The 144,179-nt window shown below is 44.8% G+C and overlaps 6 protein-coding genes and 3 pseudogenes across 13 annotated transcripts in view; 5 read left to right on the top strand and 4 right to left on the bottom strand.

Moving 5' to 3' along the window:
- LOC139546725 (armadillo repeat-containing protein 8) overlaps positions 1-4,535 on the bottom strand; it is a 17,402-nt gene extending 12,867 nt beyond the window's left edge. For both annotated transcript variants that reach the window (XM_071355443.1, XM_071355444.1), the window contains exons 1-2: positions 4,356-4,535; positions 2,551-2,627 (exon numbers count right to left, since the gene is read on the bottom strand). In XM_071355443.1, coding sequence (XP_071211544.1) covers positions 2,551-2,627; positions 4,356-4,400 — 122 coding nt within the window. In that variant the 5' untranslated portion in view covers positions 4,401-4,535. The remainder of the gene's footprint in view (positions 1-2,550; positions 2,628-4,355) is intronic.
- Positions 4,536-5,832: 1,297 nt separating this feature from the next.
- LOC139547112 (lariat debranching enzyme-like) lies at positions 5,833-7,910 on the top strand (annotated as a pseudogene).
- Positions 7,911-9,440: 1,530 nt separating this feature from the next.
- Positions 9,441-15,085, bottom strand: LOC139546726 (ras-related protein Rab-5B-like). 2 transcript variants are annotated; one of them, XM_071355445.1, is made up of 6 exons: positions 14,932-15,085; positions 13,408-13,666; positions 12,652-12,803; positions 12,326-12,448; positions 12,087-12,180; positions 9,441-11,899 (listed from the first exon to the last, which is right to left on the bottom strand). In XM_071355445.1, exons 2-6 carry the CDS (start codon positions 13,568-13,570, stop codon positions 11,775-11,777), a joined length of 657 nt encoding a protein of 218 aa, XP_071211546.1. In that variant the 5' UTR covers positions 13,571-13,666; positions 14,932-15,085; the 3' UTR covers positions 9,441-11,774. The 2 variants fall into 2 exon arrangements, with proteins under 2 accessions (XP_071211546.1, XP_071211548.1); XM_071355447.1 differs by lacking the exon at positions 14,932-15,085 and adding an exon at positions 14,691-14,824 and having other exon boundaries at positions 11,399-11,899.
- Positions 15,086-18,792: 3,707 nt separating this feature from the next.
- Positions 18,793-21,860, top strand: LOC139547111 (tRNA wybutosine-synthesizing protein 4-like; annotated as a pseudogene).
- Positions 21,861-22,198: 338 nt separating this feature from the next.
- On the bottom strand, positions 22,199-25,102 carry LOC139546716 (gamma-crystallin S-like). The gene is made up of 3 exons (XM_071355432.1): positions 24,829-25,102; positions 23,865-24,107; positions 22,199-22,680 (listed from the first exon to the last, which is right to left on the bottom strand). Exons 1-3 carry the CDS (start codon positions 24,844-24,846, stop codon positions 22,408-22,410), a joined length of 534 nt encoding a protein of 177 aa, XP_071211533.1. The 5' UTR covers positions 24,847-25,102; the 3' UTR covers positions 22,199-22,407.
- A 2,716-nt stretch (positions 25,103-27,818) lies between these two features.
- On the bottom strand, positions 27,819-38,057 carry LOC139547110 (TBCC domain-containing protein 1-like; annotated as a pseudogene).
- A 601-nt stretch (positions 38,058-38,658) lies between these two features.
- On the top strand, positions 38,659-44,359 carry LOC139546700 (dnaJ homolog subfamily B member 11-like). The gene is made up of 10 exons (XM_071355395.1): positions 38,659-38,847; positions 39,394-39,550; positions 40,334-40,431; positions 40,693-40,828; positions 40,951-41,093; positions 41,221-41,303; positions 41,386-41,443; positions 41,745-41,856; positions 42,472-42,631; positions 43,069-44,359. The coding sequence occupies exons 1-10, from the start codon at positions 38,774-38,776 to the stop codon at positions 43,131-43,133; spliced, it is 1,086 nt and encodes a 361-aa protein (XP_071211496.1). The 5' UTR covers positions 38,659-38,773; the 3' UTR covers positions 43,134-44,359.
- Positions 44,360-62,184: 17,825 nt separating this feature from the next.
- On the top strand, positions 62,185-127,222 carry LOC139546706 (DNA-binding protein SATB2-like). 6 transcript variants are annotated; one of them, XM_071355415.1, is made up of 14 exons: positions 62,185-62,301; positions 64,731-64,882; positions 78,140-78,364; positions 82,065-82,280; positions 97,143-97,269; positions 98,587-98,710; positions 100,586-100,688; positions 101,891-101,941; positions 102,249-102,823; positions 103,634-103,846; positions 104,736-104,873; positions 106,142-106,294; positions 108,428-108,622; positions 117,387-127,222. In XM_071355415.1, exons 3-14 carry the CDS (start codon positions 78,184-78,186, stop codon positions 118,059-118,061), a joined length of 2,751 nt encoding a protein of 916 aa, XP_071211516.1. In that variant the 5' UTR covers positions 62,185-62,301; positions 64,731-64,882; positions 78,140-78,183; the 3' UTR covers positions 118,062-127,222. The 6 variants fall into 6 exon arrangements, with proteins under 6 accessions (XP_071211516.1, XP_071211520.1, XP_071211518.1 ...); XM_071355419.1 differs by lacking the exon at positions 62,185-62,301 and having other exon boundaries at positions 64,160-64,882; positions 104,787-104,873; positions 117,408-127,222; XM_071355417.1 differs by lacking the exon at positions 62,185-62,301 and having other exon boundaries at positions 64,160-64,882; positions 104,787-104,873.
- Positions 127,223-135,576: 8,354 nt separating this feature from the next.
- On the top strand, positions 135,577-136,170 carry LOC139547109 (streptococcal hemagglutinin-like). The gene has a single exon (XM_071356153.1). The coding sequence runs from the start codon at positions 135,577-135,579 to the stop codon at positions 136,168-136,170; it is 594 nt and encodes a 197-aa protein (XP_071212254.1).
- The last annotated feature ends 8,009 nt before the right edge of the window (positions 136,171-144,179 follow it).

Genomic DNA, 144,179 nt, shown 5'->3' with positions numbered 1-144,179 from the left:
ATAGAATTCTGAACATCACACACCACTTATATAAGCCAATAACATACAGTACCAGTCAAACCTACGCATTCAAGGGTTTTTCTTCAATTTGTACTATTTTCTACATTGTAGAATAATAGTGTAGACATCAAAATATGAAATAACACATAATGGAATCATGTATTAACCAAAAATGGGTTAAACAAATCAAAATATATTTGAGATTTTTCAAAGTAGCCACCCTTTGTCTTGATGACAGCTTTGCACACACTTGGCATTCTCTCAACCAGCTTCATGAAGTAGTCACCTGGAATACATTTCAATTAACAGGTGTGCCTTGATAAAAGTTAGTGGAATATCTTTCCTTCTTAATGCGTTTGAGCAAATCAGTTGTGTTGTGACAAGGTAGGGGTGGTATACAGAAGAGAGCACTATTTGGTGAAAGACCAAGTCCACATTACGGCAAGAACAGCTCATATAAGCAAAGAGATACGACAGTCCATTACTTTAAGACATGAAGGTCAGTCAATACGGAACATTTTAAGAGCGTTTCCCGCAGTTCTCAAAAATGGCTTTTAGGAGGACCGCCACAGGAAAGGAAGATTCAGAGTTACCTGTGCTGCAGAGGATAAGTTTATTAGAGTAAACTGAACCTCATATTGCAGCCCAAATAAATGCTTCACCGAGTTCAAGTAACAGACATATCAACTGTTAAGAGGAGACTGCGTGAATCAGGCCTTCATGGTCGAATTGCTTTAACTAACTCAGAGAGGCTGCTTACTACACCGAGACCCAATCACTGGCCACTTTAATATTGTTTACATATATATGAGTAATGTAATATCTACATACTGTATTTTATAATATATATTGCATCTTGCCTATGCCGCTCGGCCATCGCTCATCCATATGTACATATTCTCATTCACCCCTTTTAGATGTGTGTGTATTAGGTAGTTGGGAAATTGTTAGATTACTTGTTAGATATTACTGCACTGTCGGAACTAGAAGCACAAGCATTTCGCTACACTCGCATTAACATCTGCTAAACATGTGCCCAATACAATTTGATTTGAAACCACTACTAAAGGACACCAATAATAAAGAAGAGACTTGCTTGGGCCAAGAAACACTAGCAATGGACATTAGACCGGTGGAAATCTGTCCTTTGACACTGCTGTGTCTTTGTGAGAAGCAGAGTAGGTGAATGGATGATCTCCGCATGTATGGTTCCCACCGTGAAGCATGAGGAGGTGGTGTGATGGTGCTTTGCTGGTGACACTGTCAGTGATGTATTTAGAATTCAAGGCACACTTAACCAGCATGGCTACCACAGCATTCTGCAGCAATATGCCATCTCATCTGGTCTGAGCTTAGTGGGACTATCATTTGTTTTTCAACAGGACAATGACCCAACACACCTCCAGACTGTGTAATGGCTATTTGACCAAGGAGTGGAGTGCTGCATCAGATTACCTGGCCTCCTCAATCACCCGACCTCAACCCAATTGAGATGGTTTGGGATCAGTTGGACCGCAGACTGAAGGAAAAGCAGCCAACAAGTGCTCAGCATATGTGGGAACTCCTTCAAGACTGTAGGAAAAGCATTCCAGGTTGAAGCTGGTTGAGAGAATGCGAAGAGTGTGCAAAGCTGTCATCAAGGCAAAGTGTGGCTACTTTTGAAGAATCTCAAATATATTTTGATTTGTTTAACACTTTTGGTTACTACATGATTCCATATGTGTTATTTCATAGTTTGGATGTCTTCACTTTTATTCTACAATGTAGGAAATAGTAAAAATAAAGAAAAACCCTTGAATGAGTAGGTGTGTCCAAACTTTTGACTGGTACTGTATATAAAAGTTATCCAGAGTGCAGAATTCTAACTCTGGTTTGCCAACTGCTGAGACCCTATAGAATGCAATGCATATGACATAAAGATACAAGTAGCTAGATGGAATTAAATAGCCATGAGAAGACGGAGGCCAGTGGAAAAGTACTGCTGCACCAGTCAGGTAAGAAGCGACTCAGCTAGCCATCCAAAACCGTAACCAGAGCTGGGTCTCGGAGTTAAAAATAAAGATGAAAAGATGTCCGACTCCAAGCTGTGCTGAGGCTCTCACTCACACTGCCCAGTGAAACACACTCTCTCAGTCACACACACACTAGCAGAGACCTGGCATACCACACAGCATGAATCACACTGACTGATCGGAGAGAAACACACACCACTGACAGCCAGGTTGTACAGCCACATGTAAACAAAGTGTTCCAAGCAGCTCACACTGAGCATGCTCACATCGCACCTCAAACAAATCAATCATTGACAGACAGCTCCCTCCAGAGCACCAAGAACTGCCTGCTCCACCCGCATACAGATACCAGACTCACACAAGGACAGACAGAGGCCCAAATGGCATCCTATTTCCCATAAGGCTCTGGTCAAAAGTAGTGCACCAAGTAGGGGATAGGGTGCCATTTGGGACGGAAACAAAGATGGACAGACAGGGCAAATATCTATTTTCCTATAGAAAAACCATAGGCTACTACAACACAAGGTAATGTACTTACATGACTCCCTGCAGCACTTTCTGCGGGTCAGGGTCAAAAAGCCTGTCAACATAATGGCGACTGGTGGCCGTGACCTCCTGCATGGTGACAAGAGACAGAACAACAATGAGTCAGCGCTGGCCTCCCTCATCATCCCACTGCTACCACCAACCACACACTCAGCAGAAAGACACCGGCCTGGGCCAGATAGATACTCCATCCCAGAAAAGCCCCTCCTAACGATATGACTGGTCGACAGGCAGTAGGCTACTCTCGTCAAGCTGTAAACTCATCCAGTGCACGAGATGGTCATATGTCACTTGATAACTTTGTTTATGTTTATCATTGAGGGACCGTCCAGAACTTTCCTCACGACTCACTATGTAATAGGTTACTGATGAGCAAAGAGGCACTGCTCTACTATAGCTCTCTTTTAAAAAAATGGGATTTGCAGTGACGTGTGTATTCCTTGTGAATTATACCATATCAGTCATGAGTCAGTAAGGGATCTGAAACAAAGTTCTTTAACAATTAAAGTAGATTACAATTACAGTAGTCCAGATGCAGTTATAGGTGCAGCATCACATTTCAGGTGGGTGAAATGTAAAATTTAAACAATATGATGACTCCTGAACAGCTAATCAAAGGGCTATACCCAGACCCCTCTTTTACGCTGCTGCTATTCTCTGTTAATTATCTATGCATAGTCACTTTAACTCAACCTATATGTACATTTTACCTCAATTACCTCAACTAACCAGTGGCCCAGCACATTGACTCTGTACCGGTACCCCCTGTATATAGCCTCGCTATTGTAATTTTACTGCTGATATTTAAATTATTTGATCATTGTATTTTCTATTTCTTATTTTTTTCTTAAAACATCTTAAAGCATTGTTGGTTAAGGGCTTGTAAGTAAGCATTTCACTGTAAGGTCTCCTGTTGTATTCAGCGCATGTGACAAATAACATTTTATTTTATTTGAATATGACATTTGGCAAATGTTGTTAAACCTAGCTCTGGCTTTGGCCATTTCCTTACAGGTCCTGAAAAACATATCTGTTGACAGACTAACAGGTGGCAAATGAACACATTTTGTTCAAGAGCTGTATAGCTTGCCGTGTATTCATGGCATCTTCATGTATTTCCTCCAAAACCCTGTGATCTGGTCAATGTCACTACCAACAGCATATGGGGGCGTTTCCAGTATGATAACTTTAAACTATCTTGCTAACGTTAGCTTAATAGCTAACTTTATAACATAAGTAAAAATGATAAACGTTAGTCTTAAAAACGTGAAATTCGATTCTCGATCACAAAACTGACAGCAGTTGACACTTGACATAGTTAGCTAGCCTTCTACCCAAAACTGACTCAGACAACTAGCTAGTTCTGTATAGCATGCTACCTAACTAACAGAGTAAGTACGGTTATAGACAGCTAGCCAACTAGGTAGCTAAATCGCGGTTGGTTCCAGCTAGCATAACCTTATTTAATTACACCGTCACTGTTCAATAAAGTTATTAAATGTTGCGGGTTCTCGTTATAATTGGATTCACGTAAATGTCACCGGTTACTAGTTAGCTAGCTAAGTCATTCCGGGTGAACGTCGGGAGACCGCCCTAACTACAGTAGCTAACGTTAGCTAGCTAAATGTTGCAACGCCTGAGTTAGCGTAGCTAGCTAGCAACTTCAGTGCATGCCCTCAACCCACATTGATAACTTGATGCGACACATAGAATGCGTTTCACTATGCAATGCAGTTAGGAAGAATGCAGTGCATAGTAAAAATAAAGTATTTATTAAATAGTATAAGAGCGACTCACAGATAGCACGCTGATGCGGAGAGGGGCCTCCAACAAGCACGCCATCTCTCTTCCCCCTGTCGAGCACCCCAATCGGAGCAGCACTTTCCAAACACTCTGCCCTCCAGACCAGCTGCTCAGATTAAAAAAGTAAATATAGCTAAATCACGCAACACTTTAGAAGCACTTAGTATTTCATGGGTTAGGTGGAGTTAGTCGGGTGTATTTTGTCTGTTTAAGCCACAGATAACGTTTCCTGTGATAATGAAACTATTGTTTATAGTTGCACACTGGCTACATTGCTCGAATGTCAATTTGTGAATCAAGTCAATTAGGTACATTTTGGTTCTAAACGCGCAGATCATTTGAAATTGAAGTTTGGGTGATTCGACAAACATATGATTATTATAAGCATTTATGTTCATATACAAATACGTTTTATTCATAAAGAAGTGGTGATAGTCCGAATTACAACGTTTCGGGATAATGTACGGATGTTTGTTTTGTAAATTATTTTGATTGTGGAAAGTGCAACCTATGAGTCCATCGCTCGATTTACTTTGGTGGATGTGGTGTGCGCATGCGCTCGGGGCAAACTAGGCTGAGGTGGGAAAATATGTTTGATTCATACGTTTTGGTTGAGATGAACGGAACAAACCAACATAATCATAATCACGCTACGTCGTAAATTAAAATAGCAAAAGGTGAGAAAAAAATGTATACGTTTGATATGACCATGTCTCTTAGACAGGACAAGTCTACAACCTGTCTACAACCCCAGAGAGAGTTATTGACAGCAGATCTCTAGAGCTAGCGACAACAACCAACACAAATGATTGAGCAAATATGCTAACTTTTATTATATTGTATTCTGTAGTTGTCTTCCTCATCATATCATTAATGTATTTCCCTCGACCTAGCTCGTTATGCAAACCAAACTATTACTGTAGCTACAGTATATCAGAAGGTACATAGAAGGGCAGCTGCTGTAATCTGTTGGCCTCTATGGATTTAGATGGTTCCTTTAGTTTAAGGGACAATCTGTTGTATTTCTGATGGTTGTATTTTGGTTGTTGCAGGTATTACTCTGGAGAGTAGACAGCTCTGGTCCTGACCATCTTCATCAGGGGGAATCACGAGCCTCCAACCACCTCCAGGACTGGTGGGTAAGACCTTACCTTTAGACTCTGGCTACAAAGTTAACACGCATATTACAAGTTCCACAGATTGATCTCAAGGCAACTTGCCCATCAGGCAATTCAGGAGCAGTTTTCACTTGCCTGAACATTTTATTGTGCATCTAATAATAACAACAGTGTATGTGGTGTTCCATCAGGTTATGCTGGCGTTGTGCGCTACAAAGTAGTAAGGATAGGTGGCTTGTCTGGAATCTTCAAAGGGCATGATTACAGGAAAGGGGAGGTCAAAAAGCTCTTGTAGATATATCCTCCTGTCCCTGCAAATGCGTTGCAGCCCAACCGTCTTTAACATTGAATCAATGTCCTTTTTTACAGGGCATTACGAGTTCCCTCCATATCCCAGAAACTCTACGCAGTGTTTACCACATCAGGAACATTGATGTCTTCAAACTCAAACAGGTGACTACCACTTACAAGGTTAATATATCATATTATGTCCCCCCCATTATATCATATTTGTCATCATGCCTCCCCTATTTTGCCACTAGATCCAGATGCGTGTGGATGTCTTCCTGACCCATGACTGGCCTCGTGGGATCTACCATTATGGCAGCACGGGGCAGCTACTGAGTAAGAAGAAGTTCCTGAGGCAGGAGGTGGAGTCCAACACACTTCGTAGTCCTGCGGCTGCAGTGCTCCTGGCCCATCTGCAGCCTAACTACTGGTTCTCTGCACACCTCCACGTCAAGTTTGCTGCCCTTATGCAGCACCCGGTGAGCTGAACTGACTACGGTTATGTAGCGAGACTGCTGTGGATGTTCAGAGATGTGATTCTTTCTGATTAATCAGAATTAAGATTCTGTGATTTTTGCATAATGCCAAAACAATATCTTCTTTATCCTGATTTTCATTGTTGTGTTGCTAGGTCACGGAACTGATAGTTCCTATGCAGCACTGGTTATATTGCTGCTCTGTTTTTCCCTTCAGGCCAATGGTGATGCTGCCCTCCGCACTACCAAATTCCTCTCACTGGATAAGTGCCTCCCCTACATTGACTTTCTACAGGTGAGAGAGGGTGATGACACGTGGCATGGATGGTGTGTGATTATGGTTCAGTTTCATAGATCCAGATTAAACCTACTCCTGAATTTATGGAGATTCTGTTCATCTTGGTCTGTGAAACAGCCTACTTGAAGATCTTGTTTTATGCTAGTAAGGGCTATAGGTGTCTTCTCTATGGTGCATGTCTGAGTTGATGCTGACTTGTAGGGTGTGTGTTTCAGTTCGTAGAGGTAGCAGACAGGCCAAGCTCATCCCAGGTTCTGGAGTATGATCCAGAGTGGCTGGCCATCCCGAAGGCTAAAAGACAGCCTACTGGCTGTCAGACCTAACTACTGGAACCCTCCACAGAACAACGGCCTGCACATAAGGTCAAATACTCACACTGTTTGTATTCCTCTCTCTCTCACACATACGACACACCCTGCTATCTCATTTAAACACCTCTTCTCTCACACACATATACATTTGTATACTTACAGACCACCCCTCACTTACACACCCACACTTAACTACTTCTGTATGTTGTCCAGGTGGGACATCAGTGTGTCTGAGGCAGCCATGATGGAGGCTGTGGGTGAACTGGGAGGTGAGCAGTCCATCCCAGACAACTTCAGCCTGACCGTGCCAGCCTACGATCCTGCCTGGCCCCCATCCCAGCTACAGCACCAACCCCCAGACCACCCAGCTCTGTGCCACCCAGGGCCTCACAGACATCTATGCCCAGGTCGCGGGACAGATGGGCACAGGAGCCCCAGAGCTGGAGGATGATGATGTCCAGAGTGGGGATGAACCCAGTGAGTACCCTATTGACACCTCAGGCCTGTCCAGCTCATACAACCCTGATGAGATTACCATAGAGGAAGAAGAGGGGGAGAAGGAGGGAGGAGAGAGAAAGGGTAAGGTGGAGGGCCCTGATGCAGTGGTGCCTGAGGGTGAGACGGGGGAAGCAGAAGAGAGACTGGACTCAGGGAGCCTCTGGAGAGCTACCCCCCCAGTCGCATGGTCCTGTACATGCTTGAGCCCAAATCAGACCCCGCTACTCCCTCTGGCCTGTCCCTCAACCTGCCTACCCCCTCTCACTCCTCACCCCTGGAAGGCCCCATGTCCGGATCCCCAAGCGCCCCAGTGGGAAGAAGGGGGACCCCAGCAGTACAGATAGCAACTCCAGGATCAAACGCAGGAACCAGGTCATCTACAAAGCAGTCGACGACAAGGAGAGTGAGGACTAGGGCTGGAACTGTTGTGAAATATACAAGATTCTCATGTTTTTATATTGATATTGTCCATCAATGAAAACCTATTGTCCTTCTTGATTGCAAACCAACAGAGAGCTGTTTTGTTAGGAAAGGGAGAGGGGAGAATCCCATGATGGAAATGTATGTTTTTAAGTCTAATTTCTGTTTTTGTAAATAATGACATTTTGGACAAATGTTGATTTCACACATTTTACTGAGTCGTTTTCTAGTGTGGGTCAACTGCAAAAGGGCTGTTGTAAACAAAACATAAAACAAGTATATCATGTGAAGAATGCAAGTTGATATTTATTGTCATGAATCTTGCCCTGGAGGCAGAACTGAGCGATTTCCGCTAGAAGTGCCAACTGCAAAGTCAAAATTAGCTATATTGTACAAATTCATGATAACTCAAACTAGTTTTTTGGTATTCATTTAAGGTTAGGTATTAGGGTTAGCAGTGTGGTTAGGTTTAAAATCAACTTTTGACTTTGTAGCTGTGCCAGCTAGTGACCACTCTGCAGAACTGCCTCCAGAACAAGATTCATGACGAAAAATGCTAACCTGTGTAAAGAACATGAATATGTTTGTACACTAATCAGTGTTTCCCAAACTCAGTCCTGAGGCCCTCCGTTGGGTGCACGTTATGGGTTTTGCCCTAGCACTACATAGCTGATTCAAATAATCAAAGCTTGATGACAAGTTGGTTATTTGAATCAGCTGAGTAGTGCTAGGGCAAAAAAACTAAACGTTCCCCCAGGACCGAGTTTGGGAAACCCTGCACTAAATAGTCAAATCAATTTTGAACATGAATCTTGTGTATGACATCTTTACTCCTGTACAAATTCTGAGATCAGGCCCATGTTCATGTTTATGCAGTGCTTTGTGACTGCCTAAACCAGTGGTTCGTAATTTATTTTGCAAGCCCCCTAAAGCATTCCAAATGTTCTTGCAACCCCCCCTAAATGAAAAACTATATCTCAAGCCTAACCCATGACAGAGACAAGTGGCACAACTGGACTAAACCATTTATGATACAAGCCCTCAGTTCATATTCACTGCACACAGGGCGCAATAGCACATCTTTATTGAACAACACTTTACAGAGGAGCTGAGGGGAGTTTGAGTCTTTCCCACGTTGTGTGGACTTCATCATTATTACACTAACCTGTGATCATAGAATAAGAGTTAATGAATGAGTGACTCATGGACTTATCAATTAATCATGATGACAGCCCATGAAACAATTAGCTTTTAAAATAAGTAGAGCTCATCACATAGATTGGTGTCCTTAGTGACTAATTCCAGCGTAATGATATAAGTACTCTAGTTAGTAAAATCAACAGTTTCAATAAAATTAGGTGACAAATTATACTGTATTTGACAAGAAGAGCTCCTTACAACTGTACAAAGAGCAGAATTACACTGTGCAGGAAGAGTTAATGATTACAAGCTAATGTTGAGGTCCAGGGAGATGCTTTACTTTTTAGCTGGGATGACTAACTCTGGAAATTCCTTTGGTCTCTACTGAGTTAAGTGAATCAGCTTTTAGTTTTCTTACACCTTATTTGTGGAACAATCTTCCATCGACCGTGTTTTTGCGGGTGATGTCATACCATATTTAAAAAATCACGACAGCTGTGATGGAAACAGGTAGTTTCGGTAAAAAAAAATTTAAATGGCGACAGAATTTGTTCGTTCGACATGGTGGGATCTTTTTTGTGTCTTAATTATGTGAGAAATGGTGGTGGAAACACCTTTATTCCCAAATATTGATATAATAACCATCATATGGAAGTAAACTTGAAGTCATGTGACGATATGGTGTGTCGTCCTCCCACTATGACTTGGGAAACCATGCAGTTTATTAGGCTACAGATGAAATAATATATGATGAACTTCACAGGGTGGTGAAAGCGCATAGTGATCTTGATGCTCCTTTCCAATAAATATCGAGTGTCTTATTCTGGTGACATGATCGACGCTTGACTGCCGTTTAACAAAAACAATTATTCTTGCTCCTATCCATAATAATCCCATGATATAATCTACCAGCCCAGCCTACCCACATATTCACATGAATCTGTCACCAATTGGATGGAAACCTAGCTAGTGTCTTTCTTTCTGTTTGCATTTTGATGTGTATATGTTCTGTCATTCTGGGCTCATCTGTAAAAGAGACCTTGGTCTGAGTATGACCCCCTGATAAAATAAAGGTGAAATAAAAAACGTACATTTCTGCCTATTGAACACGCCAAAGCAAACCCAAAACAAAGAACATAGGAAGAAAATGGGAGTAGGCACTTCTTGTTTTGTTTTTAAACCCCTCTTAAGCATCCTTATTCTTCTTAGCTAAGCCTTGGACACATCCCAAATGGATCCTTCCCTACACCAGACACTCCTGTAGATCTGAAACAATTGGAGAGGTGGAAGCAATATGGCAAAAATAATCCACCTATTTGGCCAAGTTAAGCAACTATTATAATGCATTAACCTTTCTGATCTGTTCAGATCTACATACATATGTCTAGGGGTAAGGGTCAATTCAGAATCCATCAACAGAGTGAGTAGCTCTGTCACCAAAGCTTGCCGTCTCGCTCCAGTGCTTTGAACAGCATCAGCTCATTAGTCACTTTAAAAGCTTTTGTTTACAATGTTTTCAATTACATCAACTCTTAAGCAGTAAGAAACAAGACAAATGAGGAACAGCAGAACATATCATGTAGATCATGGCCCTTGCATTCACAACATGACAGGCCAGATACCAGATGCATTGGTTTCCTACCGACTGCAAGTCTAGAGGGGTTTGAGTAGCCTGGTCCCAGATCTGCTTGTGCTGTCTTGCAAACTCCTATAGTCATTGTTGAGCAGAGAGAGACAGATCTGGGACCAGGCTAGGGTTTGAGATCAATACCAACTATAAGTTATCACTATGAGGGGCAAGAAATTTCTCCTGACCATGTAAACTGACCAGGTGAGACTATGGCCATGGATATCACCAATTGTGCACTAGACAGTGGATTGATTGCTAGAAACAGTGAAGGTTTCCAGTGAAAGCCAGACAGACATGGCCTAGAGCAGACTCACTCAGTCCCAACAGGAAATAAATACTGGACTCTGGGTTCTTCAGTGTACATCTACATCTGTGTGTGGGAGATAGATAAATGAGGAGGAGAGGCCTGGATGATACCAGACGGGCACTGGCAGCATGATGTTTCACAACACCGCTGCTCTGAGGAGTAATAATAATAATATAGCCTAGTAGTTCAAATAAATAAAGGGCACCAGAGGAAATAAGGGCGTCAGAAGAGGCAATAAACCGTGGTTATCCTGCCTCTGTCTTTTGGGATTGTGGGTAACCTGTGCCATCTAACATGGGTTACTCTATCTGTAGGGACTGGGGAGTATCTGGAATGGCCCAGGCCAAGGCTTCAGGGTTGGGTTAAGGTTGTCCAGGCTGCCTGAGGCTCATGCCAGAGGAGGGTGACGAGAGGGCATTTAATACAGCTCTGCCCCTCTGTGAGGTGCACAAATGGGAATACTATAGGGAGGGAGTATGACCTGCATCCCATTCACTCTTTCATTCCCTCATCCTTCAGACTCCCTTGCTCCATCTCTCCTTTCTTCCCTCTCTGCCACTCAAGAACTGACACTGCAGCGATTGCATAATCAAATGGAACCATGATTGAAATTAAACGAGACAGACAAAATGCAAAACATCCACAACTAGCGCTCAATACTATACAAAGTATTCACTCTCTCACGCTCTTTTTCCTCCTCATGTCTGTCAGTCTTTGTCCAAAATCTCTCTCTGGCGTCGGTTGGTGAGGCAAACACTCATAAAAGACAACCGTCCAACTCAAACTCCCTCTTTCTTTCTTCCCCTCTTTCTATTTCTCTCAATAGCGGTCTGTCCGTCTGTCGATGGGAGGGAGGGTGGAGGGGGTGTCCCCCTGCCCGACCCCAGAGGTTGGGAACAGGGATGGCAGGATGGCAGTGAAGCAGTCCTAGTTCCCTCCTCCTCCTCCACAGCAGGATCGGGTGTTGTGGGCTTCAGGATCCTGTAGGTTCACTCCCCGGTGTCGCGCTGCATGTGTAGGATTCTGGGTGTCCGTTTTGGGCATCTTTTTGGCTGCAGAGATAGTGGAACACACTTTGTTAGAGGCCAATAATAATGTTTGTTATTATTATTTTGAACTATGCCCTGGAGTTTTTCCTGGTCATGGAAAACTTTTTTATTAAGCCAATAGTTGATTTGAATATAAATGATTATCCCTAGAAGTCGCCCTATAAATTGTTGGGAAAAGATGGGAGCTCACCAATGGCCAGGAAAAGTTCGTTGACATTCATGGCAGTCTTGGCAGAGGTCTCCATGAAGAGAAGTCCAGTGTCTTCAGAATAGGTCTGGGCCTCCTGTCAGGCAACACATAATGAAAAGGCTTTCCATCAGGCAACCATCCATCAGTATTGGGAATCCCCAGTTAGAATTCAAATGTGGTATAGCATTAAGTCATTGTATAGCCTTAACATCTTAAAGAGTCAGTGTTGAGTACAGTACCTCATACTCCACTAGTCTCTTCTCAGCCAGGTCCGCCTTGTTGCCTGCCAGAGCGATGACAATGTTGGGGCTAGCCTGCCTCTGTAGCTCCTTCACCCAGGCTTTAGCCCGCTCAAACGTCTCCTACAGGAGGGCAAAATAAAGACCATAGGAGAGGGACAGAGGGGAGAGGTGAGAAAGAGGAGTCAGATACAGTGCCACATTTAAATAACATGGCTATGTTCACATGATAGAGAGGGCTAAAGCTTCTATACAGTACAATACATTAATTGTTTACTCTTAAAGTTAGCTCTGAGCATGCATCTTTGTGGTGTGCTGATGACTACCGGCTTGGTGATGTCAAAGACCACGATGGCAGCCTGTGCCCCGCGGTAGTACATGGGAGCCAGACTGTGGTAGCGCTCCTGTCCCGCTGTGTCCCAGATCTCAAACTTCACGGTAGTGTCGTCTAGACACACAGACTGGGCCAGGAACGCAGCTGAGAGAGGGAGAGAGAGAGGATGAATAACTCATGATGTAAAACTTTGTCCTTTCATCTCAGACAACCCTCCCAACTTGATCCAGGAAATCTCGCACAGTGTGCTTACGCTGCAGTACTCAAGGACAAAAAAGCTCCTCAACAGCTTCTACCCCCAAGCCAAAAGACTGCTGAACAAAAGCCACCGGACAATTTACATTGACCCCCCCCCCTTTTGTACACTGCTGCTTCTCATTGTTAATTATCTATGCATAGTCACTTCACCTCCATTTACATGTACAAATTACCTCAACTAACCCGCACACTGGCTCGGTACCGGTGCCGCCTGTATATAGCCTCGTTATTCTTATGGTGTTACTTTTTATTATGACTTTTTACTTTAGTCTACTTGGTAAATATTTTCTTAACTCTTCTTGAACTGCACTGTTTGTTAAGGGCTTGTAAGTAAGCATTTCACGGTAAGGTCTACACTTGTTGTATTAGGCGCATGTGACAAATAAAGTTAGATTTGATTTGAACAGAGTTGCCCAGACGTGATCTGGGGCCAATAGTGTGCCCGTCAACTTCTTCCCTCCCCTTATTCCCCCATCCCATCCCCCATCACCTCCGATGGTGGTCTCCTGGAACTCATCAAACTGTCCCTTGACGAAGCGCAGAACTAGGCTGGACTTTCCCACTGCCATGTCTCCCAGTAGGACCAGTTTAAACTGGCATATCTTGGTCTGGGGCAGCGTGCCATTGGGCCGGCCACTCCCTCTGGTAGCCATGGTGACGGTGGAGGGTGGGGCCTCCCAGTGATGGGAGCTTAGACTACAGGGATCTCTAGGATGTGAAGTCTTTCTCTACCTCTCCTCTCTTTCTGTCTGCAGATGAGAGAGAATGACAATAGAGGGAACTGTTATGTAAAGCATTGCTGGTAATGGAAAAAGGAAAGAGTGGCTCACATGACAGCAGGTGTCATTCAGTCTGGACAGGTGGGTAATTGTTTCATCTGTATGACTTGATTATTACATGATCTGCAATAAAGCCCATCCACACAAATCTAGAGTGACTGACATAAAACACAGGCTGAGGATGTGCGCTAGCCTGCATTATAGATCGCCATAGGAATCATAGAGCGGTCAAAACAAGTGGAGGTGTCGACCATTCCAGGTACAATTGATAGGACAAAATGGTCATGTCTGTCATTCGCACCAATGACGGGTGTGTGTTGATCTCCCACTCCCCACTGTCACAAGTATCCAAACGCTGTAATTTCAAAGTTTGTTTCATTATGGTTATAAATAATTTACGACTTGTCAACTGGATGAACTTTACAAGAATCGTGTGCTCAAAGGTCATACAGTTTTTTTTATATAGTCGCCACAGTTGCTTCTCACCGACTACACCATGCAGCATCACCTGCCTTGTGGAAGGCACTATTTGTCAACCAATCATTAGGGTGTTTTTGTTTCACCCACCCAAACGTGGCCGAATATGTGACTGAAACAGGAACCAACTTTGCGGATTCTAAAGCTACAAGGGATACAAATGAAAAGTGATATTTGAGACCCCTCTAACCAATGAATTGTACACACGTTATATTTCCAGTTTGTGAGTGCGTGATATGGGGGTATAGAAGTTTCTTTAGACAATTATACAGAAACACTTTTATAAACAATAGCAGCTATGTTGACTCTGCCATGTTGATCTGAGCCTTAATGTTGTAATACCACTACATTGTCCGACTTTCGGCTGTCATCTCCGCCGACTTCACCCGCCGACTTTCGTCTACTGTCGGCTTCATGGGGCTAAGCCCTCGAACACACCCATTGTCATATCAGGGGAATGACTGTGCTTTCACCACCAGAGATCAACCACGTATGTGGCTTTGCCATTGTTAATTACCTGCTACGCATTTAGCTTTATTTTTCTTTTACATTGGAGAATAGGAGGTATGCAGGTATTGTCCGTTTTATCTGTTAATTGGTGCATCTCCGTAGAGAATGGACTCCGTTGTAGCCAAGTCATTTTGATGCGGATGAACCAATTCGGCCCCAGCTCTGGTTCGACGCCCTTCTCTTTCAGCCTTGCGGATACATGTCCCATGTAGCCTACACACGGGGAGTATAAAAACATCAATACATACCAGTGACAGTATCGGCGCTGTCTCTAAAACGATCTAAGGTCCCAGTCTTGAGTCTTGACTGTTGACAATTGATCTACTGGTAAAAGGACTGTTAACGCTTCCTGCAAATTCGCGCAGTCGCAGTCGATGCCGCATTCTCGATTTTCTTAAACGGATAGATAACGGCATTCATCCACGTTTTAGTTCACGTCAGGTGCAAAGGTGCCCACTCTCCCAAAAATTCCCCAAAATATTTCATTGAGTAAAATATTTGTATTTGTAAACCGCATCTATGGAAGCGCATTCCCGCCACAAAAAAACCAAAACATTTGTAATGTCAAAAGGTCGTTATCAAATATACTCCTCAATAAGAGGAAGAGCGTTTGATTTGACTGCTTGGGGGCAAAGTTCCTTTATTGGCATGGGAAACATATGTTTACATTGCCAAAGCAAGTGAAATAGATAATAAACAAAAGTAAAATAAACAATACAAAAGGGAAAATAAATAAACATAAATACCACATCTTCACCAACAAACCGCCCACGAAGGTCAAAGTAAAGTCTGTCAACTAGACACACACACACACACCTGGACCAAACTAAAGTCCATCAGAAACACATCCCCTCTGACCCTCTGATACACCAAGCCCTGGGTAAAAGACTCCTCCTCTCCTCTTCTCCGCCTTCTTTCATTCCCTTCTCACATTATTTCTCTAAATGCACAATAGGTGATGAGATCGTGACCCTGTAGGTCACAGTTCAGTCTGTAGCAGCATTCCAAACCAGTTCATTACCTCTGATCCTGTGATGTCACTGGTATTCTTTCACAATGTACTGTATAGCGTATAATATCTTGTTTTATGTCAGAGTTGGTGTGTATTCTCCTCATACCGAGGGATCTGTCTGTGAATGGGTGGTGAATTGCATTGGGCAGGCTTTTGTTCCAGCCCAGCACTAGCACACCTGATTCAAAATATCAACCTCACATCAAGACATTGACAAGCTGTATAAGGTGTGTTAATGTTGATACAGTATGTAACTTACAAAGCTTGTGGTCTAAGGCACTGCATCTCAGTGCTTGAGGCATCACTACAGACACCCTGGTTCGAATCCAGGCTGTATCATAACTGGCTGTGATCGTGAGGCCCACAGGGCGGTGCACAATTGGCCCAGCGTCAATCAGGTTTGGCCGGTGTAGGTCATCATTGTAAATAAGAATTTGTTCTTAACTGACTTGCCTAGTTACATTTAAAAAAATAAATATATATAGCTCTCCAGGACCAGAGTTGGCCAGGGCTTGGGAAGTGTGTGGAAGGTCTGGGTTAAAACAAGTATGTCTCTCTTTTCAAGCTTTGTGACTGTTTGTATCAGTGGAGGTGAGGGGACGGCTTATAATAATGGCTGGAATGGAGCGAATGGAATGGCATCAAGCACATGGAAACCATGTGTTGGATGTCTTTGATACCGTTCCACCAATTCCGCTCCAGCCATTACCCCAAGCCTGTCCTCCCCAATTAAGGTGCCACCAACCTCCTGTGGTTTGTATGTATTATGCTCCTCTGACCCAGATGCTATTTTAGCACTCATTGCACTTTGACTAGATAAACTTAAGAGACACCAGACTGCAAGTCATAACGTCACCATAGGAAAAGGGAACAGCAATGGTAGTCTATTTGTCTCCCCTGTTCTCTTCCTCTCCTTCTCTTCCTCTTTCTCTGTCTCCCTCCCTCTCTCCGTTTAAGAGAGGATACTGATCCAAACACTATGAAACTGAAGTGTCTGCGTGAACTGAAAGACTGACATTTTTTTTGAAAGTTTGATGTGATTTGACTGAAGCAATAAAGTTGACTGAGACTTTGGGTGTCTTGAAAAGCGCTTAAAATAAAATGTATTATTTATTATTGTGTTTGTTGTTTGTTTCTGATGACACTGGTGAGGTCTGTGTGCATGAGGGCTAGTAATGTACCATGCTATGTAGGTCAGTGCATTTTCCTGCTCCCTGCTTCACCACAAATCTCAAAATGGACTATTCATAACTAATGCTTATAACTAGTGTTTATATATACAGTGTTAATATACAGTGGAGATCAGTGGTGTAGTGGAGGGTAAATGCAGTTTACATACCTTTTTTATTTTGTGAGAGGGTTTACCCACCTTTTGTGGAAAAATGTATTTTTAAGTATAGGGAGAGTTACTTTATTCACCACGGACAGCAATCGTAGTTTACCACTACATCAATGGTAGAGATCATGTTTTAAGATTGTGAGGGTTCTAGCTGAGGACATGTTCATACACAACACTCTGGTTTCTCTCTTTAGAGATGGTATCTTGGTAACTTTCTCTCTCTCCAGTGCCCTCATTTATCAACCGGGTGTACATTTCTTACTAAATTCTGCCATATGTGGAGATTCAAGGATTTGTGTGCACCAGAAATTATTAGGATTTAACAAACGGTCGCACGCAATATATAGGCATGCTTTATTGATAAATCAGAGCCATGTTATATTTGTGCGCTACAACCCAGCTTGGAAAAAGCCCTCCATTTACCTTTTATGGTAACAAAAACACTCTCATTTGCTGTATGATTTGGAAATGTTGGAACTTGGCCATGTCCGTTTCTTAAAGAAGCAGAATATCAGATTTTATCACGTTTCTGTAGAGTTGAGGGCAGAACGTTTTAATCTGTTGCAGTGACTGGGGCGGCAGGTAGCCTAGTGGTTAGAGCGTTGGGCCAGTAACCAGAAGGTTGCTGGATTGATTCCTCGAGCTGACAAGGTAAATATCTGTCGTCCTGCCCCTGAGCAAGGCAGTTAACCCACTGTTCCCCGGGTGCTGTGGATGTAGATTAAGGCAGCCCCCCACACCTCTCTGATTCAGAGGGGTTGGGTTAAATGCGGAAGACACATTTCAGTTGAGTACATACATTCAGTTGGACAACTGACTAGGTATCCCTCTTTCCCTTTCAAACAAAAAATGCATGCCCCCTATAGTGAGTACCAAACACTGATTGTTTATTGAAGAATTTGAAAGTAAATATCTGCCTACATCCCACACTTCCATGCAAAATATGAATTGTTGTTCAATACATGATAGCGTTTCTATCTCCTGCCTTGGTATAGACTCTGGGATGAAATAGGCTAGGTTTACTGCCATAGGTTATTTATTTTACCTTTATTTAACTAGGAAAGTAAGTTAAGAATTCTTATTTACAATGACGGCCTACCCCGGCCAAACCCTCCCCTAACCCGGACGATGCTGGGCCAATTGTGCGCCGCCCTATGGGACTCCCGTTCACAGCCTGTTGTGATACAGCCTGAACCAGGGTCTGTAGAGACACCTCTAGCACGGCGTTGCAGTGCCTTAGACCGCTGCGCCACTCGGGAGGTTACCGGTCTATTTCATTTTGAACATGGTTGGCTATTGAATGAGCGATTAATAAATGGTAGAGTGGGAATAAACCAGTCATGTCTGAAAAGGAGAGGCATGCTGTGCAATATGATTATGATTTAGGCCTATATAATAAAAGTAAAATCAATGTATTACTATACGATCTTCTTACCAATGGCAAATGCATCTGTTTTATTATTAGGCCTACGTTTTAATTCTGACATTGTGGCTGTGGAAGCTAGTGACGACCAACTCTGAAGTCACCCCATTGAAGTTGAAATGTAAAATGGTTAAGGTAATGGTAAAGATTAAGGTTAGTTAAGGGTTATGGTTAAGGTCAGGGTTAGGGTAAGATTAGGGACAAGCGCTGGTCAAATGTCCTCTCAGAGCATGCAGCCCGTTTGAAATGTAATCTCCACCCTCACCATTGGGGCAACCAATCACATAATTTCTGCCTTGGGGCAGATCTGCCTCCAGAACAAAATTCATGAATAAAACGCTAACCTGCCTCTGGCGGGGTTGGTGGTGTTCGAACAGGACTTCCTGGCGCAAAGCTGCTCTTATCAATAACAAAACTCAGCTGAATAGTGCCTGGATACACTTTCATCCTGACCCACAGGTACACTATGTATTACACTACACACAAGTAAACATACGCACACACACACACACACACACACACACACACACACACACACACACACACACACACACACACACACACACACACACACACACACACACACACACACACACACACACACACACACACACACACACACACACACACACACACACACACACACACACACACACACACACAGTGTGAACACTATGCCGAGTGCTGGCCTGTGATACATCTAACAGCTGTGTGTGTGTCCAGACCATGTTTATGTTCATGGTGGTACCATCTGCTAGGGGTGGATGTGAGAGAGAAGCCCCAAGTGGAAGAGTCTCTAAGTGGGGCTGATCTAGAGTTCCCCTACCCTGCTATTGTCTAAAGTGGTGCTCACCTACATGGAGACACAGTGTGAGAATGGAGTGGAATGTGTGTGTGTGTGTGTGCGTGGACATGCTTTTGTTTGTTGGTTTGTTCATGTGTGTTTGTGTGTAAGGGTGGTGGATACCTGGTATCCATGTTAGAATTAAGTGTAATTGTAGCAGCCTCCCCTGGCTGTGAGGCCCATGGTTGGGGAGCTGTGTGTGGAGGGTCTGGGGATGGCCTCTATGCCCCTGGGTCCTGGGCTGGTGCTGCTCAGTGGGGGCTCAAGCTGCGGGGGTAGAGAGGATACTACAGCCAGGGTCCTCATCAGAGCCAAGGGTGGCTGGAGATGTGCCTGTGTGAAATCATCCAATGACTGGGGTAAGAGGGTTCAATGGATTTGGTCAATGGTACTATTAGGGCATTGAGTTTTCCAACAAAAACTGTGTTTTGTTCTGACCAGGAAAAATTCTGGGCTCTAGATATAGGCTATAGAGCCCGGAGTTGTTCCTGGTCAGGTTCTGTTCTCCTCCCAGGTGTCATGCTGTATCACACAGTAACATCTGTTCCTGGTCAGGTTCTGTTCTCCTCCCAGGTGTCATGCTGTATCACACAGTAACATCTGTTCCTGGTCAGGTTCTGTTCTCCTCCCAGGTGTCATGCTGTATCACACAGTAACATCTGTTCCCGGTCAGGTTCTGTTCTCCTCCCAGGTGTCATTCTGTATCACACAGTAACATCTGTTCCCGGTCAGGTTCTGTTCTCCTCCCAGGTGTCATGCTGTATCACACAGTAACATCTGTTCCTGGGCAGGTTCAGTTCTCCTCCCAGGTGTCATGCTGTATCACACAGTAACATCTGTGCCTGGGCGGGGAGCTGTGGTGTTTGGTGGCCGCTCCTCCCCACTCAACATAATCAGAACCCTTCCTCAGAGTGACCTATGACAATGTAACCTGCCTGACCCTGTTGCCCCTGATGGCCAGAAAATGACGTGTAGTGGCAACCCGCCTCAACCAAGATGGAGGCACACTCTGACCATGGGTGAGTACCTTTAAACACTGATCTTAAAGGTCCAATGCAGCCATTTTTATCTCAATATCAAATCACTTCTGGGTAACCTTACTGTGATTGCTTTCAGTTAAAATGGTCAACAAAAATAGTTCCTTAGCAAAGAGCAATTTCTCAAGAAAGAATTTTGCTAGGAGTGGCCTGAGTGGGGAGGGGAAAACAGAAAACTAGCGGTTATTGGCAGAGAGGTTTGGAACTCTCTTTCTTATTGGTCTATCAACTAATTTCACCAGGCAGGCCAAAACACCATTCTACTAAACAGGCTGAAATTTCAGGCAGTCTTTTCAAACAGCTCTTACGCTAAAAGGGCATTACCCACTGGACACAGACGTCAATTCAATGTCTATTCCACATTGGTTCAACATAATTTCATTGAAATGACGTGGAAACAACGTTGATTCAACCAGTGTGTGCCCAGTGGGTATCATAATTTTCACAGTGTTATTCTAACATCATAGTGTGGACATATATATATTTAACACAGAAAAATCACGTTTTTGACTGCACTGAGCCTTTAAGTCAGTTTTTCAGAACTTTTGATGCCCACTTCCTGTGTCTTGATGACCAGTGTTGGACTGAGGTGTTTTTAAAACTTTGCTGTTCATTATATTATTACCTCCTGCATTACCCAGCCGTGGGGAACATAGCCTGCCAACAACAAATAAATACAATACCCACAGAACTTTGACTATGTGTTTTTGCAGATTCCTATTGAGGGCTGAGCCTCGCTTCTCCCATTCAGCCTGTCCATATGAAGGAGGGGCAGTGATCTGTGGAGGTGATCTGTGGAGGGTTGGTTAGAGAAAGTGTTCCACTGGGGGATACAGTCTTACTGAGGCCCACCACCACAGGCTTCTGCTGGGAGAGACTACACCTCCAAATGTATCCCCCAGTATCCCCCAGACTACTACAATGTAGTCCTCCTCTAAATGTGCCCAGGATATTGTGCTGCTAAATCAAAGGGTTGTTCTAACACGGGCACCATCCTCTGTTTATTCCCACAGTGTCCATGGGATTGGTGATTGGCTGATGTTGGTGGGAGGGGTTTGGCTGCAGGACGAGGGCGTTTTAGGGGTTGCTGTTACAGATCTGACCAAAAGGGGCAGTGTGGAGCTCAGCCTGGACAGTGAGTACTGTAGGCTTTGACCAGTTATATTACATCCATGTATTCACTGTAGTGCACACAAGGTCACAGACAACACAAACAAAATGGATTCAATGTACACACACACTGTACATTGAATACATAAAATTAAAATTAAAATGTATTCACTGAGTGCCAACTGTCATCTCTCTCTGCCCTACCCTTCTAGTCTGCTGTACCCTGGCCTCTCATGCTGCACTCCTTCTGCTCGGCACTCCTTCTGCTCGGCACACCTTCTGCTTGACTCTCCTGGGCAACTCTGACCAGTCAACAACGATGGCTCTGATTGGTGGTGAAGGAAACTGCTTCTCTGTTGTGACTCATCACAACCCTCACCCCATCACTGTAGACCTGAAACCTGTTCTGTAACTATGAGACATGGTCGCTAGAAGTATTCTTTGTGAGGACATTTTTGTAAAGTATCGACTTGGTAATGGAAAGCTGGGTACATTTCTGGCACTGGAGCTGTGATGCATCAATAAGATATCTTGGCATCTGTCATGATGACATTGTCTTATTAGTTCACTTGATATTCCTTATAGCTTGAACCAAAATTATTCAGTGGCTAAATTCCGCATGTAGAAGTTGCTCTCCCTTTGGGCCGTATCAGTTCAGGGTCATACATTTTGGACAAAAGAATACACCTCCTACCTTACGGCTTCACACATTCACTGACACAGGCACAAAAAAATGCCAACATTTTCAGATCTGCTTACCAGCCAAGTTTTTATTTCAGGAGAGAGACCTCAGTAAAGTCACAATTAAAGGACTCAAAGTTATAGCCTAGGCGTTATTAAAAATCAAGAAGTATTAGGGTTATTCAAAGTCCATATTATGCATATTATGTATGATAATAGTGAGGTTGGGTTTGAGGTTGAGGTTGGTGTTGAGGTTGGTGTTGTTGTGGTCAGGAGGTTCACTCAGTGAAGCGTCTGAAGGACTGGACAGTGGGACTGACTGCACCCCAGTCCCCAGGCTTCCTGTACTCTCCCTTCTCCAGGAAGTACTGGCGTCCGCGGTAGTTGGGGTGCTCGTAGAAGACCCACCAGCCATCCAGGACCTTGCAGGAGTACACCTCCCTCCAACGGTACTTCTCCAGGACTGAGGGGCAGTCCTCGGTGGCCTCGAAGGCTTGGCCCGCAAAGTCATCCTTCTCATACAGCTGCATCTTGTACTGGGTCCCACAGGACTGTGGGGGTGGTGGTGATGGGGGGAGGGGTGGTGGTAGTAGTGGAGGTGGAGGCGAGGGGTTAGTGCAAGGGATTGGGAAAAAAGGGGGAGGGGATGTGGGGTAAGAGAAAGGGGGAAGGAGGGATATATAGGGAGATGAGATTCTTACTCAGCAACTTCTGGTTTATTTTGGGGGCTAGGATGTAAGGATAGTTAGTAACACACAAGGTTTGTAAAGTATTGTTGTGTGTTTGTCGATGTTCTGGTCGACCCAAAATGCATTTGTCTACCAACTCATCGCCAATCCAATGTTTTTATACTCTTGAGATTGGTCCGAAACTGAACGAACCATCATGAGAAAAGAAACATATATTTTTATAACATGCTGTATTTTTTTCACTGCTGTTGTTTGGGCCGTTTATGGCTTCCTGTGTTACAGAGAATATTTCCACCACCATATTCTGCCCCATAGTTGGAAAATCTATTGATTCTACAGTAGAAGTGTAGGTCTGATTCTTCCTGCCAGCTCTAGGTCAGCCAATAGCGATCAGTGCCACAATCACTTGATCAGTGCTATATGCTGGTATTGAACTCCTTTGACAAAGCCCTGTGTCCTGGGTGAACCGCCACTGTCACTGTTCTGTGCCTGGCCTCATTGGGATTGGGATGCCTAATATGCCCATCTGACGAACAGTCAGAAATGGTTTACTTGCATATACCTGTCTATACCACTTTTGCTATCACTATAATAGCTATTCTTGGTTTTTCTGTTGATCTATGAAATTACTATTACAATGTATAGCCTACCCTGTGCATTGAAGGGAAGTGTACAGTGTTCTGTGCTCTAATGAAGCAATAAGGCCAGAGGGGATGTGGTATATTGGTCATATACCACAAACCCCAGAGTTGCTTTATTGCTATTATAAACTGTTTACTGACATAAATAGAACAGTAAACAAGTATTTTTGCGTCATCACTGTGATATATTGTCTGATGTACACATGGCTGAAATGCTGTTTCAGCCAATCAGCATCCAGGACCCAAACTACCCGGTTTATAATACAACATACGGTACACCCCATTCAGACAGCTCAGCATAGACCTAACAGACATACCCCATCTAGATACTGTTATTGAAGAAACATAATGATATCTCTTTTCGTTCACTATAATGCTCTAGGACTGAGGCAGTGGCAGACTTACAAAGTGGATCATTTTGCAGGAGCTGAGGCGGTCATTGAGGCCCATCCAGCGCAGGTATTCAGGGTACTCTCCCCTGGTCAGAACATACTGGTAGCCCATATAGTTGGGCCTCTCGTACACCACCCAGGCTCCACTCTCCACACGGATGGAGTTACAGCGGCTCAGGTAGGAATGGAAGTCGGTGCAGTCGCTGTCACACTCATAACGACGGCCCTGGAAGTTCTTATCCTCGTAAAAGACAATCTGGACGAGAACAAAAGAGACCAGAGTGGAGTGAGTGGGTTGAACTTAGGTTCATATGCTTGATAAAAGCTCTGCACTGCACTGTAGGTACCTTTTTACACAATGAATTGCTTTTTCCAACCTACCAAAGAACAAGTCAATCCACTCAACCCATTCCTGATGCCTTTCTTTGCAGCTAGTGCTATTTCTAAAAGCCATAGATGTGGGTAAGCTCATCAGTTTGAGTTAGTCTTTCCATCACAGAATAACTCCAATGTAAATATTTTTGATGGCACTTGAATGCCAAATCGAAGACTGTATTTATAATAAAATGTATATGGAGGACAAACAGAGATTATGTCCATTTCTGCAGGACACCAGTGCTGACAAGCTTTAACCAGCATTCCATCTCACAGATGGGATTGAGCTGTGCTATCTGGCAATAGTGCCCTCCACTTGTATACCAGGCATCACACAGAAGACTATTACACGAGTATTATTACAATTACAATTCTACTATTACGTTGTTATTACTATGGAAATGGCCAGCAGGATAAATCAGCCAAGTTTGACAGAAAATATGAAAATGGGCCATCCCATAACTAAACCAAACACACCACAGAAAATCACTGCTATGCTACTGCCATAATCACTATCCTGCCCACTATACTGTATCAGTAGAACCTGTTCTGATGGAGCCAGTGATTGCCCAGAGCCAAGCGGCCAAATCCCTGTTACTCACCCTGCCCATTTTGGACATTGTTTGTGGGCTAGGCTTGATAGATAGCGGTGGTCTGCTGGTCTCCCTGAAGTCTGGATGCCTCTGGTCCTGCCACCCAAGCCCTTTTATATACCCAGCCTCCCAGTTTTTTAAACAGTGAGTGGAACAATCGCTTTGTCATGAAAATTAGATCCAAAAATTGAGTCAGTGATTCTAGTGCTATTCAGTTTTTCCAGAAAAGTGAAGCGGGATTACGGCATAATGACAGCATGGTGAGAGTGCCCATTGACCCCCTCTCTGCTGGCTTGCTGAATTGCCCCCCAACTCATCTCGCCCCCTACATCCACCAAAACACACACCCTCCCTACACGCCACCCTGCCAGCTTGCTCCCATCACCCCCACCCCAGCCTATGCCCAATGTGCCTACCACCTCAGGCCAAGAGTCTACCAAATGTGCCAAATTCTGCCCAGATGCAGAGATATTGTGCCCCCATTGTTTAAAGTGTCACAAGTTCTCTTCAGGCATATTCATGTCTTCAACTAAACACAAATGGGGGAAATATGTGTGTGGATGAACTTGGAGGCATTCATTAGACATTTGAAATACGCAAGGTCCATTACACTAGAATACAACCAAGAAGCATGAAAATCTGTCAAGCATGCAGGTCAATCACTCTTCCCTTCCTCCTCTAAGGCCAATGAATGATTCGGAGGTGATTGTTCAACATCTGCTCCTCCTTCTTAGCCAAAAATAGTTTATCTCTATACATTTTGACTGTGCTACAGCTAATTGTAATGGTTTGTGATTTGTCCAACAGTATAACTAAACATTAGCTGAGGTCGATATACAGGGTGTCACGCCCTGACCATAGTTTGTTTTGTATGTTTCTATGTTTTGTTTGGTCAGGGTGTGATATGAGTGGGCATTCTATGTTGTTTGTCTAGTTTGCCTATTTCTATGTGTTTGGCCTGATATGGTTCTCAATCAGAGGCAGGTGTTTGTCGTTGTCTCTGATTGGGAGCCATATTTAGGTAGCCTGTTTTGTATTGTGGGTTGTGGGTAATTGTTCCTGTTCCTGTGTTTTTTTTTGTTTTTTTCACCGTTCAGGACTGTTTCGTTTCGTTCTCGTGTTTTGTTGTTTTTGTTAGATTATTCGTGTTCATTAAAATGGATAATCATCACGCTGCATTTTGGTCCTTCTTTCTTTCTCCTAATGACGAACGTTACAGAATCACCCACCAAACAAGGACCAAGCAGCGTGAATGGGAGGAACAGCGCTTGGTGGAAAAATGGACCCGGGAGAAGGATGAGTGGGTAACAACCTGGGAGGAGATAGAGAGGTGGTCCATTGATCCAGAGAGAGTGCCAGTGCCCGCCTGGGATTCTATGGAACAATGCGAAGAGGGATACAGGAGAATGGAGGAACGGCGACGATATAAGGGTACACGGCTAGCACGGAAGCCCGAGAGGCAACCCCAATAAAACATTTGGGGGGGGGGCACACGAGGAGATTGGCTAAGTCAGGTAGGAGACCTGAGCCAACTCCTCGTGCTTACTGTGGGGAGCGTGTTACTGGTCAGGCACCGTGCTATGCGATGGAACGCACGGTGTCTCCAGTGCGCATTTCTAGCCCGGTGCGCTCTATTCCAGCTCCTCGCATTGGCCGGGCTAGAATGGGCATCCAGCCAGGTAGGAGAGTGCCGGCTCAGCGCTCCTGGTCTCCAGTGTACCTCCTTGGACCAGGATATCCTGCGCCGGCTCTGCGTACTGTGAGTCTGCACAGCCCTGTGCGTCCTGTGCCAGCGCCCTGCATTTGCAGGGCAAGTATAAACATCCAGCCAGGACGGGTTGTGTCAGCTCTACACTCTAGACCTCCAGTACGCCTCCAGTCCAGTATGCCCTGTTCCTCCTCCCCGCACTCGCCCCGAGGTGCGTGTACTCAGCCCGGTACCACCAGTTCCGGCACCACGCACCAGGCTTACAGTGCGACTCCAGGGTCCAGTATGCCCTGTTCCTCCTCCCCGCACTCGCCCTGAGGTGTGTGTACCCAGCCCGGTACCACCAGTTCCGGCACCACGCACCAGGCCTACAGTGCGCCCCGTCTGTCCTGAGCCGCCCGTCTGTCCTGAGCCGCCTGTCTGTCCTGAGCCGCCCTTCAGTCAGGAGCCGCCTGAGCCGCCCTTCGGTCAGGAGCCGCCTGAGCCGCCCTTCGGTCCGGAGGCGCCTGAGCCGCCCTTCGGTCCGGAGCCGCCCTTCGGTCCGGAGCCGCCCTTCAGTCCGGAGCCGCCCCTCAGTCCGGAGCTGCCCCTCAGTCCAGAGGCACTCCTCAGTCCAGTGGGGACCTTTATTAGGGTTGCCAGTCCAAGGTCGGCGGCGAGGGTCGCCGCCCGTGCCAGAGCCCGTGCCAGAGCCGCCACCGCGGACAGATGCCCACCCAGACCCTCCCCTATAGGTTTAGATTTTGCGGCCTGGAGTCCGCACCTTGGGGGGGGGGGGGGGGGGGGGGGTACTGTCACGCCCTGACCATAGTTTTTTTGTATGTTTCTATGTTTTGTCTGATCAGGGTGCAGGGTGTGATATGAGTGGGCATTCTATGTTGTTTATCTTGTTTGCCTATTTCTATGTGTTTGGCCTGATATGGTTCTCAATCAGAGGCAGGTGTTTGTCGTTGTCTCTGATTGGAAGCTATATTTAGGTAGCCTGTTTTGTATTGTGGGTTGTGGGTTGTGGGTTATTGTTCCTGTGTTTTTTTGTATTTTTCACCGTTCAGGACTGTTTCGTTTCGTTCTCGTGTTTTGTTGTTTTTGTTAGATTATTCGTGTTCATTAAAATGGATAATCATCACGCTGCATTTTGGTCCTCCTCTCTTTCTCCTAATGACGAACGTTACACAGGGTCTCTAAGAAAGTACGCTATTCAACAATAAAAGGCATGTCAAGGCAAAAATGAATAGTTTATTCATGACTAAAGAAAAAAGAGAACTAAACAAAATTGTGCTCTTAGAAAACATTGAAAATAATTTCCGTTGTAACATGTAGGTAGGCCGACATAGTGCAATTTAATTGAAAGGCAAATCAAATAAATTTTTATTTGTCACATTCGCAGAATACAACAGGTGTAGTAGACCTTACCGTGAAATGCTTACTTACAAGCCCTTAACCAACAATGCAGTTCAAGAAATAGAGTTAAGAAAATATATGCTAAATAAACTAAAGTAAAATATAAAATAAAAAGTAACACAATAAGATGACATAACATTAAAGAGGCTATACACAGGGGAAGTCCCTGAGAACTAAACTACAGCAGCAAGGCAGAAGAACAATAAAAGTAAGCCATAGTAACAATAATACAATCTCATCCATCCACACTGGCCGAAGAAGCAAAGCAAATGACTAATAAGGAAGAGAAATACCTGGTTACCTAGCAACATCAGCATTCTCTGGAGCATGATAGGCTTATTTTAATAGTACACAGTAACGGAATATAACTTAATGGCCCATGTAACGGAATATAACTGCTCCCTCAAAGGCATCTTTCTCTTCTCATAACACTAATGTGTTCTGCCATCTTCTTCGAGGTGGCTATTATAGTTTACAGACCAAAGTCCCATCTGAGGGAGGTACTAGCCTGGTCCCAGATCGGTTTGTGCTCTTGCCAACCCCCTTGCCAAAGTCAAACATTTTGAAGCAGTTTGGCATGACAATGAGTGATAAGGAGTTGACATGACAGCACAAACAGATTGGCACTCAGGTGCTAAAGGTATTACATTCCTTGGAATTTGGCACAGGCCTTTAAATTCACCACACCCTCTCTCCTATGCTACCAGAAAATATATATTAACAACTTAATATCATATCATATGTATACATTAATACATCTTTCCCCTATACTGGACAAGGTCAATCTCTGAATTGAACAGACAGTTAAATGATTCCCTATTATTTAATTGGTACAGTACACACAACAGAAGAACCAGACTCTAGGCAGATCTAACCTGAGTGGCTAACAATAGGTACCCTGTAGTCGTACCCCAAGTACTCTAGGACCACTGCCTGTGTCCTGATTCTCTACCATCCCCACCATTGGTAAATCCATGAGAGTGAGTGTGCAAGGGTAGAGAATCTGGATGCACCAGTCTCAACTAGATGAAGGAATGCAGCAGTGGGAGGGCTATACAGCATACAGGGGACTAGAACAGAGCCAGAGGTGTATACCAGGCCACCCTTCTGCAGTCTAGTGATCCTCAGATCAGATCCAGGCCTGCCTGGAACTGTGGACAGCATGCAAACAAAGGGCTTAGTGCTACCAGTGGCTGTGAAGCAAACAGCTGACTGTGGCAAAAGCTTCTTTGTATGGGGATCTCCATCAACAAGAACCCAAAAAGTCAGCAAGGCAAAAGGTGTCCTCCCCACTGTCCGTCTAGATGTCCCTTCCTGCCTGGTGTCATTTGGCCTGGCCTCCAGGCTGTCGCTGTCCGAGGGGTCCTGGGAAGTAATGCAGGGGGGGGGGGGGGGATAAGGCTGTCCAGCCCATGCCTGTGTCCCGACTCCAACAGCCACTCATGGAACTTCTGCTCCACCAGGGCCTGGAACTGACACCACCGCTCTCTGAAAACAGACAACTTACTACAGGAACAAGACTCAAACATTAGCAGACAACCAGAGTTCACTTTAAATGTGCACTTGGGCCCCTCCATTAGCTCCCCATTAAATCATTGCATTTATTTGTAAATCATATTAGTGAAGGCAACTGGGTCACTTGTTATGTAAATTAAGCGACACAGTACAGTCACAGACTTTTCGAGTGACTGCATTATATTCACATTGATCCTGGAAACTGGAAAGCACTTCATATTTCCATTCACTGAGCGCTGGTCAAATTGCTGATAAATCTAAGCGGTAGATTGGCTGACTGGTAGTGGCTGTGTCTGCTCTGTCACTCACTTGTTCTGGTGGGCATCCTTCACCGTCTTCTGCCAGTCCTGTACACTCTTCTCCCTCTCCTCATGGGCCTTCTGGTACCTCGATGGCAGTCCACCTGGCACCTCACACATGTCCCCCTCCAATTCTAAAAACTCAGCGGCCGTCAGGAAGTGGTAGGAGCCAGGGTCTGGGGTGGTGCCCTTCACACCCAGCAGTAAGGGCTGGTCCCAGGCATTTGGCACCACAGCTAAACCCACACTTGCCATGTGATCCTCCAGGGAGGGGTAGTGTGTGGAAGGTCCCTGGGGTGAGAGCAGTGTTCCCGGGGAGGAGTATGGGCTGAGGGCGTGGATGGTACAGTAGGAGGAGGACCCTATGGCCAGCCACAAACACCACCCTGACGTTTAGACTCACTGACCTAAAACACACACACCACTGGGAATGTCATCTCACCTGAGCTAATGGACATTGTTACAGTATAGCAATATTAAAGGAACTGCTACGAAACCAATAACTATTGTACTGATTTTGTTGCTCTCGTTATGTCTAGGGGTCTTAAGCCCAGCTAAATGGTTTGTAACCTGATTTGATGTGTGCATAAACGTGGGAAGTATGTGTGTGCGACTAGGTGTTAAATGTACTTACCCAGGAGACAGCCACCTTACCTTTGTTCCAGGGCCAGCTCCTTCTTGACCTCTTGGTAGGCCATTCCAATCAGATTATTATTTGTTCAGATGATGAATCATAAATATGTACAAAAAGGAAAATACAAAAACGCATTCCCAACTAAAGAGATAAACTAACACCATGAAACAAACAAAGGCCGGCTGAGAGGCTTCTGGCCTCCTGTCCCCTGGACTGACAAGCAATCTTGATCGCTCGCCCCTAAGGAATTATCAAGGCTTCCTGGCAGAACAGAGCCCTTGACTCGGTTGGTGCTGCTACTTGGGGATGGCGTGTGGAAGTGTATCATGGTAGTGTTTGTCTATGTCCTAACACTAACCTTCCCCCCATATCATAACAGAACATTTCACCACTACTTCATAAATTATTTACTATGTTAACTACAGTAAAACTCTAGTCACCAACACTGTGTGATGGACTGAATGATGGCTGAGATGAAAATCATCAAAGTCATCAGTCAAAAGTAGAAATGATATAAATAACAAACCATAAACACTACTACCGTCTCTATTGAAGCTGATCTGTTGTGGTTGTTAAGTGGGTCAGGCTATAGGGTTTCCGTAACCTGACCTGAGTGGAGAGAGCAGGTAGATTAACGCTTCCATCACACTGACAGACTCATTGTGCAAAATAGGATGCAGCATTATCTGGATATGTATGCAACAAAAGTTCAACATTCACCTTCTGCTACCATTTCTGTCAAGCCATCCAGGCATACAGTTTGACGCATACGTTCGATAAATCCAACGTATGCACCACACCGAACGCACTGCAACTGCCTCTGCAATGCAATGCTGCAAGGCAAACGCAGCGTTTCATTGGAAATGAATGTGATTCTGGTGTACCAAAATGCAATGACGCTGTCGGTGTGTTCGAAGCATAAGGCATCACTGCAACAGTGTATTTTGACGTTAGCTACTGCTAGCTTGTCTGACTCCATGGCCAGGATCTGTCTGAACACTGTGACATTAGTACCATCTTGCTGCCTGGGGGGGCAATGTGGGTGTTCCGGGCGATCTTAGCTCTCTTCATAGCGCCCTCCACTGGAGGACAGGAGAACAGAAGTACGGTCAGTCACAGACACACAGCCATGCTTCAATCCTGATAGCTCTCTACTTCTCCCACAAAAAAGGTGAGCTATAAAACAGTCACAAGATAACTCACTAACCTCTATAGACATACTAACACGCCTTCTTTGACTGTAACATCTACATCTAAATGAATGATCCACATAAAGGTTTACTTTAGGTGGTAGTAACCTACCTTGCTGAGCCAAGACCAGTGACTTGAGGGGTTGAGGACCAGGGCCTTTCTGAGCCACGCCAGCAGGGGGTGCAGGGAGAAGGAGTAGGTGAGTTTGGAGTATGCTGCCTGGGCCTGGAGAGGGGTTCTGGAGAGCAGCTTGTGGATGGGATTGACTGCCTGTCCGCGGTACACTGAGTCCTCCATCACCAGGCTGAGGCACTGCAAAGAAGAAAAAAGAAAAAGATGACTTTATTGTCCAATGTACACGGATATCTAACAGATACATGCCTTATACTTTATTTCAACCCCTCCGAAAGACACATACACGTTCAGAGGTTGCAGAGTTGAGCAGAGGGTACTGTTCTTACTGAAAAGGAAAACAATTTATTGTAAAAACTATGAAAACATTGGATGTTATGGACCCTTTCACTGTTTTAGGCAAGAATAAAACAACCATTTGGTGTATAAATATAACAATCTTGTAATCCTGCTACCACACTCTTCCTAAAGCTGGCCACACGGCCAAACTGAGTAATCGGGGGAGAAGGGCCTTGGTCAAGGAGGTGACCAAGAACCTGATGGTCACTGACAGAGCTCCAGAGTTCCTCTGTGGAGATGGGAGAACCTTCCAGAAGGACAACCATCTCTGCAGCACTCCACCAATCAGGCCTTTATGTTAGTGGCCAGACGGAAGCCACTCCTCAGTAAAAAGCACACGACAGCCTGCTTGGAGTATGCCAAAAGGTTTTAAACAAGAGTTCACCTATTTCATTGGGGGCTTCTGGTCTTCTTTTCAATATTGCAGTATTAGATGAAAGTGGTATCATAACTAACTAGCTGTTGTAAAAACGGATTTTTAACATTATAGGTAACAGAATGGGCATATGGACCCTTTCATTGGCTGCTTCCCAAATGGCATTTATTTCACTGCCTCTTGCTCCAATGCAAATGTTTGTTGTCTGGCTGTTGTTCCCTCCTGGCGTCCTGGATACTAGGACTTCTGCCTGATGTTCCCATGACAACTGGCAAGCAGAGATGATCTGGCATAGAAATAGAATGAAGCTAACAGCAGTTGCTTGATTTATTTGCTTAGCATTAAGGAGACGTTAGTAGCTAGCTGATACAAAGCAGACTAACGCGTTAGCAGACAGACAAAACACCGTACCACTGTACGAGTTATAATACCCATAAAACCTAGCGGTAAACCCCAGAAATGGTTCCAATCGTTTTCCACCATTCATTTTTCCATAGGGGATTTTATAACTACTTAATATAAGGTCTGTGTTTTGTGTAGGCTTACCCTGGCATGATGTTTTAATAACATTTACATTTACATTTAAGTCATTTAGCAGACGCTCTTATCCAGAGCGACTTACAAATTGGTGCATTCACCTTATGACATCCAGTGGAACAGCCACTTTACAATAGTGCATCTAAATCTTTTAAGGGGGGGGGGGGGGGGGGTGAGAAGGATTACTTTATCCTATCCTAGGTATTCCTTAAAGAGGTGGGGTTTCAGGTGTCTCCGGAAGGTGGTGATTGACTCCGCTGTCCTGGCGTCGTGAGGGAGTTTGTTCCACCATTGGGGGGCCAGAGCAGCGAACAGTTTTGACTGGGCTGAGCGGGAACTGTACTTCCTCAGTGGTAGGGAGGCGAGCAGGCCAGAGGTGGATGAACGCAGTGCCCTTGTTTGGGTGTAGGGCCTGATCAGAGCCTGGAGGTACTGAGGTGCCGTTCCCCTCACAGCTCCGTAGGCAAGCACCGTGGTCTTGTAGCGGATGCGAGCTTCAACTGGAAGCCAGTGGAGAGAGCGGAGGAGCGGGGTGACGTGAGAGAACTTGGGAAGGATGAACACCAGACGGGCTGCGGCGTTCTGGATGAGTTGTAGGGGTTTAATGGCACAGGCAGGGAGCCCAGCCAACAGCGAGTTGCAGTAATCCAGACGGGAGATGACAAGTGCCTGGATTAGGACCTGCGCCGCTTCCTGTGTGAGGCAGGGTCGTACTCTGCGGATGTTGTAGAGCATGAACCTACAGGAACGGGCCACCGCCTTGATGTTAGTTGAGAACGACAGGGTGTTGTCCAGGATCACGCCAAGGTTCTTAGCGCTCTGGGAGGAGGACACAATGGAGTTGTCAACCGTGATGGCGAGATCATGGAACGGGCAGTCCTTCCCCGGGAGGAAGAGCAGCTCCGTCTTGCCGAGGTTCAGCTTGAGGTGGTGATCCGTCATCCACATTGATATGTCTGCCAGACATGCAGAGATGCGATTCGCCACCTGGTCATCAGAAGGGGGAAAGGAGAAGATTAGTTGTGTGTCGTCTGCATAGCAATGATAGGAGAGACCATGTGAGGTTATGACAGAGCCAAGTGACTTGGTGTATAGCGAGAATAGGAGAGGGCCTAGAACAGAGCCCTGGGGGACACCAGTGGTGAGAGCACGTGGTGAGGAGACAGATTCTCGCCACGCCACCTGGTAGGAGCGACCTGTCAGGTAGGACGCAATCCAAGCGTGGGCCGCGCCGGAGATGCCCAACTCGGAGAGGGTGGAGAGGAGGATCTGATGGTTCACAGTATCGAAGGCAGCCGATAGGTCTAGAAGGATGAGAGCAGAGGAGAGAGAGTTAGCTTTAGCAGTGCGGAGCGCCTCCGTGATACAGAGAAGAGCAGTCTCAGTTGAATGACTAGTCTTGAAACCTGACTGATTTGGATCAAGAAGGTCATTCTGAGAGAGATAGCGGGAGAGCTGGCCAAGGACGGCACGTTCAAGAGTTTTGGAGAGAAAAGAAAGAAGGGATACAGGTCTGTAGTTGAAACTAAAAAGGCTATAATATTTACTAATATTTAATAATAACTGTGCAAATCTCTACCGGACAAGGTAACTTTTATCAGTTTTATCTGTAATTAACCCCCAAAAAATTAAATGTTAATTAGCTGCTAATGTAGCTATCATACAGAACTACACTTCCTGTCGCAAGCTTTGAGTCATCACTCAAGGCACAGGGTAGGAAAAACCTCCACATTTCTCCATACAAACTCCCATCAACAAGTAGCAAGTAACCTAACAAGTAAATATTATAGCCTTTTTAGTTTCTTGTGTGAATAATTGATAGTGTATTTCTCATGTGTATAATTTTTGGGGGGCATTATTCAAGTTACCTAGCTAGCTACCTGGCATTTTTAAATGAATAGAATTTTGCATGCCCCAGGTGCCCTTGTTCTTTAAACAATGTCCAGTACAGACAGGAGGGTAGCGGTTGTTCTGACTCAGGTTCAAGGAGATGTGCTATTCCACTGAACATGCCCCGGAAACGGTTCCTTAGCCACTGAAGTTCCTCCTCTGTGGGCTCTCGAGACAGAGGGTTGTAGTCTTCGGCTGGGTATAGGTCCTCCACTGACTGCACATTGTTGGGCATTGCTGGCTTCCTCCACTGGCATTCCACATCTGTACGGCCGATATTGTGAACCCGCCAAAATAGGCTGCATGGCTATACTTATGAGCTCCACAGAGGCATTCACATGTGGTGTGATCATAACAACATACAGGAACTCAAGTCCTTCTGTTCACCTGACTTAGAATTCCTCACAATCAAATGTCGACCGCATTATCTACCAAGAGAATTCTCTTCGATTATAATCACAGCCGCATATATTCCCCCCCAAGCAGACACATCGATGGCCCTGAACAAACTTTATTTGACTCTATGTAAACTGAAAACCACATATCCTGAGGCTGCATTCATTGTAGCTGGGGATTTTAACAAGGCTAATCTGAAAACAAGACTCCCTAAATTCTATCAGCATATCGATTGTGCTACCAGGGCTGGTAAAACCCTGGATCATTGTTATTCTAACTTCCGCGACGCATATAAGGCCCTCATCCGCCCTCCTTTCGGAAAAGCTGACCACGACTCCATTTTGTTGCTTCCAGCCTATAGACAGAAACTAAAACAGGAAGCTCCCGCTCTCAGGTCTGTTCAACGCTGGTCCGACCAATCTGATTCCACGCTTCAAGATTGCTTCGATCACGTGGATTGGGATATGTTCCGCATTGCGTCAAACAACAACATTGTCGAATACGCTGATTCGGTGAGCGAGTTCATTAGCAAGTGCATTGGCGATGTCGTACCCACAGCAACTATTAAAACATTCCCCAACCAGAAACCGTGGATTGATGGCAGCATTCGCGTGAAACTGAAAGCGCAAAGCACTGCTTTTAACCAGGGCAAGGTGACCGGAAACATGACCGAATACAAACAGTGTAGCTATTCCCTCCGCAAGGCAATCAAACAAGCTAAGCGTCAGTATAGAGACAAAGTAGAGTCGCAATTCAACGGCTCAGACACAAGAGGTATGTGGCAGGGTCTACAGTCAATCACGGATTACAAAAAGAAAACCAGCCGCGTCGCGGACCAGGATGTCTTGCTCCAAGACAGACTAAATAACTTTTTTGCTCGCTTTGAGGACAATACAGTGCCACTGACACGGCCCGCTACCAAAACCTGCGGGCTCTCCTTCACTGCAGCCGAGGTGAGTAAAACATTTAAACGTGTTAACCCTTGCAAGGCTGCAGGCCCAGACTGCATTCCCAGCCGTGTCCTCAGAGCATGCGCAGACCAGCTGGCTGGTGTGTTTACGGACATATTCAATCAATCCTTATCCCAGTCTGCTGTTCCCACATGCTTCAAGAGGGCCACCATTGTTCCTGTTCCCAAGAAAGCTAAGGTAACTGAGCTAAACGACTACCGCCCCGTAGCACTCACTTCCGTCATCATGAAGTGCTTTGAGAGACTAGTCAAGGACCATATCACCTCCACCCTACCTGACACCCTAGACCCACTCCAATTTCCTTACCGACCCAATAGGTCCACAGACGACGCAATCGCAACCACACTGCACACTGCCCTAACCCATCTGGACAAGAGGAATACCTATGTGAGAATGCTGTTCATCGACTACAGCTCAGCATTTAACACCATAGTAAAATCCAAACTCGTCATCAAGCCCTGGGTCTCGACCCCGCCCTGTGCAACTGGGTACTGGACTTCCTGACGGGCCGCCACCAGGTGGTGAGGGTAGGTAACAACATCTCCACCCCGCTGATCCTCAACACTGGGGCCCCACAAGGGTGCGTTCTGAGCCCTCTCCTGTACTCCCTGTTCACCCACGACTGCGTGGCCATGCACGCCTCCAACTCAATCATCAAGTTTGCGGATGACACTACAGTGGTAGGCTTGATTACCAACAACGACGAGACAGCCTACAGGGAGGAGGTGAGGGCCCTCGGAGTGTGGTGTCAGGAAAATAACCTCACACTCAACGTCAACAAAACAAAGGAGATGATCATGGACTTCAGGAAACAGCAGAGGGAGCACCCCCCTATCCACATCGACGGGACAGTAGTGGAGAGGGTAGAAAGTTTTAAGTTCCTCGGCGTACACATCATGGACAAACTGAATTGGTCCACCCACACAGACAGCGTGGTGAAGAAGGTGCAGCAGCGCCTCTTCAACCTCAAGAGGCTGAAGAAATGTGGCTTGTCACCAGGAGAGGTTGGAGTCTGTTTGATTGTGGAGAGGTTGGAGTCTGTTTGATTGAGTGTGTGGACAGGTGTCTTTTATACAGGTAACGAGTTCAAACAGGTGGAGTTACTACAGGTAATGAGTGGAGAACAGGAGGGCTTCTTAAAGAAAAACTAACAGGTCTGTGAGAGCCGGAATTCTTACTGGTTGGTAGGTATTCAAATACTTATGTCATGCAATAAAATGCAAATGAATTACTTAAAAATCAAACAATGTGAAACCATGTGCTAGCTAACTTGTTAGTTTGCGACATCGTGTGTTAGTTAACTAGCTAGCATTTCCGCCTGCTGTGTACCGGAGAAAACCGTGCCCAACAGGCGGGGGGCGGAGGACACTGTCTACCGGTTGTCCCCGACTCTCACTAGCACAGCAGACGGGAGGCTAGGGCGACAGTGTGCTAGCTAACTAGTTAACTGTGTCGCCCCCGCCTGCGGTGTACCGATTGCCGTCATTAATAGCACTGCGGGAAAACAGTGCCTGACAGGCGGGGGCGAAAGACAGTCTACCGGTGTACGGCTAGCTAGCTACTAGCTAGTGCTTTAACGCCCCCTACTGACCCCAGGATCACTCCTGCCTGTCCTAATTAAAACATTTACCAATAGAAGTATAAAGAGTGGTTCCTGCAGATGCTGGAATGCCCACCAGTGGAGGCAGCTGAGGGAAGAATGGCTTGTAATAATGGCCGGAACAGAGCAAATGGAATGGAAACCATGTGTTTGACGTATTTGATACCATTCCACTGATCCCGCTCCAGTCATTACCATGAGCCCGTTCTTCCCAATTAAGGTGCCACCAACCTCCTGTGATGCCCACATGCAGGAATTGCAGGCTGCAATTGCACCCTTCTTTCTCAATCAGACAGAAAGGGAGAATATTTTACGATTTTTGGGGATATTGCTGAAAACCGATGCACATCCTACATTCATCCACTAAAAAGGGTATTGCAAAGATATAGCAAAAGTTTACACAGGCTTTTGTTGCTGTAGCTAAAAGCCAATTTATGCTCGATCAGAAATGTGGCCAGAGACTGTATGGAGGGTGTGACGGAATTGCAGAGCGTCTGGATGCATGCAGAGGCCTAATTGAGCTCTGTACCGCATCGCCTTGCGCCTCCCAAATATTGTAACAATGTGGGGGGCTCAATAACAATGCGGAGGGGTCCATATAGTGCCGTATAGCTCCGCATTGTCATTATTGGTTGACGATAGATGGGGGCGGGAGGTCCTGTATAAACAGAACCTCACTTCCTTGATAACTTCCTCCACAACATCTCTGCGTTGCTCTACGAAGCGCAGGAAGTACAGTATGAATGCCCAGAGACCGTAACACCGTAAATGCTGCATGGCCAATGCAGACAGCAGATTGACCATGCAGCGCCTTTAAGGGTGGGCGGGCTTTAGGATGAGAGGCGGGACTTCTGGATTTCACGTGGGCGGTTCTGATTTGACAGAAGGAAGAGAACTAGTGACAGAAGGAAGCCAACATCAAAAAGCCGGGTTGTTCTGTTGGTTTCTTGAAGAAACTGGGATCTATGGCCGTTAAAGGGATGAATTTGTGCAGTGTTTGCTGTCTTGTCCTGTATTTTGTTGCGGCAGTGCTTGCAGGGTAAGTACATGTTTCTATATTATTCGTACACACAGCTTCTGCAACGGTTAAACGCGGTGTCGCTAACTGGTACACATGTTTCATTGTGATTGGTCTACACTTTTGAACCCCATTCTCCATGTGTAATAGGGCTAGTTCGCTACTAGCTGGAGGGGGAAAATAAGCAATCTCAACAACACTAAATAAATAATTGTCCGATCGGGTAGTCAACATCACCCTTGCCTGATTCTTAGTTTCCAGTATCGTGTATCGGCTGAGTCATACTATTAAAGGGAATGAATGCCATCTCAGGGAAGAGTGGGCTAGCTTTCCCGCTGGCTTTGTACTCTCAAATGAGTTCTTGATATCAATCTGAATCACTCTGGGTGATCCCCATTTTCGATTTTTTTTTAACTAAATAAATACAAGACACAAGCTAAGATTATTATATATAAACGACACGTTTGTGAACCCTACTCCACCTGTCCCTATCATGAAAGGGAAAATACTGTATCTACAAGTGTCTCTGTAACTAAATTCCCCTCGCATTTTCACCTTTCTCTACAGGCGAAATTTCTACAAGATCTTGGGGGTGAGCAAGTCGGCATCTGTGAGGGACATCAAGAAGGCTTACAGAAAGCTGGCTCTCCAGCTTCACCCTGACAGAAACCCCGATGACCCTACTGCTGCTGACAAATTCGCAGACCTGGGGTCAGCCTATGAGGTAGGAAATGACCCACTGTGTTTGCCTGTATCTTATATAACTTATCTGCCAATGCGTTGAATGGTCCTTTTTGTTTTACCAGTATAATAATGGTGTCTGATTTGTGGCTTCAGAAACAATGCTCATGTCATTAAGATATTTTAACAAATATGAACGGCAACTTTGTTGAGTTTTATGTGATAACGCTAGCGTTTTATTGCTTCTCTCCCAATAACCTTTTAATAATTCAAATTTAAGCAGGGTGTATATTAGGGTTTTCGTTATTTAATTTGCTGAAGCGCTCGAGGCACCGATACAAAAGTATTTTGTAGGAAACTGAAGCAACCTATTTGGTTGTTGTTGGTAACCTAACGTAGCAGGCGTAAAAAGACGCCTGAGCGGGTAAGGTAAGTTAGGTTGAAAATACTGTATCACTTAACCACGGCGAGTGTCGATGGAAACGACAAGCCTTTTGATTGGCCAAGAAGACCGTGTGGCTGCCTCTGATTGGCTCATATTGTGGTCCGCTTGCTCTCATGAAAACACGACGTGGAGCACGCGGACCTGCTCAGTGACAGCTTCTATGATTTGCACCAATGGCATCATGAGTGACCACTAATCCGATAACAAAATTGAAAGGGTTCAAATTAGGACAATTGCATGATGAGCTATTTAGGTGTTTTTTATGTGATATTAAGAGTTTGCAATTAAAGTTTATACAGTGTTGCAAATTCACACATTCAATGAAACCCTTTATTTTGTGACTTAAGTGAGATTTAGTCCCTGGTGTTGTGCTGTTTGTAGGTGCTTTCAGATGATGAGAAGAGGAAGCAGTATGATGCATACGGAGAGGATGGTCTGAAAGAGGGTCACCATGGTTCTCACAATGATATCTTCTCCAGGTAGGTTGACCTAATAGTAGGTTTACCTAATTACCATAATATACTGTACGGAGTCACACATTAATACATATACCTGTGCTTAACAATATCTAATGAGCGTTCCATTCATTTATACTACTAGGCACTAGTGTGTTGTAAAATAATGACATCTGTATTCCAATTACAAGCCATACCCAATTGTAGGCCTAAGCATGTGAGGTTTTAAGAATCAAAGAATGCCTTTGGCATCACTGTTCTCTCACAAACCATCACCTCTTACAGTTTCTTTGGGGACTTTGGCTTCATGTTCGGAGGAAACAGGCAAGGACAACAGGACAGGAACATTCCCAGAGGAAATGACATAGTACTAGACCTGGAGGTCACACTCGAAGAAGTGTACTCTGGGAACTTTGTAGAGGTACTATTAATCACTGATGGTGGTCTGTGATATATTGTATAGGATTGGTGTGCTTCACCAGTCCTACCCTAGTCCAACACATACCTACCACTCTCATCATATCATCTATATGCACCGCCCAGGTTGTGCGCAACAAGCCTGTAGCCAAAGAGGCCCCTGGGAAAAGGAAATGCAACTGCAGACAGGAAATGAGGACGACGCAGCTCGGACCTGGACGCTTCCAGATGACACAGGAAGTAGTGTGTGACGAGTGCCCCAATATAAAGTGAGTCACTGTCCTATTGGCTGAGACTGATAACGCAGGAGACAATGGTGTCTTTCTTTACATGCTCAGTAATAAAGATAATAGTTTCATAATAATGGTTAGGATTTGTCTCTCTCAATGATCCCAGGCTGGTGAATGAGGAGAGAACTTTGGAGGTGGAGATTGAACAGGGAGTGAGAGATGAGATGGAGTACCCTTTCATTGGAGAAGGTAAGCTACTTACTCAACCATCAGGATAACATGGGTAAACAAGGGTAAAGTCATTGTATATAAATAATAATATATTTTACAGGTGAACCTCACATCGACGGAGAGCCAGGGGATCTACGCTTCCGCATCAAAGTTATGAAGTAAGAGCAGCATGCATTTCCTTATTTCAGATATTATATAATGATTCTGACGAGGCTGATCTATCCTTGTGAGTCTTATACCTTTTTCAGTAAAGATCAAACTGTCAAGTGAATACATTGATGTTATGTAAATATTTTTGGAATGTACTCTACTCGCGTTGTCTGTGTCTTGGCCCTTCTGTTTTATATTTATTTGTATGCTTGCTTTATGCAAATGCATTCTGTTAGCCTGTTTTTATTGTACAGTAATAATTTGTCAGTTGAAGCTGTTTTATTGAACAATGATTGTATGTGCTTCCAGACATCCAGTGTTTGAGCGTCGAGGAGATGACCTGTACACTAACGTCACAATCTCCCTGGTAGAGGCTCTGGTTGGCTTTGAGATGGACATCACACACCTCGATGGACATACGGTGTGTAAAGGCTCCTACACATCTATCCAACTACAGCCTACTAACTATCAGTGTTGCATTGGGTAGTTTTCCCCCAACTCAGGCCAACTGTCTGTGGCCGATTCTACATGTTTAATCAGGACCAAAAACAAGATTCCCAGTGGAGACAAATAAAATAAATTCTTGAACTAGGCAAGTCGGTTGAACACATTCTTTATTTACAATGACAGCCAAACCCGGACGACGCAGGGCCAATTGTGCGCCGCCCTATAGTACTCCCAATCACGTCCGGTTGTGATACAGCTTGGATTCGACCCAGGGTGTCTGTAGTGATGCCTCTAGCACTGAGATGCTGTGCCTTAGACCGCTGCGCCACTCGGGAATACACATGAACTGTTTTTCCAACATGAATCAAATGTAATGGCTCCCCGACCCAAATTTCCCCGACCCAAAATAAGTTTCCCCGACCCAAATTAAGCTTATTCCTGGACTAAAAATAACTTTCAATTGATATTCTCCATTGAGCATGCTTTCTGTCCAGAGTAGGTTTTATCTGGGTTTGGAATGATTGATCCAAAATTGACACATCTTTTAATCAATAACAACCTCATTGACTTGTGACTGCCCCTGTGGCAGGTTCACATTGAGAGGGACAAGATCACCAAGCCCGGTGCCCGGCTGTGGAAGAAGGGAGAAGGCCTGCCAAATTTTGACAACAACAACATCCGTGGATCTCTCATTGTCTCATTTGACATCGAGTTCCCACAGACACAGCTGGATGACAATCAGAAAGAGGGTAAGGAGGAAGTTGATAAACATGGGGAAAGGGTTTTGTAATGATCTATTAGACTTGAGTTGACATTGATGCTATCAGTAAAAGGTCAACTGCATGTTACATATTAGGTATGGGGTCTTGTTCTTCCATAAAGATGATGCATATCAACAATGTACACAAAGACTGGAGAGGCGCAGGACACGCTCCTGCAAGGCCAGGGGGGGTGGCGGACCACTGAGCTCTAGGGTCCTCGGCTCACACCCCAACATTTTAAATGTGCAAACCATAGGGGACAAAAATACATCACAATAAATCGCCTTAGAGCCTTTGGCTTTATGCCACTGACAAGAAGACAATGAAAGTACTGATTAACTTGTCAGCGATGAATGATTCTGAAACATGTAATAATTATGATCACAATGGTTAGTACTTTAAATTGTGCCTTTTGTTGTTCTCAGGAGTGAGGGGGATTCTGAAACAATCGTCAGTACAGAAGGTTTACAATGGACTACAGGGATACTGACACACCAAAAGACAGTCTGGACTGAGTTCTGTGCCACACAAACAAACACACAAACAAAGGAGTACGCATAGGGGTGTATTTATTTTTTGATTGTTCTCAGAATGGGTTGATTTGTTTTATTTTCTAATATTCTACATTCTGAAAGTGGCTTGATGTTGTTTTTTTGTTTTTTTTAAAGAAGTCCTGGTTATATTTAACGCTGTATTTGTCCTTTTAATTTGCTTGCCCTTGCCCCCAAAATTATTTTACTACCATCTTAATTCCCCCCTCAAATGACAAATTACTTATTTGCTTCAATTTGGAGAGTTTGGATCTTCAAGTCAACATACCTTTTTAATGTCAACTACTGTCATCCAATGTCAACCACTCACATACATCTTGGATCATGAAAGCTCACATTTCCAATGTTAAACCCATCACATCTGACTGAGCTCTAGAAGAGGAGCTTTCCTGGAATCAAAGGACTCTAGAGTCAACAACTTCTCATGGACATCAGCAAGACTGGAATACTATTCCCCTCCCTGTTTTGATAACAGTTGTATGTATGTAGTACTGTACTAGGTCGTTTCATTTAACCTTGAGGGATTTTAACCCCTCCTACACCTTAAACGATTCTGTCATTTAACCCAGTTTCCTTTGTCATATTCCTGTTCAGTAATATCTCAAAACACTTGTAAATAGGATAGAACAAACAACATTTTAGTTTTTTTGCTTTGTTGAATTAGATTGTATGTTTAGATGTATTCTTTGTGGTGTAAGTTCTTGAGTGAGCATTCTGTCTGCTGAAAGAAAGGCCACTTTGAGAGTACTTCTGGAGCTACCTAGATGCCTCCTCGTCAGGGTGGCAAGGATATCATCCTCATCTGGAGACTCCATCTCCAGCTTGCTCTGCCTCCCACCACCATCCACCCCTCTTGCTCTGCCTCCCACCACCATCCACCCCTCTTGCTCTGCCTCTCCTCTCAGACTATGTGTGTGTCTGAAATGGCACACTTTTCCCTAAATAGTGTGTTACTTTTGACCTGCTCCCATAGGGTTCTGATCAGAAGTAGTGCACTTTTAAAGGGCATAGGGTGCCATTTCAGACACAGCCCTGTGTTCTTTGGACTGCTCCTCCTGACTGAAAGAGACTACTGTGAATAATGGGATGTGCTATAGTACAGGAGGGAAAATGTACTTTTCAATTAAAAGTTTATAATAAATAATGACTTGGTCAAATAAACTTACATACAGGTTACTTTATGTTTAAAAAAAATTGGAGTACATTTTCAGTATTCAATTGTCAAGGGTGTGAGATTTTATACTGTGTGTGTACCTACGCTGTCTTACCTGGCTGGAGCATCACTGTCCACCTTATTGACATCTCTATCTTGCACGTCAGTGAAGGGGAGTCGCTGTAGTACCAATGTATGACCAGTAGAGGGCAGCAAGTGTAAAGCATGGCTGCAAAGGGTGTCTGTCTGCTGTCACCACTCCTTCAGGAGGGCCGTAACCTCCCCTGGGCCACTCTCTATCTCTCTAGGCAAGCCCTCTACACATCATAGACACCTTTGTTATGTGACTGCATTAACGTGGTGATTATGGCATTGGCTTTAAGGATGAAGAATTGTTAGTGATCAGGGGATGGTTGTTTGGCTGTTCAACTTCTCTAGCATTGATTATGGTTTTACTGCAGTGATTGTTTAACTTAATTAGTGACATCACAGGGCTGTAGTGGTGTGTGTGTTTGGTCGGTCCGTCCGTCACTATTAACCCCTCTTACTCACTCCTCCACTCTGTATCTTAATCTGACATCTGTGACTGAGCTGGTTCCACTTACTTGACTGTCTGTCGCTGCTCTCCTAAACGCAAGGGGCCGACTGAGTCAGGCTACATCCCAAATGGAACCCTATTCCCTATATAGTGCACTAGTTTTGACAAGGGTCCATAGGGCTCTAGTCAAAGTAGTACACTATGTATAAGGTGCCATTTGGGATGTATAGTCATTCTCAACCGTGTCACTTTGTCTCCATACCAGACCTGCCTCCCTATCCTTCCTCTCTGCCCTTCTTCCCCTCTACTTCGCCTGTGTGGGGGGGACCATGGGCAGAAGGATGTCAGAGAGTCTGCTAGGGTGCGGCAGAGGCTGTCCGCACAAATCATTTCGGAATGGTGAATTTATAGTGTGGTAATATGCACGTCTGTCCACCAGCATGGGCGGTCCGTGTGTGTGTGTGTGTGTGTGTGTGTGTGTGTGTGTGTGTGTGTGTGTGTGTGGAGGTGCATTCCTCTCAGCTTCCCCCAAACTGATTACTCAATATATCTCTATCAGGTTTATAATGGGGATATAGCTTTTATTTAAAACATTTATCTTACAATTATCACTTGTTGTCCAAACTGCAAAATTGTGTATCTGTGTGCAGTCTGTATGTATCATGAACTCCCACAGAGATAGCAGGGCTGTGGTATTGGGAGTTTCCTCCACATCCCACCACACATCCCTTAGTCATTATCACTCTGGATGAGACCCAACAAGCAGGGGTGGTTGGTGATTAGGGTGTATAAAGGCTCTGTGTTTTACCTCTCATGCTACGTACATATATTAAATATATGGCTCTGGCTGCATAGGAAGATCCCCAACAGAGGTTATGCATCTTCACCTATTGTTACTGGAATTAAAGTGATAATTCACTCCAAAATCACATTTTGCAGGCCTCAAAGTTTCAGGTAGTGTATTGGTGAGTCCCACAATAGATACAGCTACATACATATATAAGCCTGAAACCCAGATGAATGGCACTGTCTATGTTCATTGTTTTAGATAGTTTCCACCTGTCCTATTCATTTAGGAATGTGGATTGACAAACATTGATTTTGGAATGGTGAACTGCCCCTCTGAGGCACAAGAGGGGAGCATTGCCTCTGATGGGCTGACGTACCTCCCTTGAACCTGTCAGTCCAACCACTACAGTGAGTTGGTGCAGATAAGCGCAGGGATCACACTTGACATTACTGAGAGTAATGACTCTCTAAGTGTAGCCCCGGGGTTAAGAGGAGCACATGCTATGATGTCTAATTGCACAATCCACGATCCAGGGAAGTGGCAGGGGAAGCGGAGAGCAGAGGCAGTGGCTGTGTTGACCTGTAGTGACTCAGCTAATGGAGCCTGATCCTGTGAGCGTCTAGGGATTAGTAGGATTTGTGTGTTCATTGGGCTGGGATTTAAGAGTGCGGAGGATATTGGCCCAGAATGATAGAAATAGTAACCAAAAATGATGACATGCACTAAATGTCTGACTTATGAGAACTTTTTGGAATTCCTCTTTATTTATATTTTGAACACCCTGGGAGAGATTTACTAGCCTTTATTTCAGAGGGAATAGAAACAAAATAAATAACACTTTAAATGTTTTACACAGCATTGTTTTTGTATATTTATTCCCTTCTTTAAATAACAAGTGCAAAAGTTGCACTGGCGCAAACATTTAGAACATCTGTTTATCTGTCTTACTTAATATGGAATTAATTGTCACAGGGAACATTTCTGACTTATTATGCCTGAAAAAGAAGCACCCTCTTCCCCCAATCCCACCTACACACAGAGCAATAGCAGGGATGAGCTCAGCAACAGACGTTTCATCTGTGTGGATATCAATGCCGCACCAACATGTGTCTCGAATGGGGGGAATGAAGAAGAGGAAAAAAGGGCACCCGAAAAAAGAAATGGTGACTGACAAAGCCTACAATTTGTGGGACCTGAGCATAAAGCAAACAAAAGGCAGCTTTTGTAAGGAATAATGCATGTCAGCCGTGTCCTCTGCTCTTCCCACTGTAGCTTTGAACACGGCTGGGGACGGCCGTAGCTTCACTGTGTTTGTCGTGTTGCTATATAAAAGCCAGTCACCTCAAAGGGAAAAACCTCAACTATTCAACAGTGAATTGTGGGGCTGTAATTATGGGAAATGTGGGCAGGAAAAATGGCTTTAGGTTTTTTACATTCAGCGACTAAGCACTTCTGATACTGAAGGAAGAGCTGCTGTTTATCGAAATGCTTTGGGCTAAACATAGTCAGCTGTCATTATGTACAGTATCTTTGCAGTGCTTGACTTGGTCAGGAGCTCACCGGAATAGTACCGGCACCTCAAATGTTCTACTGCTTCAGCTCCTGTTCCTCTTATAGAACATTAGCTCCAAAGTATTGTGGAGCTCCTGCACCTAAATATAAACAGTCAAGGCAGCCAAAATGATGAGTAGCGGAACCTATTTCAGTCAAGTACTGTAACTTTGTCTATCCTTCCTATCCCCCCTCAAACATTTATTTATTTCTGTCCCAATTTTCTAGTCTAATGACCCATTTATTCCTTTGAAGGGACCGTTGCTGGGTCTCTCTCCCAGTCTCCCCACATCCTCAGGAAAGCGTAGCAACTACCAAGGCAGCGGAGAGGAGGCAGTCTCTCTAGGGCCTGTAGAGGATAAACATGGTATGGACCACCTATCTGGATGAAATAGCATTGGTAGTGCTATTTGGGATCCTTGGGATGTCCTTTACCTTAACCCCTACCCTAACCCTTACTTAACCTTAACCATTAACTTAACCATTTTAAATTTAAACTTCAATGGGATAGGGATGTCCTAAGGATCACGGATCGCAAGGAATCCCTTTCTTAGGCATAAGCACTCAAATGATCAAACCTAATTAATTTAACTGTACGGTTTTGCAATCAGCCAATATATAGCCTGTCTTCTTCCCACAACCTTTACCCATCACTATCAAGGGTTTGAAGGCTTTGTGGATTCAGATTCCCCCCAGGACACTTCTAAACATCAGGCAGGCAGGACCAGGGGCCCGGTCCATATGAATGGGGTCATATTAGATAATTTTTTGAAACTATACTATCTGTGCATATGAAATGCTGTAAATATATATGAGGGTGCTGGGTCAAAGCAGTCTTTGTTAGGGAGCTAGCTAGTGGACGGAGCCTCTCTCTGGGCCCTTGGCTCGGCGGTGCCCGGCCCTGTGGTGGCAGATCATAGTTAATACTGTGCGGTGGGCTGTCAGAGGCACTTAGACTGACGCTGGACAGGCAGGGGCCTCAAACAGAGCCTCTCCTCTGCATGGCCTGTGGCTGCAGGCAGGAGCACCCAGGCATGGGAGCAGAGATAGCAACCTGGCCTGGGGTGGGACGGAGGTACAGGAACGCTGGTCAAGAAATGGAGATGAAGAGACCTATATGAATTGATCTTTAATATATGTAACGGTGTGTGTGTGTGTGTTGGAGTGGTTGAATTTGTTGGTGGGCAGTTGGCTGTGGCTGTATATTGTTTGGCCTGGCTATCCATTTTGGCCTGCCTATAACTTCCTATTCATTAAAAAAGACGATTACGCATTTAACGCATGCAGTGTTTCCTAAACATTCTGAATGAACCCGCAATGCAGTTTAAAAAAAATCGGTGATTGATTGAATAGCGGGCCTGTGTTGTGCCCTGTTGATTCCACAGCCCTTTCATTGTCATAGCACTTTAGCCACTCTTGTCAACAATGACTAACCTGCAATCTGGCATTAGATCAGACGCTATTAGGGAGGAATATTATGACTGGATAAACAGGGATGAGATGGGGACTTTGAGTCATCAGCGGAACATGCAGATTCTTCCATCACTGCCTGTCCTGTTTAACTGGAAATAAAACCCACTCCAAGATGAGACCTTCTTCATTGGACCAAGCGGTCCTTTGAAATCCTCCTCTTCCAGAGTACATGCATGATGCTTTATGAGAAAGGAGCAGATAACAGCTAATTATAGCTCCTGCCTGCTCTGCAGTGGGTCAATGAAGGTCTGATATTGATGGTGCTGAAGTGTCCAGCCAACCACTCACATTAGATATGGTTCAGTGGAGGAAACAGAACGCTCTGTTAGTCTTAAGGATCCTCGCCCTGAAGGTAAATATACTTATCTCTGATTCCAAATTAAGACAAGAGAAGCAAAACTTGATCTGCAAGTAGAGGTGATGCTCCAATATATCAATTACTGTACATCTATAAATAAAAAACTGCAAGTTAATCTCATCTCCATTGTGTGTGAGGTACAGCCGGTTTTTGAATATTCATGATAATAAAAATGTCTCTGAAATTAAAACTCAATTAGATACCGTAGCGTCAAACCAACCAGACACTAAGTGGATGGTAGACGCGGACGTTAAGTGGGATGACGCAAGGCGTACCTTTTCCCTTAAACACACACGTATCTTATTGATATAGCGGTTTGACCTGGTGAAAGACTTCGCCTGATAATTCAGTGTACTTGGCGTCTCTGGCACTCTGTTTACATCGTCACTTCCTGCTCTCAGTCCCCACGTCTGCTTAGCCTTCATTTCCGTGCCAGTCCCCCCTCACCTACACCCTGTGTGTGTGCACCCTCCCTCCCGCCCTCCCTCCCGCCTCCCTCCCGCCTCCCTGGCTGTGAGGGAGACGATCAGGGTATTGGGGCTCCTATTACAGCCTCCCAGGGGCTCTGAGTGAATGGCTCCCTCAAGGGAGAATGGCTCCCCCCACCCCTAGCATTCTAGGGGCATGGGTGAAGGGGCTGCTCCCTCAAGGCTCCCCTCAGATTAAGGGCTAATCAGTTAGTCTCAGACCAGGGCTTTCAGGCAGACCACCAAGCCAGCAGCCACAAACCAGACTGACTGCAGTCGTAGCCCTAATCCACCTCCCTTGCCGCAGCCCACCATACAAAACAAAACTGGTTTGGCCTTGTCCTTGGCAAGACCTTCTCTGCCCCCCGCCTTCCCTGCTGCCTCCCCCGTTTCTCCCCTGCATGCACTCTCTCACAGCACACAGTCACACAGAGAGAAACCAGGTGCCACATCAGTTTAAAAAAAAGTGTTTGGCTGCTCTCTTTCTCTTACCTTTGGGCTATCGTTTCTCACTCTCTCTCTCTCTCTCTCTCTCTCTCTCTCTCTCTCTCTCTCTCTCTCTCTCTCTCTCTCTCTCTCTCTCTCTCTCTCTCTCTCTCTCTCTCTCTCACTCTCTCACTCTCTCACTCTCTCTCTGACTCAGACACCCGACGTCTCACCCCAAAGCCTCCCTCTATTTGACTGAGTGGGGTTAGGTTCTTGATCCTCTCTGGAGAGGCTGTGGGGTCAGACAAGAATAAGGCAAACAAATGTGGAGTGTGGTTCATTTTGTTGGGAAGCAGATGTACTGGTGATTGTATACAGACTCATTTTCATTTTCTTTCTTCAAGTCTGTAGTTGAACAAGAGCGGAGATATTGTTCTGTGTAATCAAAAGGATTGCCCCTTGACTTCAACTGAACTTTTTGGTGACTGTACTGTGTTGGTAACAAACCACTGGGCACACACTGGTTGAATCAACGTTGTTTCCATGTCATTTCAATGACATTACGTTGAACCAAGTGGAATAGACGTTGAATTGTTGTCTGTGCCCAGTGGTAAATGAAGGTTACGCTTTTCTTTAGTATAATATGAGTATAATATGTAATAGTATAGTAATTTAGTATAATATGTAATAGTATAATAATGAATTACTCATTAGTTTCATTCACTAAAATGGAAATCATTGCTCAGCAAATCTGTTGAATTCTCTGAGGAAAGTAATATAAAGTATTCCATTGTAACCAAATTATTTTGTAAATACCAGTATTGTAAAATAAATCAGCGTTGCACTTAAAATCTGAATTGATGAATCATGATTTCACTGACCATTTATCTACATGTATGCATTAAGAATAGGCCGTCCAACTCCTTATGTGAGACTTTGTCATCTCTAAATCCCTTCAGCGATACTTAGTTAATCAATGACACATGGGAAGTTCCAGCACGTTCCGATCTGTCTCACCAATTTCTATCTCATCATTTGCGTAGTGAGGGCTTTCCTCTCCTCCCTCCATCCGCTCTTCCGTCCATTCCCTGCCAAACCAGTCACTAATGCTTCTGTTGCTTTCCAAGGGGCTCCATTGCTCATGTATTACTCAGTCAGGATTGTCATTTGATATAATTTCGCAAACCTCTTTTGGCCCCCTTTTCTCTGCTTCTGCCTGTCTCTCTGTCTCTCTCCCCTTCCATTCTGTCCCCCTCCCTCTCTCTTTCTTCCTCTCGCTCCTTCACTCACTTTCTCTCTCTCTGACACTCTCTCTGTCACACACACACACGATAGGCGAAGCCATCGATGACGTCACCCCATTGTTTCCTATGAGAATGCTCAGTGGTACATTTGATGATCAGGAAGTGTCATTTCCGAGTGTCACCATCTTGCTACATGGAGGAGTATTTGGGAACATTGCATGCGCAGTTTGAGCTACTCTAGGAAGTGACGTTGTAGGCTAGCTCAGTGCTGCCCCCTCTCATGGAGTACATCAAGTTAATAAAGGCCGGCGAGGTACTGCAGGCTGCCATTAGCAACTAAATTATCCCTTTAACTTTGTCTGTGTGTGAATTTAAAGTAATTGTTTCCAGGACATACAATACCAGTCAAAAGTTTGGACACACCTACTCATTCAAGGGTTTTTCTTTATTTTTTTATATTTTCTACATTGTAGAATAATAGTGAAGACATCAAAACTATGGAATAACACATATGGAGTCATGTAGTAAAAATTTATTTTTTAAACAAATCGAAATATATTTTAGATTTCATACTCTTCAAAGTAGCCACCTGTTGATGACAGCTTTGCACACTCTTGGCATTCTTTCAACCAGCTTCACCTGAAATGCTTTTCCAACAGTCTTGAGGGAGTTCCCACATATGCTGAGCACTTGTTGGCTGCTTCTCCTTCACTCTGGGGTCCAACTCATCACAAACCATCTCAATCGGGTTGAGGTCGGGTTATTGTGTAGGCCAGATCATCTGATGCAGCACTTCATCACTCTCCTTCTTTGTCAAATAGCCCTTACACAGCCTGGAGGTGTGTTGGGTCATTGTCCTGTTGAAAAACAAATGATAATTCCGCTAAGCACAAACCAGATGGAATGGCGTATCGCTGCAGAATGCTGTGGTAGCCATGCTGGTTAAGTGTGCCTTGAATTCTAAATAAATCACTGACAGTGTCGCCAGCAAATAACCCCCACACCATCACACCCTCCTCCTCCATGCTTTATGGTGGGAACCATATACCATCACCTACTCTGCGTCTCACAAAGACAGGCTGCAATTTCTGAGACTGGTAACTCCAATGAACTTATCCTCTGCAGCAGAGGTAACTCTGGGTCTTCCTTTCCTGTGGCGGTCCTCATGAGAGCCAATTTCATCATAGCTCTTGATGGTTTTTGCAACTGCACTTGAAGAAACGATCAAAGTTTTTGAAATTTTCCATATTGACTGACCTTCATGTCTTAAAGTAATGATGGACTGTCATTTCTCTTTGCTTATTTGAGCTGTTCTTCTCATACTATGGACTTGGTCTTTTATCAAATAGGTCTGTCTTCTGTATACCACCCCTACCTTGTCACAACACAACTGATTGGCTCAAACGCATTAAGAAGGAAAGAAATTCCACAATGAACTTTTAACAAGGCACACCTGTTAATTTAAATGTATTCCAGGTGACTACCTCATGAAGCTGGTTGAGAGAATGCCAAGAGTGTGCAAAGCTGTCATCAAGGCAAAGGGTGGCTACTTTGAAGAATCTAAAACATATTTTGATTTGTTTAACACTTTTTTGGGTACTACCTGATTCCATATGTGTTATTTCATAGTTTTGATGTCTTCACTATTATTCTACAATGTAGAAGATAATACAAACAAAGAAAAATCGTTGAATGAGTAGGTGTGTCCAAACATTTGACTGGTACTGTACATCTGGTGAAATAGAAGCAATTATTGGTTCCATGATTGTGTTCAGAAAAAATATGTATATACACGAATATTGACCTCAAAGATCGCCATTTCCCATTCACTATAATGGTAGATCATGTTTTCTTCAACTTGAAATCCTCAATGCAAGGGGGCAGTTGTTCTCCCCTGTCTCACACACACACACACATACCTCTTTTTCCCCATCACTCCATCCTTTTAGTGAGTACTGTGAGTGATGACATCAATCTCTGTGCACCTGAAGCCAGGTGATGCTAAAAACATGTGTAGGTTCTACCTTCTACTGGAGGGAGGAGAGGAGGATAGGAGCGGAGGAGGAGAGAGTAAGGAAAGCTCCGGCGACCATTGGAAATAAAAAAGACTCATTCTTTTTTATTTCCAATGGTCGCGGAGCTTTCCCTACTCTCTCCTCCTCCGCTCCTATCCTCAGAAGATGAATTAGAAAAAAGTTGGGGATGGACCATAAAGCTTGCAAGTGGTGAATGGTTACTATAGGGGTGAGAGATGGAGTAAAGAGGTGCTAGAGGAGAAGAAGGAACCATGTAGAGGAGGGATTGGAGTGGATGTGGTGGTTGTGAGGGGCTGAGCTCTGATGAATATATCTGTATATGATTATTATGACAGCAGTTATAAAGCCATAAGGCCTGGCCCCACTTCCTGCTCGTGTTGATTTAAACCTCCCAGGCTCATAAATAATGTCTGATTAAGTGGCTGTGCCGCGCTGCGCCAGGTCTCTTAGCCCAATCTGCCTGTGTATCCCGCATGGCAGCCTGTTGACCTACTTTCCACCAGAACTCTATGGGCTTTGGTTAAAAGTAGCGCACTATGTAGGGAATAGGGTACCATTTGGGATGCAGAATGCTTCTGCCTAGCCTGGCCACTACATGGCCCTCAATGTGTTCCATATTAGCAGGACCACGTGGGCTTTTGAAGGATGGATAAATGGGTGGGGGGTGGAGGGGTACTACCAAACCATCAGACTCAAACAGCCCCCACCCTGCTCCATCCTAGAAGGAATGGATACCTCTGACGCACATAGACTTATCGACTTATCCTCTGACTGTAGCAATCAGCATACCTCAGCTGGGTTGACATGATATGGTGTAATACACCTGACAGTTATTCTATAGCCTAGCGCAAGTATGTTAGGAAGCAGGATGCTACCACCGTCCCTTTAGTTTTCATCAATGTTATTGAAGGATGTCCTCTTATTGACTGTTTGTGTCACCCTATGGCCTTATGTCCCAATGGGGCTAAAGTATACAATGGCCTAATTTCCGTCCAATATCCTCAGGGTCTCTTTTCCCTCCATATTCTAGGATAAAAGGAGCAGCGTGTGGGGAGTATTTGGGCACCTTTCCTCCCTTTAGTGGGATAGTACTCCAGCAGTTTAGATTAGCTGCCATGGGTCCCTTCAACACGTTTGTAAGTGACCCTCCAGCCCCCTCCTCCTGTCCTCACTCTCCTCCTGTGTGCACAGTGACTGAGGGGTGCGGCGGCGGTGTGTGTGTAATGCTGTGTTAACCTGTCCAAGGGCAGCATAACAATAACAAACAAGAGGTTACAACACTTCTCTGACCTCTGACCCTGGCCTCTCCTCACCAAGGGATTGATCAGTATCACACTACCACACAGGGACACAGGATCAGCCACAGCACACACACACGCACACATACACACACAATATGAAATGATCAAATCACTCCTGTGGAACCGAAATCTGTATTTTCTAAATGGTGGAATCGCCAACCTCTTCGTGTGGGCGCCTCGGAACCAGGTATCTGCTTTTAATGATTCACCCCTTTTTATGTAGCTTTTTGTTCTTTTGTTCTTTAGCAAATCAAAGGGATTTACCTGGGAGATGTGAAGCTTCCTCATTGGTGTCTATCAATCAATGATTGACATCTTTCATGGCAGCAAGCTCCGCCAATGAGGGGATTCACAAACAGAAACTAGACTGCCCGTCACTGCCATTGTCTTACCCACAAGGCAATTCTCATGTCCGTATTTGGAAAGGCACGTCAGATGCATTTGAGACAAAAAACTGAGGGACGGCTGAGACAGTGACATGCTGATTGGGACTGGACCAATGCAGAGCCAGAAGGCCCCAGGGTCTGATCAAAAAGATGGTAAGAATACATCAACATCTATATAGATCAGGTCAACTGGACATCACAACAAAGCAATGTAGAGTGATATATATGCTGAGCCTGAAATTTTTTCCCAAAATTCTCATTCATTGTTGAGAGATACTCAGGTGACCTCAGTCAAGGCCACAATTATTGATGGGTGCGTGCGTGTCTGCGTGTGTGTGCGTGTGTGCATGCGTGCGTGCGTGCTTGTGAGTGCGTTTGTGCATCAGTGTATGTGTTTGATGTTGGACCTGTGTGTTGTTCATTATTTAGAAATGTGTTTGTGGTTCTGTCTCCTGGACTTAGTTAAAGTGGACTTTGATCCCTATTAGTTTGCCTTTGACGACTCAAATGGCTTCAGCATCAGTAGCTATAAACGCCCCCCAGCCCATCCTCCATTGATGAACAGATAAGATCTCTCTCCCTCTTCCTTATCTCTCTGTTTCTCTACCCTTTCTCTCTCTCTCTCTCTTTCCCCCCTCTCCCTCTCTTTTTCTCTCTCCCCTACCTACTTCCTTGCCCACATGAATCCTTATGCCTAGGTTGAAAAATAGGGATATAATTTTCAACGGTATCTGTTTCCATGTCCTTTAAACATATACCTGAGCTTGACGTCTCCTTTCAGGCTTTGGGGTCAGAGCTGACATAGCAGGCAGCATTGGCAACAGACAGACTGACAGGGGTAAATGTGTGACAAGGAGAGGGGGTTGGAAGTTGTAATCTCTTGGTGCTTTAACTTGGTGCTTTATGTTCCCAATCCCAACCCAAACACCACCTACCCTCAAGAACCAGTAAGCCTATAATTTTGCTGATGTGCCTTTGGTCTGGCAGATACTCACTCGCTCACTCATTAGTGCCTGCCCTTATTGTTAGTAGGCTTACCCATTATCGACTGCTAACTCATTTCAGAAAATAAAATATCAAGAAAACACCATTCCATAATATATGCAGTAAACTACCTGTTGAGTCCTTCATTGAACAATAATATGCCAATCAAGATGGGCAGTTGACCATTGGGAGAATTATTGTCTCACTGGCTATCTAGCACAGATATTCCAGGATTTCTCCTCTTAATTTGCCGTAAGGGCTTTTGATACATCCCGTGCAGTAGGAAGCAAGTGATATGAAGAATGTTGTGCAATTATTGACAATAACGCAACTCTGGCATGCTGTTCTTTCGCAGGATAGTTAATGTATGGACAAATGATTCCTGGCCCAAACATTGGGCGCGTGTTCCAACCCTCATTACTCGACCTCCGCGGTTTTGTTGTTAAGTGGGCCGATCAAATTCGTAAAGCTCAGGAGCCCCTCTCCTTCCCCTCCTCCTCTTTCAAACGCGAATTGATTTTCTTGTTTGGTATGTTTATGTTATCATTTGTAAATCTTACCAGAAGTGGACCGTGAGGCACAAGGGGTAACTCATACACAGTTTAATGAAGTATTTACAGATAATTCCAAATGTCAAATACTTCTGCCCAATGACATAGTGCAGAGTGCTGACGCTAACAACTCTCTTTCTCCCTCCAACTTTTCTTCCTCTGCGTCTTAGGTCAGGCGGATTTTATTTCAGGTAAAAACGTATTCGGAGAAAAGAGGCTGCCAGGTTCATTGCATTTAGCGAAAGGAAAACAATCCTCTTTGTTGCATATCATAGCTCTCAAGGACTGAGCTTCGAAACAGGCATAAGAAGATTACTGTTATTCTTGATATACCCAATTTGCATGAAAAGTAAAAACTGAAGTTTGCTCAGGGTTCGTACTAGATCGTTTTCATTGTAGGCCTAATGTAGGCTAAAGTAAAACTGAATCCACCAGAAGCATAAACCTACCTTTGCTGCTGACGTTTTTATTGTAGCCTATCCAAACAGGTCTGTTATAATGGGCTTTATGTAGCCTACCGTCCTAGAACCTTCTGCACAATTCTGCACAATAAACCAAAACGAAATCCACAGCAATCGAATATTCACAAAATAATACAAAACAATATATTTCTTCTGACTTTCATAAAATGATTTTTTAATTGATGATAACATATATATATATATATATAATCATCATCATATATTTTCCAGGTAATAAATTATATTTGAATTCAGGAGCTTGCTACTGCTGCTACTTTGGTTGATCATGCTCTTGTAACAGATAGGCCTATTAAGGGTCTAGAGACATTGTCACTGCAGGCTGACAATAAGCTCAGCATTTAAACGCATAGATACCACATATGGCTATGTGCAGAGTAAACAGTATTTGTGATGTTAACCATATGTAGTAAACCACTGTATCTTTCTAGCATACCGTCGTGAGTCGCGGAAGCAGCGCTATAGCGCAGGAGGCGCTTGGTGAAAAATGGTGCTTCGGAGCAATAATGGACTCGGAGTCATGACCTCTGTATGGAAACAATTTGGACTGCGGCTAAAGGTGCGCTCCAACTGCCACTGCGTCTATTAGAATGTTGTTTGAAATATAAATTAATCCTAACCGGCAATGAGATACATCCTTTAAAAACAAGCTATTAGACACGTCTCTAGTTCACTCTCAGAAACTCCCAGAAAGTCGTGGATCACTTGAAGCGGATTCATTCAAGTGCACTGTAATGTCCACTCATGCGCCAAACGCAAACGGTTGCTTTTGCATTTGATATAGTCGAGCTGTGCCCTTTATATTTTGGTATATTTCGATAGCAAGTTATCCAAATATACTTTGGTGGAAGACTACATAGGCAACTACTACTGGTCTATAATAATTATTTTTGTGAATGGTGTTTGGTGGGCTATAATCGGTGTAGAACAAGATTGGCAATGGATTTGAAGGTCGTGTTTATGAGTTATGAATTAATTTTGTCGACAAATCATGTGCAATCATTGGACCATGTGATGCAAATATTGACGCCAACAATTGAGTGACCTGCCCATTTCCAATTTGAATCGTATGACATGCCTATTCCCAACGGGAATTGTACATGGCCTAATATATCCTTATTAATTAAGATAGCCTACATTGCACCATTGACGTGGGTCAAGAATCTGGTTTACGAAATTGGGGTTCTGCAAAATATGTATTTATTTTTTTAAAGATTTTGTTTAGTTGTCTGTTTTGTGTTGTAACGTCAGCCATTCGTTTTGCATTAGTTTCCTTCGTCTCCAATTATAGATGATTTAAGCCATGGTTCATTGAGCAGTTATATTTTCGTTAATGCGAGGGTTTACCGTGCTTAGACCATGTTTTTACTGAATACTTAGCCTACGTTTTACGTGCATTAAATGAACTATTCCGAGGAATGATTGTATTATTATTAATGGCTGTTGTTGTTATTATTATTATTATTATTATTATTATTATTATTATTATTATTATTATTATTATGCCTCGTTGTCGTGGTCGATGTTATTATTTACATGTTAATTATATTATTATTGTTATTATTATTATTAACTTATTTGCTCGAATTTATATTGACCCCTTTGCTCTCCATATCACCTCTCAGCACGGAGAATATACTCCTTACAATACCAGCATGTTAGAGGAATGTGTGGTCCCAGTTGTAGTGTATACTAAATGACCATGTTGGTGTTTGTGACCGCAGGGAGCAGTGGCCCTCCTGCCGATTTTAATTCGCCAATAAACGTTTCACAGACTTCCTTGGCCTGTGGCTTTGTGCACAGCTCGATTGGCACCCCATGGCCTACCATGTCCATTCAATTATTTATCCTTCAGGTTCGAAAAACCCCATTAAAACTATAGGTTTATCCTATTGGTTAAAATTGTGGGAGTCCACCAGGCATGGGTTAAGTCAGATGTTGTCTTTGTTTATTGGTTATAACTGTAACCTGTAACAGGTACATATATATAAACTGTAAATAGCCACATGTTAAATATAATAATTTATAAATATCACAACAAAAATAGTAGTATTTTATTAGTTTATGTGTTAGACAGAAAATGACTATCAGTAGGCCTATTTATTCTTCTACCTCCAGGAAATGGTCGTGTCAGGTATTGGTTTGTGAATAGACAATATCATGTCTTCAATGCAAAAATGATTTCCATGCGCCCTTTATATTTTAACCACGTGTGCAATCCATTATCTTGCTATTCCATAAACCTCCACACAGTCGTGCTATTTCTACATGAAGTGACAGGTTTAACTATATTGGTGTCTCGCTGTCACTATACACTGAGCAAATGAGATGACCAATGAAAAACATAGGAAGCGTTAGCAGGCTATTTTATAGGAGCATACATTATCTTAATTGCCATTTCGGTTCATTGCAGCACTATTGTTAACCTGTTGCACACACAACACACACATAAGCTACAGTCATAACGGCGGTACTAATTCGGCATCAGGCTGACATATTCCAGATGCATTCTTCTTGAAATTATTCTGCTGACTTCTTGAAATTAAATGAGCTTTGTGCCGGAGGTCTACGTCAAATCACCGGATCATTTCTTATCAAATCCTAGCAGGGACTTCAATGGGACATAAATAAAAGACTGTTATTCTTATTTGGAGGCTGGAGTGACGCAATGGGCACAGAGGGGCTTAGAATCAGATGACATACAGTGACTACTCCGTCTCAGTCAGCCCGTCCAGGAGGCTCATTGGAGCCGGGTCCTCCTGTGCATGCAGACCTCCCAGCAAGGCCTCTCCTCTCTCATCCCAATGTGGGTCTATTTGTATTGGCACCCAAGATAAGGCTTTCATTTTACCTTGGGATGCTGTGTGCTCAATTGCCCTAAATGCTTCATATTTACTATCATATTTTACAAACGCTTTAGGGATATTTCGTCTTGTAAATTATTGAAATCCTTCTTTCTGATTGTTTTCTATTGGGGCTATTGTCGAGATCAATTTTTCATTGTTTCACGGCATTCTAAAGTTTCACGCTAGTTTGAGCTCACTGCTACTACTGCCTCCCTGCCTCTGAGCAGTCTTATACTTTTAGATTCCCAGTTTCCCAAGAAATTCAAAATAAATAGAGTGGAGTGAGTGCAGGAGAGATGCAAAGGCAAAGGAGTCCCCAATCAGTGTTCAATTATTTAGACGAACCAAAACAGCTATGGAATGGCTGCTTTGCACGAGGTGAAATGCACATCAGTTAGCAAAACATTTCGTTGAATAAATACACGGAAGAATATTCACACATAGATCCTATTTCTTCACTTCTCTCCCCACATAGGCCTAGTACTGAAACGAAATGTGTTCGAGAATTGTATTATCCACAGTATGCTATCCATATTCTTTTTTAAATGGCTATGAAAATTAGGGATTTAATCATTAGCGACATAATAATGATAAACTCATACAGGTCACCGCTCAGTCCAATTATTCTGTATAGGCCTATTTATTTTTAGTTATCTGATAAGACCTATGAGATTATTTAAATACATATAGTTTAATTGTTAAAATGCAAAATCCTAATCCTCTTTTAAACATTCACCTTTGCCCAAATGCATGCATTGTGTATTGTTTTCTTCTTTCTTGAAAAACGTCTGCGAAACAATTCAAACTGTAGGTATTCAGCAGTTATAAAATATTTAGTTATTTCATTACATCTGACTTTAGGAAAATCCTTGTGATAAATTCGGGTAAGCACCTTTCTACATAGCAGCTACGTTTCATGGCAAGCGCCTTTCATGGGGCGGCAGGTAGCCTAGAGCGTTGGACTAGTAACCGAAAGGTTGCAAGATCGAATCCCCGAGCTGACAAGGTAAATATCTGTCGTTCTGACCCTGAACAAGGCAATTAACCCACTGTTCCTAGGCCGTCATTGAAAATAAGAACTTGTTCTTAACTGACTTGCCTAGTTAAATAAAGGTAAAATCAAAAAAATAGCATAGCAATTAAACGTATCGTTTGATAGGCAGCCTAATACAGTTTTAGTCATATTTAAATATGTTCTTAAGTAAATTATAAATGAAGTCATATTCCGTGTCAGACAAAAATAGGAATTATATTCATAAGAATAGTAGGCTATAAATGATTTATAGGCTCTATATCAATAATAATATTTGATGATGATGATAAAAGATCACATTCTATAGGCTACCAAATAAAGTATTTTCGACAACACTTATTTCACTTGTAAGGACATTACCATTTTGATTGCCTGTTCTTCTAGAGACATTTTAAATGACACGTCTCTATCGTTTAGTGGTGCGTAAAGAATATTTCTCCTTGTGACAAAAAAATACACACAGATTGCTGCGTAAAAGTGACACTTCGTGCCAAGCCTTCGCTTTTTGCCAGGAGACACAAACACGTCCATTTAATTAAACGGCTCGTTTTGACATATAAATGAAGATTACCTCTAATTTTCTATTTGAAAGGGGAACATTTTTAGGTTAAGTTAAAACCATTGGTCTAACAAATTACATATTTTCCGAGGTCACGTCGGCCACAGTGTAGCTTTAGGACCTTTAAAACTCTACCGGTTCTTTATATAAACTGAGGTCGAGCATTTCGCGCCCCAAAATGTTCTCACTGCAGAAAAAAATATTTTAAAGATCACTTCAGAAAATGGAGTAGGGGTTTAGCGCACTGTGTTAAATATTTTAATTATACCATCCCCTTACCATTTGCAAACCCCAACTCGTTAACACACACACACACACACACACACACACACACACACACACACACACACACACACACACACACACACACACACACACACACACACACACACACACACACACACACACACACACACACGTACACACACACACACACACGTACACACACACACACACACGTACACATACACATACACATACACATACACATACACATACACATACACATACACACATACGATAAGGAGATGGAGATGGCATGTGTTCAAATGCCTGCCCCCAAAGTCATACGTTGATAAATTGGTCTATAATACTTTTACAAATCAATGATAAAATTGGCAATTGTCTGGACAAAAGTTATACTTTTAAATGTTATTAGTTCCCAGAAGCGTTTTGAGGAAACTTTACGCACAGACCAGACAGTGTTCTCTCGCCCACGCACTGCTACATCATCATCATTAACATATTTAATATTATTGACGAATGAGCTACGCGCATCGTCTGGTGTTTCACCACTGTCCCTCCACGCACCCCAGCGCTCATCTCGTGTATTCTGCACGGAGAACACTGCGATCAGCAGAACGGTTCCAGAACTGCCAACTGTCGACGTTCGCGAGCTGTTAATAAACCTTCATTGGAGTGCTCCAAACAAGGTAAGGTTCTGCGGACCCACTCATATCCAGTTTACTTGTAATTATATTGAATTGGACAATTTAGAGTTTTATGGATGTGACTTAGGGAGAGGGGTTGGCAAAGGATGTTAACAATGTGAGTTAGTTGGCAAAGATAGCACTGTAACCACAAACGACATGATTCCAAGTTGCCATCTCTGGCACTTTAAATCATTTTTTAGCCCAGCTATCAGTCTCTACCAGCTCTCATATTCTCACGTCGGCTGCTGCTGATCAGTCTTGCGTTCATTCCGAGACGATAATTGGATCAGTTTTGTCTGACCTTTACGTCATGATGTTTTGACGTCATTGGGCCGCCACTTAAAAAAAACGAATGTGACCCAAGCGTTTTCACAATATTTGTAATCTCCAGAGACTGTCTAATCGATTCCTTAAATCAAAACGCCAATTGTTATTTCATGCATTACGAAACACTGCAAATGTAATAGGATGACCAAAAGTAGCGTTTGGGACTGCATTAAATATTGCTGCATGCGCCACTGTATCTCCTATTGCCCCCCCCCCCCCCCCCCCCCTCTCTTTCTGAGACTGACTGGCTTGCAGGCACGCACGTGGACCCTCCGAGACCCTCTCGAGCCTGTAGACTCAGTTATCAAGTAGGCTGAGCTTTGCATCTCGAAGACATTAGTAGCATCATTGTGGCTGGTCCTCACATGTACTGGTGCCCATGAATGTGATGTGTCACACTGGCATTCCGAGGTTTTTTGCGTCAGTTGCAGCTAAATGGGCATAACCCTGGCATCTAGACTCCCTTTAGCATTCACATGCAGTGTCAAAACTTTTGCAAATGTTTCCAAGTTTTGACTGTGTTTATAAAAACAAAAAAACATAGGTCTTTTTCTATTGTGCATGCATACTCCTTTAGCATACACATTACATCATTCTTTAAAAACATTATTTATAGGCCTAATATCCAATTTAATCTGAAGGATTGGAGTCTTGCAATGACACCGAAAGTAAAGGCACAGCTAAGTGAGCCCTTCCATATTGCCACCGTGCCAACCGTAAACTGACATGCTTACGTTTTCACCTACCATCACACAATGTGGTATCGAAAGTGACCTTAGGCCACAACGAAAGCGGAAACGAGCTCATCAAATATTTAGGACAGACAGTTTTGTGTGGCCCTCTCCTTGTTGTACTGCAGTCACGACGACCTGGGGAGAGCCGTTCATTCGTTAGACCGTTTGGCCTCATTATTTATTAAAAGCCGGTGACATCTGTCGATCAAGAATGTAGTTTATTATGCAATGATTTCCCCTGACAGCGCACTCCTGCTGTATTTACACAAGACATCTAATAAAACAGACAGGCAAAGACAGACAGAGACAGGAACGGCTACAATATATGCACGTTTATTAGACTACTGATGTCTTTGTTGAGCATGGAATTAAACCTATAGACCAAGGCCTTTCTGTATCATCTGCATTCCTGATAGGCTAACTATTTATTGTTAAATAGGCTATTATCAGTAATAACAACTTGTATCTGGCGCAACAGCATATGTCCTGATTTAAATAGTAAAATCTATTTAAAAAACTCTTCATATAAAAGTTAACCTACTGACAAAGGCACACATTGTATCCGAAATCAAATATGTGGGAATGGCGATGGCTCACAGTCTCACATCCAAATCAAATATTTGAAAGGGAAAAAAACAAGTCAGTTCAGAATATTAGGGTTTACAGCGAGACACGAAATGCTCATGCTGAGGAATAGGCCAAATTACTTTTGACGCCCCTCCCCTCTCCCCCGCGCTTGCTTTCTTCTTTCTCCACCCCTCTCGCCTCCCTCTTTTGTGAACCCGCTGTCAGTTAGCGCGCACGTTGGCACGGGAAAGATTGAAAGTGACACACAGATTGTTTTGCGCGAAATTGTGACTGTTATATCGAGATTTCTTTAGTTAACACCTTCTCTTTGTCGCAGACATTGTGATTTCGGTCTGTTTTTCTTTTGCTTGAGCAACTTGGTTGTTTTGCCTGTTGTTCACTTGAACATTTTCCTTATGATGCGTTTTGCGTTTTCCTTGTTCCCGCCGGCGAAGAAGCCACGAGTTCAGAAGAGGACCGAATTGTGGCTCGGCCGTGTCTAACCGGGGACGACAGGACACAACGTGCGATCAAACGACTCCAACTGACCGGTTGACACGTTTCTCTGCGCCGCGAGACGCAGCGGCTCGAACTCCAGCACGATCCCCGCGCACTCAGCAAGCAAACCTCGACGCACTGGTCTCGAGCGAAAGAGACACACTCTCTCTCTCTTTCTCTCCCTCTCTCGCTCTGAGGCGAACACCACTCTCAACACCACTCTCACACAGACAATAAACCAACGCACATTGTCTACCTTTGTCTCCCATCTCTCTCATTTCTCTCGGACTCGCTCACATCCAGCGCTTGGGGCACGAAGTTGTGTCCAGCTGCACAGACTCCAGCCGATCTCTGCCGGTCGTGGACCCGACGCAGCCCAGCCCTGGATTCAATCATTTTAATCAATGGACAGAGCCTCCTCAACGGCCAGCAGAGGTACAGACACCCCATAAACAGTGAGTACTAGTCAGAGGTGTTCCGCAATGACTAACCTGACCATTTCCATCGATTTCACATTCATTGTAATAAGCCATTAATCTTGTATATCTTCTGACAACACATCAGCAGCAGCGATGTTATGCAGTAATGCAGTCGATTACGAGAAAGAGAAATCACTTGTTGCACCTAGGGGTAAATAGCCTATCTGGGGCTATAGTTTATTATTTTACCTTCAGATGTTAATTGAAAAGTACAACATAGGCCTAATAACAATGTCCTTTACCATGAAGATTGCTATAATGGCTGTAGGCTATTGGTTTCTATCTTTATTAATAGGCCTGTAGCATATCGTATCTCCAATTCATATTGTTTTGGTCAGTTAATCCCCATAACAATGTAGGCTATTTGGACACAGCTTTCATCACCATACAAAACGATCTATTACATAATGTATTATTATTATTATTATTAGGCCTATATTAATAGTCCAATGTAATAATGACAATGAGAACAGTTATTATTTAATTAGCCTACTGATTAATAATAATAACTAACTATAACAACTCATGATTATCATTCAATATCCATAATTATGATTTCACATAGGCTACATGTGGGTTATTTAGGAATGTATCATTCTAGTTAATCTGATTGATGGTACCCGTGCGTTAGAAAGGTCAAAGGGAACATCTCGGGGAAAACATGTCTAGCTATGTATGCGGTTTCTTTAAAAAAAATGATTATTTGACTACTTTTTACATTTGGGATTGCACATTTTCAGTTGATGAAACGGTAACGTCTTCATTTTTGAGTAATAAAGTGGAAACAGTTACTTTGATAACTCCATGTGTGTTGTAAAGTGTTATATTTATCGTAGGCCTATCAATCAAAAATAGGTTATGTAGACACAGATTCCATTTTCTTTCTGTGCTGCCGTTGGAATAGTTTTTCTAAAAAACCTATTCAGTGTTCATAAGAATGTATCAATAGAAGCATCTCATTCAGAGTAGAGTTGACCCTATGTCACAACAAGGTTTCTCTTTACCCTTTTTATTTCTCTGTAATGCAAAAGTTTCCAAACAAATCATGAATGAACTATCCTGCATAGGCTGGGTTGCACATGCTATTCCAGCATATCTACTGTTCCATTGTTTGAGAGAATAACCTGTAAATTCACCGATTGTCTAGGAGACCTGCTACTCTCGCCAACGTGCGTGTTTGTCCCAATATGGAACATACTTATTTATATTTGTCTGTCTGTCTGTCTGTCTGTCTGTCTGTCTGTCTGTCTGTCTGTCTGTCTGTCTGTCTGTCTGTCTGTCTGTCTGTCTGTCTGTGTCTGTGTCTGTCTGTCTGTGTCTGTGTCTGTGTCTGTGTATCTCTGTGTTCATTTATGTTGTCTTTTACTTTTAACATTAGATTAATATTTAACCTTATTGAATATTTGGATTTAGCTGTAGTTTTAGGAAAATCACACAATACACTGTGTCATGATTAGCATTTTTTTTTGCACGTCTCTATAACATTTAAAATAATGAGCGAGCCATTACTTCTTGGAAGTTAGAAATTAACAGCCGAGTTTTGAATTTAGAATTACGTTAATTTCCAATCCTGAAGTTAAACCTACTGAAAAGATAAATATTAACTCGTTCATTCATTCATTAAATAATGTAATCAGTTAGCGTGAATTAATTGTATTTTCATTTGATGGATATTAGCCTATATTATTTGAAACCTATATTAAATATAATCAAATGTATTCTAATTCATCCAATAGCTTAGGCCTACATGTAATAATACGAGTATTAATTTTGACCTTTGCCTTCTAAGCACCCTTATAAAACCTATATGCCAAAATTCGTTGGTATAGACAATTGAATAATAAAGAAGCACTTTCGATTGATCTGCCACTATCCTCATAGGGTGGCTGAATAATTTTCACAGACCCAGTTTGCTTCTCTCACCTTGGTTAGACTGCGAGGTAGCAGCAGAAGCCTGTCGTTTCCCCTGCAGTATTAAACGATTTGGTAACTTGTCTAACTAACTGTAGGTCATCGTAGAAGCTCTAAGAAAGAGGCGTGCGTGATAGGCTATTTGTTATATTTAAATCGTATAATGTATGAATTGATTAGTGGCATAATAAGCACGTAATGGTATATGGGAATATATATTTTATATCTGTCTAATATTCCATAGCTACTTCAATCTCCTGTAGGTTACTAGGCATAGCTTGCTTTTCGCTAATACAACCTCCACCAATAGCCTACTAACGAGAAAAGCTTGGGCATATAGACTGATAATACTTGATCGTAATGCAGCAAAGTTATAAATGCCACTGGCAGTAGGGACAGTGTATAGGCTAGCCAATCTCATTTTTACAGAGGCGGGTCACCTGATCCTATCCCAAACAGAAGGCCTCTGACTCAAGTCTCTGCACCGTCAGGTCAAGGGCACAGACGAATTATACGAGGTTTTTTTTGTGAGACATAGTCAAAAGGCCACGCCACGGGCAGCCAAACATGCAATTCTGACAGGAGGCGACCCTTCAAACCAAATGTTGCTAATTAAGGTCTACATTTTCTCCTGCAATCAATACGTTCAACATGCGATCAGGGATTGAAGTAATGCGTTTTAGCCTACATGGGAAACTGTCGCTCCCACCATTATGTCAAAAACAATTGTTGTGGCAATAGTTTTAAATGGTACTAAAAGCTATTCTTATTAAGTTCCAAACTCTCAAATAAATACGTGGATTCAAAACCCAGTGATCAGCTCCCAATATTAAGTTACACAGAGACTGACTGTGCTCGGCCTGGAAAGGCCCACAACCAGTTTACTCAAGTAGTCTACATTTATTTCATTTTGGGGAGTAGCTCTGGTAAATGCATGTAGGCCAAATCTAGTACAGTAGAGAAAGGAATCAGGAATGTTAGTTTTATTGTTGCCAGTTGCCACCAGTAAGTGGGCTAGAAGCATTATTTTCTTACACATGTCATCATCGACTATTTTCCTGTCTATCTTATGTGTTTGAGTAAACAGAGCCCCGAAGCAGTCCAACAAAATTCTATGCCAAGCCCAAAGAAAAATTAATTCGTTTCAGCTCTTAAGATGTAGCCTTTTGTCAGTCACACCAGATCTCGTTCTGTTTAAAATTTGCCTAGATGTTGCGATTTTGGCACAGTGCTCACATTTTATCGGCATTGGACAGGAATTGACCATATAGCGTGCGCAAATTCGTATCATGACCGAAGGAATAGATGAAATAGAATAGATGGAAAGCCGTGACTTTTCGCAGGGCGTTTTCTCCAACCATTACTCGTATTTCGCGCTCGAGTTATGGGAATTCATAACTGTAATATCTGTCAATTCATGAAGATAATGTTAAACTGTCATTGACCCTGAATTATTATAGCCTACGTGTGTCTACCCAAATGGAAACTATCTTCAGTTAGCTTATCACAAGCGCATCATCAGCAAAGCGCATCTTCCAATTTGAACATTTGAAGTCAGAGCAACTTCAGCAAACTTATTTCTGCTTAACTTTCTCACTCCAGAAATACGGTATCTGGTATATACAGTTATTTAAATCATTTCAAAATATCAGGAGCATATCAGAATCTACTGGATACTGAATGTGGACGTTTTGGGGATACAAGACAGGATTCACTCATTCATGATGAAATAGGAACATAACTGAATGCGTCAAGATTGCGTCAAAAGCAGCACGCTATCAACAAGTCTTGTCACCGCTGCATTTTTTGCGCCATCCCTCGCCTCACTCCACCCTGCACTGATGAAGGTTAACTTATAAACAGCAGGAAGCCATTATTTTCAATTATTTTGTTTGTCACAGATTCTTGCCCTTTTAACTTGGTCTTTGTTGTGTTCCAATCCACCCTTTCTTTTTATGACTAATTTTAAGACAGACCCTGTAAATGTGTTTCACAATGACTGCTTCCCTCCTCTCATCCCCCTTTTCTATGATATCCTGTTCGCTTCCCCTCTTCCCTCTGTTCTGTTCTCTCCTCTCTCTGTCTATTTTTCCTGTGTGAACCCATGCTATCTGTGTTCACATATCAAGGGTGGGTGTGTCTATGCTATTAAACAGCAGATTAGATATCAGCAGGGATGGTCTATGGGGAAATAGAGGGCACACTAATAATAACTTCGTATTTAGTCTTTGCCACTTCTTAGGGCAAATGATTGTGGGTTCGATTCCTGCTGGGGCCACCCATATAAAAATGTATGCATTTTTGTATGCACTCTATGTCACTTTGGATGAAAGTGTCTGCTAAATGGCATATGTAAATAAAGTACAGGACATAAAAGTGCATTTTGGTGTCATAGTTTTAACCAAAGACTTTGACTATATCAACTGTATCTGAGCCACAGCCATTCCTGGTAGTGTGAGTCTGGTGCGAGCTGCCGCTGCGGTGGGACTGAGTTGAGTTAGCTTTGGCATGTAGTGTGAGCCAGGCAGCGGTCCTGTTGATGTAGGTAGCAGGGTTGTTACTGTGTAGTTTATCTAGTTGCCGTGGCGTTGGCCCGTCGCTGCAGTCCACACTGCACATGATACACAGGACCTCAGGCTACGGTGTGTGAGACTACTGTCGTCACAGTGTATGTGTGTGTGTGTTCCCAGGCTGTATTATTCAGAGGGCTGGCTTGGGGTCCCATGTGTGTGCCTGTGAGTCAGTGTGTGGTCCTTGGAAGTGTCAAAGCAGCCAGCCTGTGTTGTGTGTGTGTGTGCTGGCTGCAGTTTGTGTGTTTGTGTGTTTGTGTGTAGGTGCATGCGCGTATATGTGTGTGTGTCTGTTTACGTGTGTGTGTGGGTGCGCACAAGGGGTGGGGTTATAAAGTCCTGCTGTTAACTCTTTATCTTTTATTATCAAATGAGATGTTTATGAGAGAGCTAAACATGTTTGCCAGAAGGGCTCTCGCCCTCTCTCCCCCCTCTCCTCCCTCTCTTTCCAACTCTCCCCCTCTCTCCCCCTACCTCTAACTCTCCCCCTCTCTTTTCAACTCTCAACCTTTCTCGCCAACTCTTCCCCTCTCTCCCTTTCTCTCCAACTCTTCCCCTCTCTCCTCTTCTGTCTAACTCTTCCCCTCTCTCTCCCCTTCTCTCCGACTCTTCCCCTCTCTCCCCTTCTCTCCAACTCTTCCCCTCTCTCCCCTTCTCTCCAACTCTTCCCCTCTCTCTCCCCTTCTCTCTAACTCTTCAGTCAATTGAAATAAATTCATTAGGCCCTAATCTATGGATTTCACATGACTGGGCAGGAGCGCCGCCATGGGTGGGCCTGGGAGGGCATAGGCTCACCCACTTGGAAGCCAGATCCACCCATTGGGGAACCAGGCCCAGCCAAACAGAATTAGTTTTCTCCCCACAAAAGGGTTTTATTACAGACAGAAATACTTCTCAGTTTCATCAGCTGTCCGGGTGGCTGGTCTCAGACGATCCCGCAGGGGAAGAAGCCGGATGTGGAGGTCCTGGGCTGCCATGGTTACATGTGATCTGCGGTTGTGAGGCCCGTTAGACATACTGCCAAAGTCTCTAAAATGACAGAGGCGGCTTATGGTAGAGAAATTAACATGAAATTCTCTGGCAACCGCTCTGGTGGACATTCCTGCAGTCAGCATGGCAATTGCACACTCCCTCAAAGCTTCAGACATCTGTGGCATTGTGTTGTGTGACAAAACTGCACATTTTAGAGTGGCCTTTTATTGTCCTCAGCGCAAGGTGCACCTGTGTGATGATCATGCTGTTTAATCATCTTCTTGATATGTCACACCTGTCAGGTGGACGGATTATCTTGCCAAAGGAGAAATGTTCACTAACAGGGATGTAAACAAATGTGTTCACAAAATTGAAGAGAAATAAGCTTTTTGTGCTTATTGAACATTTCTGGGATCTTTTATTTCAGCTCAGGAAACATGGGACCAACACTTTACATGTTGCGTTTATATACAGTACCTATTTCAGTCAAGTCAGGCACTGTATATATATATATATATATATGTATATCACATTGTGTTTGTTGTTGTTTTTAATGTGGTGGTGCAACAGTGTCAGTATAGATTCATGTCAGGCCAAAAGGTTGGTGCTTGTGAGGAGGAGCTATCATATTAATACCCAGTCAGGGGCCAGACTCTACAGTGCTACCATTTTGGTCAAATATTCTCCTAAATATTGTGCTGTGTTACCTGGGATTTTAATTTTGGAGCACCAGTGCCCTCAGACAACATTTAGTGTAACAGAAAGAAAGGAAAAGGGAGAGCTTCTTCAGGAGATGAGCTTCAAAAGTAGCTAGGATTCATATAGGCCCAATGTAGGCTACATCTCCATCTTAAAAATACATTTTTCTGGTGCTCCTTAAACATCTATTTTGTCATTCTTGGCAATTCTTGTCATTAATACTTTGAATATTTTTTATTGTGCTCCTAAATGTATTCATGTGCTCCTATTTTTTTATACTTAGGAGCACATGTGCTTCTTGTAAAAAATGGCAGCGTAGAGCCCTGCCAGTGATCAGAAGCTTTCTGACAATCCCTCCTCCCCAGTACACACACACACACACACAAACATACAGAGAGAGACTGATTTTAATATCTCTCCCTCTACCCATCTTTTATCTCTGTCATAGAGAGCAGCATTAGCCAACAGTTTGATAGCCCTGCTGTAACACAGGCTGCATCCCACATGGCACCCTATTCCATATGTAGTGCACTACTTTTGAGTAGGACCAATAGAGATCTCATCAAAAGTAGTGCACTATATTTGGAATATGGTGCCATTTTGGACATGCCCCAGGTGGTTATTGGAGAACAGAGCTTTGCTGAGTGTACGTTCAGTAATGTGATTAATCTAATCGTTCCTGGTAATATGACTAATAATGTGTCATAAGCCCTTCTCCCTTTCTGCTTTGCTTGTCTGTGGTGGAGCCTTTCATGAATACAGTCTATCACACCGTGAATAGATAGGCTAGAGTGGTACAGGCTTTGTGGTTTACTGCATGGGGCTAGGCATGGTGGCAAAGAGCTACTGTAAGTTTGTCTCTCTGGAGTTTGAGCCTTTCTCTGCTTTTTTTCTCTGCATCTCCATGGCTTATGTGTTATCGGTTGTTTCATTTACTTTGTTTTATCTGTTGTTTTGTTTTAATTTATATTTGTCTGTGTTCTTAGTTACAATGTTTCTCCTCTACTCTACTTTTTTCTTTGTGTGTCTTCCTGTCTGTCCTAATTCTTGCTCTCTTGCACCATCTCTTACCCGTTAGGCTAGTGGCCAACCCTTTTTACCCTGACCCGAAGTAGAACAAAACACAACCATGTTTTTTCACATCTCTAATGTCTCCCATTTATGAAAGGGATGATTGTGAAAAAATATTTTACTGCAAAAGTGAGTCAATTGATAGATATTGTTTTCCTGTAATGTGGTTATGCTACCATGTGCTTGTGTTGTGAAACACATGAACACACATTGAAAAGCTAGTTGACATCAGCTATTCAAACACAAGAGGCATGGCAGTGCCACTCATAGCCCTAGTTATACCAAGAGCCACATGCAACCCTTTTAAAGACCCAGTAACACAATACTAAATGAACCACAACAATTTATATGCAGGAAAAGGTGTTTGAGTGTAATTATGTTGGCCATATTAGATTCAGAATAAAATTGATTTACATGAAAACACTCTTCATGGCGTGAGTGTTGTACACAATTCTGAGATTTTTTTTAACAAAATTCCTATTTCTATGTGATGTGACAATGTCTGAGCCGACTTGTTTTCCTTCGAGCCGGTTACAAAAGCCACAACATCAAAATACGTGCTGCTGGATGTGTTCAGGCAGGCAGGACCATGACTTGGAAAGTTGTCTATTAATCAGCCACCAGAAAGTAAAGCTTACATTCATCATAAATATTCATAGTTGATATTTCCACCTATTGTATCTCTGTGTTTACATGTCTATATTTCCACCTATTGTATCTCTGTGTTTACATGTCTATATTTCCACCTATTGTATCTCTGTGTTTACATGTCTATATTTCCACCTATTGTATCTCTGTGTTTACATGTCTATATTTCCACCTATTGTATCTCTGTGTTTACATGTCTATATTTCCACCTATTGTATCTCTGTGTTTACATGTCTATATTTCCACCTATTGTATCTCTGTGTTTACATGTCTATATTTCCAAGATGTATGAAGATATGATGTATGATGTATGATACAAGATGTATGAAGATGCAGACGACTACTTGTATTCCACATTTTAGCAATGTCAGAGTTTGCAATATTGGACTACATGAGTTATTGGCCCACCCCCATCCAGCCAGGCATTATTCAGTACTTTTTGAGTTTAGGGGGTGTGTCACAATATCTATCAATTTTGCTACTTTTGCACAATTTTTTTTTTTTACACAACTATCTGATTCATGTTTCATGTTTCATAGATGTGAAAAAAACATGGTTGTGTTTTGTTCTACCTTGGGTAGGGGCATCTCCAAAAAATGTGGAAGCCTTGCCACTAGCCTACCTCACCCTATTCCTTTCACTATCTGTTCCTCTCTCTCTCTCTCTCTCTCTCACACACACACTATCTCTCTAGCATGTGCGCACCTACTCTCAATCTTTCTTTTAGTATCCATTTCTCTCTTTCTCTCTCTCTGTCTCTCTCTCACACTCCATAGAGTTTCTGTTTGTAAGTACACTTACATCAGTTGTACAGCATTTACTGCCCTCAGTCTCCTGTGTGTGGCACAACGTGCTCAGAGCACCGCTCTCCTGACAGAATTTGGAGCAGAAAATACGAGAGAGAGAGAGAGAAAGATGGGGGGGGAAGAGATGAAATAGAGAGAAAGCCAGAGAGGAAAAGAGAGAAAGACAGAGGAAAAGAGAGGAGGTGGAAGAAAGCAGGAGAGAGACAGAGATAAAGAGAGGAGGTGGAAGAGAGAAGAGAGGGAGAGACAGTCTCCTTTTACTCACTTTATACACAGTTCCACCCTGTCATTGGGACTATTATAATAGTTATTATGAGTTGGCTGATGGTACCAGTATTACAAATGATGATGGAATCATGAAGACTCTGCTCTATGTCCAGTATAGTGTAGGCGGGTTTAGAATTACACGTGTGTTTGTGTGTGTGTGTGTATTTCACGTATTGTTTATAGGTGTGTTTATTGCTGTGTAGTATTTTCCAATCAGTAAGGGTGTGTCTGTATTTTTACTTTGCGATCTTATGTCTGTGCGTGTGTATTTGTTTTGTCTGTATGAGAATGTGGAATTTAGGAGTAGCCTATTTTGTAGATTAAACCTGAAGTGTCCAAGATAATCAAAGTAGTGAATTTCAAAGAGTGTTTGTCTAAATAGCTGCTCAGGGATTCAAAAATGCCTCCCTGTCTGCTCTCTATTACCACAAGGCATAACAGTGTGTCCTTCCCTATTGGACAGATATTTAACATCTTATCGACTCAGCATTAACTGCCGCTTTTCTCTCCCAGCAGATCTCCCAGAACCACACGGTATGATGTCTGGTGAACTTGATAAGGTCTAGTTATTGAACAGTTATATCTGGTCTGCTAAACAGATCAGTTTATTGGTCATGAAATCCATTGATATATCAAGCTGTCATGAGAACAGCTATTTACTTTTGCCCACACATGTACAATGTGGAAGTGCTTCTTAACTGTTACACAACTCTTTGTGTGTGTGCGTGTGTGCCTGCGTGCATGACTTTGTCTATGCACTCATATTTTCCACTGTAAGGCTAGGACACAGAATTCACCTACACACACACCCACAGACACACACAACCCCAACCCCCTCCCCTCTCCCATTGAAGGTGAAACCCCATGTTGTCCTGTGAAGGAGGAAAACAATGACACTATGAGACATGGGTGGCTCTGCTCTGTTTTCAGTACGGTCCACAGGCATTGTCTGGCACCGGGTTTAATATTTAATATACTCCACATTCTTACACTATCCATAATTCAGAAAAAGGAATGTTTCACCGGATCACTGAGTTTGAAGGAAAAGAGAAGGGTTTGTTGTAGATATTCATACTGTAAAGTGAGGCTGCTTCTGTATGTGGGTTTGGTCTGTCTAGTCTTGAGACAGGTTAATGCTCAGGACATTGGAGAGGCAAAGCATTGTCTTCTGGGCTACATCGGCCTCATCAGTACAAGTTGACTTCGCTGGGTCTTTACAGTAACAAACGTCACATTAAAACAGGTTTCAGTGTAGATCTGTTTGAGGTTGACACCATCTCTAAGGTTGCCACCCAGTATGTGGGCATAAGAAAATGTGAAATGCTTTTTTTTATCTCCTCAAATATTTGTGACTATGGTGGAGGAGGTTCTGAAGGAAAGACGGGTGCTGAGATGCCGGCAGGCAGCAGTGAGGGGTGATTGGGATCGTCGGCTCCTGAGGGTCAGGTTGGGACTTGTTGAAGGGGAGGAGGAGGGGAGAGGTTTGTCACAAATGTACTGAGAGAGAGGTGAGGGGAGCTGAGTGCAGGGTGAGCGAGGGATGTGGCCCTTTCAACATACAATGATTAGAGGTTATGCAAAAGATAAAACTACAGGGAATAGATTAAAGCTCCTACTGTGACTTGGGTTAGCTTGCATGTGGGGTTAGCCTATTACTGTCCTTGTAGATCGTTTTGTCCTTTCTTGTTCAAATGATATCCTTCCTGGTGGCTAGTAAATAATCATCTAGTTTACAGGAGGTTGGGAGCCAATTTCTCTCCATGCAGTTTATATTGGAGGAGAGAGTTGAATAGCTGTTCCTGAAGCTGTTTACATTAGACTGTGTATTATAGCAATACCATTTATATGTGGCTATTCTATTGTTCTTGAACAGAGCTGCCAGTTTGTTAAAATGTGGATTCTGAGAGAGAGAGAGAGAGAGAGAGAGAGAGAGAGAGAGAGAGAGAGAGAGAGAGAGAGAGAGAGAGAGAGGGAGAGGGAGAGGGAGAGGGAGAGGGAGATCCTAACTACTGTACTAGCTAGCACTGGAGCACATTTCTTTCCATTCAAAGGTCCTTCATATTTCTTCATGCCGATCTTATTAAACTCCAGAGAATTCAGCCACTTGCTTTTTTGGGCCCACGCAAAGTTTCTTCTTAATCCCGCCACGGCTAATGTTTTTAATTTATTATTCATTTAGACATTTCACCCAAGCTCGTAATTCCTCTCAGATTGGAGGTGTATGTGGGCAGTTTTCTTTGGGTTCCGTGGTCGGTGGTGTTTTTCTCCTCTGTAGTGGAGAAATGAGAGGCGTTGCCCCATGCGGGAGCCGGAGAGAGAGAAGAGAATAGAAGAGGGAGAAGGAGAAGAGAGGGAGAGAGACCACAGTGTGAAAACGATGTCTTTGTGGGGAGTCATGACAGTGTTAGCAGGGAGAGAGAGACTAGGTCTGTAAAAACGATCAGGAGGGTGGGGCTTTGGTTGGGAAGAGGATGGAGATCATCCCTCTCTTTCAAACATGTGTTTTGATCTTCCTTCACATTTCTTATTTCTTGGTCATCCCTCTTGCTCCCAAAATAATCATATTTTTATTTTCTTCCCCTACTACTTTTCTCTTTGTTTAACATTGAAAATGTGTATCATTTAGCAGACACTCCTATCCAGCAACTTACAGGAGCTATTAGGGTTAACTACCTTGCTCAAGGGCACATTTACCGATTTTTCATGAAGTCGGCTCGGGGGTTGGAACCAGCAAATTTTCGGTTCCTGCCACACCACTAGGCTACCTGCCGCCCACATTTCTTGTAACGTAGGCTGCTAAATAAAAGGTGCTATATAATAATACACCTTCTTACCATCTCTCTTCAGTGGGTACCCCTTTCTAATTCTCACTCTTTTCTCCTCTCTTTTTCTGTTCTCTCTCTCTCTCTCTCTGCCCACCTACTCTCTCTCCCTCACTCAGACATAGTTCACACACATTGTTGGCTGGCAGTGTCCAAAGACTAGTATGCAAATATGACCGGTCCATTTGGCTTGTGGGTGTGTGTGTGTTCTCTCTGCTCTTTGATAATTGGCAGGTCTCCTCTATTGCCTAGCAGCCTCTCTTATGGATAATCCCAATATGAGCGCTTTGGCAGACCAATTATACTGATCCCGGGACACTGCACACACACACACACACACACACACACACACACACACACACACACACACACACACACACACACACACACACACACACACACACACACACACACACACACACACACACACACACACACACACACACACACACACACACACACACACACACACACACGGTATATTTATACATATCTTCTTCTGTCTCTCTCGGGGACACACCAGACAAAAACGTCACTCCTGACTGACTGTGCGAGTGCCGAGGCTAGAGACATAGTTGGAATCCCTTACTGTTAGAGTAGACCTTCCACCACCCAATGCCCTCCACCTTCACCCACACAGCCCAGTTTACATTCCCCACACATGCTGGTGCAGAACCTCTCTCTCTCTCTGTCTTTCTCGCTCTCTCGCTATCTCGCTCTCTCGCTCTCTGTCTCTGTTGAGCCTAACTGTTTTTCTGATAATGCAGATAAGCTACCAGGCTCCTTAAAAACAAGCCTGGGGTTTCAGGGATAGGATAGCCACATGTTTGGCTATCTGTTCTGTCTCTGAGGAAGTCTGCGTGGTATGTGGGGGAGGGGTATTCTTTACAGTATGTCTGTATGAGTGAAAACTTAGTGATTGTATTTCATATATCATTTTGGTAGTTTTTTGGACTGATCTTTTTGCATTTTCCTTAACTTTCCTTAACTTTCTTCATTGTCGCTGTCTGTGCCCCTCTAGGCCCTTACCCTCTGCTGTCGCTGTCTGTGCCCCTCTAGGCCCTTACCCTCTGCTGTCTGTGCCCCTCTAGGCCCTTACCCTCTGCTATCGCTGTCTGTGCCCCTCTAGGCCCTTACCCTCTGCTGTCTGTGCCCCTCTAGGCCCTTACCCTCTGCTGTCGCTGTCTGTGCCCCTCTAGGCCCTTACCCTCTGCTGTCTGTGCCCCTCTAGGCCCTTACCCTCTGCTGTCGCTGTCTGTGCCCCTCTAGGCCCTTACCCTCTGCTGTCTGTGCCCCTCTAGGCCCTTACCCTCTGCTGTCTGTGCCCCTCTAGGCCCTTACCCTCTGCTGTCTGTGCCCCTCTAGGCCCTTACCCTCTGCTGTCGCTGTCTGTGCCCCTCTAGGCCGTTACCCTCTGCTGTCTGTGCCCCTCTAGGCCCTTACCCTCTGCTGTCTGTGCCCCTCTAGGCCCTTACCCTCTGGCAGTAGCCCCACCTGGTGGTTGGAGGGGGATGGAGCGTGGTGGCGGGGAGAGCCCCCGCATGCAGGACAGTCCTGAGCGGGAGCGGCGGGGGGGCAGCCCGGACCTCAGTGGACCCCCGCCAGGGAAGATGGGGCGTTTGGAGCTCAACGGGAGCCCCACTGGGCCACGCCTCCTACGCCACAACGGCCACCCACACAGACCTCTGGGAGGTAGGATGCGCCAAAACACACCCACCGTATGCACTTGTACACATTGATAGAAACTACCTTCCATCCAATGTTTTACACCAATCCAATGCTTTTTAAATCTATGATGGGGAGTGTGCAAGTGTGGAGAATCAGGATACAACCACACTCACAGCCTTGATAGTTAGTCTCTGTTTGTCTTTGCCTTACCCTCTGGTAACTAGGACCAGAATGAGGGTTTTGGACACACTCCTGGCCCTAGTTATACTCCACATTGCCATGCACGCTAGAGTTCACAAGCCCATTGCAGTATTTTATAGGAATGTGTAATAAGCCTAATCCTTAGCATTGAGTTTGCATCAATTCAATCCCATACCAGGCTGTGCTGTGTAGATCTAGTGCGTTCCATAAGAGTGCTCTTTGGGCACTGAGGGAACTATATAGCACTGAGGTTATTGAATAAAGTAGGGCTATATAAAGCTGATTTATACTCCTCTCTAGGTTATCGATCACTCTGCATACATAAGATTGTTAATGTATGTGTGAGATTATATAGTACACACACACACAATGGAGAATATTAGAGGAGACAGGAAACTTGGAGATGAGTGTGATACTGTAGGGGGGAAAAGAGGGAGACAGGGAGATGGTACTTCTCTTCCTTTGCCCTGGCAGCAGCTGGACTGGATGGTTAGTCTTAATGAGGGGTTGTCTTTGAAGGTAGGAAACTCAATGTGTCTCCTCCAAACCACAGCCCAGCCATGAGGACTGGGCCTCACACACAGTCACATACAGCATATAGGTTCTATGGCGCACTCTCACATTCACGTGTGTAATATTGAACGCATTCACACAAACACACTGTAGGCCTATGAACACTCACACAGTATACACACTTTCAGCTGTACAGTACAATAATAGATGTCTAGATTCATACACTGAACAGAAATATAAATGCAACATGTAGTGTTGGTCCCATGTTTCATGAGCTGAGATAAAAGATCCCAGAACATTTCAATACAGATAAAAATATTATTTCTCTCAGATTTTGTGCACAAATTTGTTTACATTCCTGTTAGTGAGCATTTCTCATTTTCCAAGATAATCCATCCACCTGACAGGTGTGGTATATCAAGAAGATGATTAAACAGCATGATCATTACACAGGTGCACCTTGTGCTGGGGACAATAAAAGGCCACTCTAAAATGTGCCATTTTGTCACACAACACAATGCCACAGTTGTCTGAAGTTTTGAAGGAGCGTGCAACTGGCATGCCGAATGCAGGAATGTCCACCAGAGCTGTTGGCAGAGAAATTAAAGTTAATTTCTATACCATAAGCTGCCTCCAACATTGTTTTAGAGAATTTGGCAGTACGCCCAACCGGCTTCACTACCGCAGACCTTGTGTATGGCATTGTGTGGGTGAGCGGTTTGCTGATGTCAACGTTGTGAACAGAGTGCCCCATGGTGGTGGTGGGGTTATGGTGTGGGCAGGCATAAGCTACGGACAACGAACACAAGTGCATTTTATCGATTAGCAATTTGAAAGCACAAAAATACCGCAACGAGTCCTGAGGCCCATTGTGAGGCCTCTTCTTTTTAAGGTATCTGTAACCAACAGAGGTATATCTGTATTCCCAGTCATGTGATATCTATAGATTAGGTCCTACTGAATTTATTTCAATTGACTGATTTCCTCATATGAATATTTTTGTTCAGTATAGATCACACACATGCATATATTTCAGGTATATACAGTATTACACATGTCCATTCCCTCACATTTCCACCACTAACAAGATCTGTGAGGAAAGGAAGGAGAGGGTGATAGACACAGAGAGAAACTAAGAGTTACAGAAAGAGAGAGAGAGGGAGAGGGAGAGGGGGAGGGAGGGAGGGAGGGAGAGAGTGGGGGAAAAGAGAAAGGTTTTGGCAGAGAGAGAGAGAGAGAGAGCGAGAGAGAGAGAGCTGGTTGGAGCTGCTCTGTGTTGACAGTTATATTTCCCTGTTGGGGGAAATTCACTTACTTGAATTGGCACAGAGCTCCAGTGTGTAATTCACTCCATAAGAGCCCATCGAACTGGGAGCCGGGATGATTAATGGAGAGGAAATAGAAATATAGGAATTGACTGATTAAAACAAGGGAGAGAGAGAGAGGCTCTAATGGTGCTGCTGCGTCGTGTGCGTGTGGTATTGCTCTACTCTTATTATTAGTGCTGGGAGTTTGCCTAATGCTCAGACCCTCATTTCTTGTGAGAGCCTTAATTAATTGCCAGTCGACAGGTGGCCTACAATCAAAAGCCTTTCAGGAAAAAGAGGGATATTGGTGAAGGAGGAATCATGTGGTTGTTGTGAGTCAAAAGGATAGTGATATCTGATAGTGGGGTGGGATTTTGGGAGTGGTACTAAAAATAAGAGATACAATAATGAAAGATTGAGAATTAGTTTATTTTAAATGTTGACTATTGTGTTAACTTGTAAACACTAGCAATAGTCGCTGGTTATCATTCTACAGTGTGCTACATGACTATTGTAGTAGGGTGATGTTCCATAGAAAACCACAGCAGTTGAAACAATATTGAATATGGGGTGAAAAACATCATGCCTCGATGCTGGGAGCGAAAGAGCCCTAGATGTCAGCTGATGTGGTCAGGAAAAACTCCTGGCCTCTACTCACTGCAATCTTTGACAGTTTGTGTGACTGCCCGACCAACGTTGGTGACCTGTGGGCAGGTAACTGTGCCAGGTCTGATGTGAAAGAAGGCTCTGGGCAGTTGTTTATTTAAAAAATATATATATTTCACCTTTATTTAACCAGGTAGTCCAGTTGAGAACAAGTTCTCATTTACAACTGCGACCTGGCCAAGATAAAGCAAAGCAGTGCGACAAAAACAACAACACAGAGTTACACATGGTATAAACAAACGTACAGTCAATAACACAGAAAAGTATGTAGGTATTGTGTGGACCATTATCACTCTGGGAATGGTTACCACGCTCCAGCTTAATCCATGAAATGAATAGTTAAATTATAAATAATCTACAAGGCCTTGCAATAAATCGTCCAAAGCAGAATTCTGTGTAACTTTAAATGATGGAAGAACTGATCATGGACACAATAGCTTGTATTAGCGTTTGATCCAGAAAGCACCAACTGTACTCTTGTGGCATTCAATCAATGTAAATAACTTTGATAGTTAAGCAGTCTCAAGCTTATCAATTGATACTGACTCTTTGAATGGTGATTCTCTCTGCTAACTTTTTATGATGTCTTTGCATATCCATTTTTATTTCACCTTTAATCTAAAGAATATCCTTGCCATTAGATTAGCTTCTGTCTATTACTTGAACAGGATTTAAGAGACACAAGTATACTACAAAACTGAATAAACAGCCATTCAAACGATCCATTGATTGTTTCAGGTAATTTATATCAGCAAATTTCAAATGAACTTCTCATATAATATATATAAAGTATTCCATGCAGACCTAATTAGATATAATATATATTATATTATAATATTTTACCTTCTTAGCATAAGATTTACTTAGCCTAACGTTCTGGTCAATCTCTCTCTCTCTCTCTCTCTCTCTCTCTCTCTCTCTCTCTCTCTCTCTCTCTCTCTCTCTCTCTCTCTCTCTCTCTCTCTCTCTCTCTCTCTCTCTCTCTCTCTCTCTCTCCTCTCCTCTCCTCTCCTCTCCTCTCCTCTCCTCTCCTCTAGGTCTGATGATCCCAGTGTTCTGTGTGGTCGAGCAGGCAGGGCCTGACGGAGGGATGCAGCGTGAACGAGAGCGTGAAGAGCTGGAGAGGAAGGAGGGACACAGAGAGGAGCATGCTGAGTTTGTCCTGGTCAGGAAGGATATCCTCTTCAACCAGCTTGTGGAGACAGCCCTGCTGGCCCTGGGGTACTCCCACAGCTCAGCAGCTCAGGCCCATGGTGAGTACTGTAGCCTACACACTGACCCACAGTCAGACTACTGTATCAACGAAGCACCAGCCACAAAGACTCTACCTGGTACTGAGTTAGAGCTATAACTGATCTAGGGCCAGTTAGCAATACAGCTGAAAATGCAGACAGTTCTCCCACATACACACACCTGGTACAGAGTTAGCGCCACTGCAATCTGGCAATGTACAATGTCAGTCCCATACTGTAGGCCTACTTAACACTTAAAGTTATCACCTTGGAACATGGTGTATTTTCAACTGATTTATGACCAGTAAACGCAACAGACCAGCTCTAAACGGATGAACTGGTACTGAGTTCCAGCTTTGGCACTGCTGTATTCCAACTGATCTAGGACTAGTTCACACACCGATATAGGACAAGGCCAGCTACACAAAGTGTTATAGAGCACACAGCAATAATTGACTGTGAGGGACTCTAGCCAGACGATAGACTGACTGTTATGGTGTTTTGTGCTCTCAGGGTAGGACTAAGTAAAGAATGGTTGAAAAACACAACTAAAGAACAGACAGTCTGAAAAACTCATTAAACACAGAACAAAGAGTTGAAAAATAATGAGTCTAGTTCCTCCAAGAGGCAAAAAGACTATGTGTGTGACTAAATGTATCTAAGTATATGCACATGCTTTATTGTGTGCGTTGTGTATGTGTGGGAATGTTTATGTGTGAGAGGTCTAGGGGAGGAACATAATAATGGTGGAATTTATTGTTGCACACATGGTTGTCATCTCCAGGAGGACAGTGAAGTTTACTTGTGTTCACTAAAGTATGCAGCACATTCTAACTGCAGGGAGTTGCTTCACGTTGATATATGGTAACAATAGACACAACCAGGCAACTGAGATACATTGACTTAAACTAAAATGGCGTGTGAATAACGGTGTGTGAATAATGGCGTGTATGAAGACACCCCATATTACTCTATCCTTTTGTTAATTCGATTCTTAGGGGCTATTCACGGTGGTAGGCAATAACTGAACAGCCGCCCCTGTGTGTCAGAAAAATACCAACTTTTTGTTGTGTTGCTGGTATGTAGTATTTATTGCAGTATAATTGCTATACAACAAAATAAGTCATTAAAATGATCACTGTCATGGCGCCAGCTTTGTTCACCAGACAAGTAATGTGTCATCTGGAGAGGCTCTGATTTAAAATATCACGTAATTTCTAGTTTGAACCGACAATTTTTTTTAATTTTTTTATTTTATTTCACCTTTATTTAACCAGGTAGGCTAGTTGAGAACAAGTTCTCATTTGCAACTGCGACCTGGCCAAGATAAAGCATAGCAGTGTGAACAGACAACACAGAGTTACACATGGAGTAAACAATAAACAAGTCAATAACATGGTAGAAAAAAAGAGAATCTATATACAATGTGTGCAAAAGGCATGAGGTAGGCAATAAATCGAATAATTACAATTTAGCAGATTAACACTGGAGTGATAAATCATCAGATGAACATGTGCAAGAAGAGATACTGGTGTGCAAAAGAGCAGAAAAGTAAATAAATAAAAGCAGTATGGGGGGTGAGGTAGGTAAATTGGGTGGGTAGTTTACAGATGGACTATGTACAGCTGCAGCGATCGGTTAGCTGCTCGGATAGCAGATTTTTAAAGTTGTTGAGGGAGATAAAAGTCTCCAACTTCAGAGATTTTTGCAATTCGTTCCAGTCGCAGGCAGCAGAGAACTGGAAGGAAAGGCGTCCAAATGAGGTTTTAGCTTTAGGGATGATCAGTGAGATACACCTGCTGGAGCGCGTGCTGCGGGTGGGTGTAGCCATCGTGACCAGTGAACTGAGATAAGGCGGCACTTTACCTAGCATAGCCTTGTAGATGACCTGGAGCCAGTGGGTCTGACGACGAACATGTAGCGAGGGCCAGCCGACTAGGGCATACAGGTCGCAGTGGTGGGTCGTATAAGGTGCTTTAGTAACAAAACGAATGGCACTGTGATAAACTGCATCCAGTTTGCTGAGTAGAGTGTTGGAAGCTATTTTGTAGATGACATCGCCGAAGTCGAGGATCGGTAGGATAGTCAGTTTTACTAGGGTAAGTTTGGCGGCGTGAGTGAAGGAGGCTTTGTTGCGGAATAGAAAGCCGATTCTTGATTTTATTTTGGATTGGAGAAATCTCATGTCGTGTGACGTACGTGAGAGACCTCACTTCATACAGTACACCCACACATTGTAACAGATAGACTGGCACTGCACAGGTAATCCCTGTTTACTGGCTCAAGGTCAACAACCCTTATCACTGTCTGAATGAACTCCTTTCTTCTCTGCTTTCTGTCACTTTCCTCTCTGCCAAACTACCTGAAACGCACTGTACTGCACTGTACTCTGTACCCACCGTACCCATATGCTCTACATGAACTCCTCTTCTCTTATTTTCTCTTCTCTCTGCTTTATTCTGACATACCACCTGAACCACAGACTGTACTGTACTCTGTACCCCTACGCCCTTATTGTCCCCTACATGACTCTTCCTGGGCTGAAAATACTACATTCATTATCAGAGGCGTTATGCCCATGGGTGGCACAGGGGCAAGTGCCCCCTCAGATTTGTCCTTTTTTTATGATAATGTTGTTGTTGTTTCTCATAATACTACTAGCCACGTAGCAATTGTATGAAGTTGGTATTTATCTAGACCAGATAGGTTCCCAATTGCCTAACCTCATAACTAGCTACCAAAAAGCCATTTCAGGCTATCAATCAAATTAGAATAGCTAGTTACCAGACAAGCTAAATGCCTTTTTATGCTCGCTTAGAGGCAAGCAACAATGAAGCATGCATGAGAGCACCAGCTGTTCTGGACGACTGTGTGATCACACTCTCCGTAGCCGAGGTGAGCAAGACCTTTAAACTGGTCAACATTCACAAAGCCACTGGGCCAGACGGATTACCAGGACGTGTACTCAAAGCATGCGTGGGCCAACTGGCAAGTGTCTTCACTGCCATTTTCAACCTCTCCCTGACCGAGTCTGTAATACCTACATGTTTCAAGCAGACCACCATAGTCCCTGTGCCCAAGAAAGCAAAGGTAACCTGCCTAAATGATTACCGCCCCGTAGCACTGATGTTGGTAGCCATGAAACGCTTTGAAAGGCTGGTCATGGCTCACATCAAAACCATCATCCCGGGAACCCTAGACCCAGTCCAATTCGCATACCGCCCCAACAGATCCACAGATGACGCAATCTCAATTGCACTCCACACGGCCCTTTCCCACCTGGACAAAAGGAACACCTATGTGAGAATGCTGTTCATACAGCTCAGCGTTCAACACCATAGTGCCCACAAATCTCATCACTAAGCTAAGGATACTGAGACTAAACACCTCCCTCTGCAACTGGATCCTGGACTTCCTCACGGGCCGCCCCCCAGGTGGTAAGGGTAGGCAACAACACATGTGCCACGCTGATCCTCAAAACTTGGGCCCCTCAGGGGTGCGTGCTTAGTCCCCTCTTTAACTCCCTGTTCACCCACGACTGCGTGGCCAAGCACGACTCCAACACCATCATTAAGTTTGCTGACGACAAAACAGTATTAGGCCTGATCAACGACAACGACGAGACAGCCTATAGTGAGGAACATCTCCCTCAATGTGAGCAAGACAAAGGAGCTGATCTTGGAGTACAGAAAAAGGCAGGGCGGTAGAACAGCCCCAATTAACATCGACGGGGCTGTAGTGGAGCGTGTCAAGAGTTTCAAGTTCCTTGGTGTCCACATCACCAACGAACTATCATGGTCCAAACACACCAAGACAGTTGTGAAGAGGGCACGACAACACATTTTCCCCCTCAGGAGACTGAAAAGATTTGGCATGGGTCCCCAGATCCTCAAAGTTCTACAGCTGACCGGTTGCATAACCGCCTGGTATGGCAACTGCTCGGCATCTGACCGTAAGGTGCTACAGAGGGTAGTGCGTACGGCCCAGTACATCACTTGGGCCAAGCTTCCTGCCATCCAGGACCTATATACTAGGGGGTAACAGAGGAAGGTCCCAAAAATTGTCAAAGACTCCAGTCACCCAAGTCATAGACTGTTCTCTCTGCTACCGCATGGCAAACGGGACCAAAAGGCTCCTTAGCAGCTTCTAACCCCAAGCCATAAGACTGCTGAACAGTTAATTAAATGGCCAACCGGACTATTTACATTGACCCCCCCTCTTGCTGTTTATTATCTATGCATAGTCACTTTACCCCTACCTACATGTACATATTACTATTATTCTTTTAACTAAATGTACTGAATAAGACTCACATTTCTTTCAATCTTTTACCCAGATTTTAGCAGAGAAGAGTATTTAGTTTATAAAAATAACCACCAATCAGGAGGATACAGACAGGTCACGAGGTATGCTTAGATATACTGTTCATATTTTTTTACATAGAGGTAAGCATATGGATTATGGCTCTAGATTGCAGGAAAATGCTGTTTCAGGGGTTCAAAATTCTCCAACTTCACCAACCCCCAGCCATACTCACTTATTTTGTGCACCCTCAGATTTTTGGTGACTCTGTCAATTCTAAAGACATTGTTCAGATTGTTCAGAGGGTTCAGAGTTGTTCAGCCCTGAATAAGGACATTTAACTAACAGTAAGCAATTACTTATATTTTCTATTCAACCTATATTCTTACTGTATTTATTGTCTGAAGGCACTGAGGTGAACGTGAGTACCGTCTCCGCCCAAAGCCACAGTTGGTCAAAGGGAGGTATTTTCCATTTTATGATATTCTTTGAATTGTTTGGATAATAGATACTGTAGGCAAATATACAGAATTGAACTATTTTATTAGTCTGTTGATATATTTTTGGTGTCGTAGTTTTAACAACAACAATCAATAATCAGACTATTACTGAGAATTACAGCTAGGATTGTACACATACACTGAGTGTACAAAACATTAGGAACACATTCCTAATATTGAGTTGCACCCTTTTAGCCCTCAGCACAGCCTCAATTTGTCAGGACATGGATTATAAGTTGTCGAAAGCATTCCACAGGATGCTGGCCCATGTTGACTCCAATGCTTCCCACAGTGGCTGGTGGACCATTCTTGATACACATGGGAAAGTGTTGAGCAGGAAAAACCCAGCAGTGTTGCAGTTCTTGACACAAACCGGTGCACCTACTACCATACCCTGTTCAAAGGCACTTCAATCTTTTGTCTTGCCAATTCACTCTCTGAATGGCACACATACACAATCCATGTCTCTATTGTCTCAAGGCGCTATACTGATTGAAGTGGATTTAACAGGTGACATCATTAAGGGATCATAGCTTTCACCTGGATTCACCTGGTCAGTCTATGTCATGGAAAGAGCAGGTGTTCCTAATGTTTTGTACACTCAGTGTATATTGTCCCTATTAAATCTCTTAAAAAAAGGTCTTAACTGGCCTGGACAGTAAAGCATTTGCCATAGTATGCAGAATGTCATTACCAGCTAGTAGTTGTAGTTGTAGCCTAGCCGTGAATGCCAAGTATCAGGGGAGGTCTGTCTCATCAGTCACAGTGGTCCCCTGTCCACATCAATACAGTCCTCCTAAACACATCCAGGCTGTTCAAAGCCATGTAGACTAAACCAGACATCACAAATCAAATCAAATTTGATTGGTCGCGTACACATTTTTCAGATGTTATCCCAGGTGCAGCTAAATGCTTATGCGTCTAGCTCCAACAGTGCAGTAATACCTAACAATACACAACAATACACACACATCCACAAAATAAAAAGAAATTAATTAATTAAGAAATATCAGAATGAGCAATTTCAGAGTCTGGAATCTAAGTATGGAAAGTATATGATGATGTGTATAGACAGTATATGATGGTGTGTATAGACAGTAAGGACAGTATATGATGGTGTGTATAGACAGTATATGATGGTGTGTATAGACAGTATATGATGGTGTGTATAGACAGTATATGATGGTGTGTATAGACAGTATATGATGGTGTGTATAGACAGTATATGATGGTTTGTATAGACAGTATGGACAGTATATGATGGTGTGTATAGACAGTATATTATGGTGTGTGTGTATAGACAGTATGGACAGTATATGATGGTGTGTATAGCCAGTATATGGTGGTGTGTATAGACAGTATGGACAGTATATGATGGTGTGTGTATAGACACTATATGATGGTGTGTATAGACAGTATATGATGGTGTGTATAGACAGTATGGGCAGTATTTGATGGTGTGTATAGACAGTATATTATGGTGTGTGTATAGACAGTATGGACAGTATATGATGGTGTGTATAGACAGTATATGGTGGTGTGTATAAACAGTATGGACAGTATATGATGGTGTGTATAGACAGTATGGACAGTATATGATGGTGTGTGTATAGACACTATATGATGGTGTGTATAGACAGTATATGATGGTGTGTATAGACAGTATATGATGGTGTATATAGACAGTATATGATGGTGTGTATAGACAGTATATGATGGTGTGTATAGACAGTATATGATGGTGTGTATAGACAGTATATGATGGTGTGTATAGACAGTATATGATGGTGTGTATAGACAGTATGGACAGTATATGAATAGAAAATATGTGTACAGCAGTAGTTATATAGGATGAACCTTGACTAGAATACAGTATATACATATAAAGTGGGTAAAACAGTATGTAAACATTATTAAAGTGACCAGTGTCACCAGCAGCAGCTTACAAACGGCCACAGCAGCAACAACAACATCATCATCATCAGTAACACTCCTCGGCCACACAGTTCAACACATAGTCAGGCTGAATAAGTAGAGGAGGGCAACAAATAATATAGCTGCTCTTCATGCCTACGCACGCACGCACACACGCACGCACGCACGCACGCACGCACGCACACACACACACACACACACACACACACACACACACACACACACACACACACACACACACACACACACACACACACACACACACAACCACAACCCCCTCCCCCTTCCCTACTCTTCCTCAAAAATACTTTTGTTTTTTAAAATAAGCGTTTATGTTAAATGAATAATTTCTGGCTTAAATTATACATTTTTTCCTCTGCGGTCACCAACCAAAATTACACAGAGTCCGGGCTATTTTCTCCCTGTTTGAATTGTGTCCTGCATACTTGTGTCCCAGCGGTGTATTTAAATTCTCTCCCAGCACCACGGCCTTTCTTTAATTAGATCCAGTTAGTAATTAACTGGTGCATATTGTTTATTTCAGTTATAAGGGTCTGAAGGCTTTTATAGAATGGAAGGGACAGACCTGTACTTTAAGGCTTCAGACAATTAACGGTGGCCGGTTGGCCAGCCACGCTGTGGGCCTCAGAGAGGAGAGTACATTGTTGCTCTGCTGCCACGTTACAGGGTCAGAGAGCTATACAGAACAAACGTTTTGAGTTTGGTTTTGTTTAGTGGATGTACAGACGACTCTAGACCTATTGTGAAATATGAGTCCTGTCACTCACAGTTTTGTTAGACATTGCCCCTAACCACAGATCTAGGATCAGATTACTTTGAATCATTACCTGGCTCCTAACCTCAACCATTCGACGCATAAATAAATATCTGACCTTGTATCAGTGGTTAGGGGTAACTTCTTCCTTCTCTGTCACACATCCCTGTTCCAGTCATATATAGAATGTGTTGTGGTGGCTTACAGAACATAACAGTATTGGCAGAATGTCTTCCTTCACCCTCACTGATTGTCCACTTTGTGTTTGGACCCCAGGAAGAGTAGCTGCTGCCTTGGCCGCAGCTAATGGGGATCCCTAATAAATACAAATACAAATACACTTACCAGATAGATAGATGAATATGAGCGCTAGGTTTGGTTATGATGATATGAAGTAGGACGGCTGTGTGAGTCATGCATGTGGTGTTTCCCCTGGTGTAGCTAGGGGCATGGGGGAGGGGGGGTACGAGAACTGGAACCAGTTTGGAATGAGGAGCCCTTCGTGTGCAGCTAGCCTGCTGCATCGCTTAAGCCTTGTTCCATAGGTCAGTGTGTGTGTCTCTCTGTCTGTGTCTGTCTGACTGACTGTCTGTGTCTCTCTGTCTGTCTGTGTGTCTGTGTGTCTGTGTGTGTGATTCTGTCGCTGTGTGTGTGTCTGTGTGTGCGTGTGTAGGCACATACGTGTTTCTGTGTGTCTGTGAGTACGTGTGTATCTGTCAGAGTGTGTGTGTGTAAGAGCCAATTTATGCTTGATCCCAAAATGTGGTCAGAGGCGCCGTATGGATGGTGTGACGCAATTGTGAAGCATCCGGAGGCACGCAGAGGCCAAACTGATCTCAGTACCACATCGCTGGATGCCTTTCAAATGTTATAACAATGCGGAGGGCTCTGTATACCTCGCATTGACATGATTGGCAGGGTAGCCATGATTGGCGGCAGGGTAGCCTAGTGGTTAGAGCGTTGGACTAGTAATCGAAAGGTTGCAAGTTCAAATCCCCGAGCTGACAAGGTACAAATCTGTCGTTCTGCCCCTGAACAGGCAGTTAACCCACTGTTCCTAGGCCGTCATTGAAAATAAGAATTTGTTCTTAACTGACTTGCCTAGTTAAATAAAGGTAAAATAAAAAATAAATAAAAAATTGGTTGATGGTTGGTGAGGGCGGGAGGTCTTGTATAAATGCAAACTCACCTCTTTGACAACTTCCTTCACAACAACTCTGCGCTGCTCGGCAAAGTGCAATAAGTATGAATGTCCTGACTTCTGCAGAGGCCATATCACCGTAAATGCTGCACGGCCAATGGAGACTGCGGATTGACCATGCAGTGCCTTTAAGAGAGAGAGAGAGATTAAAGGAGAAGGAAAGAGGACAAGCCTGTGTGTGTTTGTGTGGATGGGCACATATTGGCACAAGCCAAGCCACCAGTTGGCCACATGAAGGCACGTCTTTGGGAGGCGGAATTTTTATGTGGAAATGGGAACAATGATTTCTATTAAAATATATATGGACATGAAGCAGGAGCCACATAACAAGGGGCCAAAACTGATTCATTAATAATGCATTCACCACTGCTATGCGTGTGTATGCAAACTTGTGCACTTTAAAATGCATGCCAAACAAAAAAACATTGATTTCAAAGTTTAACAAACCATGCAACTCTATACACAAGGACTACTTTTAAGAATTTACACCAAACATCTGACAAAAACAGTGCAGATGCAAAGTTTGGTAACAGAATTTCGGTAAAATATCCCTGTTTTTTGTGACCACGTTTTCCAAAAACTCTGTTAAATATCCACTTCGAATGAAGATTTAAAGATGTCTGCAGAGAGAATGGGGTGTCAGCTATGACATGACACCTTGACTTAAAAAATATATATATTTTGGTTATTGAACTACAGTTAAGTGAAGTGTATTTACACCCGGTAACAGAATTGGGTTAAGGTTAGGGTCATGGGTCCCTGATCTGTCCTATACATAAATTAATAATATGAATGTTATTTTCTTCATGGGGATATATCCTAAATAGGTACACAAAGGTAGAAATATGCAATATCCTCGTTTGCATATTTGTGTATTATTCTACGGTCGGTCGGTGTTCAGTGGGTACAGATGCTGGTTACAGTAAATTAAAAGAGAGGGGGCCCATGGGTAGTTGTCAGTAAGAGCCGGAATCACTGGCGTAGCACATATCCCCATAGCCCTTGCAAGGCCGGGGTCCGACGAGCTTTGGGGGCCATCCCGAAGGTCGGGCCCCCCAGATAGCATATGAACATGTCACAAGCCATGATTTTTTTTTATTATTACAGGAAACTGCACAATTATCTCTCAGCCTCATAGCAAAATTTTGTACAATAGCAGGAAATTAACTCAGGGATTCTTAAGCCTGGAAAATCCTTGTCCATGTTGGCTCTATGCCTGGAAATGCCCTTATTCCTAATATTTAGGATTGAAAATGGTTGAATAATGTATATATGCCTTAATATTTTTTTGATAGACTCTTATCTTTCATTTGATACTAGATTTGACATGCTCCTATGAGCTTCCCATGTTGGTGCTCACGGCCTTTATGTAGACTCTTCTGGCTGGGGGGTGATAGGGCCATAGTGGCTCCGTGTGTGTGAGCCTTGGGTCCCCACCACGCCCAAGCCCCCTTTCCTTCACTGTTCCCAGGCCCCCTACCCAGTCTGTAGTAGCCAGCCAACCTATACCCTCCACTGTCCCCTAGCCAGCCAACCTATACCCTCCAATGTCCCCAGGGCCCCTAGCCAGCCAGCCTATACCCTCCAATGTCCCCAGGGCCCCTAGCCAGCCAGCCTATACCCTCCAATGTCCCCAGGGCCCCTAGCCAGCCAGCCTATACCCTCCAATGTCCCCAGGGCCCCTAGCCAGCCAGCCTATACCCTCCAATGTCCCCAGGGCCCCTAGCCAGCCAGCCTATACCCTCCACTGTCCCCAGGCCCCCTAGCCAGCCAGCATATACCCTCCAATGTCCCCAGGCCCCCTAGCCAGCCAGCATATACCCTCCAATGTCCCCAGGGCCCCTAGCCAGCCAGCAGATGCCCTCCACTGTCCTCAGGCCCACTAGCTAGCCAGCATATACCCTTCACTGTCCCCACGGCCCCTAGCCCCTAGCCAGCCAACCTTGAGCCCTCCACTGTCCCCAGGACCCCTAGCCCCTAGCCAGCCAGCCTATACCCTCCACTGTTCCCAGGCCCCCTAGCTAGCCGGCCTATACCCTCCACTGTCCTCAGGCCCCCTAGCCAGCCAACCTATAACCTCCACTGGCCCCCGAGCCAGCCAGCCAGCATATACCCTCCACTGTCCTCAGGCCCCCTAACTAGCCGGCCTATACCCTCCACTGTCCTCAGGCCCCTAGCCAGCCGGCCTATACCCTCCACTGTCCTCAGGCCCCATAGCCAGCCGGCCTATACCCTCCACTGTCCTCAGGCCCCCTAGCCAGCCGGCCTATACCCTCCACTGTCCTCAGGCCCCCTAGCCAGCCGGCCTATACCCTCCACTGTCCTCAGGCCCCCTAGCCAGCCGGCCTATACCCTCCAATGTCCCCAGGGCCCCTAGCCAGCCAGCCTATACCCTCCACTGTCCTCAGGCCCCCTAGCCCCTAGCCAGCCGGCCTATACCCTCCACTGTCCTCAGGCCCCCTAGCCAGCCAACCTATACCCTCCAATGTCCCCAGGGCCCCTAGCCAGCCAGCCTATACCCTCCAATGTCCCCAGGGCCCCTAGCCAGCCAGCCTATACCCTCCAATGTCCCCAGGGCCCCTAACCAGCCAGCCTATACCCTCCAATGTCCCCAGGGCCCCTAGCCAGCCAGCCTATACCCTCCAATGTCCCCAGGGCCCCTAGCCAGCCAGCCTATACCCTCCACTGTCCCCAGGCCCCCTAGCCAGCCAGCATATACCCTCCAATGTCCCCAGGGCCCCTAGCCAGCCAGCAGATGCCCTCCACTGTCCTCAGGCCCACTAGCTAGCCAGCATATACCCTCCACTGTCCCCACGGCCCCTAGCCCCTAGCCAGCCAACCTTGAGCCCTCCACTGTCCCCAGGACCCCTAGCCCCTAGCCAGCCAGCCTATACCCTCCACTGTTCCCAGGCCCCCTAGCTAGCCGGCCTATACCCTCCACTGTCCTCAGGCCCCCTAGCCAGCCAGCATATACCCTCCACTGTCCCCAGGCCCCCTAGCCAGCCAGCATATACCCTCCACTGTCCTCAGGCCCCCTAGCCAGCCAGCATATACCCTCCACTGTCCCCAGGCCCCCTAGCCAGCCAGCATATACCCTCCACTGTCCTCAGGCCCCCTAACTAGCCGGCCTATACCCTCCACTGTCCTCAGGCCCCCTAACTAGCCGGCCTATACCCTCCACTGTCCTCAGGCCCCATAGCCAGCCGGCCTATACCCTCCACTGTCCTCAGGCCCCCTAGCCAGCCGGCCTATACCCTCCACTGTCCTCAGGCCCCCTAGCCAGCCGGCCGATAGCCTCCACTGTCCTCAGGCCCACCTAGCCAGCCGGCCTATACCCTCCACTGTCCTCAGGCCCCCTAGCCAGCCGGCCTATACCCTCCACTGTCCTCAGGCCCCCTAGCCCCTAGCCAGCCTATACCCTCCACTGTCCCCAGGCCCCCTAGCTAGCCGGCCTATACCCTCCACTGTCCCCAGGCCCCCTAGCTAGCCGGCCTATACCCTCCACTGTCCTCAGGCCCCATAGCCAGCCGGCCTATACCCTCCACTGTCCTCAGGCCCCCTAACTAGCCGGCCTATACCCTCCACTGTCCCCAGGCCCCCTAGCTAGCCGGCCTATACCCTCCACTGTCCTCAGGCCCCCTAGCCAGCCGGCCTATACCCTCCACTGTCCTCAGGTCCCCTAGCCAGCCGGCCTATACCCTCCACTGTCCTCAGGCCCCTAGCCAGCCGGCCTATACCCTCCACTGTCCTCAGGCCCCTAGCCAGCCGGCCTATACCCTCCACTGTCCTCAGGCCCCCTAGCCAGCCGGCCTATACCCTCCACTGTCCTCAGGCCCCTAGCCAGCCGGCCTATACCCTCCACTGTCCTCAGGCCCCTAGCCAGCCGGCCTATACCCTCCACTGTCCTCAGGCCCCCTAGCCAGCCGGCCTATACCCTCCACTGTCCTCAGGCCCCTAGCCAGCCAGCCTATACCCTCCACTGTCCTCAGGCCCCTAGCCAGCCAGCCTATACCCTCCACTGTCCTCCGGCCCCCTAGCCAGCCGGCCTATACCCTCCACTGTCCTCAGGCCCCCTAGCCAGCCGGCCTATACCCTCCACTGCACAATGTGACACACAATGAGGGAAACAGATCAGCTCTCCCAAATCAAAGCTAACCGAGCTACATAAACAGAAAGCACTCAGAGAGAGAAGAGGGAAAATGATCTGAGAGGAGGGGGATGAAGGAGGGCAGTTCAACACAAATTGTCTTCATCTGTCTCCATAGCTTTTCCTCTCTAATTCAGTATCTGGGCAAAATATCTATCCACAGATACACAGTTAGTAGTGGAAGAAACAGCAGAGTTCCTTGCCTTCCTCTCTGGGACTGAAGGATTGGATCACTTAACCCATCTTTAGTACAGGGCACAACTGAGACTAACACCTATTGTTGAAAGAATAGGAAGTAAATGTGGTTTGCAGTGTTATGGTTGGGCAATGTCCCATTGTCTCCACCACGTCTGTGTTTTTTTTAAGCAATACAGTACTGCTTCTTTGGATGCACGACACTGAAGCTGTTTGACTATTAGATTGTGTTGTGTGCACCCATGTGTGTGTGTGTATGTGTGTGTATGTGTGTGTATGTGTGTATGTGTGTGTGTGTGTGTGTGTGTGTGTGTGTGTGTGTGTGTGCGTGTGTGTGTGTGTGAGAGAGAGAGAGAGAGAGAGATCTATCAGGCCCCGTCTGGCTCTGATTTAGAGGATAGTAATGCGATTAGCATTGTTTAGTTTTCACAGCTCCAGTCAGCAAGAGTCTCAATGGAAGGCCCTGTGTGTGTTTATGTTTACAGTATTATTGTTCTGTTATTTATACCTAAGAGGTCCACATCTTACACAGTTATTCCCCTTCTCCTTTTTCCACACTCATTAGTTCTGTTTGTAGATCATCGGCGTGGGTTGTAGATGGACATTTATTTGCAAGGCTTTCATACAAAGCTAAAGAACACCCACAAACTGCAGGGAACTGTAGTGAGTAGTGTAGTGGTAAGTGAGGAGAGGAAAACGCATTAGAAATACAGACATAATGTATCTCTTTATTCTCTGCTCCAACTCTCAATGTGACTAATGACAGCCATGAGCAACATTAGACACTCTTTGTCTCTGAGGCAATATAGTGGTGAATTATACAGCAGTTTTTAATGTTTTAAGGCTGGGCTGTAACAAAAGCCTGCACCACTCAATTAGTGGCAGCAGGGGTTGGGGGATCTCTCCCAACCCTGACAAACCTGTTCTATAGAATAGTTACCTCGTATTACCCTGCTAGCCCAACCCATCCCACCTCTCCCTCATACAATGAGGGCCACTTTTACAGCATTCAATTTAGGTTGATCAAACAACCATTGACCTGTTTTATTGCAGTTATTACTGAGTGGGTTGACGTGTAGCCCCAGCCTTCTATACACTGTCTTGTCTTGTCTGTCTGCTGTGTTGACGTCTTCTGCCCGGTGTGTGTCTGTGTGTGGTTAATGGGGCTAGCTCATTGGGTGTCTCTTCCATAGTTGATAAGGTTCTAATAGATAAGGCTCTATCTGCTTTGCAGCCTCAAAGGAACTGGTCCGCTGGGAGAGAGAGACCTTCACACACACAAACATACACACACACACCTGGACAGATATCCATGGGCACGTAAACACAAACACAGACAGCAAACCCACATGTTCACACACTCAGACAGACAGACAGATAGGGAGTCATGTGCCAACTGGCACTTTGTTAGCAACCCCCGAACTGCAAACACTTTGTTCTCCCTGCAAAGCCATATTTTCTGTAGTAGCATACTGCCCACGCACACACGCATACACACACACGCGCACATGTTCTCTGATCCTCTCTATTTCATGGAGGTTTTATTCTGGGCAGTGTTACCAGGGGTTAAGTACTGTGGTGATGATGTCATGGAACAATATAATGATGTTGGGGGTTAATTAAGTTTACCTCTCCCTATTACTGTGTGTGTTTTTGAGCGGGGGGAGCTGATATTATTTGTGTCTCACTAATCATCTCTCTCTCTCTCTCTCTCTCTCTCTCTCTCTCTCTCTCTCTCTCTCTCTCTCTCTCTCTCTCTCTCTCTCGGTCTCTCTCTTTCTCTCGCTCTCTCTCGCTCTCTCTCGCTGTCTCTCGCTCTCTCTCTCAGGCATCATCAAGGTGGGTCGTTGGAACCCTCTGCCCATCCACTTCCTATCAGATGCTCCTGAAGCCACGGTGGCTGATATGTTGCTGGACGTCTATCACATGGTCACCCTCCGCATTCAGCTACAGAGGTGTGTGTGTGTGTGTGTGTGTGTGTGTGTGTGTGTGTGTGTGTGTGTGTGTGTGTGTGTGTGTGTGTGTGTGTGTGTGTGTGTGTGTGTGTGTGTGTGTGTGTGTGTGTGTGTGTGTGTGTGTGTGTGTGTGTGCTGTTGAGGAGTGAGGAGGAAAATGTGGAGGGCAAATATAGCTTTAGCTACACAGCCTATAAACTTACAGTGACAGAATTTATTGAAAGGCTTTGTATTTCCACTGTTTAGATTGATTTTGGAGATACTACAACATTCCAACTGTTGGAATAAAGTTGGAGTATTTCAATGTTATTAAATCAGACAGAGTTCTTTGGGTGACTGATGTCATCTTGGCATTTTCAAAATTGTTACTATAGGCCTCTGTAGTTCAACAGTTTACTGTTGTGGAGCATTAGGTTTAAAATCTAAATTGGGAACGATCCAAGGAGCCAGCTAGCCCAGATCCCAGCATCAGAGATTGATTTATTATCTGCATTTTTCTCCAAGAGGGCTTTCATGTCAGTAACTTGCACTTTTCCAAAGAATCAGTGAACATGGCCCTGATAGCCAGATAAACAGAGATGGATAGACTCCAGATAATTGGATTGTGGTCCTTATTGTGTTGTCGCATACCATCCAGCTTTGTTTACATCCGTCTCCGTGATGATGGTATTGCCTGACATGTATAGTATTGCCATGGTGAGAGAGGAAGCCCAGTGGCTGGCAGTGGGAGAAGATGGATTTTGGCCAACATTTTGCAAAAATTCTCATCAAAGAAACATTTGATCTCAATATAGTCTTCTGTTCCCCAAAACTTGGCGCCATTTTTTAAATGGCGTTGTTTAGAAGGAGTGCAAGAGCTAATTTAGTTCTTGCACACTCTCACTTCACAGAGAAGATGTTCTCTAACATGCTAGAACATGCCAATAGGATCTCGCTAGCTCGTGCTTGGATCTGCCCACTATGATTAATTTGCTCCCATTGGAAACAACAGGCTGTGGTCTATCTTGGGTTAGTTATAAAAATCTTTGGTATTGCCCTTAGCGACTGATCTGAGTTTAGGTCAATATATAGGTGGTTTGTGGGATAGTACAATATCTGGATAGGACAGTGCAGACCAATTCCCTAGTTGTTGACTAAATAGTTCTGACTTCAAGAATTCAGTCACTATGATGCAGTGATGAACTTACACAAGGCTGGTGCAACCTAACCTTGTTAAACCAGACTGAAAACAGCATTCAGTATAGATTAGCCAGGCTACGTGCAACCAGCTCCAGGACAGGAAATAGGAAGTGACTGATTCTTTTTATGGTTCTACAGCTTTGCCAAGCTGGAGGACCTTCCGTCAGAGCAGTGGAACCACGCCACGGTGAGGAACGCCCTCAAGGAGCTTCTCAAGGAGATGAACCAAAGCACACTGGCCAAGGAGTGCCCCCTCTCACAGGTGATACTGCACCCCTATCAAACCTCCATAACACTCCAATACTACCCTGATCTGCTCAATTCTCTCACAATCAGTGCTTTAAAATGTGACCATTGTGGTCGCATATGCTCCTAAATATACACTGCACAAAACATTAGGAACACCTTCTTAATATTGAGTTGCACCCCCTCAATTCATCAGGGCATGGACTCTACAAGGTGTCGAAAGCATTCCACAGGGATGCTGGCCCATGTTGACTCCAATGCTTCCCACAGTTGTGTCAAGTTGGCTGGATGTCCTTTGGGTGGTGGACCATTCTTGATACACACAGGAAACTGTTGAGGGTAAAAAATCCAGCAGCGTTGCAGTTCTTGACACATTACATTTACATTTCAGTCATTTAGCAGACGCTCTTATCCAGAGCGACTTACAGTAGAATGCATACATTTTATGACATTTTTTATTTTTTTTTACATACTGAGACAAGGATATCCCTACCGGCCAAGAGCAGACGCTCTTATCCAGAGCGACTTACAGTAGAGTGCATACATTTTTATTACATTTTTACATACTGAGACAAGGATATCCCTACCGGCCAAACCTTCCCTACCGGCCAAACCCTCCCTAACCCGGACGACGCTATGCCAATTGTGCGTCGCCCCACGGATCTCCCGGTTGCGGCCGGCTGCGACAGAGCCTGGGCGCGAACCCAGCCCAGCCTGGGCGCGAACCCAGAGACTCTGGTGGCGCAGCTAGCACTGCGATGCAGTGCCCTAGACCACTGCGCCACCCGGGAGACGGTTTGACCGTGTGTGTGTGCTGTTGAGGACACACTCAAACCGATACACCTGGTACCTACTACCATACCCGTTGAAAGGCACTTAAATCTTTTGTCTTGCCCATTCACCCTCTGAATGGCACACACACACAATCCATGTCTCAATTGTCTCAAGGCTTAAAAATAGTTCCGTAACCTGTCTCCTCCCCTTCATCTACACTGATTGAAGTGGATTTAACAAGTGGCATCAATAAGGGATCATCGCGTTCACCTGGGTTCACCTGGTCAGTCTATGTCATGGAAAGAGCTGGTGTTCCTAATGTTTTGTACACTCAGTGTATTGCTGTGCGTAGAAACAAATCTGCCATATAGTAATTGTCGTAATGATTAGGTTTCGCGGTACCTCATATGTTACCTCATAAGTCATGTTACCATCACTAAGAGAACCTATTGTTCAAAAGTTGTGACCCATTACCTGCACTACTTTTTTCCCTTCTATTGCGCATTGACGCTGCAGCTTTATGCATCACCATTGGCGGGCCGCATTTTATATTCATATACCATGACGCAGGCCATTAACACTTTAAATCATGTTACCTCATTAGCTAGCTAGTTAACAACCTGGTAACTTTACCAGTATATCCGAACATTAGGGGGCACAGAAGGAATGGAAAAGGCATAGCTCCTTCAGAAGATCAATCATCATAGCAATGAATGAATGACAGATTCACACGCCATCTCTCAGAACCTCGCTGACACTCTTAAAAAGACAGTGTACAATTTTCTATGTAATTCATCTCAATAGGAGACAATGCTTTTTACACAATGTAGAAACCTAACATTCCCCAAATGACTTTATGTATGTGTGTTATTTATGTATCTGTGCATGCTGTGTTTAATGGGAGCTCAATGTGTGGGTGTTGATCCCTGCATCAATTGCATCCATGTGTGTGTGGCTGCTATGGCGATGGGCTAGATTTCAATGGGTGGCTTCCCCTGGTGATATATGGATATCTTTTTCAATGATCGTTTGTGTATGTGTATGTGTGTGTTTGTGTGTGCAAGTGAGCAAGCATTCAAATTGATCACCAATTAATTAAACATCTCTCTCCCTACAGAGTATGATTTCCTCAATAGTAAACAGCTCCTACTATGCCAATGTCTCCACTGCCAAATGCCAGGAATTTGGACGCTGGTACAAGAAGTACAAGAAAATCAAAGGTGAGAGTTGTGACCTCTGGGAACTCCCAACTAGCATGGACCAATTCTCTCCTGCACACCATTTCCTCCAACCACCTTTTTATTTTATTTATCTAGGCAAGTCAGTTAAGAACAAATTCTTATTTACAATGACGGCCTACACCGGCCAAACTCAGACGACGCTGGGCCAATTGTGCAGCACCCTATGGGACTCCCAATCACAGCCGGTTGTGAAACAGTCTGGATTTGAACCAGGTTGTCTGTAGTGACACCTCTAGCACCGTGATGCTGTGTTAGACCATTGCACCACTTGGGGGCCCGGACCATCTCACAACCACTTTACTAACTGTCTCCTGTCCTTCTCTAGCCTATACCTTAGCCAATGATTACCATGTACTGGATTGGCCAAGCCATTTGAGCGACAGCCTATTAGCGGCCAATGGCCATTCCCAGTCCTGTCCTGGGCTGACCCCTGGCTGCCATCTGAAAGAGGGAGGAAGAGAAGATAATAAAGGAATTCTAAAGTAGGGGGCCCATGTCGCCTGTTAACTGGCATCTCCTTCACACAGGGAGCACTGACTCTTCTTTATTAGAACCAGCTGATCTGTCCAGTGTAACCACAACCACAGGGGGTTCTACAGTACAACACAGGACTGCCTCACAGACAGTCACACACAGACCACTGACCCCTCCTCAGCCTGTCTGTCTGTTTGTCTCTCCATCCACACATCCAGCACACAATGCCTGCATGGGACAATTTCTCCCCTACTCTCCAGCCCCCTTGTCCCCCATCCCGCACACACATACATGCGTACACACACATACACACACGCACACACACACACTCCCCCATAGCTCTATAATTACCCTGCCGGACAGATCAAAGCAAAACCACAAACACAGAGTCACAGAGAGACCAGAGGAGAATAAAGTGATGTGGAGGGAGGCAGCGGTTGTCTGACAGAGTGAGTTGATGCAGTGTTGGGTTACACAGCCACTCCACTATTAGTTCTGGTCTCTGCCTGGCAGGGAAAAACACACGCTGTACGTTCACTAGCCTCCAGATGTGGACACAGTGAGTAATGGGTGATCACCCACTGACTGGCTGTCCTGTCAGTCATAGTCGAGGAGTGTACATAGGTGTAGAGGAGAGGAATGTGTGTACAGTAGGTGTGTGTGTTGTTAAGTGTTGCATCTCTCACCCTATTTCTCTCGTTTCCTAGGAGATTATCTGGAGAAGATGTGGCCAGGAAGAGATCATTCAGAAATCAAAGGTGAGGAATCCACTGTTTGTACTGTTTCTATGATTGAAGTTAGAATGTGGCCCACTATGTTAGACCAGCATCACACTCATCTCCCCCTCTTCCTTCCTTCCTTCCTTCCTTCCTTCCTTCCTTCCTTCCTTCCTTCCTTCCTTCCTTCCTTCCTTCCTTCCTTCCTTCCTTCCTTCCTTCCTTCCTTCCTTCCTTCCTTCCTTCCTTCCTTCCTTCCTTCCTTCCTTCCTTCCTTCCTTCCTTCCTTCCTTCCTTCCTTCCTTCCTTCCTTCCTTCCTTCCTTCCTTCCTTCCTTTCCCTTCCCCAGTGGAGAGAGACAGCCTGGCAGACTTCTGTGTCATGGGCCAGCGTCCCCCTCCCCACCTGGCCAGCCTGGCCCAGCTCAGCCACCTTGGAGGGGGTGCAGGTACCCTCCTCAAGGGTGGATCTGGAGACCCCCACAACCCCTCCCAACCCCCCCAACAACAACCCCAACAACAACACCCCCCCTCGCCACACGGCCAGCTCCACCACAGCCCCCCTCTGCGTGGCCAGGTCCCCCCTCCAGCCTCCCTTCAGCCTCTCCTCGGCCCAGGCGGGCTTCTCTCCCCCCAGCTTAGCCCTCAGCTTGTCCGACAGCAGCTAGCCATGGCTCACCTCATCAACCAGCAGCTCGCTGTTAACCGCCTGCTAGCCCACCAGCACCCACAGGCCCTCAACCAGCAGTTCCTCAACCACCCTCCCATCCCTCGGCCCTCCAAGGCAGGGGGCCTTGGGGACCCCGGGAACAACCCATCTGCTGCGGAAGTCTCCACTGATATCTACCAGCACGTCAGGGACGAACTGAAGAGAGCCAGCGTCTCACAGGCTGTGTTCGCTCGCGTGGCCTTCAACAGAACACAGGTAACCAGACTAACAGAACACAGTTAACAGAGTACAGGGAACCATAGAATGCTGGTGATATACTGTAACAGAACACATGTAACCATAGAACACAGGTGACATAGGTAACAGAACACAGGTAACCATAGAACACAGGTGACATAGGTAACAGAACACAGATAACCATAAAACACAGGTGACATGGGTAACAGAACACAGGTAACCATAGAACACAGATGACATAGGTAACAGAACACAGGTAACCATACATGGATGGCCTTCAACAGAATACAGGGCAGGAAACCCACCAAGTATGTAGCCACACATAGGGCAGGGCAGGGCAGAGCAGAGGTAAAGGACTGAAGACAGGGTGAGAGGATAGAATAATGTAATGTCAATGCTGATGTCCCATTCAAGCTTTACAAAACGATTTGGAATATTGGGATGACTTTGAGATAAGTTAGCAGTAATATTTCTATGATTTGGTTTCTCCTCGGGGGTTTCAGCCAGTTTCAATTTCATCTCTGAGTGTTATGAGTGAGGTAAGCTGATGCCACAGCTTGCTGTGTTTCCCCGCTCCAGTTCAGTCTCTTTCTCCGCCCTCCCAGCAGTACACACACCTGCTGCATTCACACACAGTCACGCCCCATTAGAGCCAATATGGAGCCCACATGAAGGGTTTAGGGCAGGTGAAGTGTGCATGTGTGTGTTGTGTGTGCATGCATGCACATGGTTGTACGAGCGAGTGCGTACAGTGTGTGTGTGTGCAACCACTCATTCTAAATGTATACGTTTGCGGCGTGCGTGCATGTGTGTGTGTGTGTGCACCAGGGCCTGCTGTCGGAGATCCTGCGGAAGGAGGAGGACCCTCGCTCTGCCTCTCAGTCCCTGCTGGTCAACCTCAAAGCCATGCAGAACTTCCTCAACCTCCCTGAGGGGGAGAGAGACCGTATTTACCAGGAGGAGCGTGAGCGCAGCATGAATCCCCCTGTCGGCCTGCCCCCTACCCCTAGCTCCAGCCCCGGGGGCCCCCGCCTCTCACAGGTACCCCGCCCACCACCCATCGCCCTCCAAAACTACCATAGACATTCTCCACCAAGCTCCTCTACAGCAGGGCCTGTGTGTGTCTGGTTGACTGTGGTGTGTCTTGTCTGTCTTTGTGCCTTGTTGATGGTTTATGTTGTCTGTATGTTTTAGTTTCTGTCTGGCGGTTGGTTTGGTTGGTGTCTGTGCTGTTAGTATTGGTCTTCCATGCAGTGGTCTAAGGCTCTGCATCTCAGTGCTAGCTGTGCCACTAGAGATTCTGGGTTCGAGTCCAGGCTTTGTCGCAGCCGGCCGCAACCGGGATACCCATGGGGTGGCGCACAATTGGCCCAGCGTCGTTCGGGTTAGGGGAGGGTTTGGCCGGCAGGGATGTCCTTGTCCCATCGCGCACTAGCGACTCCTGTGGCGAGCCGGGCGCAGTGCACGGTGACACGGTCGCCAGGTATACGGTGTTTCCTCCGACACATTGGTGCGTCTGGCTTCCGGGTTAAATGGGCATTGTGTCAAGAAGCAGTGCGACTTGGTTGGGTTGTGTTTTGGAGGACGCACGGCTCTCGACCTTCGCCTCTCCCGAGTCCGTACGGGAGTTGCAGCGATGAGACAAGACTGTAACTGCCAATTGGATACCACGAAATTGGGGAGAAAAAGGGGCTACATTTTCTTTTTTATAACATTATTAAAAAAAAGATTTGTCTTTCACAGTAGGGGATCTACCAAATCAGGGATAAAAAAATAGACTGGGAAAGGGGATAGTACTAAAGACACCGATCTAACCATATGTAACTATATGTTGAGAAAAGGCACATAAATACATCTCATTGATTGTGTCTCTATGTTTTGTGTGTGTGATGTTAGATGACGAGATGGTAACAATTTAAATGTTTGACAGGACGTGTTTAGACCGACCATCACTAACCATGTCCCATGCCACCTCATGCAGAAGGTGTGGGAGAGAGGTCTGGACGAACAGCTCACTCCTGATGCCTGGGCTTCTATCTGGAAGAATAAGACCAAAATCTCCAACTCGGTGAGCAGTTCACCCATCTACAATACTTTTATGTCTCAGTTCACCCATCTACAATACTTTTATGTCTCAGTTCACCCATCTACAATACTTTTATGTCTCAGTTCACCCATCTACAATACTTTTATGTCTCAGTTCACCCATCTACAATACTTTTATGTCTCAGTTCACCCATCTACAATACTTTTATGTCTCAGTTCACCCATCTACAATACTTTTATGTCTCAGTTCACCCATCTACAATACTTTTATGTCTCAGTTCACCCATCTACAATACTTTTATGTCTCAGTTCACCCATCTACAATACTTTTATGTCTCGCAATACAGTACTACTTGAGCCTCTGTGAGCCGTGTATTCATCCACAATCCCTTTTTTGGCTTGTTCACAGAATGTACCTCACACACAGAATTCCTTTTGATCAGACATGGCTCAAATTTTAGTGTACAGTATGTCAAATACTTGCTATGATTGATTTAGTTTGCATGGTAATGTGGAACAAATCAAATAGTCCCAAAGTCCAAGAAAATGTCTGTCTTTTGGTTTTCTGCAATACATGACTACTGCTAATTTGAAGTTCCTGTTGTAGATAAATACAGTATATTTTGGAAATGGAGGACTGACTAAAAAAGAGAGTTCTGTATCTTTCTTCACTTGTTTACAATAGAGACACAGCCTGTTGTCATATGAACATGCTATAGAGAAAGGGACAATTCATTTGGATGTGCTTCCCAACCCCACACAGCCTTTTAGAAACATCACAGATAACATTCTCTCTCTGATGCAAAGGGCAAACACTCATTCTGGGACGAATTTGTGTACTATCATTATTATGTCTGTATAAATTTATCTTGCCATCGTTTACGCTTGGGAATGCCAGATTACTAGTCTGGTCCTGCAAAGATAACCTCAAAGTCTTATAAGAAAACATACTGAGATTCAATACAGAGTCATTCAAACAGAAACTACAAAGGAGAGGAGAGAGAATGGCTTAATGACTTTTAATCTGTAAACATTCTCCATGTCGGAACATGTACGTCTATGAGGATAATGTCTGTTTAAAAGAAGAAAAAACTTTGACTGATCGTCAGCTGATTACCTGTCATTCTTACTTGAAACCTAAACTTTGGTCGTTGGCGCAGGGACAACATGTGAACTAGAGTTGGCAGTGTTACCCATTCAGGCAAACTCTGGTACAACTTCCTGGTTTAATAACTGGTTCTTTCTCTATGGACCGCATCTCCCTGGTCCCTCCTACCCATCCTCCCTCAGCCCAAGCCGCCATGCTTCAACCCAGACCTGCCCCTGAAGCTGGAGTCTCTGGTCAACATCACGTCAGGTATCTATGATGAGATCCAGCAGGAGATGAAGAGGGCCAAGGTGTCTCAGGCGCTGTTCGCCAAGGTGGCTGCCAACAAGAGCCAGGTGAGAGGCCTGTTTCACCCATGACCCATGACATTGTCCCTATCCTGCTACAGCTTTCCTAACCTATTGTGCCCAACTCCCAATCCTAACCTATTGTTCCCGGCTCCCAATCCTAACCTATTGTGCCCAACTCCCAATCCTAACCTATTGTACCCAACTCCCAATCCTAACCTATTGTACCCAACTCCCAATCCTAACCTATTGTACCCAACTCCCAATCCTAACCTATTGTACCCAACTCCCAATCCTAACCTATTGTACCCAACTCCCAATCCTAACCTATTGTGCCCAACTCCCAATCCTAACCTATTGTGCCCAACTCTCAATCCTAACCTATTGTGCCCAACTCTCAATCCTAACCTATTGTGCCCAACTCCCAATCCTAACCTATTGTACCCAACTCCCAATCCTAACCTATTGTACCCAACTCCCAATCCTAACCTATTGTGCCCAACTCCCAATCCTAACCTATTGTACCCAACTCCCAATCCTAACCTATTGTACCCAACTCCCAATCCTAACCTATTGTACCCAACTCCCAATCCTAACCTATTGTACCCAACTCCCAATCCTAACCTATTGTACCCAACTCCCAATCCTAACCTATTGTGCCCAACTCCCAATCCTAACCTATTGTACCCAACTCCCAATCCTAACCTATTGTACCCAACTCCCAATCCTAACCTATTGTACCCAACTCCCAATCCTAACCTATTGTACCCAACTCCCAATCCTAACCTATTGTACCCAACTCTCAATCCTAACCTATTGTGCCCAACTCCCAATCCTAACCTATTGTACCCAACTCCCAATCCTAACCTATTGTACCCAACTCCCAATCCTAACCTATTGTGCCCAACTCCCAATCCTAACCTATTGTACCCAACTCCCAATCCTAACCTATTGTACCCAACTCCCAATCCTAACCTATTGTACCCAACTCCCAATCCTAACCTATTGTACCCAACTCTCAATCCTAACCTATTGTGCCCAACTCCCAATCCTAACCTATTGTACCCAACTCCCAATCCTAACCTATTGTACCCAACTCCCAATCCTAACCTATTGTACCCAACTCCCAATCCTAACCCATGGTACCCAACTCCCAATCCTAATCTATTGTACCCAACTCCCAATCCTAACCTATTGTGCCCAACTCCCAATCCTAACCTATTGTACCCAACTCCCAATCCTAACCTATTGTACCCAACTCCCAATCCTAACCTATTGTGCCCAACTCCAAATCCTAACCTTAATCATTAAGGGAATGAAAACATATGTGTCAGTGGTTAGGGGCAGTTGCTCCTGTCCCCGTGATGTGGGTGGCGGCTGGGGCCAGATGGAGCGGGGTTGATAACCCTCTTCCCCAGGCTGTTGTATCAGACAGTCAGTGTGTCTCCACAGCAGTAGATAAACAATACCAGACAGATAAGCCAAATACCAACCTGGGGAAGAACTGATTCAGACATGTGATACCCCCCCCCCCCACCCCCACACAGACTCCTTCAACAAACACACAAACTGTTTAGAGCACATGAAGACATGGTGCTGTGGGAATGGATATCTACAGTGAGGACACTGTTTGCGTGCGTGTCTACGTGTGCGTGTTTGTGAGAGAATATTACCTGTGTGTGTGTGTGTGTGTGTGTGTGTGTGTGTGTGTGTGTGTGTGTGTGTGTGTGTGTGTGTGTGTGTGTGTGTGTGTGTGTGTGTGTGTGTGTGTGTGTGTGTGTGTGTGTGTGTGTGTGTGTGTGTGTGTGTGTGTGGTGATCAAGCTGTGTCTCCCAGGTTCAGGGGTCCGGGGGTGGCTGGGCAGAATTGGGCTGGGGGTCATGGCTCACTGCACCCATCTGCTGCAGCTGGCCCAGAGAGGAGAGGAGAGAGGGATGCTGAGGGAGAGGGGGATGCTGAGGGAGAGGGGGATTGGGGGTGAGAGGGAGGATGAGAACTGATCAGGTTATTAACACTGCATGCTGGTGGAGGCTGGATGCACACAACAGCTGGTGTCAAAGACTGGCCTAGTCTAGCATAGATAATCAAATCTTCTCCCCCCCACTCCCCATCTCTTTCTCTCTCCCTCCCCTCCCTTCCTCCCTCCCTTCTCCTGTCTCTGCTCCCATCTACCTCTCTTAGGGCTGGCTGTGTGAGTTGCTGCGGTGGAAGGAGAACCCTAGCCCAGAGAACCGTACTCTGTGGGAGAACCTGTGTACCATCCGGAGGTTCCTGACCCTGCTCCAGACAGACAGAGACCTGGTGTATGAAGAGGAATCCAGGCACCACCACAGTGAGAGGCTGCATACTGTACTACACCTGCCCCAAGAACCACAGGTGAGAGAGACCAGCTGATCTAGCATCAGATTTCCCTAACATGAGTCCTAACCTTAGTGCTATGGTCCGCGCGCATGGACATGGGCTCCGTATGCTCGAGGGTAACATGGCTCCTTAGGTGTGTGATGTTTTTGGTATCCATCATTATTTGATGTTGTCTGATATGTCTGAATTGTAATATCATTGCTGCTAAAATAAAATATTATACAAATAAAAAAAACTTACTGCTATGCTGGATCAAAACTCTGCACTCATAGGGATGGTCATTGCAGACTTGAATGGATAATGGCAAGAATATCACTTTCCTTTAGTTTGATATCAACCTTCTCACACATTGAATGAGTCTTCGGGACTGGCCCCCTACAACCTTTTCACACACACACACACACACACACACACACACACACACACACACACACACACACACACACACACACACACACACACACACACACACACACACACACACACACACACACACACACACACACACACACACACACAGAGAGACAAATGTAAGCATGTAGCATCCTACACAGATGTACAGTAGTCAAGCTCTGCTGATTAAATTGACTTTCTCCAGCCAGGGTTATTATTGCACCAAATACACTGAAGATACACATGCAATTATTCATTTAAACTGAAGTCATGCGTGCGCACACTACGGTTGAATATTTTCCCGGTATTTTACAAATGTTCCATCCCCAGAATACATCACTTTTCTCCCGGGTAACACGATATTTCCAGCCAAAACCGGAAGTGTCATTAAAAAGCCTTACAAAGCATAGAAATAGACCTACAATAACAGTCAAAAGTTTGGACCCACCTACTCATTCAAGGTTTTTCTCTATTTTTACAATTTTCTACATTGTAGAACAATAGTGAAGACATCAAAACTATGAAATAACACATATGGAATCATATTGCAACCAAATAAAAATATATTTTATATTTGAGATTCTTCAAAGTAGCCACCCTTTGCCTTGTTTACAGCTTTGCACGCTCTTGGCATTCTCTCAACCAGCTTCATGAGGTAGTCACCTTGAATGCATTTCATTTAACAGGTGTGCCTTTCTTTCCTTCTTAATGCATTTGAGCTAATCAGTTGTGTTGTGACAACGTAGGGGTGGTATACAGAAGATAGCCCTATTTGTTAAGACCAAGTCCATATTATGGCAAGAACAGCTCAAATAAGTAAAGAGAAATGACAGTCCATCATTACTTTAAGACATGTCAGTTAAGGCGGAACAGTGCAGTCGCAAAAACCATCAAGAGATATGATGAAAGCGGCTCTCATGAGGACCGCCACAGGAAAGGAAGACCCAGAGTTACCTCTGCTGCAGAGAATTAGTTCATTCGAGTTACCAGCCTCAGATATTGCAGCCCAAATAAATGCTTCACAGAGTTCAAGTAACAGACACATCTCAACATCAACTGTTCAGAGCAGACTGCGTGAATCAGGCCTTCATGGTCAAATTGCTGCAAAGAAACCACTACTAAAGGACACCAATAATAAGAAGAGACTTGCTTGGGCCAAGACACACGAGCAATGGACATTAGACCAGTGGAAATCTGTCCTTTGTTCTGATGAGTCCAAATGTGCAATATTTGGTTCCAACCGCCGTGTCTTTGTGAGACACAGAGTAGGTGAACGGATGATCTCCGCATGTGTGGTTCCCACCGTGAAGCATGGAGGAGGAGGTGTGATGGTGTGGGGGTGTTTTGCTGGTAACACTGTCTGTGATTTATTTAGAATCCAAGACACACTTAACCAGCATGTCTACCACAGCATTATGCAGCGATACGCCATCCCATCCGGTTTGCGCTTAGTGGGACTATCATTCAACAGGATAATGACCCACTCACCTCCAGCCTGCTATTTGATCAAGAAGGAGAGTGATGGAGTGCTGCATCAGATGACCTGGCCTCCACAATCACCCGACCTCAACCCAATTGAAATGGTTCGGGGTGAGTTGGACCGCAGAGGGAAGGAAAACCAGCCAACAAGTGCTCAGCATATGTGGGACCTCCTTCAAGACTGTTGGAAAAGCATTCCAGGAGAAGTTGGTTGAGAGAATGCCAAGAGTGTGCAAAGCTGTCATCAAGGCAAAGGGGGGCTACTTTGAAGAATCTAAACTATATTTGGTTTTGTTTAAAACTTATTTTGGTTACTACATGATTCCATATGTGTTACTTCATAGTTTGGATGGCCACTATTATTCTACAATGTAGAAAATAGTAAAAATAAAGAAAAACCCTTGAATGAGTAGGTGTGTCCAAACCTTTGACTGGTACTGTATAATATAGGCTACTGCACATTACGCACAATAGAAAACCATAAAAGTCCAAAGATGTAGCTAACTATATGCTCTCTTGGTTAAATGTATTTTTATTTTACCTTTATTTAACTAGGCAAGTCAGTTAAGAACACATTCTTATTTTCAATGACGGCCTAGGAACAGTGGGTTAACTGCCTGTTCAGGGGCAGAACGACAGATTTGTACCTTGCCAGCTCGGGGATTTAGAAGACAAAAAGTTACCATGATGAGATGGGCTGTCTGTCCCCACCCTGAGCGTTGATGATTCATCATGCAGATGAATCTTGTGTTTTTGTCCGGGGCTACAACAACAATGTGTGCTGTCGGGGTACTCCAGAAACGGAGTTGGGAAACACTGAACTAAGTAGACCAGACGCAGCTGCTGTTGCATTGGTGTCTATGGGAGACACACCAAGTTAAGTAGAACTGACAATTTTCTTTCAAAGCTAAACTGCCGGAGTGAACTATCTTCATTCATCCACTATCTTTGTTAACGGCTCATCATAGAAAGGAAGTGGTTGTTACCACTGTGCCACCATTAACATATTCCTCAGCTAGCTCCTCAAACACACAGACCAGACCAGAGAGGAGACAAAAAATACTCAACAAGTTGTTCATATTAGAGAGGACAGGGAAGGAAGGAGGTACTGAGATGGGCCACAACAGGAGGAGAAGAAGTATAATGAAGGGATAGATCGAAGAAGGAGAGTGATAGATGATAAGGAAGGAGGATCTTGGAGAGGGTGGGACAATTTATGGGTAGGCCAAGGAGGGCGAAAGTGTCAGACTGTATTTGTTTCGGTGCGTGTGTGTCCCTCTCCTCTTTTTGTTGTCCAAGTTGACACAGTCAGGAGAGGAAAGCCCCTCCCTAAACTCAGATCAAACTCCATGCAGCACATCTACCCACCACATACACACACAGACAGACACACACACACACACACACGCCACCATGCAAGTCACCACAGCCAGACCACACATGTGTTCCAGCTGCTACTCAACTCAGTCACTCTCACACATATACTGTACACTAGACACACAACTGTATGTGCTGTTAAATAAAATAAAATAAAATGTTGGTCTCATACACATATTTAGCAGATGTTATTGCGGGTGAAATGAAATGCTTGTGTTCCTAGCTCCAACAGAAGTGTTAGAAGTGCTTTATGCTATACTGTATGTGCTGTTGGAAGTGCTTTATGCTGTACTGTATGTGCTGTTGGAAGTGCTTTATGCTATACTGTATGTGCTGTTGGAAGTGCTATATGCTGTACTGTATGTGCTGTTGGAAGTGCTTTATGCTGTACTGTATGTGCTGTTGGAAGTGATTTATGCTATACTGTATGTGCTGTTGGAAGTGCTATATGCTGTACTGTATGTGCTGTTGGAAGTGCTTTATGCTATACTGTATGTGCTGTTGGAAGTGCTATATGCTGTACTGTATGTGCTGTTGGAAGTGCTTTATGCTGTACTGTATGTGCTGTTGGAAGTGCTTTATGCTATACTGTATGTGCTGTTGGAAGTGTTTTATGCTCTACTGTATGTGTTGTTGGAAGTGCTTTATGCTATACTGTATGTGCTGTTGGAAGTGCTATATGCTGTACTGTATGTGCTGTTGGAAGTGCTTTATGCTATACTGTATGTGCTGTTGGAAGTGCTATATGCTGTACTGTATGTGCTGTTGGAAGTGCTTTATGCTGTACTGTATGTGCTGTTGGAAGTGTTTTATGCTCTACTGTATGTGCTGTTGGAAGTGCTTTATGCTATACTGTATGTGCTGTTGGAAGTGCTATTTGCTATACTGTATGTGCTGTTGGAAGTGCTATATGCTGTTGGAAGTGCTTTATGCTATACTGTATGTGCTGTTGGAAGTGCTTTATGCTATACTGTATGTGCTGTTGGAAGTGCTTTATGCTGTACTGTATGTGCTGTTGGAAGTGCTTTACGCTATACTGTATGTGCTGTTGGAAGTGCTATATGCTATACTGTATGTGCTGTTGGAAGTGCTTTATGCTATACTGTATGTGCTGTTGGAAGTGCTTTACGCTATACTGTATGTGCTGTTGGAAGTGCTATTTGCTATACTGTATGTGCTGTTGGAAGTGCTTTATGCTATACTGTATGTGCTGTTGGAAGTGCTATATGCTATACTGTATGTGCTGTTGGAAGTGCTTTATGCTGTACTGTATGTGCTGTTGGAAGTGCTTTATGCTGTACTGTATGTGCTGTTGGAAGTGCTTTATGCTGTACTGTATGTGCTGTTGGAAGTGCTATATGCTGTACTGTATGTGCTGTTGGAAGTGCTTTATGCTATACTGTATGTGCTGTCGGAAGTGCTTTATGCTGTACTGTATGTGCTGTTGGAAGTGCTTTACGCTGTACTGTATGTGCTGTTGGAAGTGCTTTATGCTATAGTGTATGTGATGCTGTACTGTATGTGCTGTTGGAAGTGCTATATGCTGTACTGTATGTGCTGTTGGAAGTGCTTTATGCTATACTGTATGTGCTGTCGGAAGTGCTTTATGCTGTACTGTATGTGCTGTTGGAAGTGCTTTACGCTGTACTGTATGTGCTGTTGGAAGTGCTTTATGCTATAGTGTATGTGCTGTTGGAAGTGCTTTATGCTATACTGTATGTGCTGTTGGAAGTGCTTTATGCTGTACTGTATGTGCTGTTGGAAGTGCTTTATGCTGTACTGTATGTGCTGTTGGAAGTGCTATATGCTATACTGTATGTGCTGTTGGAAGTGCTTTATGCTGTACTGTATGTGCTGTTGGAAGTGCTTTATGCTATACTGTATGTGCTGTTGGAAGTGCTTTATGCTGTACTGTATGTGCTGTTGGAAGTGCTTTATGCTATACTGTATGTGCTGTTGGAAGTGCTTTATGCTGTACTGTATGTGCTGTTGGAAGTGCTTTATGCTATACTGATGTGCTGTTGGAAGTGCTTTATGCTGTACTGTATGTGCTGTTGGAAGTGCTTTATGCTATACTGATGTGCTGTTGGAAGTGCTTTATGCTGTACTGTATGTGCTGTTGGAAGTGCTATATGCTATAGTGTATGTGCTGTTGGAAGTGCTATATGCTATACTGTATGTGCTGTTGGAAGTGCTTTTTGTATGGTTTTATCTGAACAATCGGCCAACCCGCCGACCCCACACCACCACTGACCGAAACAAAACGACTCATAATGAATTATGAATCAACGACTGCGCTTTTTGTATATCTACAGTATCATGTGACAAGTACTGTATGTGAGGCTGTGGGATATCACCATGTGTGACTGCGTGTCCATTAGATCCACAGGTGGAATTGTGTGTGTATTGTGTGTGCGTGTGTGCGTGCGTCTGTGTGTGTCCTGTGCTCCCCTACCTACTCAGCCTCTCTCACACCCGTGGGGACAGCATCACATTTCTCCATGACTGACCCTGCCCTTATGACGCTGGGCTGGCTATCTGGCTCTCCTCTCCAGCAGCACAGTATCTGCTGCTCTGTTTATGCCTCCATGTGTCGAGCAGTAAGTGCATCCCTCTGCTAATTTGGCAGGCCCTGCTCTTATGAATAATTTCTCTATTGTTATTGCTAAATGTAATTCTGCTGTGTGCGTGTGGGTAGTGGGTACTGTGGCCTGGACCCCTGTGCTGACTGCACCGTGGATTGAGACCACAAGAGCGCTGGACTAGAAAGGGAGCTGGCAACAAGCTTCTTTCTACAGACAGACACAGACACAGATTGTTCTCTCTGCTGCCCCTCTCTTTATGTCGTTTCATTAGTAGGCTACACGTGCAAACACTTTTATAAACCTATTGGTTCCTCTGATGGGCTAATTGTCAGTTTGAGCAGCTGAGTTCAGCTCTTAGCTCAGTAAACCACAGCCAGCTTAATGGTTTAATTACTGATAAGTGGAATGATTGCCACACACACACACTTGAACACGCAAAAAGGTCATATGCCAGCCCACCCTCACACACACAGAGACAGAAACACTTAGAAACACACACACACACAGACAGACACAGACAGACACAGACACACACACACACACACACACACACACACACACACACACACACACACACACACACACACACACACACACACACACACACACACACACACACACACACACACACACACACACACACACACACACACACACACACACACACACACACACACACACACACACACACAGAGAGAGAGAGAGTGACTCATTCACTCCCCAGGTCTGGTGACACAGGAGAGAGAAAGAAGAAAAAAACACACTGATTAACAGGAAAGATGAAGTCATGCAGAAAACCAACAGAAAACTGTATTTTCCGTCATTACATATTTATCTGTGTGTTAATGGTGTCTCCGGTGGCAACATACTGTCCCAGGCAGCCCCAACACACACACAGACTCATACAGCAAAACACACACACATACACTTCCCCCCTGGTCTGCCTGTAGCCCCAGGAGAACCAGCCCTCATTAAGGCTTTAGCTGAATATTTCATGTAGTATAATTCTTTCATAGTTCTGCATCTCTGTAATTTGCCTTGATTTGTGTTTAAAAGGAAACTTTTTCTTTAATGCAATGAACTCATGATGTTCCCTGGTCGCAATTGAAAAAAAAAGAAGAGAGAACAGTTTGGAAGAATATTGAATTATGCCATGAGAAGAACAACTTCCATCCTCAGTCTACAGTACTTTGTGGATGGAGGGGCGGTAAGGAGGGATGGAGAGATGGAGGAGTGGAGGCTCAGTTGGAGGGGTAGAGGGTACAGAAGGATGGAGAAATGGAAGGATTGGAGGGGTAGAGGCTCAATTTAGAGGGGTGAAATGGTTGAGGGGTGATGGGTAGAGGGGACAGAGGGGATGGGGTCAAACAGAGAGGAGGGTTTCATGGCTTTAGCAGGATTGGGGTTGATTTGGAGTAGGAGTCATGTTTGCTTGGCACTTGCTCTCTTCATTAGTGTCCCTCTGCATTAGAGAGAGAGAGCACACTGGATTAAGGAACAACCAGTCAGCCCAGTGTGTTTCTGCGTTTTGCTCGGCTCTCTCACGCTGCCACGGAGCCCAGCCCAGCGACCAGGCCTCTGTGTGTGTGTGTGGATCCATCCAAGAGTCGCCATCTGTGAAAGGAGTAGAGAAATTACTATCTGGGGTCTGAGTCTAAATGAGTGTGTGTGTATTTGTGAGTGTCTGTTTGTTCCTGGTTGTGGTAAAGGGAAGTTAGTGTTAGTGTGCGTACGTGTGTGTGTGTGTGTGTGTGTGGTTGTGAGGAGTGTGTGGTCTACATTAGGTCAAAGGGGAGAGCTATTTTCATCCTGTCTTTTCACTCTCTTTCCACCGCTGTCACCATTCCTTCTCATTCCCTCTCTTTGTGTGGCTGCTATTTGTTTCACACAGACATAAAAAAGATAATAAACGTCAGAAAGCGGAAAAAAACACCCAACCTACACTCTTCCTGTAAATCGCTACCCTCAAACAGCCCCCACAAGTGAAATCGGAGCAATTTGATGGTCTGGCCTGCCCTCAATATTATTTAAGTAATACCCTGTTATTATTGAAGAGGGAGAGAGAAAAGCGAATGACTATTATCTTTGTGGGTCCTTTAATTTTAATGCACCACAGATTTATAGCTTAGCATTCCAGAGCCGAGGCACAGTGGCTGGGCGGGGGCCTGGGGCCGTGGTGCCCCACCCTGGTCATAAAGCCAGTGGGACAGCGGGATAGCAACGCGCCACAGAGATCTGTGATAGCTAGCGGGCTCTCTGACACTCCTCCTGCACCAAACAAGACAACAGGACAACAACACTAGAACCTCACTAACTCCCCTGACTCCCTAGGTCTGGCTTTGATCACCTCTCACCTTTACTTATCTCGAGTCTGTCCCACCAACACTCAAACTCCTTGATCTCTCCTTTGCACGACTCTTTGCCCTCTCATTCTTACTTCTGCCCTCTCTTCCCCCAGTCTACCACCTATTCTTTAATGACCCCTCATCCTCTAGTGCCCCCTTCTCCCCCAGTGTTGTTAATGATCAGTGTGTGTTTGCGTAACACCAACCAGACAGGAGGCGAGACACACGCCCCTCTCCCCCTCAGCTGTTTATCCTCTGGCTCTGTCTGGTTAAACCGTCATGGTGGTAGAGCTGGCAGAGCAGGTGGTTGGAGTTTTACCACGAGCAAATCTTACATCCAGGTCAGAGGTCAAAGGTCTACGACACAGGTGCAATAGTAGTTAGTCTCTCTGTGATGGTATTTGAGCTATGAAGCTATGTTTGGCTTTAACCTGGGTTCAGCTAATGCGTATCGCTGTTGAAATTAGCTCAGGCAATGGGCATTGCTGTTGTTGAACTTGTTAACCTTGTTGAACTTTTTGTTAAATGATAACTGTAGAATGCCTATACTGTTGAATGGTCTGTAGCTTTGATGAGGGGTCACTGAACCCCACTAATCAGCTGTACCTGCTTTCTCACCAGGCACTGCACAGACAACCCCCACAACCCCTGAAGGACCACTCCCCGATGCGCGAGGACCCCATGCCCCTCCAGGGTAACGATGAAGAGTCCCAGAATGTTGAAAGAGTCAGTTCAGGAGTCGGTGGTGGCGTGGTCATTAAGAAGCCTCGGTCGCGCACTAAGATCTCACTAGAAGCTCTGGGCATCCTGCAGAGCTTCATCCAGGATGTGGGTCTTTATCCGGACCAAGAGGCCATCCACACTCTGTCAGCCCAACTGGACCTGCCCAAGCACACCATCATCAAGTTTTTCCAGAACCAGCGTTACCACGTCAAGCATCACGGCCGGCTGAAGGAGCTGGGGGAGGGGGCCGGTGGTGTGGACGTCAGCGAATACAGAGACGAGGAGCTCCTCTCCAGCTCAGAGGACCCTGAGTCCAGCGAAGACGGTCATGAGGAGATGTACCCCACTACAGAGAGGGAAAGAAGGGGAAGCAACCCAGCAGGGTCAGCCCCTGCCCTGGCACCAGCCCAGCCTTCAGGGACCAGCATGGGGGCCATGGAAGAGGGCAAGGACAAAGGGCATTCTCATGGTCTGAGTGGGGGCCGAGCTAGCTCCCTGCCCCCTGGTAGCTCCTCATCCAGCCCCAGAGAGCAGGCTGACTTCCAGAGATAGAGACCCAGAGACCAGAGGAGATGCAGAAAGAGAGTGAGAGCGAGACCCAGACAGACAGACAGACAGACAGACAGACAGACAGACAGACAGACAGACAGACAGACAGACAGACAGACAGACAGACAGACAGACAGACAGACAGACAGACAGACAGACAGACAGACAGACAGACAGACAGACAGACAGACAGACAGACAGACAGACAGACAGACAGACAGACAGAAGGGAAGAGAACGGGAACTAAAGACTGGTAGAAGGGAAGAAGGGCATCGATGAGACAATGACACACTGATACATGCACACACACAAACAGACAGACAGACAGACAGACAGACAGACAGACAGACAGGGGAAGCGAACGGGAACTAAAGACTGGTAGAAGGGAAGAAGGGCATCGATGAGACAATGACACACTGATACACACACACACACACACACACACACACACACACACACACACACACACACACACACACACACACACACACACACACACACACACACACACACACACACACACACACACACACACACACACACACACACACACACACACACACACACACACACACACACACACACACACATATATATATATATACACAGAAATACAGACGTATGGGGTCCAAAGGAGGCTTCATCAAAGTGAAAATACAATATGTTACCTCAGCAACATGAAGCAGGGAAATGCCATGAAACAGCTGTCATGTGTTACAGTTAGAATAGCCTGTTCAGTAATGTTGAGCCACTAGACAGAGAGAAAAACAAACATACACACACATCTCACCCCTGGCCACAACAGGAACTTGCCACATCAACACCACTTTTGAATTGAGCCAATTCCAAAACTTAGCTTCACCCAAGAGGGCGGGCTCTCATATGCTCTGTCCAATGACTGCTCTCTCTAATGTCTCAACCACACCCACATAGAGAACACTTGTCCTTATTTCGATGTTGGGTCTTGGGTCAGGCCCCTAACTGACACTCATAGACTGAATACTGGGGGCCTGCTCAGACCTCTACTATCCCATGGTCCCTTGGCTCCATATGCAGACTCCAGATCTACAGCTCATCACTAGCTGGCTAAGGAGTTTTTAGGGCGGCTGTGGCTTTCCATCACCTTTTCCCCCTCTCCACCCCTCCATGACAGGACTCCTCTAGTCTTTGGTCTTTGACGGTGGTGGCAGTTTGTGTGGGTGGGTGGCTGCATGGCAGGTGGGTTTTGGGTGGAGGTAAGAACAGTGGTATGGGATAATTCACCAATGATAAACAAATATGGTTTGTCAAAGTCCACAATTGAGCTTTATGATATTTTTAAAGTTGGAATCGCCACTCCCAACCAACTCCTGTCGCCATCCCTCAATGGAGCAACCACACCCTACCTAACTCCCTACCCCCTACATCAAATATGGATTATTCTCATCTCTCCAGCCAAGTCTCTCCCTATCTCCGCCAGTCATGCCTCAGCCCAGTCTCTCCCTATCTCCGCCAGTCATGCCTCAGCCCAGTCTCCCCCTATCTCCGCCAGTCATGCCTCAGCCCAGTCTCTCCCTATCTCCGGCAGTCATGCCTCAGCCCAGTCTCCCCCTATCTCCGCCAGTCATGCCTCAGTCCAGTCTCCCCCTCTTTACTGCTTTGTGGGTACTGTGGTTTACAAGGACACTAGTAGGTAAACCTATTGTGGTTTATGCGGACATAAGAGAGACAGAGGACAGCCTTGTGAGGACATGAAGACCCAGCGGTGTGAAAGGACACTCAGGGCTACAGATACTCTGGACTGTACCCCTGCCTACCCACCCTCGACCTATGTGGAGAGAAACAGGGAGGGACACAACAGAACGGAGATTCAGCAACCAAACAATCAGTCACTTTATGTGCGGTAGCCCACCACTTCACTCTTCATCTCTCTTTCCCCATCCCTCGTTCCTTCCCTCTTTCTCTCTCTCTATAATTGGTGCCTACAGTGTGCCGTTCCACCACACCTACCCGCACTTAACTCCTCCACCCTATTTATTGCTATCTTTATCCATGATTATTATTATCATTATTGTTATTATTGTTGTTATTACGGTTGTTATTGCTGTCATCGCTGTTTATTTTTGGTTCTATTTTCATGGCTTTAATATTGGCTTTCCGAGCACCGTGGTTGTTTTGGTAACGAGAGACGTTTTTGAGACATGAGAAACACACACTGCCAAAATGTCCTGTTATGTAAACTTCGATGAATATTTCCAAAGAAAGAAAGACTTGGGCAGAAACGGGAGTCAAATCCAAAAATGAAATGAAACAACGAATAAACTGTGCTTTTGCTGCAGATGGTGACAATCTAACTTCTTTGAGCTATTGGAAAACATGGCAGGCTTGTTTGTTAAAGCCATATCTGAAAGTGGGTACTTGTGTCAAAGTATGCATCCCAAAAGGCACCCTATTCCCAATGTACATGAAGTGCACTACTTTTGACCAGACCCTGAAAAAACATAGTGCACTATATGGAGAATAGGGTGCCATGTGGGACACAGTCAAAGTTACAGAGGAACCATGAGGTATCTGGCTGTCTAGGCAGCTGCTACTAAGATGACATGCCTTGTACTCTTAACAATCATCAATACATTGTGTTTTATCTCTATGATTCTGTCAATCTTTAATATTCAGAGTTAAATCATGTGTCTGCATATCCAATGTCATGTCATACAGTGAGAGCCACCCCATAGACACAGTCACATCCAGATAGTGGTTAACAACACCAATCCCTTACCAGTCATGTGGAGTGCTTCATACTCAACTCAATCTCAAACACGCGCACACACGTACACACGCACACACGCACACACACACACACACACACACACACACACACACACACACACACACACACACACACACACACACACACACACACACACACACACACACACACACACACACACACACACACACACACACACACACACACACACACACACACACACACACACACACACACACTCTCTCTTACACCTCCCCCACACACACACATACACACACATACACACTCTCCCACCCCACCCCATCCCCTTCCCCCACACACACACACTCACAGAGCAACTGTGGCTAGCCCTGCATTTCTCCAAGCCAATCAATTAGAGGCCTCCCTAAACCCTCATGGCTGAGGTTTCTAATAAGAGGCATTGCAGTGACAGTAATTCACATGGAAACGCTGCTGGCTGACTGGCTGGCTGGGTAGCTAGCTGGTTGGCTGTGCTCTCAGACTCAGTGCAGCTCTCTCACTGTCCCATGAGGGGCTTCTATGGCTCAGTGGCCCTGCACACTCAGCCCTGAGTGACTGACTGCTCCCCAGACACCAGTCACACAGACCAGCCTCGGACCAGGGCCATGTTCATTAGGAATGAGAAATATGGAATATAAGCATTCATATTTAGTTTAGTGTCACTGAATACCCCATCCTATCAGTGGAGGCTCCTCAGAGGAGGAAGGGGAGAACCATCCTCAGTGAATTTAATAAAAATAAGAATAGCGAAACATTTAAAAAGTTATCCTTTTTAGATAAAACTATACTAAATATATTCATGTCACCAAATAATTAATTAAAACACACTGTTTTGGAATGAAGGTCTACAGTAGCCTCACAGCACTCTGTAGGGTAGCACCATGGTGTAGCCAGAGGACAGTTAACGTCCGTCCTCCTCTGGGTACATCGACTTCAATACAAAAACTAGGAGGCTCATGGTGCTCACCCCATTCCATAGACTTACACAGTAATTTTGACAACTTCTGGACTACGTCCTCCAACCTATCAGAGCTCTTACAGCATGAACTGACATGTTGTCCACCCAATCAAAGGATCAGAGAATAAATCTAGTACTGAAAGCATAAGCTACAGCAAGCTAGCACTGCAGTGCATAAAATGTGGTGAGTAATTGACTCGAAGAGAGAGAAAAACAAGTTTAACAGTTTTGAAGGAGGCGAGAGAGAAAGAGGGAGCAAAATACATTTTGTAATTTCTTTCACTTTCAAATACTCAAGCACCCGTCTCAAACAGAGGGATGCTACAATAGGTTAGCTAGCTGGCTATGACTATCCAACACTGGAACTCAAGGTCAAGGTAAGCTTTTGGTTTTACAAATGTATTGCCACCGGGGCCCACCAGTGTAACTGCTAAACTGCTTACTGACTGTACTGTACTGCATGATTGTAGCAGTATTACTAATGCATTAGTTCTATTAGCTATGTTGACTAAGACATTAGTTTAGCTAATATGATGACAACGATGTAGACTGTGTGTAGCTGTTAGCGGTTATGATATAGTTTTGCTTGGAAAAGGTTTTTTGCCTGGTCACAGACAGCTGATGTGTTGTGCTTTGAAGTTCACAAGCGAAGCAAATTGTCAAATCAAATCAAATGTATTCATAAAGCCCTTTTTACATCAGCAGATGTCACAAAGTGCTTAAACAGAAACCCAGCCTAAAAGCCCAAACAGCAAGCAATGCAGATGTAGAAGCACACGGCTATAAAACAACTCCCTAGAAAGGCAGGAGCCAAGGAAGAAGCGTAGAGAAGAACCAGGATCTGAGTGGTGACCAGTCCTCTTCTGGCTCTTCAAGGCCAGAATGTTCTTCAAGATGTTCAAATGTTCATGGATGACCAGCAGGGTCAAATAATAATCACAGTGGTTGTAGACGGTGCAACAGGTCAGTATCTCAGGAGTAAATGTCAGTTGGCTTTTCATAGCCGAGCATTCAGAGGTCGAGACAGCAGGTGCGGCAGCGAGAGAGGGAGAGTCGAAAACAGCAGGTCCGGGACAAGGTAGCACGTCCGGTGAACAGGTCAGGGTTCCATAGCAGCAGGCAGAACAGTTGAAACTGGAGCAGCAGCATGACCAGGTGGACTGTGGTCAGCCAGGAGTCATCAGGCCAAGTAGTCCTGAGGCACGGTCCTCTGGGAGGAGAGGGAGAGAGAGAGAGAATTAGAGGAGCGAGCACTAGTAAGCCAGTGTCTTAGCCCCCGTGATAATAATAGTAGACTACACTCAATCATAGGACCTACTGAAGAGATGAGTCTTCAGTAAAGACTTAAAGGTTGAGACCGAGTCTGCAACTCTCACATGGATAGGGAGACCATTCCATAAAAATGTAGCTCTATAGGAGAAAGCCTTGCCTCCAGCTGTGTGTTTAGAAATTCTAGGGAAAATAAGGAGGCCTGTGTCTTGTGACCGTAAGGTATGTACAGGAGGACCAAATCGGAGAGATAGGTAGGAGCAAGTCCATGTAATGCTTAGTAGGTTAGCACTAAAATCTATGCTAACGTTTTTTTGATTCTAGTCAAGATTCTCGCAGCCGAGTTTAACACTAACTGAAGTTTATTTGGTGCTTATCTGGGTAGCTGGAGAGTAGAGTATTGCAGTAGTCTAATTTAGAATTGACAAAAGCATGGATTAGCTTATCTGCAGAATTTTTGGACAAAAGGGTTCAGATTTTTGTAATGTTACGAAGATGGAATATTCTTGATATTTTCATCAAAAGAGAGATCAGGGTCCAGATTAACGCAGAGGTCCTTCACAGTTTTATTTGAGACAACTGTACAACCATCAAGATCAATACTCAAATCCAAAAGTAGATCTCTTTGTTTCTTGGGACCTAGAACTAGCATGTCTGTTTAAAAGTTTTAAAAATTGCCTCCATCCACCTCCTTAGGACTGAAACACAGGCAATTTTGGGGCCTGCAATTTTGGGGCCACTCAATGAAAGTTGACATTGTGGAAGTTGACATTGTGTTTCCCAATGACATCACCAGTACCCGCAAAACACCAGTACCCACAAAAAGTCCAGTCTAAACGTCAACAGTGAAGAAGCGACTCCAGGATGCTGGCCTTCTAAGCAGAGTTCCTCTGTCCAGTGTTCGTTTGCCCATCTTAATCTTTTATTTTTATTGGCCAGTCTGAGATATGGCATTTTCTTTGCAACTCTGCCTACAAGGCCAGCATCCCGGAGTCGCCTCTTCACTGTTGATGTTGAGCCTTGAGTTTTGTGGGTACTATTTAATGAAGCGGCTGGTTGAGGACTTGTGAGGTGTCTGTTTCTCAAACTAGACACTCTAATGTACTTGTCCTCTTGCTCAGTTGTGCACCAGGGCCTCCCACTCCTCTTTCTATTCTGGTTAGAGACAGTTTGCGCTGTTCTGTGAATGGAGTAGTACACAGCGTTGTATGAGATCTTCAGTTTCTTGGCAATTTCTCGCATGGAATAGGTTTATTTCTCAGAACAAGAATAGACTGACGAGTTTCAGAAGAAAGTTCTTTGTTTCTGGCCATTTTGAGCCTGTAATCGAACCCAGAAATGCTGATGCTCCAGATATTCAACTAGTCTAAAGAAGGCCAGTTTTATTGGTTCTTTAATCAGAACAACAGTTTTCAACTATGCTAACATAATTGCAAATAGTAATTTACAACATTAACTATGTCTACACTGTATTTCTGATCAATTTTATGTTATTTTAATGGACAAAAAATTTGCTTTTCTTTCAAAAACAAGGACATTTCTAAGTGACCCCAAACATTTGAACAGTAGTGTAGGTCCGGAGACATGTTAGACAAAACCCACTGAGTTGATGATGGCTCTGAAAGCCTTTTGAAGTGGGTTTGTGGACGTTTCCATGTGAATTTTTGTTGTTGAATATTATCTGCCATGACTACAAGTCTGAACTCAGTGAGGAACGCTGTATACGGCCAAGGAGGCCTGTAACAGTAGCTATAAAAAGTGATTGAGTAGTGATTGAGCTGCATAGATTTCATGACTAGAAGCTCAAAAGATAAAAACACAGTCATTTTTTATTTATATACACTTTATCAACAGCTCCGCCTTTGCGGGATGCGCGGGGGATATGGTCACTAGGGTAAGCAGGAGGAGAGGCCTAATTCAACACAGTAAATTCGTCAGGCTTGAGCCATTTTTCAATCAGGCCAATCACATCAACGTTATGATCAGTGATTAACTCATTGACTATGACTGCCTTGGAAGTGAGGGATCTAACATTAAGCAGCCCTATTTTGAGATGTGAGATATCACAATCTCTTTCAATAATGACAGGAAGGAAGGTCTTTATTCCAGTGAGATTGCTAAGGTGAACACTGCCATGTTTTGTTTTGCCCAACATAGATCGAGGCACAGACAGCCTCACTGGGATAGCTGAGCTGACTGTGCTAGAGGCAGACTCCGCTAAGCTGGCAGGCTGGTTAACAGCCTGCTGCCTGGCCTGCACCCTAACTGAAAGGAGGAGAGAGTGTAGATGCGAGAAGGAATACAACGTGGCTGTTATGAAAGTGCACTGTGTTTACGTGTGATCAGGGTTGTATTCATTCCGCAGATTCTGTTGAAAAACATTTCTTAAACAGAAGCAAACGGAATGAAGCGGGGATAAACATACCTGAATTTGTTCAAAATAATCTCTCGTTTGCAATTGTTGGACTACTGATTGCACCCTAGATCAGGTAGATGCAGACAAGAGTGTGTAAGGGGGTATTGAATGTGTCCATGTGTCACTGTCTGTCACCTCAAATTTTTCTCTCGACATGTGTGCACCAACATTGTAAACTTTCATTCATATGTTGTAGTAACCTCATGATGGATATAGGGAGAATTTGAGTATCATGTAGTAGCCTAAACCTATTGATTTTACATTGAACTGGCTGAAGGGAATATGAATGACAGTCATCCAATATGCTGTAATAGATATAATACCATGCTCCTAAAATAAATATTGTCCTCCCTGCTCTTAAACGGCACCGACCGCCACTGCAGTCTATGTACATGTTGCCAGTGCGTTACTTGCCCAGCTCTTCCACACACCCTCAGGTTTTGTTAGACCTCTCGCCCATCTGTGTCTTTCAGTCTCATTTTGTTCTGTAAACCAGTGAGAACATTTGGATCTGTGCTGTTTGATTGGAGCTTCAATCAGGACCTATTAGCAGCTATCCAAGCCCCAGGTGGTCTTTGTGTGAGTGAGTAAAGTAAAGTAGATCACCTGTAGGGTTATTGTGATTACTCAGTGGGCTATACCCAACCACACCATACTTATACCTGTCAGTCAAAGCTACTGCCCCACCCCTGTCATTACTGGCAGGTCTGCCATACACACGCACGCAGACACACACACATTGCACACATGCACACGGACTCAGACAAACAGACACGCGTACACACACACAACGTTACACTAATGAGTCCCGGCTCTGATGAGAGAGGAGGGGTTAGCCAGAGTCTTGTGTTTAACCTGCCACAGGGGGTGGGCAAACACAGTGTGTGAGTGCATGTGTACGTGTGTATTCCACTCCCTCTCTCCTTCTCCAGCTCCGTCATATAGTCATCAGAGAGACGCTTGACAAACAATAGAAGTCCAATGTTCCTGATGAGCTGAACGGTCAAGGTGATGTTCCAATCTCTCTTTCTTCTTCTCGTTCTTTTTCTCTCTCTTACTGTCCTTCTCCTGACAGAGGACAATAACAACTCATGCTGTGTAATTGGGCCTGATACTGACGTCCATCCTCTATGGCTGGGCAGGCAGGGCTAGAGGGACACTTGCTCTGTGTGATGCTGCCATCAGAACACTCAATCAGGAAAAGACAAACACACTGCACATACAGTACATTCACACTCATGAATAGACCCACTTCCTGATATTATGCTGTGATGGATCTTCCATTTTGTTGCAGTTTGATTCAGTCAGCTTTGACATCGCCACAACTTTACAGAATTCAGATCGCTGTTGTTGTTGTTATTGTTGTTTTGTGTGGGATGGGGAAAGGGCATTTATTTGAGTTTTGTTTTCTTGCAGTACCTTTTGACTAAGCACAATGTTCTACTTAACCTTTCTGAAATGCATTCAGACGGCTCACTTACCTAATAGTTCTCATTCAAATGATCAGTTCTGCAGCTATCATTCTTTTCCTTCATCAACTTCATCATTGCCGACAATGTGAATCAGGATTTCTGTCTGGTACATTTTGCATTTCCTGTATAATCATACCAGTTATCACTAAGTGATAATTAGAACTTTTAACATATGTGCATTAATGTTAAGGCTCTTATGTTTTGTTTTGTTTGTTCGGTTTATATTTTATTTTTCAAATTGCTGTTGTTGTTTAAATAAAGTGCATCCAATGAAAAGAAGACTATTGTTTTGTCGGTTTGTGTTTTGAGCATGTACAACCTCCACAAGTCTGGTTCATTCTTGGGAGCAATTTCCAAACGCCTGAAGGTACCACGTTCATCTGTACAAGCAATAGCACGCAAGTATAAACACCATGGGACCACGCAGCCGTCAAACCGCTCTGGAAGGAGACGCGTTCTGTCTCCTAGAGATGAACGTACTTTGGTGCGAAAAGTGCAAATCAATCCCAGAACAACAGCAAAGGACCATGTGAAGATGTTGGAGACAACAGGTACAAAATGATCTATATCCACAGTAAAACAAGTACTATATCGACATAACCTGAAAGGCCGCTCAGCAAGGGAAGAAGCCAAGAAGCCGCCATAAAAAAGCCAGACTATGCCTTGCAACTGCACATGGGGACAAAGATCGTACTTTTTGGAGAAATGTCCTCTGGTCTGATGAAACAAAAATATAACTGTTTGGCCATAATGACCATCGTTTTGTTTGGAGGAAAAAGGGGGATGCTTGCAAGCCGAAGAACACCATCCCAACCGTGAAGCACGGGGGTGGAAGCATCATGTTGTGGGGGTGCGTTGCTGCAGGAGGGACTGGTGCACTTCACAAAATAGATGGCATCATGAGGAGGAAAATTATGTGGATATATTGAAGCAACATCTCAAGACATCAGTCAGGAAGTTAAAGCTTGGTCGCAAATGGGTCTTCCAAATGGACAATGACCCTAAGCATACTTCCAAAGTTGTGGCAAAATGGCTTAAGGACAACAAAGTCAAGGTATTGGAGTCACAAAGCCATAGAACATTTGTGGGCAGAACTGAAAAAGCGTGTACGAGCAAGGAGGCCTAAAAACATGACTCAGTTACACCAGCTCTGTCAGGAGGAATGGGCCAAATTTACCCAACTTATTGTGGGAAGCTTGTGGAAGGCTACCCGAAACGTTTGACCCAAGTTAAACAATTTAAAGGCAATGCTACCAAATACTAATTGAGTGTATGTAATATTCTGACCCACTGGGAATGTGATGAAAGAAATAAAAGCTGAAATTAATCATTCTCTCTACTATTATTCTGACATTTCACATTCTCAAAATAAAGTGGTGATCCTAACTGACCTAAGACAGGGAATTTTTACTTGGATTAAATGTCAGGAATTGTGAAAAACTGAGTTTAAATGTATTTGGCTAAGGTGTATGTAAACTTCCGACTTCAACTGTATGTATCTGCATGAGGTCCATAGTTTATGTCCATTCTTGGTATTGCATTAAATAATATTATGTCTGTTCTTCAAAGCTAGTATTTGAGAGTACTCCGCCTTTATAACTAAACAATGCTATGTTGTCTATAAAAGGCTGGATGAGGTCTGGGGTGGAGAGGAAGTGGGGATGTGAGGAGTTTGGGAAAGCCATGGTATGGCCACAGGAATCAAATACTGTGTTATTTGTACATAACGACAATCAAAGCAAACCAGGATCTGAGAAAAAAACGACCCATGAGACCGTTTTGGGGTGGAATTGACTGGAAACAGTCGGTCGCTGATGACAATGTAACTTTCCTTGTTTATTCTGTACAGAAATGCTTCTTAGAAAACAGTTACATTTCTTAGGAATACACCATGGGTGTTCCAAAGCCGAATTACAAACAAACTCTGTCGCCAGCTCCCTCTAGATTGGCAGACACATTATGGTTCAGGCTCAGGCTCTCTTTTTAATAAACCACATTTATCAGAAGAAACCCCCTGACTAGTGGAGACCATAATGACCATTATGTAACATGACAGATATGCTTTAAGTAGCTACCAACTTGGACTGAATATGAGCAGTACTGACTAAGGTGATCGCTAGCATTTTGTCCACTAATTACCCTGTTCAGACTGCGTGTTCCAAGTTATCACTCCTGCCCATATTCCAGACCTCCAGCGTTCAGCCACCTCAGGATTCTCGAACCCTAGGACTCTCACCACCTGCAGTACCCCTCCTCCTCTCAGGCAATATCTTCTCCCCATCTCTCTCTCTTTCTCCTCTTCTCTATTCCCCTCCCTGTCCCTCCCATAGCTGGCCCCTAGCCACCCCCCACCCCTCACCCCCGTGCCTCCTTCTCCTCCCCTGTCCTCTCCTCACCCTCCCCCCTCCCCTCTGTCATTCCTCTCCCAAGCTCTGCAGTGCTGTCTATCTGTCCTCTGGGTTCCTCTGGTTTTCATTCAGCGCCAGCCCCCCAATCTCCTAATTGAACTCATTATTCGCTCAATTGGCAGGCTTTAACCCTTTGTGCCGCAGGTCCTGGAGCTGGTTGTCATTAGCCAGGGGATTTACATTGCAATGGAGGGGATCAGCGATGGCAGCGGGGTAGAGAGCTTTAGGGGTGTCGGAGTGAAACCGTCGCAAGCCTCACAGGATTTGTCAGTGATAAGTATCCCTCAGCCTTTTGGATTAGAGTTAGGGCTGGTTGGGGAATGGGGAGACAGCAGTGTCACAGCATGGTGGTCAGACCACCCAGAGATCTGTGGTTCTATTATGCTGTATAGTACTCTGCTCTCTCTTAGCTGGCTGCGGGCTGAGGAGGAGGACTGCGCTCTCTCTCCACCTCCCTCCCTACCTCCCCCAAACTAATGAATTCTGTCTGACTGAGACCCTGGATAGGATGGTGTCCACCTGGTTCCTGGAAGAACAACACTACCGGTCAGCAGCAACCAAGTTAGGGTTGAACCGGGGTGTGGAAATTAAGCTAGGGTCTCCTCTAACGCAGTAAATATTTTCTGTTTGTAATTAGCCAACCACAGAGAACTGCATGTCAGGAAGCATTAGGGGCCCATGTGGCCGTGGTTTCTAGTGGACACCATAAACAGCATCATTGTTTCAGACTGAGAGGTTTAGATACCATGTTGGGTTGTGTAGAAAAGCGCAAGCTGTCTGTAGGGCTGTATGTGGGGGTGTATAGGGTTAGTAGTGACAGGAGGGAGGGAGATATGTCAACTTTGGACTCTAGTAGTCTAATTTTGGCAAACAATTAACACTTTCCATAGCTTTTAAAATTGTTCCACTCCCTTAAAATTCTACATGTGGAACAAGAACCATAGGCCTAGTTCAACCAGCAAGCCTGATAATGAAGTACGAGTGAGAGACACTTGGAGCCAGGGTCTGGGCAGTGAGATTGACAGGCTCTGTGTGCCCAGGGCCCCTCAGGCAGCTGTGAGGGCACCGCTGCTCAGTATTAGGGTATTTTGAGGGAGTGATTAGATGCCATTAGAGGTGAGGGGGTGGCGAGGGGGGGGGGGCGCAGGTGTTGCGCTAACCGTTATTACCCACAATGCAGCGGCTCTCTGTGGAGACGGCTCACACACCTGTGATCTCCCACTGACATACAGACAGAAACACGCATGTGTACACAGTATCGCTCGCACGCACACACACACACACACACACACACACACACACACACACACACACACACACACACACACACACACACACACACACACACACACACACACACACACACACACACACACACACACACACACACACACACACACACACACACACACACACACACACACACACACACACACACACACACAGCATTGATGAGGATTTGGAAGACTTTTGAATTCCACAGAAAGTACATCGAATTCGAGTCCAATAGCTGTCCTAGCTCTAGACTAGGTAGCCCCTATTTACCACAGATAGGGCATCTCTCATTCTTGTCAGTGAATCAATCTTCATCATGTCAGTGTGAACAAGTGAGGGATTGAGGGAAATGTTATCCATCACGGAGGCCTGTCCCATGGGGCCTTGCTCTGCAGTAGCAGGACAGCTGTTAGCGTGCGGTGTGCTGGAGTACATCAGCTCTAATGCACTGTTGAACAAAGACCATGAGTCCCGTAGACAGGTGACAGGGGACTAGAGACAGGGATGGGATAGCAATACTACAACAATCATTACATTACTGTACTGTTCTGTCCGTTTCTGTCATTGCTGAGAAGAATTTAGAAATTAATGATGTGTTATTGTCTCTGTTTGATGATTGGAGTCTGCTTTCTTGGTCTCGAGTCTAAATGAAGACGGTTTTCAACAGAACCTACATAAGAATACTCAGTGTTGTAAAGTACTTAAGTAAACATACTTTAAAGTACTACTTAAGTTGTTTTTGGGGGTATCTGTACTTTTACTCCACTACATTTATAAAGAAAATAATGTACTTTTTACTCCATACATTTCCCTGACACCCAAAAGTACTCGTTACATTTTGAATGCTTAGTAAGACTGGAATATGGTCCAATTCACACACTTACAGTTATCAAGAGAACATCCCTGCTCATCCCTACTCTGATCCGGCGGACTCACTAAACGCCCCTGGCTATCTGTAATGATGTCTGAGTGTTGGAGTGTGCCCCTGGCTATCTGTAATGATGTCTGAGTGTTGGAGTGTGCCCCTGGCTATCTGTAATGATGTCTGAGTGTTGGAGTGTGCCCCTGGCTATCTGTAATGATGTCTGAGTGTTGGAGTGTGCCCCTGGCTATCTGTAATGATGTCTGAGTGTTGGAGTGTGCCCCTGGCTATCTGTAATGATGTCTGAGTGTTGGAGTGTGCCCCTGGCTATCTGTAATGATGTCTGAGTGTTGGAGTGTGCCCCTGGCTATCTGTAATGATGTCTGAGTGTTGGAGTGTGCCCCTGGCTATCTGTAATGATGTCTGAGTGTTGGAGTGTGCCCCTGGCTAATGGTACATTTGAAAAACATGAAAATGGTGTCGTCTGGTTCGCTTACAGTAATATAAGGAATTTGAAATGATTTATACTTTTACTTTTGATACTTAAGTATATTTAAAACCAAATACTTTGACTTTTACTCAAGTAGTATTCTACTGGGTGACTTACTTTACTTGAGTAATTTTCAATTAAGGTATCTTTACTTTTACTAAAGTCTGACCATTAGGTACTTCTTCCATCACTGAGAATACTTTTATCAAACAGTGTTCAGGGAGATAACAGGATAAAATGTTTTATGTATTTGTCACGCCCTAGCCTTAGTTATCTTTGTTCTCTTTATTATTTTTAGTTAGGTCAGGGTGTGACATGGGGGATGCAGGTGTTTTTGTTATTGTCTAGGGGTTTTTGTATGTCTATGTCTATATGTAAGTTGCCTGTGTCTGCACTTGTCATTTATAGCTTCACGTTCGTCGCTTATTGTTTTGTATAGTTTGTAAAGTGTTCATCTTTTTTGTGATAATAAATAGAGAAGAATGCATTCACTTCACGCTGCGCCTTGGTCCTCCTCTCTTCCACCATACGACGATCGTGACAGAATAACCCACCAAGATCGGACCAAGCAGCGTGAAAGAGAGGAACAGCGCTTTGTGGATTTCTGGACATGGGAGCCTGATCTGGAGTATAATACTTGGGAAGAGATAGACAGATGGGCGGTCGACCCAGGGAGAGTGCCGGAGCCCGCCTGGGATTCGCTGGAGCAGTGCGAGGAGGGATACCGGAAAATGGAGTTGGCGAAACGAGCACGGCGGCGCGGTAGGAAGCCCGACAGGCAGCCCCAAAAATTTCTTGGGGGAGCACACGGGGAGTGTGGCGAAGTCAAGTAGGAGACCTGCGCCAACTTCCCGTGCTTACCGTGGAGAGCGAGAGTACGGGCAGACACCGTGTTATGCGGAAGAGCTCACGGTGTCTCCTGTACGTGTGCATAGCCCGGTGCGGTACATCCCAGCTCCTCGTATCGGCCGGGCTAGAGTGGGCATTGAGCCAGGTGCCATGAAGCCGGCTCAACGCATCTGGTCTCCAGTGCGTCTCCTCGGGTCGGTGTACATGGCACCAGCCCTACGCATGGTGTCCCCGGTTCGCCAGCACAGCCCAGTGCGGGCTATTCCACCTCGCCGCACTGGCTTGGCTACGGGGAGCATTCAGCCAGGTAGGGTTGGGCAGGCTCGGTGCTCAAGAGCTCCAGTACGCCTTCACGGTCCGGTCTATCCGGTGCCACCTCCACATACCAGCCCTCCGGTGGCAGCCCCTCGCACCAGCCCAGTACCACCAGTGCCAACATCACGCACCAAGCCTCTAGTGCGTCTCCAGAGCCCTGTACGCCCTGTTCCTTCTCCCCGCACTAGCCTTGAGGTGCGTGTTCCCAGTCCGGTACCACCAGTTCCGGCACCACGCACCAAGCCTCCTGTGCGTCTCCAGAGTCCAGTACGCCCTGTTCCTCCTCCCTGCACTAGCCTTGAGGTGCGTGTCCCCAGCCCGGTACCACCAGTTCCGGCACCACGCACCAGGCCTACTGTGCGCCTCCAGGGTCCAGTATGCCCTGTTCCTGCTCCCCGCACTAGCCTTGAGGTGCGTGTCCCCAGCCCGGTACCACCAGTTCCGGCACCACGCACCAGGCCTACAGTGCGCCTCGGCAAGCCTGAGCTGCCCGTCTGTCCAGCGCCGCCTGAGCTGCCCGTCTGTCCAGCGCCGCCTGAGCTGCCCGTCTGTCCAGAGCCATCAGAGCCGCCCGTCTGTCCAGAGCCGCTAGAGCCCCCCGTCTGTCCAGAGCCGCTAGAGCCGCCCGTCTGTCCTGAGCCGCTAGAGCCGTCCGCCAGTCAGGAGCCCCCAGAGCCGTCCGCCAGTCAGGAGCCCCCAGAGCCATCCGCCAGTCAGGAGCCGCCAGAGCCGCCCGCCAGTCAGGAGCCGCCAGAGCCGCCCGCCAGTCAGGAGCCGCCAGAGCCGCCCGCCAGTCAGGAGCCGCCAGAGCCGCCCGCCAGTCATGAGCTACCCCTCAGTCATGAGCTACCCCTCAGTCATGAGCTACCCCTCAGTCATGAGCTACCCCTCAGTCATGAGCTACCCCTCAGTCATGAGCTGCCCCTCAGTCATGAGCTGCCCCTCAGTCATGAGCTGCCCCTCAGTCATGAGCTGCCCCTCAGTCATGAGCTGCCCCTCAGTCATGAGCTGCCCCTCAGTCCGGAGCTGCCCCTCAGTCCGGAGCTGCCCCTCAGTCCAGAGGCGCCCATTAGTGGAGTGGGGTCATTTAGGAGGGTCGCCGTTCCTAGGAGGCCACGGAAGCGGGGATTGATAATGATGGAGTGGGATCCACGTCACGAGCCGCCGCCATAAGAAGGCCCACCCGGACTCTCCCCTTCAGTGTCAGGTTTTGCGGCCGGAGTCCGCACCTTTGGGGGGGGGGGTACTGTCACGCCCTGGCCTTAGTTATCTTTGTTCTCTTTATTATTTTTAGTTAGGTCAGGGTGTGACATGGGGGATGCAGGTGTTTTTGTTATTGTCTAGGGGTTTTTGTATGTCTATGTCTATATGTAAGTTGCCTGTGTCTGCACTTGTCATTTATAGCTTCACGTTCGTCGTTTATTGTTTTGTATAGTTTGTAAAGTGTTCTTCGTTTTCGTGATAATAAATAGAGAAGAATGCATTCACTTCACGCTGCGCCTTGGTCCTCCTCTCTTCCACCATACGACGATCGTCACAGTATTTTTTAAATAACTTTTGAAGAATTAATTTGAAATGACTCAAATGACTCATGTCAAGTCTGTTGAAGAAGTGAAGATTATTTCTTTAATTTAATTATGTAAGTGTTCAGATTTACTGTGGATTAAAGAAGTGGGTTGTGGTTGAGTTGCCTTTGATTTGTCTAATCGTATCACGATCTTTGCAGCCACAATCTCCAATATAAGAAGACTAACAGATGCTGCAATTAAAAATATATCACACCCACCACATCTCTTTAAATCCTGGAATAACTCATCTCTACTGTGCTATTAAAGATACATGAGGAGAGGAAATGTAATGACTTCATCCATGACAAGACCTAGCAACCACTTCAGTTGAAATAGTAGCACACATCTACTGTACACTGAAAAAGGATAATTCATTCCAAATAAATCTGAAGAAAGGATCCTAATAATCTAAAGAAAGAAAATGACTTTAGGGTTCAAATACTAATAAATATTTCCACACTATCAGTGGTATTGTCAAAGTTCTGAATGTACAACTTGCCTGACTTAGATCGTGAAAGGGAATTAGTAAGAATTGTAGTGTCGGATAAAATGAGAGAGTGATAAATTGGCCTGACTGAAGGTTAACACATGGCGGAGGGATGGAGGGAGGCTGTGAGATGCCATCAGTGTCCCCCTGCATGTCCGCTCTCGCCCCAGGCGATGGGATGAGGTGGGGTGGTGAGGAGCAGGTGTGTAGGCGAGGGGTGCCTTAGGGTGGTGGTGACCCTCTCTCAGCTTTAGCCCTGCCCGCCTCTGATGTCTCCTGACAGGGTGGCACGATGCTGGGAAAGGGCTGAGGACATCCCAGGACATCCCTCACACACCCACGCATGCACGCACACACAATGCTGAGAACAGGGCTGAGGATGTCAGAGCACCAAAGCACGTCAGCACCAGAGCAGGTCAGCACCAGAGCAGGTCAGCACCACAGCAGGTCAGCACCAGAGCAGGTCAGCACCACAGCAGGTCAGCACCACAGCAGGTCAGCACCACAGCAGGTCAGCACCAGAGCAGGACAGCACCACAGCAGGTCAGCACCACAGCAGGTCAGCACCAGAGCAGGTCAGCACCACAGCAGGTCAGCACCAGAGCAGGTCAGCACCAGAGCAGGTCAGCACCAGAGCAGGTCAGCACCAGAGCAGGTCAGCACCACAGCAGGTCAGCACCAGAGCAGGTCAGCACCACAGCAGGTCAGCACCAGAGCAGGTCAGCACCACAGCAGGTCAGCACCAGAGCAGGTCAGCCCCACAGCAGGTCAGCCCCACAGCAGGTCAGCACCAGAGCAGGTCAGCACCACAGCAGGTCAGCACCAGAGCAGGTCAGCACCAGTCCAGGTCAGCACCAGAGCAGGTCAGCACCACAGCAGGTCAGCACCACAGCAGGTCAGCACCAGAGCAGGTCAGCACCACAGCAGGTCAGCACCACAGCAGGTCAGCACCACAGCAGGTCAGGTGCAGTGACAGTGTTGGGTAAGACATTGAGGTTGGTTTGATCAGTAGGATGTATTATGATAAACAGACAGGAGGACAATAAATGACAGACCTCCATTCACCTCTGACACCTGAAGAGAAGACAGATAATATGCAGTTCAGGGGCTATGTTGTTGAATCACCAAAAGGGATCAATCATTCAGGGATAGCTTATTACTGCATACCAACTCTCTCTCTTCTTCTCTCTCTACCTATACTCTCTCTCTGTCAACAAATCAACTCATCAATCAATTAGATGTACTGACAAAATTATCATTCAAACTGATGAAGGAGCTTCTGCTGCTTTGCCAAGGCCCGCCAACTCAGCACATCAACACCCCTACCCCACCCACCCAGAACACACAGAAATGCATATGCGCATTAACATGGGCATGCAGTATGCACACACTGTATTCAATATTCATCAGCACAATCTGTCACATGATGGGCTTCTTGGGATGAAACAGTTTAACAGCTGATGGAGCTGCTGTACAGTACCACACACTCCTAATGCACACACTCCATACCACACACTCCTAACGCACACACTCCATACCACACACTCCTAATGCACACACTCCATACCACGCACTCCTAATGCACACACTCCATACCACACACTCCTAATGCACACACTCCATACCACACACTCCTAATGCACACACTCCATACCACACACTCCTAATGCACACACTCCATACCACACACTCCTAACGCACACACTCCATACCACACACTCCTAACGCACACACTCCATACCACACACTCCCAATGCACACACTCCATACCACACACTCCATACCACACACTCCATACCACACACTCCATACCCCTGTGACAGGGACAGGCAGATAGAGGAAAAGAGAGACACAGGAAAGGAGGAGAGGGATATATGAGGAGGAGAGGATATAAGAGGAGGAGAGGATATAAGAGGAGAAGATATAAGAGGAGGAGAGGGATATAAGAGGAGGAGAGGATATAAGAGGAGGAGAGGATATAAGAGGAGGATAGGGATATAAGAGGAGGAGAGGATATAAGAGGAGGAGAGGGATATAAGAGGAGGAGAGGATATAAGAGGAGGAGAGGATATAAGAGGAGGAGAGGGATATAAGAGGAGGAGGGATATAAGAGGAGGAGAGGGATATAAGAGGAGGAGAGGATATAAGAGGAGGAGAGGATATAAGAGGAGGAGAGGATATAAGAGGAGGAGAGGGATATAAGAGGAGGAGAGGATATAAGAGGAGGAGAGGGATATAAGAGGAGGAGAGGATATAAGAGGAGGAGAGGATATAAGAGGAGGAGAGGATATAAGAGGAGGAGAGCGATATAAGAGGAGAGGATATAAGAGGAGGAGATGATATAAGAAGAGGAGAGGGATATAAGAGGAGGAGAGGATATAAGAGGAGGAGAGGATATAAGAGGAGGAGAGGATATAAGAGGAGGAGAGGGATATAAGAGGAGGAGAGGATATAAGAGGAGGAGAGGATATAAGAGGAGGAGAGGGATATAAGAGGAAGAGAGGATATAAGAGGAGGAGAGGGATATAAGAGGAAAAGAGATGTAGTGTCCAGATTAATGAGTGACCCTTCAGGGTCAGCTTCCAGGGACTTCTGCTGTTGAGATGACATGTGACCTTTGACCTGGTTCCAGTCTGTGTGTCAGTCATTTACCAGTCTGTGTGTCATTAGATCAAACAGTGACATTATGAACTCTCTACTGTGGCCAAGGTGACTCTGGGGATCAGGGGGGTTGAGGAGAGGAATAAAGAATAGCAAGACTTCAGGGTAAAGGTTGGGGTTATGCTGTCTAGTTCATAAACTGAGGAAGTCATGAAAATGTAATGATCTTCATAACAGAGATTTGACATTGTTATTGAAATGTATTGATAGGATTTGTCTGGTATATATTATAAATATATTACTGTGTGTGTGAGAGCCATTTTACAGGGACGTGTATGTGTTTGTCACACCGTGTGTACGTGCTCTTCCCCAGCACTGCGTGGGAGGGTGTGTATTAGCTCACCTGTGTACCAGCACAATACCTCCCATCCTGTCTGTCACGCCCAATTAGACCTCACTGAGCGCGTGCAGAGTGACCCCCCCTACCCCCCACCCCCTCCTCTCTCTACCCCCTTCTGATTGGCTGATGGCTGCGGTGATATCATTGAGTCTCTGTCTCCCTGGTAGCAGTGGCCGTCTGCAGATGGAGGAGCAGATATCATTCATAGATACGCACACGCACACACACGTCCACTGATAGCATTCACAGACTCTTTCATCCACACACACACATCTAGCACATCAGTGGGCTGGTGGCCCATCTTTGGTGAGACGGTGCACGGTAACAGTAACAGCCTCTGCCCCCCACCTCGCTGGGCAGTTGGCAATGGCACATCACTGCCACACACAGACTGGCACACTCTACGACAAGTCTCAATATGAAAATATTTCAGATACTTCAAGAGCATGTTTTGGTTGGGCAATGGTCAAGGGCAGGCTGTATCACTGGAGAGATGGAAGGGGGGGGGGGCGTTATAGGACACATAACTGGCACAGACACTGGCACAGACACTGGCACACTGACAGAATGTACAGAGAACTCTGCTTTATGAATATGATGAAGTCTGAATATAATTATGATAATGTCCCATACTTTATAAGAAGACGTTTTGTGACTCACTGTTAATACAGTATGTCACATTGTGGAATGTTCTAGAACAGAGCCAAGACTCCAAGTTCCACTCATCTACTAGAAGTGGAAAAGTAAGGTGAAGGGCCAGATTACATCATAGGTCTGATTGATGTGTTGTGATTAGGGACTATATGGAGCTGTACAGTATGTGACATGGGATAACTGGCTATAGGTGAGAGATAAAAATTAAAGTATCATAATTGTGGGCAGAGATGGATAGGGAAAGAGTGGCTCAGGGCATAGTTTTAGAATGGAGTGGGTGGACCAGTTCAGTTGGTGACCAATGGTGAATCAGAGCTCCAGTATGAGATTAGTTAGAACATTAACAGTCAACATTACAAGAAAAACTAATCAGATCCAATATATATACATATACTGTATGTATATATATGTATATATACAGTACCAGTCAAAAATTTGGACACACCTACTCATTCAAGGGTTTTTCTTTATTTTTACTATTTTCTACAATGTAGAATAATAGTGAAGAAATCAAAACTATGAAAAAACACATACGGAATCATGTAGTAACGAAAAAAAAGTGGATTTTATATTTGAGATACTTCAAAGTAGCCACCCTTTGTCTTGATGACAGTTTTGCACACTCTTGGCATTCTCTCAACCAGCTTCACCTGGAATGCTTTTCCAACAGTCTTGAATGAGTTCTCACAGATGCTGAGCACTTGTTGGCTGCTTTTCCTTCACTCTGCAGTCCAACTGATCCCAAATCATCTCAATTGTGTTGAGGCCGGGTGATTTTGGATGCCAGGTCATCTGATGCAGCTCTCCATCACTCTCATTCTTGGTCAAATAGCCCTTACACAGTCTGGAGGTGTGTTGGATCAATGTCCTGTTGAAAAACAAATGATAGTCCCACTAAGCGCAAACCAGATGGGATGGCATATCGCTGCAGAATGCTGTGGTAGCCATGCTGGTTAAGTGTGCCTTGAATTCTAACCACACATGAACCACACATGCGGAGATCATCCATTCACCTACTCTGCGGCGGTTGGAACCAAGAATCTCAAATTTGGACTCATCAGACCAAAGGACAGATTTCCGTCCGGTCTAATGTCCATTGCTCCTGTTTCTTGGCCCAAGCAAGTCTCTTCTTATTATTGGTGTTCTTCAGTAGTGGTTTCTTTGCAGCAAATCGACCATGAAAGCCTGATTCACGAGTCTCCTCTGAACAGTTGATGTTGAAATGTGTCTGTTACTTGAACTCTGTGAAACATTTATTTGGGCTGCAAACTCTAATGAACTTATCCTCTGCAGCAGTGGTAACTCTGGGTCTTCCTTTCCTGTCGCGGTCCTCAAGAGAGCCAGTTTCATTGTAGCGCTTGATGGTTTTTACGACTGCACTTGAAGAAACTTTCAAAGTTCTTGACATTTTTTGCATTGACTGACCTTCATGTCTTAAAGTAATGATGGACTGTCAATTCTCTTCGCTTATTTGATCTGTTCTTGCCATAATATGGACTTGGTCTATCTTCTGTAGGGCTATCTTCTGTATACCACCCCTACCTTGTCACAACTGATTGGCTCAAACGCATTAAGGAAATAAATTCCACAAATTAACTTTTAACAAAGGCACACCTGTTAATTGAAATGCATTCCAGGTGACGACCTCATGAAGCTGGTTAAGAGAATGCCAAGAGTGTGCAAAGCTATCATCAAGGCAAAGGGTGGCTACTTTTGAAGAATCTCATATCTAAAATATTTTTGGATTTGTTTAAAACTTTTTTGGTTACTACATGATTCCATATGTGTTATTTCATGGTTTTGATGTCTTCACTATTATTCTACAATGTAGAACATAGTAAAAATAAAGAAAAGCCCTGGAATGAGTAGGTGGGTCCAAACTTTTGACTGGTACAGTATATATAGTATACAGTATATGGCTCGGAAACCAACAAATGAATAACCACACATACGTACCCCTATTATCAATAGAAACATGAATTCAGTCATATCACTTTTCCACTGTTATGATGTCATAGCCCAAACTCCATTCCTCCAAAATCCTCTCCCACCTCTCCTCACCCCAGTACCTCTACCCTATGGCTGGGTTTCCGTACCTTTAGGGCAGCCCCTCTGACCCCTCTCTCTGCCCTCACCCTCCTCACCCCCTCAGCCTCCTCACCCGGGCCTTGTGCATCCAGATCAGTATTTGTGGTCTAATGGGTATGTTTGAAGCCTCTCTGGTGAGTAAACAGGCAGAGGAAGTCTTTAGGACTCTAATTAACCCCCCCCCCCACACACACACACACACACACACACACACATGCACACAAGCACGTACCCATACACACACACAGACACACACACACATGCACACACACACACACATACACATACCCTCCTCTCCCTCAACACACACACACACACACACACATAACCCTCCTCTCCCTCAACACACACACACACACACACACACACACACACACACACACACACACACACACACACACACACACACACACACACACACACACACACACACACACACACACACACACACACACACACACACACACACACACACAAGCACACACACGCTCCTTCTTCCCTCGCAGGGCCGGCCCGATCAGGCCCTGGCCTCCCAGACAACTGCAAACAATTAGGCAAATTAGTGGCTCCACCATCGCCATCAAGAGGCCTGCTTGTTTATAATTTAATCGAAGCGAATGTCAAAACAGTCAAGCCTTGAGAGAAACAAGATGCGTCGACAAGATGAAATTCAAACTGCCAGCCAGCTCAAAATATTAAGACTGTTTGTTTAATAGCGTGCGACCGAATGACTGGGTAAGGAAGGGAAAGGAGAAAGGGATAGAGGGGGAGAGATGGGAACAGGAGAGAAGGAGGGAGGGAAGAGAGAAAGAGAGGGAGAAAAACAGAAAACAGAAAGAAAATAATATATGTTGAGGAGGGGGCGTGCGTGGGGGGTAAGGAAGGGTTTCTCTCCACATTTGTGTTTTATTGCATTTTATTTATTTAGTCTCTTGCTCCTTTCTGGCTCTCACTCCATCTCTTAGCAGTGCACTGGGAATTTCAGCAGCTTGGATTTGTGCCGCCTTTCAAATTCATTATAAAAGCTTTTTACTAACTAAATAGAGAAAAAACGCCACATTCATCTCAGTGCCTCCCCCTCCTCCCCCTCCTACCGCCCTCCCTTGACAATGTATAAATAAACTGGACTGACCTGATTGAGATGTAAAAGGCTGGGATTTAGCACTGGGACCCATACGTTACAGTGATACATTAACGCTAGTAGTCTTTCCACTCACCCAACACATGGCAGTGGCATGGTACTGTAGGTATGGAAGTATGGCCCTGGGATGAGGCAGACCCAGCGCCAGGATAAAGTGGGGGCAGTTGAAATTGGCAAGGGGGAAACATTTTTGGGGGTTCTTGCACTGGAATTATATTGGATTCTGCTTATATCACGCTACACCACAATAAACATTAAGTTAAAATGCAGAGACTCCGAGATCACTGAGTGCTTTTGAAGTGACAGGTTGTCGCGAAATCTCTAGGCTATCTCCTCTGTGCTGTATCAGCGTAAAATAGGGTTCTTCTAGCAGTCATAAGGACAAAGATTCAACAGGAGGCAGGCAGGTAGAGGAGCAAATTAGTGTTGGATTTATTTACAAAGCGCTGGTGTTTCAAAGACGATGGTAATTCTTACAAATATATATACAAAGTTCTGATTTGAAAACTGTCAGCATTCTAAAGAAAAAGCCTGTTATCAGGCAAAATCTCTCTCAACCAATAAAGCACACTTGGGGTCTACCAGGCTCAGATACGGGCACTTAAATACATTTTGGCCACACCTACAGTGCATTCAGAAAGTATTCACACACCTTGACTTTTTCCACATTTTGTTGTGTTAAAGCCTGAATTTAAAATGGATTAAATTTAGATGTGGTGTCACTGGCCTACACACAATACCCCGTAATGTCAAAGTGGAATTGTGTTTTTAGAAATTTTAACAAATACATTTTTAAAAAATTAAAAAATTAAATGTCTTGGGTCAATAAGTACTCAACCCTGTTGTTATGGCAAGCCTAAATAAGTTAAGGACTACACATTTGCTTAACAAGTCACATAATAAGTTGCATGGACTCACTCTGTGTGCAATAATAGTGTTTAACATGATTTTTGAATGACTACCTCATCTCTGTACCCCACACATACAATTTTCTGTAAGGTTCATCAGTTGAGCAGTGAATTTCAAACACAGATTCAACCACAAAGACTGGGGAGGTTTTCCAATGCTTTGCAAAAAAGGGCAGCTATAAAAAGCAGACATTGAATAAACCTTTGAGCTTGGGGAAGTTATTAATTACACTTTGAATGGAGTATCAATACACCCAGTCACTACAAAGATACAGGCATCCTTATTAACTCAGTGGCCGGAGAGGAAACCACTCAGGGATTTCGCCATGAGGACAATAGTGACTTTAAAAGAGTTACAGAGTTTAATGGCTGTGATAGGAGAAAACTGAGGCTGGATCAACACAGAGTGAAAAGAAGGAAGCCTGTACAGAATAAAAATATTCCAAAACTATGCATCTTGATGGCATTAAGGCACTAAATTAAACTACAAAAAATGTGGCAAAGAAATGATCTATATGTCCTAAATACAAAGCGTAATGTTTGGGGCAAATCCAACACAACACATGACTAGGTACCACTCTTCATATTTTCAAGCATGGCAGTAGCTGCAATCATGTTACGGGTATGCTTGTCATCGGCAAGGACTAGGAAGTCTATTTAGGATAAAAAGAAATGGAATACAGTTAAGCACATGCAAAATCCGATAGGAAAAACTGGTTCAGTCTGCTTTCCAATAGACACTGGGAGACAAAATCAAATTGGCTTGAAAATCTATGGCAAGACTCGAAAATGGCTGTCTAGCAATGATCAACTTGACAGATTTTTTAAAAGAATAATGTGCAAATATTATACAATCCAGGTGTGTAAAGCTCTTAAGAGACTTAACCAGAAAGACTCACAGCTGTAATCGCTGCCAAAGGTGATTCTAACATGTATTGACTCAGGGGTGTGAATTTTTCAATGATGTGCATTTCAATTTCAATACATTTGTAAATATTTCTAAAAAGATGTTTTCACTTTATGGGGTATTGGGATTAGATGGGTGAGAGAAAAAACATATTCAGGCTGTAACACAACAAAATGGAATAAGTCAAGGGGTATGAATACTTTCTGAAGGCACTGTATTCTTGGTGCACATGCCAGGTATATCTATACACCATATTAAACATGACCATATTAAACATGAAAGC

This window comes from Salvelinus alpinus, chromosome 20 (assembly GCF_045679555.1).
Source record: "Salvelinus alpinus chromosome 20, SLU_Salpinus.1, whole genome shotgun sequence".
Lineage (NCBI taxonomy): Eukaryota > Metazoa > Chordata > Actinopteri > Salmoniformes > Salmonidae > Salvelinus > Salvelinus alpinus.
This window is presented reverse-complemented; position numbering and strand designations above follow the sequence as displayed.

What these genes read in the sequence shown, in the direction of transcription:
- LOC139546716 (XM_071355432.1), bottom strand. An exon ending in CCTGCAAAATGATCCACTTT is followed by an intron (nt 22,681 to 23,864) that starts GTAAGTCTGCCA and finishes CCACCCCCACAG; the next exon opens with TCCTGTGGGACCCAGTACAA.
- LOC139546700 (XM_071355395.1), top strand. Translation starts at nt 38,774, where the DNA reads ATGGCCGTTAAAGGGATGAATTTGTGCAGTGTTTGCTGTCTTGTCCTG. An exon ending in CACAATGATATCTTCTCCAG is followed by an intron (nt 40,432 to 40,692) that starts GTAGGTTGACCT and finishes CACCTCTTACAG; the next exon opens with TTTCTTTGGGGACTTTGGCT. An exon ending in ACTCTGGGAACTTTGTAGAG is followed by an intron (nt 40,829 to 40,950) that starts GTACTATTAATC and finishes TGCACCGCCCAG; the next exon opens with GTTGTGCGCAACAAGCCTGT.
- LOC139547109 (XM_071356153.1), top strand. Translation starts at nt 135,577, where the DNA reads ATGTCAGAGCACCAAAGCACGTCAGCACCAGAGCAGGTCAGCACCAGA.
- LOC139546706 (XM_071355415.1), top strand. Translation starts at nt 78,184, where the DNA reads ATGGAGCGTGGTGGCGGGGAGAGCCCCCGCATGCAGGACAGTCCTGAG. An exon ending in AGATCATTCAGAAATCAAAG is followed by an intron (nt 101,942 to 102,248) that starts GTGAGGAATCCA and finishes TCCCTTCCCCAG; the next exon opens with TGGAGAGAGACAGCCTGGCA. An exon ending in GGGGCCCCCGCCTCTCACAG is followed by an intron (nt 103,847 to 104,735) that starts GTACCCCGCCCA and finishes AATGTTTGACAG; the next exon opens with GACGTGTTTAGACCGACCAT.
- LOC139546726 (XM_071355445.1), bottom strand. Translation starts at nt 13,570, where the DNA reads ATGGCTACCAGAGGGAGTGGCCGGCCCAATGGCACGCTGCCCCAGACC. An exon ending in CCAGGAGACCACCATCGGAG is followed by an intron (nt 12,804 to 13,407) that starts GTGATGGGGGAT and finishes TCCCTCTCTCAG; the next exon opens with CTGCGTTCCTGGCCCAGTCT. An exon ending in AGAGACTAGTGGAGTATGAG is followed by an intron (nt 12,181 to 12,325) that starts GTACTGTACTCA and finishes GTTGCCTGACAG; the next exon opens with GAGGCCCAGACCTATTCTGA.